We start from the raw sequence: 144,179 nt of genomic DNA on the forward strand, positions 1-144,179 counted from the left end.
TGATCAAGGCTGAATATAATACCCATGCCAGTACTTCTGATCTAGGCAGAATATAATACCCAAGCCAGTACTTCTGATATAGGCTGAATATAATACCCATGCGAGTACTTCTGATATCAGCTAAATATAATACCCCTGCCAGTATTTATGCCAGAACTTTTGATATAGGCTGAATATAATACACATGCGAGTACTTCTGATAAAGTCTGAATATAATACCCATGCGACTACTTCTGATATAGGCTGAATATAATACACATGCCAGTAATTCTGATATAGGCTGAATATAACACACATGCCAGTACTTCTGATAAAGTCTGAATATAATACCCATGCGAGTACTTCTGATATAGGCTGAATATAATACACATGCCAGTACTTCTGATAAAGTCTGAATATAATACCCATGCTAGTACTTCTGATATAGGCTGAATATAATACCCATGCTAGTACTTCTGATATAGGCTGAATATAATACCCATGCTAGTACTTCTGATCTAGGCTGAATATAATACCCATGCCAGTACTTCTGATATAGGCTGAATATAATACCCATGTCAGTACTTCTGATATAGGCTGAATATAATACCCATGCTAGTACTTCTGATATTGGCTGAATATAATACCCATGCTAGTACTTCTGATATAGGCTGAATATAATACCCATGTCAGTACTTCTGATATAGGCTGAATATAATACCCATGCTAGTACTTCTGATATAGGCTGAATATAATACCCATGCTAGTACTTCTGATATAGGCTGAATATAATACCCATGCTAGTACTTCTGATATAGGCTGAATATAATACCCATGCTAGTACTTCTGATATAGGCTGAATATAATACTCATGCTAGTACTTCTGATATAGGCTGAATATAATACCCATGCCAGTACTTCTGATACAGGCTGAATATAATACACATGCCAGTACTTCTGATATAGGCTGAATATAATACCCATGTCAGTACTTCTGATATAGGCTGAATATAATACCCATGCCAGTACTTCTGATACAGGCTGAATATAATACACATGCCAGTACTTCTGATACAGGCTGAATATAATACCCATGTCAGTACTTCTGATATAGGCTGAATATAATACCCATGCTAGTACTTCTGATATAGGCTGAATATAATACCCATGCCAGTACTTCTGATACAGGCTGAATATAATACACATGCCAGTACTTCTGATACAGGCTGAATATAATACCCATGTCAGTACTTCTGATATAGGCTGAATATAATACCCATGCTAGTACTTCTGATATAGGCTGAATATAATACCCATGCTAGTACTTCTGATATAGGCTGAATATAATACCCATGCTAGTACTTCTGATATAGGCTGAATATAATACCCATGCTAGTACTTCTGATATAGGCTGAATATAATACACATGCCAGTACTTCTGATACAGGCTGAATATAATACCCATGCCAGTACTTCTGATCTAGGCTGAATATAATACCCATGCTAGTACTTCTGATATAGGCTGAATATAATACCCATGCTAGTACTTCTGATATAGGCTGAATATAATACCCATGCCAGTACTTCTGATATAGGCTGAATATAATACCCATGCTAGTACTTCTGATATAGGCTGAATATAATACCCATGCCAGTACTTCTGATATAGGCTGAATATAATACACATGCCAGTAATTCTGATATAGGCTGAATATAATGCCCATGCCTGTACTTCTGATATAGGCTAAATATAATACCCATGCCAGTACTTCTGATATAGGCTGAATATAATGTCCATGCCAGTACTTCTGATAAAGGCTGAATATAATTCCCATGCTAGTACTTCTGATATAGGCTGAATATAATACACATGCCAGTAATTCTGATATAGGCTGAATATAATGCCCATGCCTGTACTGCTGATAAAGGCTAAATATAATACCCATGCCAGTACTTCTGATATAGGCTGAATATAATGTCCATGCCAGTACTTCTGATAAAGGCTGAATATAATACCCATGCCAGTACTTCTGATCTAGGCTGAATATAATGCCCATGCCAGTACTTCTGATATTGGCTGAATATAATACCCATGCCAGTACTTCTGATATCAGCTGAATATAATACCCATGCCAGTACTTCTGACATAGGCTGAATATAATACCCATGCCAGTACTTCTGATCTAGGCTGAAAATAATACCCATGCCAGTACTTCTGATACAGGCTGAATATAATACCCATGCCAGTACTTCTGATAAGGGCTAAATATAATAACCATGCCAGTACTTCTGATTAAGGCTGAATATAATACCCATGCCAGTACTTCTGATTAAGGCTGAATATAATACCGATGCCAGTACTTCTGTTATAGGCTGGATATAACTATGACGGTCCGACTCATAAAGGCTGAATATAACCATGACGGTCCTGCTGGTAAAGGCTGAATATAACCATGTCGGTCCTACTGATATAGGCTGAATATAACCATGACGGTCCTACTGATATAGGCTGAATATACTACCCATGCCAGTACTTCTGATAAATTCTGACTATAATACCCAAGCCAGTACCACTGATGTAGGCTTAATATAATACACATGCCAGTACTTCTGATACAGGCTGAATATAATACCCATGCCAGTACTTCTGATAAAGGCTGAATATAATACCCACGCCAGTACTTCTGATATAGGCTGAATATAATACCCATGCCAGTACTTCTGATCTAGGCTGAAAATAATACCCATGCCAGTACTTCTGATATAGGCTGAATATAATACCCATGCGAGTACTTCTGATATTGGCTGAATATAATACCCATGCCAGTACTTCTGATCTAGGCTGAAAATAATACCCATGCCAGTACTTCTGATATAGGCTGAATATAATACCCATGCGAGTACTTCTGATATTGGCTGAACATAATACCCATGCCAGTACTTCTGATCTAGGCTGAATATAATACCCATGCCAGTACTTCTGATCTAGGCTGAATATAATACCCCTGCCAGTACTTCTGATCTAGGCTGAACATAATACCCATGCCAGTACTTCTGATCTAGGCTGAATATAATACCCATGCCAGTACTTCTGATCTAGGCTGAATATAATACCCATGCCAGTACTTCTGATACAGGCTGAATATAATACCCATGCTAGTACTTCTGATCTAGGCTGAATATAATACCCATGCCAGTACTTCTGATCTAGGCTGAATATAATACCCATGCCAGTACTTCTGATCTAGGCTGAATATAATACCCATGCCAGTACTTCTGATATTGGCTGAATATAATACCCATGCCATGCCAGTACTTCTGATACAGGCTGAACATAATACCCATGCCAGTACTTCTGATCTATGCTAAATAAAATACCCATGCCAGTACTTCTATTAAATTCTGACTATAATACCCAAGCCAGTACCACTGATATAGGCTTAATATAATACCCATGTCAGTACTTCTGATACAGGCTGAATATAATACCCATGCCAGTACTTCTGATAAAGGCTGAATATAGTACCCACGCCAGTACTTCTGACATAGGCTGAATATAATACCCATGCCAGTACTTCTGACATAGGCTGAATATAATACCCATGCCAGTACTTCTGATCTAGGCTGAACATAATACCCATGCCAGTACTTCTGATCTAGGCTGAATATAATACCCATGCTAGTACTTCTGATCTATGCTGAATATAATACCCATGCCAGTACTTCTGATCTAGGCTGAATATAATACCCATGCCAGTACTTCTGATAAAGGCTGAATATAATACCCACGCCAGTACTTCTGACATAGGCTGAATATAATACCCATGCCAGTACTTCTGACATAGGCTGAATATAATACCCATGCCAGTACTTCTGATCTAGGCTGAACATAATATCCATGCCAGTACTTCTGATCTAGGCTGAATATAATACCCATGCCAGTACTTCTGATAAATTCTGACTATTATACCCATGCCAGTACTTCTGATCTAGGCTGAATATAATACCCCTGCCAGTACTTCTGATCTAGGCTGAATATAGTACCCATGCCAGTACTTCTGATCTAGGCTGAATATAATACCCATGCCAGTACTTCTGATCTAGGCTGAATATAATACCCATGCTAGTACTTCTGATCTAGGCTGAATATAATACCCATGCCAGTACTTCTGATCTAGGCTGAATATAATACCCATGCCAGTACTTCTGATCTAGGCTGAACATAATACCCACGTCAGTACTTCTGACATAGGCTGAATATAATACCCATGCCAGTACTTCTGACATAGGCTGAACATAATACCCATGCCAGTACTTCTGATATTGGCTGAACATAATACCCATGCCAGTACTTCTGACATAGACTGAATATAATACCCATGCCAGTACTTCTGATAAATATGACTCTCCTTGTGAAAGGGACTGAATATATCCACGACATTCCTTCTGATAAAGGCTGAATCTAGCAGTAACTGTCATTTTCTCAGATGATAGAGTTTGAATATAACCATGAACCAATATACTTTCTGATGTACTGGACTGTATGCCTGCTTTTACGGATCTAAGTAAAGCTTTGCTTTCAGTTTTGAATATGGTTGCAGCCACATCCTAAAATACTGGAACAGTCCGTTCGTTTCTTATATTCTTTAGTTCTTTCATCGTATATTTGTAGAATGTTACACATTGTTGACAAATATTTTATAATATAATCGGTATGTCAACAAGAGTTACAAAGCAAATAATAGTCCCTTAGCACTGCCAAGCTCCGACCATTGATTTTTACCTGATAAAGGTATTCTGAATGAGCAGACGACAAATACGCGACATGTTAAAGGACGATAATCTTGCACATTTCTGAGAAAATGTTCAGACAGATGCTAACGTTTCTTCAAACCGTAAGATCGATTAGAATGTTTGAGTATGATATGGAATACATTACAAAGGTTTCAAGGAGACACAGTTGTGACATTCTATGTCGTCGCTTTATTTTAAATGGACTGGCTTACTGAAGACAAATATTAATGGATATATTGCTTTTTATGCTAAAAGTGATTGAATGGAATTAGATTCTTTGACAGATTTGCTACACGTTTCCTGATGCAGTAAAGAACTCTATCCTATATGGACAGATGTGTTTAGTAAATGATATAATGGATGAATATGACATCAAATGAATGCAATTGCTGTTAGTATGCATTTTATTTCATATCAATTATTTGGAAATGTTGAAAATACGAACAGTCAGTTTTGATATTGAAACACATTACGGGGATCATCGCTTTGTTGGATATGTGTCACGTGACCTTTCAGAGCTAGAACAACCACGCGTAGATGGATTTTGATTCTGAACTGAATGGCAACGATACAGGTAAATAATTAAATGAATTCGATTAAAATAATTAAGATATAATTAGATAATTTTAATACAGTAATGCTCAGGGTCTTAAGTGCTCTAACAAATGTCCTTTCGGCAAACTGCAGTGTTCATATGTTAAAAAGAGCGTATACATGACCATACACGTATACATGACCTTAAAAAAACACATGACCATACACGTATATACATGACCATACACGTATACATGACAATACAAGTATACATGACCATACACGTATACATGACCATACACGTATACATGACCATACACGTATACACATGACCATACACGTATACATGATCATACACGTATACATGATCATACACGTATACATGATCATACACGTATACATGACCATACTCGTATACATGACCATACACGTATACATGATCATACACGTATACATGACCATACACGTATACATGACCATACACGTATACATGACCGTACACGTATACATGACCATACACGTATACATGACCATACACGTATACACGATCATACACGTATACATGACCATGAACTTATACATGACCATACACGTATACATGGCTATACACGTATACATGACCATACACGTATACATGACCATACACGTATACATGACAATACACGTATACATGACCATTTACGTATACATGACTTTAAACGTATAGATGACCATACACGTTTACATGACCATACACGTATACATGATCATACACGTATACATGACCTTAAACGTTTACATGAATATACACGTATACATGACCATACACGTATATACATGACCATACTCGTATACATGACCATACACGTATACATGACCATACACGTATACATGACCATACACGTATACATGACCATACACGTATACATGACCATACACGTATACATGACCATACACGTATACATGACCATACACGTATACATGACCATACACGTATACATGACCATACACGTATACATGACCATACTCGTATACATGACCATACACGTATACATGACCATACTCGTATACATGACCATACACGTATACATGACCATACACGTATACATGACCATACACGTATACATGACCATACACGTATACATGACAATACACGTATACATGACCATACATGTATACATGACCATACACGTATACATGATCATACACGTATACATGACCATACACGTATACATGACCATACACGTATACATGACCATACACGTATACATGATCATACACGTATACATGATCATACACGTATACATGACAATACACGTATACATGACTTTAAACGTATAGATGACCAAACACGTATAGATGACCATACACGTATACATGACAATACACGTATAGATGACCATACACGTATACATGACTTTAAACGTATAGATGACCATACACGTATACATGATCATACACGTATACATGACCATACACGTATACATGACCATACACGTATACATGATCATACACGTATACATGATCATACACGTATACATGACCATACACGTATACATGACCATACACGTATACATGACCATACTCGTATACATGACCATACACGTATACATGACCATACACGTATACATGACCATACACGTATACATGATCATACACGTATACATGACCATACACGTATACATGACCATACACGTATACATGACCATACACGTATACATGACCATACACGTATAGATGACCATACACGTATACATGACTTTAAACGTATAGATGACCATACACGTTTACATGATCATACACGTATACATGACCATACACGTTTACATGATCATACACGTATACATGATCATACACGTATACATGACCTTAAACGTTTACATGAATATACACGTATAGATGACCATACACGTAAACATGATTATACACGTATACATGACCATACACTTATACATGACAATACACGTATACATGACAATACACGTATACATGATCATACACGTATACATGACCATACACGTATACATGACCATACACGTATACATGACCATACACGTATACATGACCATACACGTATACATGACCATACACGTATACATGACCATACACGTATACATGATCATACACGTATACATGATCATACACGTATACATGACCATACACGTATACATGACCATACTCGTATACATGACCATACACGTATACATGACCATACACGTATACATGACCATACACGTATACATGATCATACACGTATACATGATCATACACGTATACATGACAATACACGTATACATGACTTTAAACGTATAGATGACCAAACACGTATAGATGACCATACACGTATACATGACAATACACGTATAGATGACCATACACGTATACATGACTTTAAACGTATAGATGACCATACACGTATACATGATCATACACGTATACATGACCATACACGTATACATGACCATACACGTATACATGATCATACACGTATACATGATCATACACGTATACATGACCATACACGTATACATGACCATACACGTATACATGACCATACTCGTATACATGACCATACACGTATACATGACCATACACGTATACATGACCATACACGTATACATGATCATACACGTATACATGACCATACACGTATACATGACCATACACGTATACATGACCATACACGTATACATGACCATACACGTATACATGACCATACACGTATACATGATCATACACGTATACATGACCATACACGTATACATGACCATACACGTATACATGACCATACACGTATACATGACCATACACGTATAGATGACCATACACGTATACATGACTTTAAACGTATAGATGACCATACACGTTTACATGATCATACACGTATACATGACCATACACGTTTACATGATCATACACGTATACATGATCATACACGTATACATGACCTTAAACGTTTACATGAATATACACGTATAGATGACCATACACGTAAACATGATTATACACGTATACATGACCATACACTTATACATGACAATACACGTATACATGACAATACACGTATACATGATCATACACGTATACATGACCATACACGTATACATGACCATACACGTATACATGACCATACACGTATACATGACCATACACGTATACATGACCATACACGTATACATGACCATACACGTATACATGATCATACACGTATACATGATCATACACGTATACATGACCATACACGTATACATGACCATACTCGTATACATGACCATACACGTATACATGACCATACACGTATACATGACCATACACGTATACATGACCATACACGTATACATGACCATACACGTATACATGATCATACACGTATACATGATCATACACGTATACATGACCATACACGTATACATGACCATACACGTATACATGATCATACACGTATACATGACCATACACGTATACATGATCATACACGTATACATGACAATACACGTATACATGACCATACACGTATACATGACCATACACGTATACATGACCATACACGTATACATGACCATACACGTATACATGATCATACACGTATACATGATCATACACGTATACATGATCATACACGTATACATGACCATACACGTATACATGACCGTACACGTATACATGACCATACACGTATACATGACCATACACGTATACATGACCATACACGTATACATGACCATACACGTATACATGACCATACACGTATACATGACCATACACGTATACATGACCATACACGTATACATGACCATACACGTATACATGACCATACACGTATACATGATCATACACGTATACATGACCATACACGTATACATGACCATACACGTATACATGACCATACACGTATACATGACCATACACGTATACATGATCATACACGTATACATGATCATACACGTATACATGACCATACACGTATACATGACCATACACGTATACATGACCATACACGTATACATGACCATACACGTATACATGACCATACACGTATACATGATCATACACGTATACATGACCATACACGTATACATGACCATACACGTATACATGACCATACACGTATACATGACCATACACGTATACATGACAATACACGTAAACATGATCATACACGTATACATGACCGTACACGTATACATGACAATACACGTATACATGACAATACACGTATACATGATCATACACGTATACATGATCATACACGTATACATGACCATACACGTATACATGATCATACACGTATACATGACAATACACGTAAACATGATCATACACGTATACATGACCGTACACGTATACATGACAATACACGTATACATGACCATACACGTATACATGATCATACACGTATACATGACCTTAAACGTATACATGACCATACACGTATACATGACAATACACGTATACATGATCATACACGTATACATGACCATACACGTATACATGACCGTACACGTATACATGACAATACACGTATACATGACCATACACGTATACATGACCATACACGTATACATGATCATACACGTATACATGACCATACACGTATACATGATCATACACGTATACATGACCGTACACGTATACATGACAATACACGTATACATGACCGTACACGTATACATGATCATACACGTATACATGACCATACACGTATACATGACCATACACGTATACATGACCATACACGTATACATGACCATACACGTATACATGACCATACACGTATACATGACCATACACGTATACATGATCATACACGTATACATGATCATACACGTATACATGACCATACACGTATACATGACCATACACGTATACATGACCATACACGTATACATGATCATACACGTATACATGACAATACACGTATACATGACCATACACGTATACATGATCATACACGTATACATGACCATACTCGTATACATGACCATACACGTATACATGACCTGAAACGTATACATGACCATACTCGTATACATGACCATACACGTATACATGACCTTAAACGTAATCATACCCTTATACATGATCATACATTTATACATACACATATATATGGCCATAAACATAACACAGTAGTATCTCTTATTAAGATACATCAGAAAAAGGACACACTTTTAGAGACAAAAACAAACAAAGTAAATCACCGACCCATGCATAGTCAGAACGTATTTGGTCAGGATGTTTTTCATATTGATGTATTCTAGTTATTTTTTACTTAGTCATGGTATAGAAAGACATGGTGTATTAAGTTATTTTGTATGTAGTCATGGCGTTTTAAGTAATGATTTATTTAGTCATGATGTATTAAGTCATGATTTATTTAGTCATGATGTATTTAGTCATGATTTATTTCGTCATAATGTAGTAAGTCATGATTTATTTCGTCATAATGTAGTAAGTCATGATTTAAGTTATTTTGTATTTAGTCATGATGTATTTATTAAGGATGTATTAAGTCATGATGTATTAAGTCATGATTTATTCTAGTCATGATCTTTTCATTATGATGTATTTAGTCATGATGTATTAAGTCATGATGTATTCTAGTCATAATTTATTTCATAATGATGTAGTAAGTCATAATGTATTAGTCGTGATGTGTTTAGTCATAATGTATTTAGTCATTATGTGTTTAGTCGTGATGTGTTTAGTCATGGTGTGTTTAATCGTGATTTAGTCATGATGTGTTAAGTCATGATGTGTTTAATCGTGATTTAGTCATGATGTGTTTAGTCATGATGTGTTTAGTCGTGATTTAGTCGTGATGTGTTAAGTCATGATGTGTTTAGTCATGATGTGTTTAGTCGTGATTTAGTCGTGATGTGTTAAGTCATGATGTGTTTAGTCGTGATTTAGTCATGATGTGTTTAGTCATGATGTGTTTAGTCATGATGTGTTTAGTCGTGATTTAGTCATGATGTGTTTAGTCATGATGTGTTAAGTCGTGATTTAGTCGTGATGTGTTAAGTCATGATGTGTTTAGTCATGATGTGTTTAGTCGTGATTTAGTCGTGATGTGTTAAGTCATGATGTGTTTAGTCGTGATTTAGTCATGATGTGTTTAGTCATGATGTGTTTAGTCGTGATTTAGTCATGATTTATTAAGTCATAATGTAATAAGTCATTATGTATTTAGTCATGATGTGTTAAGTCGTGATATATATATATCATTCGTTCCTTTGTACTGAAAAGTTAATGTTGCTCATACATATTGTATATATCGTTATGCTTAGAAAGCTCAAGCTCTATGGTATACTCTCAATACCCCGGGTGTTGGTGCCGTAACTATTACTGAAACATAGGGCAGTATAACAATAGTATAACAATAGTATAACAATAAGCACATTGTTGTATAAAAGTTGTGTTTATATGTGACGAAATACTTTTTTCTTATTATTTGGCATAAAACATACTTTGAAACATCCCGCAAATCTTTGTACCGCAAATATGAAAACAAATGATGGTAACAGTTCATTAGTGTCTGAATGAGATTTAACTTTTACATTCAAAGATAACCAGGCTAATTCATCTCTCGTAATGGAAATCAGCTTCTTTCCACACAAATACCATAAATGATCAGGCTAATGAAGCAAAGTACTATTGGAAAAAACTGTTTGATCATCCTTAAACCTTCCCGATGCTATCATTATCAGCCAGTATTGTTGTTCAGAAGTACGCTTTAATTATGAATATTGTGGTATGACTTACAGCCTATGTCAGTAAATGTTGGAAATGTTGGTAAGGCATCAGTAAAACTCATGTAGACGAACGCTTAATTTTCACAATGTTCTCGCAAAAATATTATATCGTATATCATATTTAGAATCATTTTTGTTTGTTTTCTAACAAGACACGCCCGTGCCAAGCAAACATTTCGCGATAACCTTTTTATTTGGAATATTAATGTTCACGTTCGTTTATTAAGTTGAAATAAATCGTCCTTAAAACGACTTTTGGATTAAAATTTAACTTTCCTGCTTTTAAGATTGTGTTTTTGTTAGGACATTGGTGGGTACGCGTGGGCCGGGTAAGGTTTGGCTGGTCCTCGGCTACTATTCTAATGCCCGGTACTATACTAATACAGCAAAACTGTTCAAGGTTTGCTGCTCTTTACGCACAACTACCTCAGCCTTGTCGACTGATTCTGGTTGCTTTGAATGAACGGGTCGTTTATTCTACATCTGCTAGTTCGTAGACGACAGACCCCACCCACCAACTGTGCATACCCCTTATCATTGTCATTGAGAGTTTTGCCTTTGATTCAGACAATATCGTTACCTCGAGGTGCTAAATATACAATAGAGGAACAACGTGTAATTACTATGCTATGGGTTTTCTATTTGGCGGGGTAAAATGTCTTCACGTGTACCCGCAAGTAATGGACGGTCACGTGTCCGCGGGTATTGGACGATCAGGATCAGGTACCCGGGTACCTGCGGGTATTGGAGGATCAGGTACCCGGGTACCTGCGGGTATTGGAGGATCAGGTACCCGGCTACCTGCGGGTATTGGACGATCAGGTACCCGGCTACCTGCGGGTATTGGACGATCAGGTACCTGGGTACCTGAGGGTATTGGACGATCAGGTACCCGGGTACCTGCGGGTATTGGACGATCAGGTACCCGGGTACCTGCGGGTATTGGACGATCAGGTACCCGGGTATCTGCGGGTGTTGGAGGATCAGGTACCCAGGTATAACATTTCTACCAGCACATACACTAGTTTTTTTATGGTTATTGTATTTCTCTTAAAAGGTATTCCAAGGGTTTGTATTTTATGACAAGGTGGCTTTGTTGTCGTCATTAACAGGAGTTGGACATCAATTAGAAGCAGTGAGACTACTTACTAGACTTGAAACATAACATAACATAACATAACATAACATAATATTTATTCAGCAGAAAATACTATAACATTTATAGCCAAAATGAAAATAAACATATGAAATAAATCATAATTATGAAACAAATCATCGTGAAGAGCAAAGACATAGTCAATAGAGAATATACTATATATCATAGTATCAAATTCTTAACGTAATTAGGTTCTCGATCGTAACAAAGATGCTTGATATAGATACTTGCGTTGTGCATAGTTTTACCGCTGTCTGAGGACAAAGGGGTAATATTTTTTTGTTTGACTTACTAAACTGGAAACAAATCAGAAGACTTCGAATATACTCTATCGGACGAGAGTTTTCCCCTGTACGCAAAGCTTTATTGTGTGTGTTGTTCATGTTAAGTATCAAAAGTTACTTTTATATTGTATTTTAATAATTGTGCAATTTGAAATAGACCGCATTATGACAAATAACCGCGTAGTCCTTACAGAACTGTATTAGAAGTATGCTGCTTACGTCTTTAAAATGATTTCAGTCATGATGTAAAGATTGTAATTATGTACTTACAAACATACAATGTTTCATGCGACACAGTCGCATAATTAAGTAGTTCGTGTTAGTGCTTTTCAGTAGTTTTCATTATATTGTGTAAACTACAAACTAAGTGGGCAAGCCACTTCTTATATCAACCGCTTCACCTGAATAAAATCGATAACGGCTGACTGCTGATTTACTGAAATAAATGTATTTGACAACATGAACAGTACTGCCTTCTCACCGGACAAAAGGGTTATGTTGATCACTATATGGTACATTTGAATATGGCCATGCAGTATATTGATTAACCATGGTAACAATCGCTCAAGTCGCTATACTGTAACAATGGCAACATTTGCTCAAGGCGTGATACTGTATCAAGGTCAACATCTGCTCAGGGCGTTATACTGTATCAAGGGTAACATTTGCTCAGGGCGTGATACTGTATCAAGTCCAACATCTGCTCAGTGCGTTATACTGTATCAAGGGTAACATTTGCTCAAGGCGTGATACTGTATCTATGGAAACATTTGCTCAAGGCGTTATACTGTTTCAAGGTTAACATCTGTTCAAGGCGTTATACTGTATCAATTGCCACATTTACTCTAGGCGTTATACAATATCATGGTAAACATCTGTTCAAGGCGTTATACTGTATCAAGGGTAATATATGTTCAAGGCGTTAAACTGTATTAAGGTTAACATTTGCTTAAGACGTTTTACTGTATCAAGGGTAACATTTGTTAACGGCGTTATACTGTATCAAGGTTAATATTTGCTTAAGGCGTTATACTGTATCGAGGGTAACATTTGCTAACAGCGTTATACTGTATCAAGGTTAACATTTGCTACAGGCGTTATACTGTATCAAGGGTAACATTTGCTCAAGGAGTGATACTGTATCGAGTGTAACATTTGCTCAAGGCGTTCTACTGTATCAAGGTTATCATTTGCTCAAGGCGTTTTACTGTATCAAGGGTAACATTTGCTCAAGGCGTTATACTGTATCCAGGAAACTGTGTCAATGGCAACATTTGCTCAGGGCATGATACTGTATCAATGGCAACATTTGCTCAAGGCGACATACTGTCTCAAGGGCAACATTTGCTCAAGGCGTTTTACTGTATCAAGGTTAACATTTGCTCAAGACGTGATACTGTATCTATGGCAACATTTGCTCAAGGCATACTACTGTATCAATGACAAAAAATTCTCAAGGCATGATGTTGTATCAATTGCAACACTTTCTCATGGCGTGATACTTTATCAAGGGCAATATTTGCTCAGGGCGTTATACAGTGTCAATGTTAACATCTGTTAAAGGCGTGATACTGTATCAAGTGTAATATTTTCTCAAGGCGTTATTCTGTATCAAGGTTCACATTTGCTCAAGACGTGATACTGTATCAAGGGTAATATTTGCTCAAGGCGTTACATTGTATCAAGGTTATCATTTGCTACAGGCGTGGTACTGTATCAAGGGTAGTTTTGCTCATGGCGTGATATTTTATCAAGGGTAACATTTGCACAAGGCGTTATACTGTAGCAATGGTAACATTTGCTCAAGGTGTGATACTGTATCAAGGGTATCATTTGATAAAGGCGCGGTACTGAATCAAGGTTAACATGTGCTCAAGGCGTGATAATGTATCCAGGGTAGCATTTGCTCAATGCTTAATACTGTATCATGGGTAACATTTGCTTAAGGTGTGATACTGTATCAAAGGTAACATTTGCTCAAGGCGTTTTACTGTATCAACGTAAACATCTATTCAAGGCGTGATACTGTATTAAGGGTAACATTTGCTGAATGCGTTATACTGTATCAAGGTTAACAACTCCTCAAGCGATATTCTGTATCAAGGTTAACATCTGTGCAATGCGTAATACTGTATCAAGGGTTACAGAGGTAAAGGCGTTATACTCTGTCAAGGGTAACATTTGCTGAATGCGTTATACTGTATCAAGGTTAACAACTCCTCAAGCGATATTCTGTATCAAGGTTAACATCTGTGCAATGCGTAATACTGTATCAAGGGTTACAGAGGTAAAGGCGTTATACTCTGTCAAGGGTAACATTTGCTTAAGTCGTTATACTGTATCAAGGGTAACATTTGCTAAAGGCGTTATACTGTATCAAAGATAACATTTCCTACAGGCGTTATACTGTATCAAGGGTAACATTTTCTAAAGGCGTTATACTGTATCAAGGGTAACATTTGCTAAAGGCGTTATACTGTATCAAGGTTAACATTTGCTTAAGGTCTTATACTGTATCAAGTTTTACATTTGCTTAAGGCGTTTTACTGTATCAAGGTTATTATTTGCTCAAGGCGTGATACTGTATCAAGGTTTACATCTGGTAAAGGCGTGAAATTGTGTCTTTGGGTAACATTTCATCAAAATATAATTTATATCAAGGGTAACATTTCAATGTTTAAACTACTAGAAGTCAATAAAACAAGTTGCGAATTGCTTCAGCAGTGTGTTTATCGTAATTCGGTGTACGCACAATATTGGAAGTCGTTTGGTGCTCTTGTCACCCGAACCTCATTACGGTTTCATTCAATAACGGGTGTGTCTGCGGGTCACTATACACGGGGCGTTGGTAACATGATATAAGAAAACACTACATTTATCTATATTGTTTAGTTGTCATCTCATCGACTCTATCTTCTACTTGTGATCAGTTGAATATTGTGTATGTTTATGTTTAATGGTAACCTGATGTGATTCGTAATGATTATAAGTTACATGTATACAGTATTATTCAATATTGCAATACGAAATCAATCAAGGTCCATTACCTATCTGTTATATATCAACGATTGAGCGGTGGATGTCCATATCATACTGGCATCGATGATTCCAATATAGCAACTGCTCTTCTAAAAAGATGTCTCCTAAATCTCAAACCGGACCAGGTGAACCATGACCTGTAATTGTGGTATACGTGTACAGTTTTGTTTATGATTGTGTTGAAGGTATGAAATCAGCCGGGTTCATCTTTGTTCTCCTTGAGCTTTATTATCGCCAGTTTTTACTTTTATGATTTCAACCATTGAATTTGGCTTACATTAAAACTGCAACTTTGTTATGCCCGTGTAAGGATTAATTAGACCTACATCTGCACTGAATGACAATAAAATGATACACTACTTAAAATTGACAATTAAACCGCGCAATAGGTTTTGATACTTCATCAAATCGATACTTTATTTCTCCTGTCAGAATAGAGTGCTAATGTTACAATATAGCCAACCACATGTATCAAATGTCGGTGATTATTTGAAGGCACCGTCCTCGCTATTGTTCAAACGGTTGTTTACTCTGCAATTAAAATAAGTACATAGCATGCATCTATGCCAATTACAGACATTGGTATTTCAATTATAGAGCAATGCTTTAGAACGTGTGACTACTTCACTGTTCCATTAGTTATAGCGCCGGGAGCTCTGCCTGACACTTTATAAGGATAATATATCTATGTTAAATTGTTAACATTTTGAATTATAATCGTAACCTAAATGATACAAAGAATGTGCATTTCAATGATATAACACGGAAGATACAAGTAGATTCTTTTTAATGTTGGACTGAATTATACGCGTTACTAGTGTTGCTTTGTGAACCCAACTGGAATAAACCATTTTTTATTAAGAATAATGAATGTATATCAAATAAGTTATTATATGATGGAGAAGTTGATAACTGGAATAGATTTGGACGAAAGTGCACTTGGACGTGTTTTCTCTATGTCGGAGATGTCTTCAAATCACTTTTAAGGGAATGAAGAATAAAGGAAAACAATTACATAAAGGTATGGCTAACCACAGTTTCTAATGAACATGGAACAATCATACTTCCTTTATTCAAAGGTTCTAATAAACGTGGATAAACAAAACTCCGTTTTTATGAATAGCACAGGTTGAAATAGCTTGAAGCAATCATACTTCTTATACACAGGTTCTAATTAACGCGGAGCAATCAAACTTCTTATACACAGGTTCTAATGAACGCGGAGCAAACATACTTCTTATACAAAGGTTCTAATGAACACGGAGCAATCAAACTTCTTATGCACAGGTTCTAATGAACGCGGAGCAATCAGCCTTTTTACACACAGGTTCTAATGAACGCGGAGCAATCAAACTTCTTATACACATGTTCTAATTAACGCGGAGCAATCAAACTTCTTATACACAGGTTCTAATGAACGCGGAGCAATCACCCTTTTTATACACAGGTTCTGATTAACGCGAAGCAATCGCACTTCTTATACACATGTTCTAATGAACGCGGAGCAATCAGCCTTTTTACACACAGGTTCTAATGAACGCGGAACAATCAAACTTCTTATACACAGGTTCTAATGTATGCGGAACAATCAAACTTCTTATACAAAGGTTCTAATGAACGCGGAACAATCACACTTCTTATACACAGGTTCTAATGAACGCGGAGCAATCAAACTTCTTATACACAGGTTCTAATGAACGCGGAGCAATCACACTTCTTATACACAGGTTCTTATGAACGCGGAGCAATCACCCTTTTATACACAGGTTCTAATAAACGCGGAGCAATCACACTTCTAATACACAGGTTCTAATGAACGCGGAGCAATAAAACTTTTTGTACACAGGTTCTAATGAACGCGGAGCAATCACCCTTTTTATAGACAGGTTCTAATAAACGCGGAGCAATCATACTTCTTATACACAGGTTCTCATGAACGCGGAGCAATTAAACTTCTTATACGCAGATTCTAATGAACGCGGAGCAATTAAATCTCTTATACACAGGTTCTAATGAACGCGGAAACGAGGTTCTAATGTATGCGGAACAATCAAACTTCTTATACAAAGGTTCTAATGAACGCGGAACAATCACACTTCTTATACACAGGTTCTAATGAACGCGGAGCAATCAAACTTCTAAAACACAGGTTTTAATGAACGCGGAGCAATTAAACTTCTTATACACAGGTTCTTATGAACGCGGAGCAATCACCCTTTTATACACAGGTTCTAATGAACGCGGAGGATTCAATATTCTTATACACAGGTTCTAATGAACACGGAGCAATCACACTTCTTATACGCAGGTTCTAATGAATATGGAGAAATCATTCTCCTTATACCTTATACACGGGCTCTAATGAACGCGGAGCAATTAAACTTCTTATACACAGGTTCTAATGAACACCTAGCAATCAAACTTCTTATACACAGGTTCTAATGAACGCGGAGCAATCACCCTTTTTATACACAGGTTCTGATTAACGCGGAGCAATCAAACTTCTTATACACAGGTTCTAATGAACGCGGAGCAATCAGCCTTTTTACACTCAGGTTCTAATGAACGCGGAGCTATCAAACTTCTTATACACATGTTCTAATGAACGCGGAACAATCAAACTTCTTATACACAGGTTCTTATGAACTCGGAGCAATCACCCTTTTTATACACAGGCTCAAATTAACACGGAGCAATCACAATTCTAATCCACAGGTTCTAATGAACTCGGAGCAATAAAAAAATTTATACACAGGTTCTAATGAACGCGGAGCAATCACCCTTCTTATACACAGGTTCTAATTAACGCGGAGCAATCACACTTCTTATACACCGGTTCTCATGAACGGGGAGCAATTAAACTTCTTATACGCAGATTCTAATGAACGCGGAGCAATTAAATCTCTTATACACAGGTTCTAATGAACGCGGAGCAATCAAACTTCTAATACACAGGTTCTAATGAACGCGGAGCAATTAAACTTCTTATACACAGGTTCTAATGAACGCGGAGCAATCAATATTCTTTTACATAGGTTCTAATGAACACGGAGCAATCACACTTCTTATTCGCATGTTCTAATGAACATGGAGAAATCACACTCCTTATACCTTTTACACGGGCTCTAATGAACACGGAGCAATTGAACTTCTTATTCACAGGTTCTAATGAACATTGACAATTTACACTTCTTATACACAGATACACAGGTTCTAATGAACATTGACGAATCACACTCCTTATATCTTATACACAGGTTCTAAGAAACGTGGTTCATTTAGAATTATAATATCCTCTTAGGTGAGAGGCGGGCACCTACTCCACTAGACCACTATCACCCTCTGGGAAAATAGCTCTCTTTTATATATTGAGCCGCAGGCATAGGTTGACGAGTAGGCAGTGGTTAGAACATATTTGGTGAAATATTGATGAAAATGAAGGGAGATGCAAACGCTCTGGTAATTAAAATCTGAGATTCTGATCATCTGATGTTCTTACTCTTCTCGGCCCCACCACTAAAATACTAAACGTCTTCCTTCTGGGACCCCGTGAGAAATAGTTTTATACAATGTCATACGTTAAAGGCTGTAGGCGCGACATGCGTGGTTTCACTTTTGTTACAATTCTGATTGCCAATATATTTCAAATCTAAAAACTATTTAGAGTGGCCCCAAACTGTCACTGATATGTGCCTTTCATTACCTAAGAATAGGTTATGTAAATTCATGATTTTTAATTTAATTTGCTAGTTTAATTTTAGTTACTGAGCAACCTATATGTACTAGGATATATGAACATCGCTTTCATCTCGCAAATGAATTGCTAGTGTAAAGTAAATTAAATGTAACCCGATATAAGCTGAGAGCAGTTTGACCATTTGTACTAGATAATGTAAGGTAGGGTCTTTTAGTCAACATATTTCCTATTTCTGTGTAATTGTGAAATTTTATATATTCCCCTCGGTTTCTCACATAAATTGATGGCATTAAACTTGCACGGCTAATGTTAAAGGCGGGAGACGCCGTGATTGAAAACCTGTCGCCCTATCAAGTCCAAGGGTCACCATTATAGACCCTTCCAAGCGCCACCAAAAAGACGCACCGTATTGTACACTTAAAACACCATCAGCAGATGGACCCTGGTAACAGCGGTACTAAACTGCCTATGCGTATTAAATGTTTACGTATTGAATAAATGTAAATCGCCACCGCGCCTTCCCGGAACAAACGTCCTGATCCTCGGGTTCACGTTGGGTTATATATTCATGCATGATGGAAAGCTGAACTTGGATTCGATACGTCATGGTCGACAACCTGAAGCCGTGCAGAAGATGGGGCAAGGTATGGGCATAATGGCAATGGTTTCTGGTGGCTCGACTGAAATAAACATCGTAGACGCGAGCAAACAAAACACATTTAATTAAAAAGTTACCTATGTTATGTTGAAGTTAAGATGACCGGGCTATGGCTCGATTCAAGTATACAGAAATATATTAACAACTATGGATAACATTAAGCTCTATACACATAAATGATGAACTGAAAACACACATATATATAGTATATTATACCTTACATCAATGTGTCCCTTCTTGTGTATAAAGTTGATCGGTAGTATATCAATGTATTTTAATAAAAGTCCAGTTCTTATGACGTCAGCGGTCCATATCATGTTTTTGGCCGGTCCGGACCTCGCCAACAAATAATATGGACCGCTGACGTCATACAATATGGACCGCTTACGTCATTAAACTGTTGAGTGCTGTTTATAATTTTCACAAATATTTGTTTAATAAAACGCATCAAAGGCGCTTTAAAATTATTACGTGGTAAAAAGTGTTCGGTAGTGTGTTATATTTCTTAATTATTATAATCATGTAAATGGGGTGGGCTGGGCAGGGATTTGAGAACAAATGTACGGGCTACCTTCTCGAAAGTTGTAGAAGAAAAGGGAAGTAACAAGGTAAATGCTGACGTTATCGGATAGATTCTAGTGATAGACTGGTTACGGTAGTATATATACTTGTATGGTAAAAGGAACTGTGCGCCACGATAACGCTGGATACATTAAGCTGTAACCAGAATTATGCTCCGCATTTCCAGCCGATGCAACCACACATCGACCTTAAATGAGTACCACTCTTTAAGTTTCGTGAATATATGCAGTTTTACAACTAAGAAAGAAAGTTTATAATAGTAGGGACATATTGAATTTAATCTACATTAAGTAGGGCAGAACGGACAAAGCGAATCTTGAAATTGCTTAATTTTATGTCAACGTGCTTTCTGCCGCCAGGCAATCAAAATATCTCGCCATGTCTGTTAAGTTGTAAAACTTCAAATCTTAACAAATAAGTTATGTTACTATTGTAAGTCAAAACGCGATTGAAATGCCTGGAAGTGTATGTCCCCCCCCCCCCCCATTACTGTTCATCACACTGTGGGAATGTAAAATGTAACATGATTCACCGAAAAGCATAAACAAATCCTCTTTCCTCTTCCATTCATAAGTTTGTATTATCTTTATCAGATGAGGTATTCGAAGGAGAGCTGGCGACTTCCACGCACCGGGCGGCTGCGGATGGCGACACCCAACTGCTTGTGGCGGCCGTCAAACTAGATCCGGAGTCGTTGCAACAGAAAGATAACGACGGTTATAAATTTATCTATAATAATAACGATTTTGACATGACATGCTAGGTCAGTGGTAGTCTCAAACCGAGCCCCAAACCCCCCAATAGAGAAAGAACAACGCTCTTGTTAACGTTGCTATTACTACATTCATTTGATGCATCAATTACGAAGAAAACCATCAAACTACCGACGACGTTCATACACCGAGCAGCGACATAGTGCAACACCAAGCTGCTATGGCCACCGCCAAGCTTTTGCATTTGCTGTCATTTGAGCCTCGCCCTAGTATTGCCATGGCGATGTAGTAGAAACAAGTAATTGCTTCTTTCCGATTATTGTTCAAAGTATATATTCAACTTCAAATGGTTTACATTTGAATACGAATGTTTCTCTACATTCGTATCCATATTACAGGTTACACACCACTAGCTCACGCGGTCTTGGGTAAGCACCTTTCAGCCGTCAAGCGCCTAGTGAAGATGGGTGCAGACGTCAACGTTCAGGATGCACGAGGACGCACCTGTTTGTCGGTTGCTGCGTACCAGGTAGGACTATAGACTGGTGTCACATGTAAAAACCCAGACAAAGTAAAAGTGCCAGTTTGAAAATTGATTATAACTGGCGCACAGAAAAGGTCAGTTTGTATAACCAATTAAACATGGCGTGTTTGTTTTAATGTTGGGAATTCCACAGAGGTGAAAATAAATCGTTTGTTTAACAAAACTTACGTATAATTCACAGTTGCGGGTTCAACGTAGTGGCGACGTCACGACGTTATGAATATTGCGCTATTTTTTTATTCACGCTATTAAATTTAGAGTTTTCACAATCTTTATCATAAAAGAGAAATAATTTGTGGTGAATTTCGGAGTAAGATCAAAATTTATTTCACTCATGATCACAGAAAATCATGTTTTCTCGTGGCTGTGCCCATCGTGAAAATATAGCTTGCTATGATCACTCGGTGGAATAAATTTCGATTTTACACCAAAACGCCACAATATATAAATATTTATCACATGCTTACCCTTGTTTTCCGTGTAATATACCCATTACGAATATTTTTATCTTACACATGTGTAAGACATTTCGATTGGCCAGACTAATCACACGCAACCTAGATATCCCTCCGCATTGTTTGTAAACAAAATGGTTTAAATACCAACAAATACTTACCGTAATATAATGAAGCTGTAAGACTTTCGGGAGAGAAATGGCTAACGAATCATAGTGCCAGAAAGCATCTTGTACACAAACTTTCTGATAACAATGTTCCGCCAACCAGATAATGCAGATTACTAGTCACAGAAATATCCAGTCAGTCAACAAATACAGCCACAATAGTGACAAACACCACAAGAATATTTCAAACATCTCCATCTTGACCAACACAAGCAATATGCAATCAATGCCATTTGCTTGCCAATTTAATCAGCTGTCGGTTACCGAAAACACAAATACGAATTCCGCAGCACAGACATCTCCTTACACATCCCATGGCGGCTAGAACATCATGTTCTTTGGAAACATTTCTGGTGGAAATTAACTTTTTCAACAGCAACATCCTTGCAGTACAGAGTAATGCTTCGCCGTTATCATCTGCATGTTGTGAAACACCATGTACACCAAGAAAACGCTGCAAAATCATCGTAGAAAGCGACAGCGAATAACTTTTAAATCCGTGCACACAGAAAACTTGACAGACCGATGTAGGTCACATAAACCGCGTAAATGCATGTACTCTGAGTGTGACGTCGTCAAATTGTGTACTTATTGTTTTTTTTATTAAATTCGTTCGTTATTCATGTTGTTGGATATTTTACTACACACTTTTGTATGTGTGACTTGTTAAGCGCTTTATCAGCTTTTAAAACTTGATAACTGCTAGTTACTTTTGTCATTTTAATTTGGAACTATTTATATGGCGCATCGTTGACATTCTACTCTGAGTACTTTGGCTGTCAAACAATCGGTTCAGAAAGTGGAACTTAATTGGTAATAAAAACACCGTTTTAAGCATGTGATAAAAAAGATCTGACACTCGTTGTCATTTAATTCAAGAATTTTATTAAACTCGTCCATGAAAGTTGTTAGTAAGCTCGCCAGAGGCTCGCTTACTAACAAATTTCATGAACTCGTTTAATAAAATCTTGTATTAAATGACAACTCGTGTCAGATCCTATATTTCTGTAATAGCATGAAATAACTGAAATATCCTTTTGGTTTCTGTGTTTCTTTCTCATTACAAATACTTCTGTTTTGTGTTGAATTAGAATGTATGTAAGTACACAGGTTATAATTTAGAGTTTTTAAGGAAATAATAACTTCAATCTAATTCTTCATTTAGGGGTGGACGGAGGGTTTGATCTACCTCCTGAGGAAGGGTGCCCGTCAGGACATTGTAGACAAGGCCGGAAGAACGCCCCTACATGCCGCAACCTACGACACCGAAGTCAAGCCGCTAGTGACGTTGATGAAACGCTTGACACCGGAAGAGGTTAACGTCAGTGACAATGAGGTAGTTAGGAAGTTAATGGATTCGATGCATGATTTTATTGTGAATTTGAGATGCCCATGCAATGATGTCTTATTACTTTTATATCATTTTAAGGGTTTTCTGAGTATAGAAAGAGTATGGGTCATATCGCAGAAATTGAGGTCTTTAAACAAAGTTGTTCCTATTTACAACATTTGTATTGATACTCTTTGAATCACCGTATGACAATTTCATCATCAATTTGTTTCAAGAAATGACGGCCTTACATTATATATGTAGGTCGTGTTCCGAACTCTCCGGATCATTGAAGGTCTTACAATAAGTGACTATACGAAGCTTCTTAAGGAATTGGCCGCCTTCTTTCGCGTTAAACCATCTGCCCGATTCAAATTGAATAAAGTTTATAGGGGCGACAACATAATGTTGAAAAGAAATGTGCCGTATAACACGTTCTATTACAATATTCGTGTTTCAGGGGATGGCTGCTTTACATTGGGCTGCATTTCACGACCGTCCGGATCATGTGCGACAGCTTTTACATTATGGGGCGACAATCTCTCGTGGTGACATCGACGGCAAAACCGCGCTCCATTGGGCTGCCCAAGTTTGTACTTTTATTAATTTCTAATGTTATGATTTTTTGGAAATTTTATCAAGCGTTCAACATCTCAAATCTTAGCCATGTAGAATGGAGAGAAACGGGAAACCAATTACTTGTTCATCAAAACGATTTCTAGTCGTATGAATCATTCTGAATGTGAATTATGTTAGGTTTATATATGTAGGCAACATTACAGCATTCGGAAGGATCTTGAGGGGCAGATATATTTTTTTTTACTGTTTATCATTGTTTTGCTTTCGATTGTTAATCTGTCTGTCCGTTTGATGAAGAATTATAATAACGAAGATAAATAGGTTAGGACAATTGACCTTAACCGAGAGTCTCATATTTGGTAGCATTGCCATACATATTGAAATGTGAATACCGCCGGTTCTCGAACGCCTGTTCGAACGACCGCAGTTTTACTGTAATGCGACTATTCATGCCACAAAAAAACCTGCATCGATCACAAAATTCACAGGAAATGTGTGGTGCGAAAATTGACATCTCATGTTTCATATATGTGACGAATATGATCATAAAAAAATGACCTGTGAAAAGCATGGTTCTGCATAGCTTCATCGTAGAATTCCTGGAGTTGATTATATACCCCCTGTGTATCTTTGTATTTGAATGCAAGAAAACAGAAAGGAAAGACACTTCGCTGCAAATTTTCTTTGTATGCAGTGTTTAACAAACCTTACATCTACCTCAAAAATGGATGTTCTCCTGACAAACTTCTAAAGTCAAAAATACAGGCTGAAATGAAATTAAGATGGGATGAAACTGTTTACACAATTCTTAATTCAAATTAAGACCTTAATGAATATTGATTATCACAACACTCTATCATTCCTAGAACGGAAGTCGCGAATGCTGCCTGCATCTTCTTCACGAGCCAGGGGGCGGTTGCGACCTGACGTCACAGGCAGACGGCCGGGGTAAGCTTCCGGTCCACTTGGCGACCGCTGCCGGCCATCACGTGATCTTACAGGACTTGGCTGAAGTGGCGCCACATCTGTGTGAGGCAGGAGATAATGAGGAAAGGTACGAACAGTATTGAAATGTTGGTAAAAATACTGCTGATTATGTTGCTATTGGTGCTACTGCAGCTGCCTTTGCTGCTGATGATAATAACGATAATCATAAAGATAGTGGTGGTGGTAATGATGATGATGATGATTACGACGATGATGATGATGATGATGATGATGATGATGATGATGATGATGTCTTTTCCAGGACACCGCTGCACTGGGCAGCCGCCACAGGCCACGCCTCATGTGTAAAGGTTCTGCTGGGCATAGGGGTGTCGCCCGAACCCCAGGATATGGACGGCGTTACGCCCCTGGAGTACGCTTCCAACGCTGGCCATACTGGTATATGAGCTAGAATTACTATTAACGTGTTGATATACTTTGTGTGTTGTTGATGGCGGACCAGTTTACACAGACTTTAACTTCATGGCTAAACACACAACAACACAACGAGTATGAAGACGACGACGAATGAAATAAAGACTTCGTTTTTTTACGAAAATTAGAAATCAATACAATTATGGCGAAGGTAGGCCTGCATATATTACATGATAATGCATTTCATTGCAGAGTGTAAAACGCTAATCATAAACAGGCTGCGACTGGACGTCCCTCCAACGAGTGATAAAGCCTCTTATAGCGGTGACGGGGGAGGAGGATTTTTCCGGGGTCTCTTCAGCAAGAAAAAACAGGTTAAAGACGCCAAGAAAGTGCCTTCTATAACCGTACTACCTGACGCCGTAACAACGTCACGGCCGACTGAACATGGTGGTAAACGTCAAAAGCCTAATGCTGCTTTAGGGCAATCAAAGACAGTGAGCATTTCTGTGGGGGAAAGTGGCATGAGAAAATCGGTGGCAGGCGGACCAGTTGAAGATGTTGAGAGATTGGAAGGCCCCAGTAGGACCAAGAAGAAACAGGGGAGGCACAAAAACAGCGATGTCGAATCATCAACATCTCTTCATAGCCATGTATGGTTGAATGGTTCATTAAGCTTCATTTTAAGAAACTCACTTATAAACTAAAGAACTTCGATGTGAAATGTTATATAACGTAATACACAAAGCATAATTTTAACAGATTTTGCAGCTGTTATCAACATTCAAATGTTTATGTTCATAACTTAATGTGAATTGAAAATATGTTGAATTTTGTATCATTTTCGTCAAAAGGCCGGCAGTGTGTTTCATTACAGTGTTTTCGGTTGGTTTTGATATTATGGCATTGTCTCCGGTGCCCAGTACTATGCAGCCATAGTTTCTCCTCTTATTTTTCGATTCTGTGTGTATAGTTTATAATGGAAAGTTCATGTATTGAATATCTACGTTCAAAAAGCCAAATGCGTTCGGTTCTTTTCTGTCGAACTAATATCGTTCGCTCAATTCTTTCTCGAAAACAAATCGTGCATACATAGATCAATGTCGTGATAATGTTCATAATAATGACAATATTCCGGTTAGTTTGTTATATACCGTTCAACAATCAGAACAAATGCAATATAGGTCAATGTAATTGGACGTATGTGTGCATTAATTGCCCATTTTGTCTGACAAATATTTCAATATCTTTTGTTCATGAGCAGTCATTAGTTAAGGAAATCTTTTTCACACGATTTTATCAGTTACTATTGTATTATACTTCAAAATAATTGCCTATTGTTCAAAAAATACTTTCAGGGTACAGACAAACTCATGAAAGACAACGGAAGCATATCGACAACCAGCAGGGGCATTCATTTATCTCCCCTGGGAGGTTACATACCACCCGCATTTTCACCCACTTTTTCACCTTCTCCGCTTTTTGGGGAGAGAGATCCTCAACTAAAGCGGCTTGGGGAATTGAAACCACTTCGGATTGACAGACTTATGAATGGTAGCTATGCTTCAATTCTGTTATAACTTTAAAAGTAATTAGAAACAAGAAATATCTTAAAGATACTCGGCCATGGTAAACAAGCGGTTGATTATTGTTCGAAGGTTGTTTGAATATTTGACCACAATATAGTTTGCTCCTGATTTAATTGTTGACCGGTTTATTTATATTTAGGCGTTGATCACAATGGGAATTGAAGAGCAATGCATATGGCATTGTCATTTATTTTATAAAACTTGCACACTCTTTTGAACACTGAACTCGTTCCACGTTGACTAACCATGTCTAATGCGGCGTTGGGTGACCTTGACCTTTGGTCAAGATTAATTGCCAGATTAATTTCGAAATTGTATCAAATTTTAGCATTTAATACGCTATGTTTAACCTTAACATATCATATGTCTTACTTTTCCTGGAAAGTCGTTCTTGAAAATAAATATCTTTAACTTAAAAACAACCACAGTGCTAAAAATATCGTATTCGATACTCCTTTATTCTATTCTACTTGACAATCTTTACAATGGCCAATGGGATTTCTAGCTTCATTTAACAATGACCAATGAAAAAAATTAATTGAGTTAATCTTTGTTCATTTTACAGGAAGTCAGTGTGATTCAGTCTGCCTACGGCCGAAAAATATATATCAAAGCCTTAAATATCACAATGAAATCATTTTAAACATAAGACGGAAATGATACATTTGAGGTTATATTAAACACGGCATCCACTGATAAAGATTGTCTTTTCTAAAGGCTGCTGATTCAGTGTTAAACAAATGACTATTAGCGATATGAGTTAGCCACACTGATATACCAAGAGGCCAAAATATATCTTGGATTCCGACGGAAGTATTGAAGCCGGTGATGCATAAAACCCACTTTAAATACTATGTAACTATGTACCTTTTTGTTGATACAATGTTTTGTTTAAATAACATTCCATCAATTTCAGACCGGATGGACATACCCCTTCTCCCACCTAATGACGCGAGGACGAGGCTTGATCCAGAAGACATCTCCCCCACCCCCGGGCTTAACACATCATCACCTCCAAAGTACTACTTGCCAGTTATATAAAGAGATGAAAACAGCATGACTATTCACAATGCTTACGTAAATGGCGAAACATTTCCATTCTTATCATACACGTATTTGACAAATCAAAGCGCAATTGATGCTTTTATAAATTGTGTTTCAAAATGAGAATAACTATAATAATTATTACCTATTGACACTTGATATTGCAATCATTCCATGAACTTCTTTACAGGAAAACTGGAAGAGCAATTCTACCGGAAATTGGCGGAACTTCTTTACCAGAGGACACAAACGAAACCAGCGACAACAAGAAAAAGAAGAAAAAGAAACACAGGAAAGAAAAAGTAACACCCGTTCCAATAGAGGACAGATTTTTCTCAAAATTCGCTCAAAATTCTTCAGCATTAAAACCCGAAGTCAGCGTGAACGAGTATGAGATTGAGAGAGAACGTAAACCAAGTGATAAAGAGGGAATTCAAAACAGAGAGGTGGAGGAGTTCATTGATAAACTGGACCTTTCAGATTTGTGACCTTTATTTCATATATTTGCCTCATTCGTTGTTTGTTTCTGTGTATCTTTATTTGTCATAACATGTTAAAATACACATTATATTCCAAAGGTCGCGTTGGTCTTGTGTGATCATACATATTGATAAGGCAGACAACAACTATGTGTACCTACACTTACTGTGAAACATGTTCACCTGAAATATGGTTTTTGTCCCGTACGTTATACTTGAGATATAAAACTATAACCTGCCATGATTGTGCCTACTTGAAATCTAATTTAAAATTCATATTTGACCGCCGGGTTGAAAAGACGACCTTTTAGTCTAATTTTGCATTAGTTCGGACGTTTTCTGCGCTTCCGTCAATTACTCGAAGTGCGATTAGACCAATTATGTAAGACCGGCGTTCATATCATATGGAACAAATATGCTTCTTCGATCACGGCATATAAAAATATTGGTTCAGAAACAAACAGGACATTAACCCTGATTTTTCAAGGACGGAAACATTTTGCCTAGTTGTTCGAATAAACTTCATTTATACCAAGAATGCTTGTGTACTGCATAACGATTTAAAACAATATCATCCGACATTTCATTTTCATAACGTCATTGTTAAGAAATCGGATCAGGGATTCATCCTTTTTAGCATTTATCACTGAGCAGATAATCATGCATATCATAATGGACATCAAATGATGTGTTCGTGTAATCATATCCATTATGCAGTGATCAGACCGACCTAGAGAATGCTGTCTGACAATTCAATAAATAATAAACGAATGTGGAGAATAGACAATTATAAAGATATGGGAAATCCATCCCGACCGGGAGATCGTGCACGTGCTCTTCGTGTGTTTGAATCACGCAAAGGTATGAATGGGAAATACAACGATTGTTATTGTAAGATTATGATTTAGTGAATAAATGTCTATCACAAGAATTTGCGAATTGATCTCTGACGTTCACTACATTCGCGACCTTCACGACATTCACATCATTCACCATATATTTAGTGTCGCGAGTGTGGCGAATGTTGCGAATATTGACAATGTCAAAATGTTGCAAATATTTGGATATTGCGAATCCCGTCAGAATTGTGAATATGGTGCGTTTAGTAAATGTAGAGAATGTCGTGAATATTTCGAATGTTGTATTGTCATGATGTGAACGTCGCTAATGCTGCGAATGTCGTAAAAAAACAAAGTGAATATAGCGAATATTGCAAAATCGTGAATGTCGCGAAACTCGCGAATGCTTCGAATGTCGTGAATGTTTCAATTGTTGTGAATGTCGTGATTGTTATGAACGTAATGTTGCGAATGTCGTTAATGTCTGATCAGCCGTCTTTAAACAGCCTATTTTGTTAAATATTTAGTCTGAAACCCTTCAAAAATCCAAATACCGACGAGGTCGAATTAACTCGACTTTCAAGTTGGTAAATTGACTCCCTTGCGTTAATATGCAAATATACTCCATTGTGTTGAATTTGCCCCAATGTCACATAAACATTAAAACTGATTTGTCCCTATGACTATATTTCCAATCGTGGTAGGGTTTTATAGTGCATATTTAAAAACTTAATGCACAATCATTCGCGGCAAAACTGTTTCCATAAAGGACTGGAATGTTTTTATACCATGTTTATGTCGGGTGACATACTCGTACTTGATTCTCGTCTTGCTTTCTATTCCGCAAAGTCGTCTTCAGTTTTAATGTTTTCTGGCAGTTTTACAATATGCTATTTTGTGGACGTAAGAATTATATTTTAGTTTCCCTACGCTATGCAACTAAATGTAGATTTTAAAAATACATAATTTCCATTATCCGTAAGAAAATAATAGCTTCAGTAAAATGCGTACTTTTTGAACAAACCATTTAAGTGTTCTTTAAAATAAAAAAAAAGATATTTCAATTGCCATAGAAAAGCATTCAAAAATACAACAAGAGCATTTTTTTCTTTTGCCTACAAATGTATCTCATTGGTAGATGTTGGGCATATAAACGCAGCATTTAATATTAGTTGACAAGACGTAAAAGATACCAAAATATGATCTTTAAGTCTTTAACACGACTATTCTACCCGGTAATATCTAAAAGAGAACACGCGCTTAGTTATTTGAACAATTAATGATCATTTGCTTCTTTATGCATTCTGATGAAAAAAGGCTAGCAAATGTATGTTGATGGTCGGCTGATGATAAACCAAGAACTGTCCACACACTAACTAGAGAACTATTTGACCCAGGAGCAGGAATGTTGCGCTTGTTCAGTAGGTCAAAGATCAAGGTCATAGCCTATGCCATTTTTGAAAACTGTGTCCACACATTATCACTTTAACCTAGGAACATGAATTGAGACGGTAAGTTGTACTTGACCAGTAAGGGACACTGAGCCGCATTGCGCGATTTAGGGTCTTCGGACATAATTATTACAAATGAAATAATCATTAATAAAAAATGCCAAAAATAGTTATTTTTTCTATGTATATCAATTTCTTCCAAAAAAAACGTCATCTCTTTGAAATGTCGCTGGCAGATACTGCATGTTAACTGCTTGCCCTCACTGTTGACTATGGTTGACTATATGACCTGGGCGTCAGGTGGTAAAAGTTCACGACCAACGGTGTAATAAATACAATACTTTGTCCGCACAATAGTAAGTACGCCATAGCCTAGAGCCCTGAAACTACCTTAACCGTAGGTTTTACTTATCAAGTAGATCATAGCTAAAGTTTATTTGAAAGAATTGTCGACACAATAATAATTCGGGAACGCTTTGACCTAGGGTTATGACTCTGCAGTGTACGGGCCCAGTTTGCTTTGTGGTATGGGGGTCAAGGGTAAAGGCCACAGCAAGTTTGTTTGAATAAAAAAAAATATAATATAATCACTCCATCCAGAATGTTTTGACAATTGACCATAAAGATTTTTTGAAAGTATCTACACAATTAGTTAGTCACAACGGGTTGCGACTGGTCCAAGAAACAGCATTGGCAGGTTGCACTTGAAACGTAGATGATTTATATATATAATTATATAGGGCGATCAGCAGGTCAAAGGTGCAGGTCACAGCCAATGTTAATTTGAAAACTTCAACGTTGCCAGGTTGATGGCCCCCATAGTTTAGAGTGTAAGATCAGTGTAAAACTGCTTCTTCATAAAACACGTTCATGCTATCGTACACATGTCTCGAATAAAGCCGCGCTTAGGTTGAAGTAATAATGTTTTACAAACAGATCTGTTTTTTAAATGAAAACCTTAGTAACACGTATACTTGTTAAAAAGTTTGAAAAGTCTAGACCTTTAAGTCACTTGCTTCATTAAGCATTCTGGTCAATCAACGCTTTGTTTAAGGCAAATGTTTAAAAGTCGGTTTCACAGGTCTGGGAAAAATAGGATCCTATTCTTCACAGTTTCAAACTGTGACATATATGATTGACCAAAATGGTGGTAAGCAAGAGAACGATATTCTTCACAGATTTTGTCGATGACATTGCTGTTTGATAAAGTTGATATTAAAAATGTAATAATAAAAAGAAATAAAAATAGTTAAAATAAAATAATAATAATAATAATAATAATAATAATAATAATAATAATAATAATAATAATAATAACAACAATAATAGTAATAGCATGATAAAAGTAATAATAAGAAGAAGAAGAAGAAGAAGAAGAAGAAGAAGAAGAAGAAGAAGAAGAAGAAGAAGAAGAAGCTTAAACTACGCCTTATACAAAAACAATAAAACATATTCTTACTACAACAATAACAACAACAACACCACCAATTCTTAAAACTAAAATTTTCTCTATATTTATCTTGGTCGGATTGTGTCCCCGATGGTGAATTGATATACTATCGTAAATGCTCGACCATATCAGGCAAGCTCGGAACAGAACTATCTTTAAACCAAAGCTCTTCTAGCACTGCGGTATTCAGTGCTTGCCCGAAATTTAGCCGTTGAAAGCGTTGGTAGGGAATACTTTTTCCAGTACATCTGTCTATGCCAACACAACTCACGACAACAAACATAATGCCATCTAACTTTACTAGGCATACACCAACTATTACTACTATTCCTACTTTTACCACTAATACCCGTACAGAAACAACATAAACAAAAATAAACAAAAATAAAACAACTATCTCTACAACAACCTCCAATGCGCCTACAACTGCAGCCAATTAATAGCAACAACAACAGAAACGACAACAACATAATCAACGATGCGTTATGACTAGAATATAAACACATACATGTATATCAACAAAATAAATCTGCAATACTGGAAATAGCAATCTGTGACAAATGTGACTCAGTTGTAAAATTTACCTTTTTTGTTAAAAAAAAGATGAAATTTTTGACTTGTGAGGAATGTGATTTCATGGTACATATAAAACCGGCTTTGATCACAAATTTCCCAGTAGCTGTAACATATATGTTCAAAATGTGTGACAAATGAGATCTTATTTTTCCCAGCTGTGAAGAATAGGATCCTATTTTTCCCAGGTGGGAAGAATATGATCTGGGAAAAATAAGGTCTTACAATGCTTTGTGAAGAGCTTGTAAAATATCGTCGTCGACAAGCCCTGACTTTATTCCGTTGATACAACATTAGTATTCAGTAAAGCAGGACGGCATAGCGTACTGGGGCTAACCTATGATGGTATAGAGCAGATCGGTATAGCGCGCGATAGTATAAAGCAGGGTGGCATAGCGTACTGGGGCTACCCTACGATGGTACTGAGCAGAGCGGCATAGCGTGCAGGGCTATCCAATGATGGTATAAACCAGAAAGGCGCAAATCTACGGTGGTATAGAGGAGAGAGGCATAGCGTACCGGGGCAATTCTACGGTGGTATAGAGGAGAGAGGCATAGCGTACCGGGGCAATTCTACGGTGGTATAGAGGAGAGAGGCATAGCGTTCCGGGGCAATTCTACGGCGGTATAGAGGAGAGAGGCATAGCGTACCGGGGCAATTCTACGGCGGTATAGAGGAGAGAGGCATATCGTACCGGGGCAATTCTACGGCGGTATAGAGGAGAGACGCATAGCGTACCGGGGCAATTCTACGGCGGTATAGAAGAGAGACGCATAGCGTACCAGGGCAATTCTACGGCGGTATAGAGGAGAGTGGCATAGCGTACCGGGGCAATTCTACGGCGGTATAGAGGAGAGAGGCATAGCGTACCGAGGCAATTCTACGGTGGTATAGAGGAGAGAGGCATAGCGTACCGGGGCAATTCTACGGTGGTATAGAGGAGAGTGGCATAGCGTACCGGGGCAATTCTACGGTGGTATAGAGGAGAGAGGCATAGCGTACCGGGGCAATTCTACGGTGGTATAGAGGAGAGAGGCATAGCGTACCGGGGCAATTCTACGGTGGTATAGAGGAGAGAGGCATAGCGTACCGGAACAGTTTGACGGTGGTATAAAAGCTGGGCGGCATTGCGTACCGGGGCTGTTCGACGATGGAATATAGCAGAGCAGCATAGAGTACCGGGGCGGCATTGCTTGTCGGGGCTATCCGACGATGGTATAAAGCTGGGCGGCATTGCTTATCGGGGCTATCCGACGATGGTATAAAACTGGGCGGCATTGCTTATCGGGGCTATCCGACGATGGTATAAAACTGGGCGGCATTGCTTATCGGGGCTATCCGACGATGGTATAAAACTGGGCGGCATTGCTTATCGGGGCTATCCGACGATGGTATAAAACTGGGCGGCATTGCTTATCGGGGCTATCCGTCGATGGTATAAAATTAGGCGGCATTGCTTGTCGAGGCTATCGGACGATGGTATAAAACTGGGCGGCAATGCTTGTCGGGGCTATCCGACGATGGTATAAAGCAGAGCGGCATTGCTTATCGGGGCTATCCGACGATGGTATTAAGCAGGGCGGCATAGCGTACCGGGGCTATCCGACGATGGTATATAGCAGAGCGGCATAGCGTACCGGGGCTATCCGACGATGGTATAAAGCAGGGCGGCATTGCGTACCGGGGCTATCCGACGATGGTATATAGCAGAGCGGCATTGCGTACCGGGGTTATCCGACGATGGTATAAAGCAGGGCGGCATTGCGTACCGGGGCTATCAGACGATGATATTCAGCAGGGAGACATAGCGTACCGGGGCTATCAGACGATGGTATACAGCAGGACGACATAGCGTACTGGAGCTATCCGACGACGGTATACATCAGAGCGGCATAGCGGACCGGTGCAACCAGACAATGGTATATAGCAGAGCGGCATAGCGTACCGGGGCTACCAGACGATGGTATAAAACAGGGCGGCATAGCGTACCGGGGCTATCAGACGATGGTATAAAGCAGGGCGACATAGCGTAGCAGGGCTTTCCGACAATGGTTGGAAGCAGAGTAACAAAGTGTACCGGGGCTATCAGACGATGGTATAAAGCAGTGCGACATAGCGTAGCAGGGCTCTCTGACAATTGTTAGGAGCAGTGCAGCATACCGTGCCGGGGCTATCCGACGATGGTAGTAAGAAAGGGCGGCATAGCGTGTGGGGGCTATCTGACGATGGTATAAAGCAGGGCGGCATGGCATACCGGGGCTATCGTAAGATGGTATAATAAGTGATATTTAAACATTTAAAAAATCGTTTTCTGAGTCTGAGTCTGAGTCCGGAGTCGACATTGAGAACGTTTGTAAACATGGGCCCTTCTTCGATGGACTGAGTAGAGGACTGCTGTAACATAACGAACATTTCTAAACTTTAATAACAAAGAACGTGGTCAACAGTTGTATGACATTTACAAAATATAAAGTTTGAAACATGTTGCATTATTCTTGAATTGTCGTGAACAGGAAGGGTCAACAATAAATATTAATTGTTATGTATACAATATTAGCACGAGCATACACATTGACGGTGATTTACCATTACTATATTACAATAACCTCCGATTCCAATAAAATCAAATCTGTTTTGTCTTTTAATAAACAGCGTTTCATATAAGAATTTGCCATATTCAGTCAAAATTGCATGGTTTTAATATCAGTTAATAGTTCCTTTCTATGGTTGTTTTTCTTTAAGTACCTCTATACATTCAAGAGTAATTGTTTAAATTCGCAAATATGTTTAGGAACGATTATATAAAGAACCTTAGCTTATAAATACGACGGTTCCGTGCATCAGTAATTCTTGTTAAACATCTTACAGATTGATACAAAACAGCCACACACATATGCACAAATGCTTTTCTATAACTAGTTTATTCTTTACAAGACAACTTGAATAACAATTTCAATCCACACACTTATTTATGAAAACACTTTAATTAAATTTTAATATTCGAACAATGGAAAGATCGCAGATTCTCGTTATAGAACTCCTGACATGTTCGTGAACAAGAGCAGTGTAAGCACACCTGCAAGTAGTTATCGTTCAATTACATACGACAATTCCCCAAAAGGCAATGACTAATCATGAATTTGTGAGAAAAATAGGTATATAAAAACTGAATAATTCACATTGCATGTGATGAAAGATTTTGGTAAACTACTCAACAGTACAAAAATACAATCAATGAAATACAACTCCAAATGAGTTCAATACTCAAACACGCATTTCATGCTACAATCAGTGAAAACTAAAATTACAACCATTTTAAGACAAACAAGAAAACCAAAATATTCAATAAACGGCACGCAGTTCCATTCCAACTTGTTTTGTTCTTGTATGATTCTGTTTCGGTTGATTAAAAACAGAAATTGATTATTGCAAGTCCGACTTTCACGCCTGAGAAACGTAGTGAGTGTGCAGGATCTGTTGTTTTACATGCACATTTGACCGGGTGTCTATGTTGGTTTTAAACATAACCGGTACAAAGGCTATTCGTGTCGTAAAGGACCCTCGCTGTAGATACATGTATATCGGAATAATACTCATGGGCTCCGACGATGGCTTTAAACGGTCCAGCGTCGTTCTTGGTCTGAAATAAGACGAGCATAATGTTAATATGGTATCTAGAGTACATGTATTGGACAACGAAAGCAAACCAACACCTATTTGTTATCTGTGTATTGCAAACTATATGTCTGCTTGCACCAGCAAAGGCATGTTTTATGTGTATAAAACATTTACGGATGATATCGAGGGGCCCGTTCCCAGGATTTAGGCGTAGCATTCAGTCAATTGTCTTGACTCTGCTTAAACGTCACAAATGGCAATATATCGAAAAAATGGCTTCCCCAACACCGTGATAAATTTAAATGTTAGATAATGTTAAAATTACACAAATATGTAGCAAAATAATGAAAGTATGGCACTGAAGATTATTTCAGTATACGACTAAAATCTTTGTTGAAAGGCCAACAGGACAGTACATTCATTCATAAGCGAAACACGTCTTTTCAATTTGCGTGTCGATAAGGCAAAACTGTACATGCCTGCATCAAAGGCAAAACTGTACATGCCTGCATCAAAGGCAAAACTGTACATGCCTGCATCAAAGGCAAAACTGTACATGCCTGCATCAAAGGCAAAACTGTACATGCCTGGCTGCATCATGGAACCTACTTTGTTAAAGCTGTACTCTCACAGATTGAACAACTTTTTATTTTTTGTCTTGGAACGAACCAATTTATGCAAAATTGCATGGAAACCAGGCATATAAGACTGCTGACAAAAAATCAGATCGCAGATTTTCATATTTTTGTTCAAAAATTTATGTTTTATGCATTTTTCTTAAACCGTTAGTAACGCTTTTAGCAATAAAACATGAATTTCCGAATGGGAATATGAAAATCAGCCAGCTGATCTTTTGTTAGCAGTCTTATATCACAGGTAAGCTAATATTTATGCAAAAAATGGCTCATTCAAAGACAACAAATAAAAAAAGTTGTCAAAACGGTAAATCTGTGAGAGTGCAGCTTTAATACGTGCGCCGACAATGAATGACTATAAGGTCAACATCCACAATCTTGTTCATCGATAGGCGGAATGGTCAAATGTGAAAATATCAGTAAGGGTGCAAAATGATATGTAAGTTTTATGAGCTAAATACAAAAATCACCATTCCATCTTTGCTTATTGGCAGAATTACGAACGCGCGCATGAACAAATACATGTTGGCTATACCGGGATCTTCAACGCGTTTATACAAGGGGCAAGGACCTTTGGCGATTTGCCGAACCACTTATACATTTTTAAATAAGATCCGACTAATTGATTCCTTTTAAAAATGTTTCGTCTATTTCATTCACCCATTGCAATGGAGTCGTCACCTTTTGCCGTTCTGATGAACCTTGGACAACCTTAAACATGAACAATTCTAATCCTATATCAAAGCAGCGGAATATTCCCATAAGCTTCTTGGAAACTTAATGAGATTAATTCGAATAATTTCATTCTAAATTAAATATGAAAGTACTGACTGCACTGTGTTAGTTTAAGGCCTTTTGAGTAATGTCTATTAAAGTTTTTGGATTATCGAAATATTAACATGTCAATGTCATATATAAGTAACCGTTTGTTTTTTAAATGTGCCATTGTAATCCAATGCATGTATAGTATTTGCCGAAAGTAATGAACGAGTAAAACAGCTTTTAATCTTTTGAATGTTAATTCAGAATAAATTACAAACAAATTAATATGACGACAGAGTTTATGAGTTCTTGACTAGGATTTAATGAGTTCTTGTTCATTCAATACTTTTTCATAACATAGCCCACAAATGTAGTTTATTTGTGAGATTGCAATAGTCCGAATTAGAAAACAATTCATAGTTAAATGGCTATATTCATGTTTAGAAAGACGGATTCCGATTTCTGGCTCGTGACCCTGCGGTTAGACCGTCCGCCTACGGAGCGAGAGGTCGAAGGTTCGAACCTAACTAGCGGTTTGTTCTTGCATGGTAGCTGACCATATAAACTGTAAAGACTACCATCACGACACGCCTCCGGCGTATATGACAGGAAAATGAGTAAGTGATTGGGAGTAAAGGTGTCCGTTCATCAGTCGAGGTACCTCATGACTCCAGCATACTGGCCCTGTATTAACAGGTGTGACACTACTATCAAGAAACAAGAGGAGTTTTTTGCATTGAAATCCTACTAAAGTTATCGGAATCCATGGAAAACGACCGATCCTAATCTTGACAAAAGTACATTTGGCTTCGTAACAAATCGTTTATAATACAGAATTTATTTATATGACTGCTGAAAAGTACAATTTTTACTGCCTACATACGTTTGAATTTAGTCTTGTTTTGAAATGAAATTTCTACTTCCATTCAAATTCTAAATGTTGTATTCCAAAATAACCTATATAAACATAAATAACAGCGCTAAGATTTGGCATTTCTAATACTAATTACGGCTTTCAAGCACTTCAACATTGGGTCACATTTAAGCTTAAAGTCAAACTCAATCAAGTACTTCAACATTGGGTCACATTTAAGCTTAAAGTCAAACTCAATCAAGTACTTCAACATTGGGTCACATTTAAGCTTAAAGTCAAACTCAATCAAGTACTTCAACATTGGGTCACATTTAAGCTTAAAGTCAAACTCAATCAAGTACTTCAACATTGGGTCACATTTAAGCTTAAAGTCAAACTCAATCAAGTACTTCAACATTGGGTCACATTTAAGCTTAAAGTCAAACTCAATCAAGTACTTCAACATTGGGTCACATTTAAGCTTAAAGTCAAACTCAATCAAGTACTTCAACATTGGGTCACATTTAAGCTTAAAGTCAAACTCAATCAAGTACTTCAACATTGGGTCACATTTAAGCTTAAAGTCAAACTCAATCAAGTACTTCAACATTGGGTCACATTTAAGCTTAAAGTCAAACTCAATCAAGTACTTCAACATTGGGTCACATTTAAGCTTAAAGTCAAACTCAATCAAGTACTTCAACATTGGGTCACATTTAAGCTTAAAGTCAAACTCAATCAAGTACTTCAACATTGGGTCACATTTAAGCTTAAAGTCAAACTCAATCAAGTACTTCAACATTGGGTCACATTTAAGCTTAAAGTCAAACTCAATCAAGTACTTCAACATTGGGTCACATTTAAGCTTAAAGTCAAACTCAATCAAGTACTTCAACATTGGGTCACATTTAAGCTTAAAGTCAAACTCAATCAAGTACTTCAACATTGGGTCACATTTAAGCTTAAAGTCAAACTCAATCAAGTACTTCAACATTGGGTCACATTTAAGCTTAAAGTCAAACTCAATCAAGCACTTCAACATTGGGTCACATTTAAGCTTAAAGTCAAACTCAATCAAGTACTTCAACATTGGGTCACATTTAAGCTTAAAGTCAAACTCAATCAAGTACTTCAAATATTCTCAACCAAACGAAGTCATTCTTCTTAATGATTTAATGAGTTAAAAATGAACGTATTCAACATTTTAATGGCGATATATAGAAAAATATTGATATCATAAGTGATATGGACTTAAAAGAAACATATAAGGTATTTCACAGCGAAGTATAGCCCGGTTTTGAATGTTTTCCTAACGGCTGAGCCATAGCTTCCACCTGCTATTGAATGTCCATTGATTAAGCAATTCCACCTCATGGATTTTCCATTTCAACGTGCCATTATTAAGAACATTACTTGTAAGTACTAACAGGTAACGTCTCTTTGATCGTTTTTAACTAGAACACAAGAAACGGGTCAATACATTGGTATAAGCTTAGGGCAAATGTAGGAGTTAGCGGGTGAACAACAACACAAGAGCCCTGAAGCAAATGTCAGCGCTTCTCTGTAGTTGTATTTTAGCCGAAAAGGTACATCACTCAGTATGTATTGAAGTCACGGTTGTGAGCCTTGGTATACATATCCGTATGGTCTTTGACAACTGGTGCTCTTAGTTTTATGGTAATATCTTGAACTGTTTCGAGTTATGGCCAAGATACAAGATATTGAACGATAACTATGTTAAGTATACACTTTTTGAATTCGGTTATATCGAATGTTCATTTCCCGAGGGTCCAACGACTTCGCCATAGCGGGGTTTGATTGTATTAAGAACATTCGAAATCAATTACCTATAGTTAAGTGGCTACGGGAGAGGCTTGCCATGCATTATTAAACGTAAGAACATGCGGGTATATTGATCTCAGAAATAGTTTCACGCGATATGAACTTAAAACTTTACAGAGAACTCCCAATGAAAGCTCCTCCTCCAAGCCAGTTAGTGAAAGAGTGGAAACCCAAAGTTCAAGTTTGCCTATGGGAAGTTCTACAAGTTTAAGAATTAGTACTACTTGTAAACTAGTTAGCATTTGACCCAACTGCTCTGGCCTGGGGGTAGATCTGGCCTGGGGGTCGCTTCATCAAGGATTATAGAAACGAGCTCGTACCTACTGAGATATTTTCAACAGTATTAAATATTGCACTGTTGGTAATATATCTAGACGAAAGCAGCTTGTACATTTACTGAGGGCCCATATAGACCATGGGCGGTATTCTTAAAACTTCTGAAGTTATTTCCTATCATAAGTCAATTTCTTAAAGTTTTAATTGTCAAACTAAAAGAAATATATAGGTGTTTTTAACATTAAGGTTTTTCTTTCAATAAGGTCAATGAAAATAATGTACTTTGATTTTTTTATTATTATGTATTATGACTAACTAGATACTTAAATTAGGAAAGTGATATTAAGGCAACACCAAATTGATATTTCGTTTCGCGGATTTACCCCTCCTATTTTTTTGAAAATGTAAAAAAAATATATCATTTTTTTTGTGAGCCCGCACTTCCATTTTGATAGCCAAGCAGATTTTTTAAGGTAATAATTTATGAAAAGGCTAAAAATATTCACGAATAATTTTTCTACGCTAGTTTTTGTGTTTTTGTAAAGGGAAGTTACCAATGCGTAGTGTTTTTATACTGTATATCGATCGGTTTAGCATGGGTTTCAATAAATTCAATCAAAATGGCGGATTCCGGTATAAAACACAGGAATTTGACTCAGTGTTTGGTCAAAAATGTAATATTAAGTTAATATATGACCAAAAACTGACAAAAAACAACAATTTCGGACAAAAACCTGGTCACTTATACTATCAATAGAGAAAGGACCGGCACTCCGGACGTGCCCAAAATCGGGTAAGTCAATTTTGATCTCCGTTTTCTTTTTCACTACCGTCGGAATCTAAACATTCTGTACATTTTTGAAAAGCTCTATCCATTACCTTTGTAATTATATACAACACTTGACACTTCTTTCGGAAATAAAAAAAGAAATCGAGCAAACAATCATTCCTGTCAGTGCGATTTTTCCAGGTCGGAAAAGTTTATAGAACCCAATTGTAAAACAAATTGATCAGAGTCAAGATCATGTAACGGTGGCATATAGCGACTATTCATCGACTGTTCCTAACATATACAAACAAAGTTTGTATAATGCATCAATAAAAACCAACCTTTCTTGTGTCTATCATCCAAACTCAGTGAAAACAACTTTCCGCTAATTACTTTCTGTCAATATCGGCCATTTATGTTTGCAAGCGCCTGGCTGATGGCCTTGAAGTTGACCTTGTTTTCGATTGGATTTTCGCTGGGTCCGACCGATCGAAAACAAGGTCAACTTCAAGGCCATCAGCCAGGCCAGGTGGTGAAAACGAAAACTGAGATCAAAAGTGACTTACCCGATTTTGGGCACGTCCGGAGTGCCGGTCCTTTCTCTATTGATAGTATAAGTGACCAGGTCTTTGTCTGAAATTGTTGTTTTTTGTCAGTTTTTGGTCATATAATGACTTAATATATCATTTTTGACCAAACACTGAGTCAAATTCCTGTGGTATAAACAATGTGGCTCGAAGTTTGGAAATTAAATCTTACTTTTGACAATAAATATGTTTTGAGCATGCTTGAAGTCATTGTTGATCGTCTCATGCACTAAAGGATCATTATTTAAAACAATCATTATGCAATAAAGCATGTGTATCTAAGACTGGTAGCGATTATATTGCGTAATTAAGTGACTCGTTTTGAATGGAAATCGGACAGGTCAACTTAACTGGAACATGAGTCATTGTTTGGTCCAAATTGATGTATCAAGCTCATTTTTGATCAAATTCTGACAAAACAACAGTTTTGAACAAATATCTTTTCACAAATAGCGATAGAAACACTGGTCTGGATATACCTCAACATAAGTAAGCCTAAGTTTATCACCTTATATTTTGTTTTTATTTGCAGCATAATCCGGGATTGTTATGCACTTGTCAATTGTAACCACTGCCCCGCCCACCCCTCTCCCTTGTTCCAGGAGTATACCGGGGACACATGGGTGAAAGTTTTCAGTATTGATACTGAATTCAGTATTTTGTAAAATATTTATCCTATATAATGTATTGTAAAAATGGCATTTCCCTATGTAAACACCCTATTTTCAGTATTTTGAAAAATTCAAACTTTCAACCATGGCCGGACAGCAGAGGCAATGGGCTGTGTTTTTACCTTTCAGGTGGCCCCGCAGTGCCTAGTGAATGTGGTTTTGTCTTCATATTGAAAATAGTCGGGAATGGGCCTCACATAGGTATTCAGGGTTGCGGGGCCATTTGGCAGGGATTTTACCAGCAGTGTGTCCCTGCAGGTCGGGTATTTTACCCGGGTTTTGAGAGACCGGAAGTCAAAGTCGCCGCTATTCCGGACTTGGGGGGGGGGGCATATACAATTGGCTGGTGCATAAAAACATCTAAATAACCAAAAAAAGTACTCTGAAAAATACCCTTGTTCTTTTTGTTTTAATAAGCACATGTCATTGCATTTCCTGTGATAATAAAAACAAAATTTTATATGGAGTCTGATGTTTGATGATGCCTGTATAAGTGATCATTTTTTACAAATCCCAAATCAATCCTAAGTTATGTCTAAATACAGTTGCATATGATGTTAAACTGATTCAGGTAGATTTATATAAGTCGTTTCAAACTTTTTACTAAAAGCAGGGTTATTTATTATTATGAATGATCGTCATATTAAAGTATGTTTTAATTATGTAAGAAATTAGATTTATCCATATAATGTTTGTACTATACACGGATGAATAAATAGTATGCATTCCGACATTTTCCCAATGTCCATTAGAGGTTCAGTTCAAGATGGCATTAAAATGGGTTTTAGGGCAATTATTTTGAACAATCTTTCTTATTTATATTGAATATAAGGAAAAATATATTTTTCGCTCTTCGCTCGCTTCCTTTTTTATGAAAACTGACAACAATGTTTTTATCATTTCATCATATTTGGAGAAAACACACACTAAATGTCATGTCATTTTAAAGTGTACGTGACAAATTTCTAAGGTACATGAATTTTTTTGACGCAGATTCGTTCAAACAAAACCTCTTGTCGATGTGGAATGAAAAGTGAACTTCTATGACTGCTCAAACACTTCTATACCTAGGAGTAGAATATTAGAGAAACAGAACATTTTAACTTAAGTATGTTTAACTGACATTCTTGTTTGTTCTATGTTCTTCAAATATTTTTACCACCATTTTATGGGTCAATTTATGTACCTTTCACCTCTAAGTTTAATTACAACCAGTGGAATGTTATTTACAGTATAAAAAACACATTTAACAATACCCTAAGTGCCAATGTACTTCATGAAAATAATAATGCTCAAATATTATACAAAAAAAAATCCCTCACGGTAAAACTATTTGTTGCAGCAAAAATCATGAAAACTTAGGTAGCGTTTCAACTTGGGACAATATCGTCTTTGCATCAAATCATTCCAATTATATTCAAATTGTTTACGCCTGATTTTGTACATGTTATATTTCATTCAAGTAGATCGAATCGTCTTTTTTGGTGGCTAAAAGACAACAAAACTTATATAACAGAATTTAATCAAAATAAATGAACTAAAAACTCATTAAATTTATCTTCAATTGCCTGGTTGCAAAATATGACCAAAATATTTAGACCAATGTACGTGCTTACATTAATCCTCTATACAGCTATTCAGGGTATTTCGCAACGACAGGCGGAATTTACGAGCCGGTATACATGTCCTCTAATAAAGGAAGAAGTGTAGGTGTGTTTATCGTTATTTTCAAGGTTTAAGTGACTTAAAGCGACTCGTTCACGTTTGATAGGGCAGACATCGAAACAAGTAACTACATTTGGAAAGTGAACAAAATGATTGTTTAATGATAAAACAAAACGAACAACTCTATTGATAATGATTCTTTAAAAATCTGCCAAAAATGCTCTAGTTTGGCATGTTTTGCTCTAAACTGAATTTGTCAAAGATTTCTCAATACAATCAATTAATATTTAGACACAAATCATTCATTAAGCAAAGAATTGGTCCGCTTCTTTGCTTATTTCAAAAGAAATCAAATTATAGCATAACACACGACCGAATTAGCGAATTTAGGAGGTTATCAGAAGCAGAGATCCATACTGCGCAATAAGAACTAGGGACAAGAGTACAGTGTGGACTGAAGCGTAGAATCCGGGACAGTTGGACACAAGAGTACAGTGTGGATTGAAGCGAAGCATACCGGACAGTTGGACACAAGAGTACAGTGTGGATTGAAGCGAAGCATACCGGACAGTTGGACACAAGAGTACAGTGTGGATTGAAGAGAAGCATACCGGACAGTTCGACACAAGAGTACAGTGTGGACTGAAGAGAAGCATACCGGACAGTTCGACACAAGAGTACAGTGTGGACTGAAGAGAAGCATACCGGACAGTTCGACACAAGAGTACAGTGTGGACTGATGAGAAGCATACCGGACAGTTCGTCACAAGAGTACAGTGTGGACTGAAGCGAAGCATACCTGACAGTTGGACACAAGAGTACATTGTGGACTGAAGCGTAGAATACCGGACAGCTGGACACAAGAGTACAGTGTGGACTGAAGCGTAGAATACCGGACAGTTTGACACAAGAGTACAGTGTGGACTGAAGCGTAGAATACCGGACAGTTTGACACAAGAGTACAGTGTGGACTGAAGCGTAAGATACGGAACAGTTGGACACAAGGGTACAGTGTGGACTGAAGCGTAGCATACTGGACAGTTTGACACAAGAGTACAGTGTGGACTGAAGCGTAGAATACCGGACAGTTTGACACAAGAGTACAGTGTGGACTGAAGCGAAGCTTACCGGACAGTTTGACACAAGAGTACAGTGTGGACTGAAGCGAAGCATACCGGACAGTTTGACACAAGAGTACAGTGTGGACTGAAGCGAAGCATACCGGACAGTTTGACACAAGAGTACAGTGTGGACTGAAGCGAAGCATACCGGACAGTTTGACACAAGAGTACAGTGTGGACTGAAGCGAAGCATACCGGACAGTTTGACACAAGAGTACAATGTGGACTGAAGCGAATCATACCGGACAGTTCGACACAAGAGTACAGTATGGACTGAAGCGAAGCATACCAGACAGTTCGACACAAAGGTACAGTGTGGACTGAAGCGTAGCATACCGGACAGTTGGACACAAGAGTACAGTGTGGACTGAAGCGTAGCATACCGGACAGTTGGACACAAGAGTACAGTGTGGACTGAAGCAATGCAAACGAGGTGAATCATCGCCGAGGTTCATTAATGAGTGAAATAACTAATATAATGTAACAAATGATTTATTAACGGGAAATTGAAAATAAGAGAACAACGCGCTTAACGAACCAAAACAAAGGTTCATAAATAACTGATCGCATCGAATTCAACGATTCAGGAAAGTATTAAAAACCAATTGATTTAATAATTTCTGGCTAAAACGTTCTATCATTACATTTGTATATATGTTAAGGCTTGACAACATTTGTGGATTCCGGAATTCCAGATATTTCACAAGATGAACATGTTAGGAGATAAAGGCACATAGGGCCCTCACACACGATATGCAGTAACACACATGGGGGACATAATCAACCAGGGATGGTGACTCTTTTTTATACTCAGATAAATAAATACATAATAAGATTATTACTATATCAAAAAAATCGTTCATGATCCCTTATCGATTTACGAGTTATGGTAGCATGTCCTCAAGGTTTAATATGATTTGATATGATTTCGTTTTAGAATGCCAGAAATCATCATTTTCTAACTGTAATGCATCATTTTTATACAATGATCTAAAAGGAATTACATAAAAGTTGAAAATACAACGCATATCAAAAACATTGAAGTTTGTTTTGAATTCCAACATATTTCCGGATTTTACCTTATATTCCTTTAACTAATATTGATTTGACCCTGAAATACAATACTAACGATCGTAAGACAATCCTTCTTAGCGCTTGAAATGAAATCAATGGATCGTATCCATTTTAAAATTGCTGACCTGTCTTTGAGTGGTGCCGATTGAAAACCCATTATGCAAACTAGTGCAAACTAACAGTGATAAAATGTATGACAAATATTTGGTATAGGTTTTGGTGTTCAAATTTGTATGTACTGATTGTTTTGAGTCCCCTACAACGTACAATGCAAGCTTATCTGTCAACTAATTACAAGTTAACATTTACATACTAAGTATTGTCATTAAAACTCTTTAAAACTCAATGTCCTTGCATTTGGAGAAAACAGCAAAAAAAACTTAATAAAAAATGCACACTCAATATAATCGTTACGGTAAGTTCTATATGGCGCTAAAATGTTATTAAGATCCTTTGACACCGGTATTGTACTCGGCAAAAATGAACGTACCAATTTTTAAAATGGAAGATTCTCTCCTTGTGCAGAGTGTACGTTTTAGTTTTTACACTAGTTTCAGTTTATGACTGGTCTGAAAAGCGAACTTAAAACAAGTCTCACTGTCATTCAATATTTAAGTCCATGCCACATGACTGACAAGAATAAATATAAAAATAGACCGTTTAATGGAATTAATAACAAGCTAGAACATATTCATAAAAACGCAAGGTTGAATGTTCCAATTAATCTCCATTTTCAGAAAAAAATGCCTTCTAAGTCATGCGTATATTTTTAGAGCAGTGTCAATAAACATTCGAGTTATAACATACATATGTAAGCTTCCAGTACTCGTACCATCATTTAATCGTATATGTTTAGTATATCCATGTCCAGTGCTTATTATTATATGCATTCTTACTATCAGTGAACACCTTAAAGTAAGTGTTGTTTATTACCTATGGTGTTTCCGGAACGAGCCGCTGGTATCCATGTCCGTCAGTAAGCAAAGCGCCATGGCTTAATTTGTCTCTGGTTGCGCTGAGCTTTTCCCGTCTTTTCCGCCGGGCTTCGGTGTTCCGCGAGGTCGTTGGCGTCGCCTCTTTTCGTACTGGTGATCCATCTTCGTCGGAATCTTTCTCAAACCCACCATTAACGATACCGTTATAAGAAGTGTTCATGTTTTCGGATTTGACATTCGTTTCGGATACGCCCTTTTCTAATGGCCGAACGTCACTAGGAGTAAGAATTTCCTCTGGTACGCTTTCTATTTCTCTCTTACAGTCCAGCTGAAGAGATTCAACCCCATTTTCTGATATCGCACACTGACGAAACTTACTGGATTTCCCGCCCCTGTGCATGTTAAATGACGACACCGAAACGTTATCGAATGACATGACATCAGTTTTCGCGATATCCGTTACACTGTCACTACGAAGGGAAGTTTGCGCGTCAAAATTGTTGTCCAAAATTGAGCACTGGCTAGAGCAACTTGAACCCGGCCTGCCGGTATTCGAGTATAAACTTTTGACCCCAAAAGCGTTTGATATTGGAGCCAACCTTGGAGGGGGTCGGGGAGGTATTGATGAACAGTTCGACGTCATTGACGTTATGCTTTGCGAATCAAACGCTTTGTCACGACGTTTTTTCTTCTTGCGTTTAGGAAGGGGTGAATCTGTGTTGTTTATTGCTTGGTCAACTCCTTTAGGAGACTTCTTCTTTTTGGGTGAGGTATATGTGGATGATTTATCACAATTATGGACCTCGTTTTCATTCTCGCGTTGACTTGTTGAATGTTCGTTTTGATTGTCAACAAGCGGAAGAGGTAATTCGGAATAATTTTGAGTATCACTGTTTGATTGCTTGTTGATCCCATGTGTTTTAAACGCCGATGGTTCTAAAATCTCAGTCTGTAATTGCTGAGTATTCTGTAACATAAGTTTGTCACAAGGCACGTGAAACGTACTTTTGCACGAATTTGAATTGCTACCTGGTAACGTGCTTAGGTCTAATCCAGAATCACCATCTGTAGTAGCGCTGACGTTATTTTTGACGTCATCAGTTTTGCGTTTTCCACCGGAAGTGCCCTTTTCTCTGACCTCCGGCTCAGAGAGGGAACGTTTTCTGTCTGAGAGACCAGTTTCATTAATATGCCGCACGGAAATAGGATGTGAAACGGAGAACGGATCAATTTCATTACCAGAATCATAGTCACTTGTATCATCTTCAACATTATTCAAATTATTACGTGAACCGATGACGTCACATTTCTTCCCTTTAAGCGTTCCAGTTTTGTTACTGTTGTCGTCTGTTTCTGCATCCGATTCCTCATCATCATCAAACGTCTTAACGTGAACGCCGTGTGACGTTGCAAAAAGTACAGGAACTTGAAACACACGCTGATCTCTTTGAGGCAATATGGATTCCTTTTCCTTCATTTTCTCTTCTCGAATCTTTCTATCAAGTCTGAGTGTATCACTAACCGCTTTTTTGAAAGACTCGTCAATAACTGAATTGTTCTTTCGACAAAGAATAAAGTCTTTAAAACATTTCCAAAGTTCTTTATTCCACGTGAATGCAGTGATTGGAAGAGCCATGGCGTAGCTGAAACGTAACCATAGTAACACAAGGTCTACGTACCACACGTAACGTAATTGTTCTGACGTCAAATCCTGTACTTCTTGGCTACTCGTTAATTGGGAATAATATGACGTCACCACATGAGGACCTTCCAAAATCAGCCACGCGATGCATAACGTACCAGTTACGCCAGCGTGACGTATGTCTTGTTTCAACTGCGGCTCATCAGTAAATTCCTCGTTATAACTTTGTTGCGCCGTAGCGTTCCGAATATTGAATCTCTCTTTGTACCCAGTTCTAATTATTTTTATGAAAAATACAGTGATCAAAATAAATGGTAGAAGAAAACAAAGAGCTACGGTAATGATGTTATACACAATAGAACTCCCTTTTGAAACCGCACACACCATGATATAGTTATTGACGTTTGAATTTACTTTGCCAACAGCAATTGGGACACTGAACGAAAATGATTGTACCCATGTTACTGTAATTAATACTGCAATTCTAGAGTTCGAAATTACAGTTCCGTAATTTTCTTTAAAACGCACCGCGACGAATCTGTCAATAGTTGTTATAGTTAATCCAAGAATAGTTTCTATGAGAATTAAGCTCAAACAAAAAGAACTCATTTTACATGCAGAGTACCCAAACGTCCATTCGTTTAGGATACTGGTGGCCAGTAATATGGACATATTTATCGAGCACTCAAAAATGTTAACGACCGCTAGATTTATAACGAATACGAAGAACGATTTATTCCGAAAACTCTTCGACTGGCATACTGTAATAATTAACAACAAATTTCCAAAAAATCCGACACAAATGAAGACGGAAAGAAACACAATCCGTGGTGTCGTGTTCATCCATTCATCCGCTGAATCGTCATCGTTACTGGTAAGCGTTGACGTCAGATTTGACGTATTCGTAGTTGGCGTCGACATTGTTAAAGTATGTCCATCGGAAGACATTGTATTTCGATTTTCTGTTTGCTTATTTCAACCATCAACTGGTATTATATCAATACGGTATGCTACTACATACATATTTAAATGTATCTTATCTATTCGTTTTCCTTTACACTTTCCATTAATAAATTCGTCATCACAGATAAACATTTTTCTTTTTTCTTCCTCGTGATAAAACGTCAGGTACAAAATTCATCATATCATCTGCGTTTACATTCCACATTTTTCACAGACAAGCAGTTACTTAAAATTGATCAACTCCTCGCAAATCAATAGTTGACTGTAAACATTCGATCTCACAGCCTTATGACTACGTATTCCCAATACAGGTAGATCCATAAATATTGGACGGTTTATGGAACATTTATGGCTGATTGAATCTGTACAAATAGATAGACTTATAACTACACTCCACTCTTAATGGCTTAATTTGAATAAGACGCGCTCATGACATTACGATAAATTCCATTCATTAAATGATGTGGGTGTTTAATATTGAAGAATTTGTGATTATCATCCACACAAAGATTTCGTTTTTAATCTGAAATGCATGTTATGGAAATTAAGAAATGTTTTATTTATGATCTAGTATATTCGTTGAACATATAACAAGTAGTTAATGTAATAAAACACTTATTTTCGACACAATGAGTTTTTAATCGAATAAACATTTCCACTGTATATTACAATGCCTAATGCATCGTGCTTCCAATAACTGGTTCCATGTTCTACCAATAGTTTTGTGAGATCCTGACAATCTTGTACGGGACCTGTCCCGCCAACTCGGGTCTATAGGTAAAGTAGATCAATTTAACAATTTCCAATACAGGGTATACATGAATAGCTAGCTGACTATGTGCAAAATGTCACATTCAGAATATCTCAAAGCCCATTGCATACAAATCCGATTGACCCGATTAACCTTTTTACCTTGGGTTATGAATTTGTAGGTGAAAATTGACTTCAATAATGCTTATTAAGATGATTTAATATATATATGCGTTCACCTAATACAAAGTAATGTGATTGTGCGGAAGCATTGAAACATGTAAAGATGCACTATTACTCCCAAATAAGATTTACCACAATTAATATTGTGTTGATATACCAAAAAGGATGAATAAATGTTAAAAACAATGGTTCTTATGAAGGATATCGACCTTATGAGACTATAATAGACCACAGCAAATATTTTAGCATTCAACAATTATTTACTATTTATGCGCTTTCTGCGTACATTCATGGTTACAATCTTGTTATCAGTAGTTAATATTTTCCATAAATGCATTTTTAGTAAGAAGTTTAAGGTTTATCAGCCAAACTTTATGTTTATTATGCATGTGTATGTATTGATTTTGAATAAGAGTGTCACTTTAAGAAGGTGAAGTGCTTAAATTAGTGTTTTGGGCGCGGAGAAAATAGTATAAAAACGTGTCTGTAGCTCTATAAGTATTAAAAAAAACAGGAGAAATATTCCATTGACAAAACGACGAGAACAAATTCATGTCGATTGCTTCTGTTTTCAGAAAAATCTGGTATATCTAAAACACCTATTTTTTTTTCAACAGAAATATTAAAGCAAAATTATTACTTAGTAAACATGTTATTCCGTGATGTTCCAGATATCAAAATACTATTTGTATAAGGGGAACCTTATACGCTGGTGTTTAAAGGTTTAAGTATTTGCTCATAGTACATTTTCAGTAGCGGATACACTGCGCGCACCCCCCCCCCCCCCCCTAAATGATCCTAGTAAAAATTTTATGTAAATATTGGAGAAAAAAGGTAATAAAATACGCTCAAAAAGCACCATTAAAGGAGTAGATATTGTTTAAAAACTGCCACCATTTTAAACCAAATATTCTGGTTCAGAGGATGGGGCGAAAGTCAAAAGGTTACGCCCCTAAGTAACGCCCCCTCTGACGTCGAATCCTTGATCGCCCCTGATTTTAGGATTGTTTTAATCGCGGCTTGACATAGACGGTTTTCATCCCAGACAAAAGAACGACATTTACGGTATAGTTATAAGTAAGACTGAGCTCTTCTTGTAATTATATTATTATAGTTTCAAGTTTCAAGTTTATTGGCAATATCGGCAATGCATAAGCCTTTGGCCATGAACATACACATAGGATGAGATGTACACAAATTGAAAAGATAACAAATACAAAATAAACTAAAAAACAACAACACACACACGTACATAATATAAAGAACACAATTATAATTTTCTTTATTGTAACTAAGAAGCAACTGCATCAATGCTGGCAGAACGTCGTTGTGAAGCATTGTAAATATATTTATATACAATTCTTATATTGTTTGTGTTTTTTGAAGACATTAAAACCCTAAATTTATTCAAGGTATTCCATATATTGGAAATATTGAATTGTTGACGTAAATCATAATAAAAAGGACAAGCAAGCAAAAAATGAAATTCAGACTCAACCATATAAGTATTGCATAGTTTACATTTTCGTTCTAAACGTGCAACATTATTAAACCTTCCAACTTCTATTTCAAGAGAGTGAGAACATAGTCGGAATCTCGATAATGCAACTCTATATTTATCATTAATATTTAAATCGAGATACTTTTCAAATTCAAATTTACCTTGCATTGTTTATAATAATTTAACTTTGGTTGTGAATGAATGGTATCAGTCCACTGCTGTACATATTGATCGTGGAGGCGTTGTCTTAATGATATAAAACAAGAATTGTTTATATGATCAGAAGACCAAACATAACTAAAACCGAGGGTGTCTAACACATTCTTTACAGATTTAGACCAGTTATCCTTAGCATTGCAGTAAACAAAACTAGCATCATTAACTTGTTCACAATATATATTATTTATAAGCGAGGTTGGGGAAGGTTTGATTTTGCACCAAAATTTAAGTGCTCTGATTTTACATAACAATGTTAAAGGAAATCGTCCCAGTTCTCCAAGAACAGCAGCATTAGAAGTTTGAGAGCGAACTCCAAGAATGTGTTTACAATATTTAAGGTGGAGTTTATCCACCTCTTTTATGTCATATATACCCCAAACCTCACAACCATACATAAGAATAGGAGCAATCATAGAGTCGGACAATAACACTTTGGTCTTAATGTCGAGTTTAACCCTACCAAAAAAATGTTACAAGGTGATTATATGCTGTCAAAGCTTGGTCTTTCAGCGCTTTAACTGCATTTACAAAACTTCCATTGTAATTGAATTTTATACCCAAATAACAGAAGCTATCCACTGTTTCGACAAAATTATTATTAATGGACCAAACAAAACGATTAAATGTTTTTCGTTTTTCAAAAATACATATTTTAGTTTTAGCAACATTAATTTTAAGACCCTACTTGCATGAATATCTATGTATTGCATCAAGTTGAGCTTGAAGACTATTAGGGTCAGTTGTGAACAGAGCAATGTCGTCAGCAAACAGTAACATGTATAGAGACAACTTAGTTATATCATTCTGTGTTAGATGTTCAAAATCTAAATACTCCCGAATGTCATTAATAAACAAAATAAATAAAAGAGGAGAAAGAGGTTCCCCTTGTTTCACTCCAAGAGAGATATCGAACAGTTCTGAATGTGACATAGTATTCATATCTTTAACACATGCCTTAACATTTGTATATATGGACGTAAGCATGGTTATCATTTTACTACTTATACCAGACTGAACTAATTTAATCCACAAAGCATCGTGTACAACAGTATCAAAGGCCTTTTCATAATCAATAAAAGCACAGTACAATTTCTGTTTTTGCGCTAAAACCTTTTGAATAATAGTATGAAGTATAAAAATACAATCAACAGTGCTTCTGTTGTCACGAAAACCAAACTGCGCATCATTGATTTTATTTTCAGTTTCACACCAATTTCTCAACAATAGCGAAAATAATTTGGGAATCACATTAACGTGTGTAATCCCTCTATAATTAGATGGGTTAGTTTTATCACCCTTTTTATGGATAGGCACAATAACACCTTTAGTCCAGGCTTCTGGATAAATTCCATTATCAAATATCTTGTTAAAAATATTTACTAAATACGGAGCAATAAACATTTTTGCATCTATGAAAAAATCAGCAACATTGCAACTAATATCACTGCTTTTGTGTCTGGACATAGAACTAATTGTATTAACTATCTCATCTAACGTAAAAGCACAATCAAGGCTATCAACTGAGATATTATCACTATTGTTAAATTCTTCATTGTTAAAATTACTTGCATTTGGTGAAGCTGACATATTCTTAAAATGGTTAACAAAGGATTCTAACGGTACATCGACCGCCGTGCTATTTGTCTTATTAATTTTCTTAATGTACTTCCAGACCTTTCTTGAATCCTTTTTACAAAGTCTTGACATATTAGACTTTTCCTTACTATAAAAGAATACTTTCGCCCTACGCTTCGCAGAGCAGTATCGTTTTCTTGCAGAGAGAAAATTAAGTCTATTAAAATCGTTTGGTAACAAATTAAACTGCCTCTTTTTATCACAAAAAATGCCTTTGCTTGTTTACATTCAGTACTGAACCATGCAGATTTTTTACTTCTATGTTTCGAATTCCTGCGTTTCGATGAACAAGTTTTACCGTGTACCATAAATGAAACATCGTAAATAAGATCAGATAATGTATTAATACAGCTATTTATATCTATTTCACCCCTGGAAAATTTACCATTTAAATCATCAAACAGATCCCTTTTAAGGTGTAACAATGACATAAGTTCTTGGGATTTGGATTCATCCCAGATTAATTTTTCATGTAACATATTACCAGGATCGGAATGAAAATTCCTGACATTCAAAACAAATTCAACGGGACAGTGGTCCGAAAACTCTGTGATATGCAAAACTTTCAAAGATTGAAACGTTGAAAATAAATTATAGTTTGAAATAACATAATCTACTACGCTGGCTCCAACAGAATTATATATGCCTTTCAATTCCACTTTTTATCTGTCGCTCCCCAGAGAGATGAAAGAGCGCACGGGATTATATTAAAGGTTGTAGGTAACCTTCCTTTCCTCCTATTTTAGCTACTGATTGGGTTAAAAGAGATTTTAAAGCGCCTATCCACTCACTGTCTCTCAGACGCTCGAGTCAACACATTTCTTGAATTTTTTAAATATTTTCTTAAACATTGCCAACATATTTCGATTAAATTTATTTCAATGAGAAATAAACATGAATTACTTACCAGGAACTGCAAGTTTAATTGAAGAAATTGACAGTAAGTGTAAAACAAAAAAAGGAAAGTTAAAAAATCCACAAAAAACAAGGTCTGAGTCTGGTAATTTTGTTCAATACTTTTGCTTATCTAGCCAGTATTAGTGAAGTTCTTAATTTGTGCCCATTATTTCCTGCAATTTCATTCCTTGTAGCTGTTATTTATTAATACAACCTTTACAGATATATAAAATGTCTTGCAATTGGTTTCACACTCGTGTTACATGAAGTGAATAAGTGATATTATAATACACAGCTATTCTTGATTATCGTCACTATAATTATAAATAGCTTTTTATATCCAATCGTCCAATTGATAGGTCTGAAATAATCGCCTGTGAAAACCCCCTCACAAGACAGTTAAAATGGCTGCCGGAACAAGTTTGACTGTATTCCCTTAGTCTAAAATATTAGACGTGTTATACGGGATTCTTCCAATCCCTACCGTCTAAACGGGAATGTGCAAAAAACGGGGGTGTTTTAAAAATATTGAAATTGTTTTAAGTGAAGTTCAAGTATTTTATGGTTGAAATTGATCATAAAGAGTTACATTCATATTTTACCATGTAAGTGAAATGTTATTTTGCACTAAACAAGCATTTAATGCATTAAAACAAGTTGTTTACCTTTCCAACAAAACGAAAGTTGACTGACACAGACAACAATAATGCGAAGGGGAACAACTCGATACAATCGTAATAACTCGGCCTCCTCCGACAAAGCTTCGAGATAGACCTCGTTATACAATCGTAACAACTCGGCCATAAAAACTTTTTTTTCTTCGCAGGACATTGCGACAGGTAAACACTGAAAGTTTACCTGTCGCACCAAATTTTTACCTGTCGCAATGATACAAACAGTATTCAGTTACATCAGCCTAAACCTTGATTTTAAGCCTCTTGTTTAAATAAGTTTTGTAATTCCCCATTAAAACAGGTTTAGATCTTCTTGCTTAAATGTGTTCTACTATTATAAATTACAAAAAAAGCTAAGCATCAGGTAAAAAAAATATAATATTTCGGATCTTAAGTCATATTTTTTTCCTTCCTTGCCTCCCAAAAAAACTCATATCCGGTTCGTCTATCCATGGAGCAGCTAGATCTTACTATTTTACTCATCTTTAAATTAAAGATACAGTACGGTTATAAAATATAACGAATTGTTCTACAAGTCAAACTCAGACACAACATTTATGCATAAACAAAAGTAGAGTTCTTGTTATTGACAATGTTAAAAAGAGCGGAAAGAGTGTCAGCTCAGTATGTTCATCATCATATTTAAATTAACACGATTGCCGGGAACCACTTCGCCGAAAAAAAAATACATACGGAATTTTGTAATTTCTGAACATTTCCGTAAAATTCCGTCTATTAAAAAGTATTAGAGTACGAGCTGTAATCGGAACCTTACGAGTTTTTTCGGCTTGTACAGAAACATGTGCAAAACGGGGTTTACAAATAGTGATACACAGATTAACATGCTGAATAATCATGTTATAATAGTTAAAAATAACTCTGAACATTTATTTAGAAACTGAAAGTAAATTTTCTGAAAATTAAACGGTGCTGACTGTAATTTTTCACCGGACATTGTGACCGACCAAAACAAAACTTTCGTCGGTCAAAATGAAAATATACCGGACACGTCCGACGGACATTCGCATTGTCTGATAATGTAACTTTTCAATACAAATTTTTTAAAATATTTATTTATTTCATACCCTCAAAAATTGCATTTTACCCCCAATTTTTGTACTCAGGGGGTAAGTTTACCCTTGAAAAAAATATTAAATGGGAACTCTGTAAATCCATAGTGAAACTCAACATCATTGTGTCCAATTTCAGACCACTAGCTTTCGAATATTGCAAGAATCACTTTTATTTAAATTTTTTTGTTTCTAACTAAAGTACCTTTTCTTGTACATCGATAGGTTGTAAATAACTAAAATGTTTTAACCCTAGTTTTAAAAAGTTTCAAATACGTAACAAAATCCCCATTTTGTGCTCAACGGTTATCATGTTGCTTTTCAAAGGGCATTAGTCCATGATTATGTATGGTCAGCCCAAAATAAGTGTCAAATGACAAAAGTCATGGAAGCAACGACTTTTAAAACAGGTGTTGAATTTCATTGATAAAAGGTTTTTTGCAGTTCAGTTTAATATGACTAGATTATGTACTGACCTTTCTAGTATTCTGTAAATTGAAACAAGAAGATTCAAGAGTAATGTATTATTTTGTTGTCTTATGTAGTTTAATGTTGATATTTATTTGCGATGCCTGTGAACATTTTGTAATTATGGATATTTTTGTTCAACTAAGTGGAACATTATAATTGGTGTATTTTTTCAGAGAAATTGCTGGTTGTATTGAGAGATGGGCGAACATTGATTGGAATTTTGCGCAGCATTGATCAGTTTGGTATGTATAACATCTTGGGTTCTCTTCAATTATGTACATAAAAGCTGGTTCATTATTTTGTGAACACAATATTTATTAAAAACATGTTGTTGTTTTTAGCTCGACTATTCAAAGAATAAGGAGAGCTATAATACTCACACTGGCTTCGGCGTCACACCTTGGTTAAGGTTTTGCATGTAAGCACCTTTAATTCATTATCTCAGTAAATACATAATTTATTTCATTGAAACTTTGGATATGTATTCCCAACTATCTAAACGTCTAAATTAATGAAGTTAGATAACAATTATTTGAATATAATGCAAACAATGGGCCTTTATTATTTGACTTTGAAATTCTGGTTAATATCTCAGCAACTATTTGATGTATTGCATTGAGACTTTATACAATGGTACTCAACCATCCAATCTACTTAAATAACCAAGTAAGATAACTCTAGGTTGCATTAACTTCAAAAAATGGCCCTTTTTTTATTCGACATAGAAATTCTGGTTAAGGTTTTGCACTTTTAAGTCAATACCTCAGCGAATACATCATGTATTACATTGAAACTTTATACACAGGCTCCCAACCATTCAACCTTCTTAATTAATCAAGTAAGATAACTCTATCTTGCATATTATATAATTTTTGTCCCTTTATTATGCGACTTAGAAATTCTGGTTAAGGTTTTGCATATTAGCACACATAGGTTAATATCTCAGCAACTACTTGATGCATTGCATTGAGACTTTATACAATAGTACTCAACCACCCAACCTACTTGAATAACCAAGTTAGATAACTGTTTTTTGCAAATAGTGGCCTATTATTGGACTTAGAATATTATTGTATACAACCTATAATCCTTTAAGTTTAATGTATTGCATGCTATTTCCATCAAGTCTTTATTTCATTAAAGGCTGTATGTTTTTGAATTTTACACAAATCTTTGCAGGCATCATTCTAATCTAATTTTACAGTGATCCATGCATGTTTCGTCAAAACTTTTCAATCCTTACACTGAAAAGCGGCGGAATAGACGAGCGCGCTGTCTCTGTGACAGCTCTTGTTTAATTTAAAAAGTAAAACTTAAATGCATTAGAAATATGGTTGATGTACAAGATGAAGGTTACATCTCACATAATTCTTTTGTTTTGGATTTATTTCAGCTAACTTGGTACTACATCGCACAATTGAGCGGATCCATGTTGGCAAAAAGTATGGAGACATTCCAAGAGGAATCTTCATTGTGCGCGGAGAAAATGTTGTTCTGCTGGGAGAAGTGGTTAGCATCTTAAAATGTAGTCCTTTGTTTAAAAGGACTCTCAATGAGTGGCTGCATAATACATTATCCATTATACCAATAACACTAACTGTTAATGTATTTAAATGTTTTCTTTCCAAATATTGTCAGTTTTAGTAAAAAAATTGCAAATTGATTATTCAGCAAACATAGACAGCACTCATTGAGATACCTGTTATAATTAAACACAAACACCTTCAGTATTCAAGTCTTGTGATAGTTTTGAAAGTAGAGTAATTTTGTCAGCTACGCCTGTCTGGTCCTTGATTTTTATCCAAAATAATATTACTAAAACAGTTCAAAAACGACGACTTTAAAGACAATATTTGATCATCATAGACATTTTCTACATTGTGCAAGCTTTCAATGATGAAGTTTAGTACAAGACTAGTAATGATTTGCAATACGTTACTTCTGTCCAGGAAAAACATTTTTCCATAAAGTCGCTAACTGGCAATCTCTGGGAGTCCCTTAAAATATAACACTTTGCAACAAGATAAACATAGTAAACAGAACAACACATGAAGACTGGTCAAACAAGTTTGAGATTGCGAATTAAAAACTTAAATATATTAATAAATTGTGTTTTTAAACGCTGACTGTTTAATTGTAATTTTATTACAGATAAAATCAAATAATGGCGTTAAGAACTACACTTAATGGCCTGAATTGTGCATAAACCCATGTATATTATGGATGTGATATTATGGTACCAATATATAAACCCATGTATATTATGGATGTGATATTATGGTACCAATATATAAACCCATGTATATTATGGATGTGATATTATGGTACCAATATATAAACCCATGTATATTATGGATGTGATATTATGGTACCAATATATAAACCCATGTATATTATGGATGTGATATTATGGTACCAATATATAAACCCATGTGTATATTATGGATGTGATATTATGGTACCAATATATAAACCCATGTATATTATGGATGTGATATTATGGTACCAATATATAAACCCATGTATATTATGGATGTGATATAATGGTACCATGTATATTATGGATGTGATATTATGGTTCCAATATATAAACCCATGTATATTATGGATGTGATATTATGGTACCATGTATATTATGGATGTGATATTATGGTACCATGTATATTATGGATGTAATATTATGGTACCAATATATAAACCCATGTATATTATGGATGTGATATCATGGTACCATGTATATTATGGATGTGATATTATGGTACCATGTATATTATGGATGTGATATTATGGTACCATGTATATTATGGATGTGATATTATGGTACCAATATATAAACCCATGTATATTATGGATGTGATATTATGGTACCAATTTATAAACCCATGTATATTATGGATGTGATATTATGGTACCAATATATAAACCCATGTATATTATGGATGTGATATTATGGTACCAATATATAAACCCATGTATATTATGGATGTGATATTATGGTACCATGTATATTATGGATGTGATATTATGGTACCATGTATATTATGGATGTGATATTATGGTACCATGTATATTATGGATGTGATATTATGGTACCATGTATATTATGGATGTGATATTATGATACCATGTATATTATGGATGTGATATTATGGATGTGATATTATGGTGCCATGTATATTATGGATGTGATATTATGGTACCAATATATAAACCCATGTATATTATGGATGTGATATTATGGTACCATGTATATTATGGATGTGATATTATGGTACCATGTATATTATGGATGTGATATTATGGTACCATGTATATTATGGATGTGATATTATGGTACCATGTATATTATGGATGTGATATTATGGTACCATGTATATTATGGATGTGATATTATGGTACCATGTATATTATGGATGTGATATTATGGTACCATGTATATTATGGATGTGATATTATGGTACCATGTATATTATGGATGTGATATTATGGTACCATGTATATTATGGATGTGATATTATGGTACCATGTATATTATGGATGTGATATTATGGTACCATGTATATTATGGATGTGATATTATGGTACCATGTATATAAATTTCAAGTAAAGCACTATTAAGCAACAGCAATATTCTACAGAAATTTAAGTGTCATTTTTAGCGTTGACATTAACTCAGTGGAGCTCTTCTTTTCTTTTATATTTGTTGGTATCCACCTGTGATGCAAGGGGTCAGGGGATTGTAGTGGTTCAACCATCACCAGAATTTGATCCTCATATCAGCAATATTTGTGCAGCAAGATACACGCATTCCACATATTTTCAGGATGTAGAAAATGAAGGCAATCTGCCATTAGAGGAGGTACCGATAGATGAAATTCTAGAGATGCAACGAGAGGAACAAATTACAAAACAAGCAGAAGAGGACCGAAAGAAAAAGGCCTTGATCGATCGTGGGATGCAACCAACGGAATATACGGATGATATGTACTGACAAATGTTTTGGACTCTGAGTAAACTGTTATTGGGTATTAATAAGTTTGATAGTGCTCACTTGGTGGCACTGCATTCAGAAACAGGCGGGATGGAGTTGATTTGTCAAGAGCTACTTACCCTCACCATTGGGTTATACACTATTATTCAGACTACTTTTCGTAGCTATGGGAATATTTATACCTGTGAATTGAAGCTATGTTTTATTATTACAACAAGTGTGAAGTTTTTACATTTGAGGAGATATGGTTAGTGTTATGTAAATTAATCAATAGTGAGGATTGAAAGACCTCGCTTGATTTTTTTATTTAAAAAAGATTTATTCATAGACCTGATTATAGAGAAAAACACATGATTAACACAATGTATGGTGAGGAATAAGCAATGAAAACAATTTGTTATATTTTCAATCATTTACTACATAATTAAAGACCGTGGATGTTTTGGGGAATTTCTTGCTACAGTTAAATGTTGACCCCAGTAGAATACACTTGGGGTCTTTATAGTAGATGAATATTTGGAATCTATTCAATTCTTACTTTTGATTTCTATTGGTTACAGAATTTTTTGCAAGTTTTCTTGTTTCATGATAACAGGTATGTCTTTGATGAATTGAGCCTTTGAAAATAAATGAACCTTTGTTTGCAGCAAACTTTGTAGACACTTAAGTTTAAACATAGGTCAAGAGTTATAATCTAAATTGTTCATATATACTCTGTGCATTTACAGAAATTTTGCTCGCAGCTTCAGACTGTATGTGCTTTAATATTGTGCTATATCTTGCAAGATTTTACATTTTGTTATATAAATAACATTGCTGCAACACATGATTTTGTATTAAAATCCTATTTGTTAGAAATAAAATTTTGATGACAAATCTGTCTATAACTTTCATCTCACCCAAAGGGAAGTGCTTTAAACAACTTTGTGTACCAGTATGTTTAAAACAACTATTGGAACTTAATTGGTAGGTTACACTGGAACACAGAATGACCTCAATAGCTGTTGGGGCTAGACTGTTTAATGTCAAGGTCAAAACTAGTTTTGTTTGGAAAACATTCACAATAGCTTAAGACCAATTTCATCAAAATCCAGAGCGAACAGTTGTCTATTAAAATCTGAAGAGCAGGTTGCTATTTACCACAAGGTCCTACCTATTGTGGTTAGCAGGTCAAGGTCACATTTTTAAAAAAACATTTCTGCACAAAAACTCAATATTTTGGCCTGGGTTCATGAAACTTCAGTTGTAGCTTTTACCTTAGAAACCCCTATTGTTTTCTGGTTGATAAGTTGAATTCATGTTCAGTGTTGTTTTGAAAACTTTTGCCTTCTTTGGCCAGTGGATGACCCTTTTTGACATTAGGGTTAGTTGGTAAAGAGTCAAGGTCATAATCGTTTTTTTGGTAAAAGGTAGTGTGCACACACCAGCTTGGGGATGGTATGACAAACATTCATGAAAGTTTGGAGGCAGATCGCCTGTTCTCCGATTGATGACTCTTATAGAATTTGGCGTCAGCAGGTCAAACATTAAGATTACAAAAATCATATTTGTGAAGGGTTTGTTAGCATACTCAATATTAACTAGAAAATGGTATGTATGAACATGAAAAATTGTAGGTAGATGACGGTTGAACAGTAGATGACTGTTTGTGATTACCGGTAAGTAATTTAAATGTCCAGGTTTCTCAGTTTTGAGAACTCACTAGCAAAACTCTTCTCATTTGTTTCTGTCGAAGTGTCACTCTAGGGGCATGTTCATTTGAGGGCAAAAGGGACAAGCCGAGTAGAAAACAAGAGCACTGCGAGCGGAAGCCAACACTCATTCCATTTCCTCCAGTGATCTAAGCACTTTACATTCAAACTTTTAAGCCAGAGTCGTGGGACCTGCATCATGTATGCACATTGTCATTGTAATAATGTAAATCAATATTGTGAAAATCTTTCAACAGGTTCCAAGGCATGGCCAGCATCGTTCTTATGACAATGACAGCACCAAGGCTGTTGTACGAAAACATCACCTATGGTCATTGCCGAAGCAGCTAGATTTAGGGAGCTCGTATTATAGCAATGGTCAAAACTTGTAGGCAATGTCACTATAGTATACAAACAAGAGCTGTCGTAAGACAGCGCGCTCGACTACGCCGCTTTGACTTAGAAGTGAATACAATATTTATGTATGTGCCTGTCAAAAGCAATAAAAATCAAATTAAAAAGTAAACAGTGACCATTATTCTCGGGGGCCCCAAACACAATCTCATGAAAGGTCTCTATAAACTCTTTGTATAAACCATGTTTGCTCGCAATTTGTCAACCCTTACTAAAGTTATTCATTACCAACCATTTTTCTATTAATAATAACTTTGACCTTGACCTTGATCCTATGGGCCTCATAAGAAATCTCATAAAAGGTCTCTATAACCTCTTCCTATATACCAAGTTTGGTCACTAGATGTCAAACCTAGCTAAATATTCGATACATAAGGTGACTTTGACGCTGCCCTCCCACCAACCCGCCTAAACAATGACACAAGTCATTCTTATAACTTGTTTTCCCTTTGTGAAAATCTGGTTAAGCATATAAAAATGTGCTTGTCAAAAGAAATCAAAAGAATTATTTTTTTTTAAAGTAAATCAAGGGCCATAATTGGTATTTAGGGTTTACATGAAGTTATGTAACCTTATTGTACCTTATGGGTGTCATTAATTGTGCGAAATATTAAGTCAATTGAATAAAGGGTATAGAAGTTATTAATAAATATCCCAACCTGCCCTTAAACTTTAACCCAAGTTCCAAAGTCAATCAGGGGCCATAATTTGTATAAAGGATAATATGGAGTTATCTAACCTCATTATGTGATGGCTCTGAACAACTGAGTGAAGTATTAAGTCAATTGAATGAAGGGTATTGGACTTATAAGTGAAAATGCCAACTTGCCCTAAAACTTGAACCGGACACCGACGCTGGGGCGAGTAGTAAAGCCCTATTCGAGCTAAAAACTCTTTCTTAGTTTGATTATATAGGGTGTTTGAGATTTTATACATTCCTCCAAATATAAATAACTTGAACAAATTATCAGGAAAATAATGCTCTAGTACAATTGCTTTTTGGTTGTATTTGACTAGTGGATGAAACCCGTTAGTATTATTTATTGCTAGATTGACAAAAAAAATTGAATCTTCATAGAATGCATTTTAGAAAACATTTCATGCATAAATCAAAATGTGATAAGCGCTTGACAGTCAATACAATTAATTGATGAATGTGCACATATCGTAGTGTCAACTTCAATGATTTTAAAGACATTTAAACATAAAGCAGCATAGTCCAAGCGTTGATATAATGTAAATGATTGTGTAGTCAAACTAAAGATTTATATATCACTCTGATGAACATGTCACATACAAGCATGTTGAATTGTAAAGCAACAGACAATAATGTATACCGGGTAAACAGCTTTAAAATCAGCGTTATATACATTTTAGTAAATTCATTTACCATTTCCTGGGTAGCAGTACTTGAAGAAACTTGGAGCAGGGTTCAAACCTGGGGCCCTCTTATAGATGTCTAGTGGCAGAGAAAAGTTTCAAACTAGAATATTCATGTTTTAATATTTTTTATTTCTATTTTCAAAACGTTTATTGCACAATGTCATATTCACAATTTCATAAAAAAGAAAGAATGAAACACATCTTTTGTCAAATAAAATATATATAAGTTTAAGAAAAACAAAATATAAAAAATCCAAATGCAACAAACTTTAAAACCTTGTGCAAGAATAAATCACCCACAGATATCATGCACGCGTCCACACACGCACGCACGCACACATGCACACAAACACACACACATAAATATGCACTCACATTTCAGTATAAAGCTATGTTTACTACATGTAGAATAAGCCATTAACATTAATCATGCTTAGATCGATCTATAAATGATGTTTGGACGTCTGACAAATTCATGGTAATGTTCATTTATACAAAGTCTGACTTTCAATTCATCCTGAAATTCCTAGTGCAATACAAAAACTTAATCATTAACATCATAACTGTCTACACATTATATTTAAAAAAACCAAAAAACACAAACAAAACCATTTCAAACTTTGTTCTTAGATACGCTTAAAGAATGTGTAAAATTGTATCGTATCATAATTATTGAATGTTCTGTCAAGTACCTTCACAAATCTATAACATGTGAAAGCATAAACAGAATTTGGCTTATTACATGTCATGTATTTCTAGGAAGAATTCTAATTTTATGCATACAGGCTACAAAAGATTTTTAGAACAGGTGAAAATTTGATCAAGCTGCATACAAAACAATTTGTCAGCCCCAAATGTTCATGTACGTGTACCTGTTAATACACAACCATAGGCCATGCTTAAAATTTAGGACAGGGTTATTTCTCTTGCAAGCAAATACCGTACATCTGCCATTTCAGACAGAGCACTAGAGCATGAAATAATTGTTTTTCTGCGAAATTACATTTCCCTACAGATGTTCATCTTGTGCTTTGACAGGATTTAAGGAACAATCAGGATTATGCATCAAAAACGATTCTCTTTGTAGACCCTGTATAATGGTGAAAGGTTGTCTGGTAAGGGCAGTGGTTAGACCACTCCCATCTCACCAAGATGACCAGGGTTAGAATGGAAGCCTGGCACCATGTGAGCTTGGTCAGTGGTCACTAAGCCAGACAAGTGGGTTTTCTCTGTGTTCTCCAGTCTCCCCCACAACACAAGACCATACATATCTTGTGCAACATTGTGCATACTAGAGTGACTAAGCATAAGCTTATATTATTGTTTTCACAATTGTTGTAAAATAAATTAAGTTTAAACTAAAACTTATGGTAAAACAGCAAACTGAATGTAAATGTATATTACTACATGTATCTTGAATATTGATGCGTAATGAACATTTGAAACAATGATGAAATGCAACAATTTAAACTGTGAATCTCTGTTTATACCTTCAAAAACAATATTCTAGTGATCAATGCATATTGTAAATGGTAACAACCTCAAGCAGATGAATATATGCAAGTGAATATCTGTGATCATTTCTGTATAATTTTGTCATACTTTATGATACATAACTAAATTAAGATTAATGAAATGAGGGCTTGAATTAAATGAAATGAGGGCTTGAATTAAATGAAATGAGGGCTTGAATTAAATGAAATGAGGGCTTGAATTAGAAACAAAATTGTACTGGCAAATTTGTGAGTGCTGAAAATTTTGACACGCACAATCTTAAATTCATTCACAATTTTTTAGTTCATCCCTTGAACCATAAACCATCGTCGATTTAAAATATCCATGTGTAAAAAAATTGATATTTTTGCTTGTCATGATGATAGACAGACTCAAAATTGATACGATTTTAGCCAAATACCTGCCTTAAATCTAAACATGAATTACCAGTCCAGAATGTGAGCTTAGCTAACCACGATTGTGTATACATCATGTTATGTGTGTTTACGTGAAAAAGAAATTAGGCAAATTAAGTCGGTATTTCTCCAAGATTTTGCTCTAGTAAAATTTTGCAAGTACTTTAAACCTCAACTGGCATTATCCAATTTTCACACGTATTTTGCGAGATTGTGAGTGCTAAATTCGTGCCCATGGATGAAGTCTATACCAGTACATATTGAACTGGAAGTATTTTTAGACGCAAGTATGAAAAAATGTTTTCACATATAGTTTGCTTTGAAAACCTCTGAACTTTTTCATTATACAGACTTATTTTATGTCATGATTTATCATATTTTTATGATACACTGTCATGTCATACTGTAATGCACTTGCAGAACAAAATATGTCATTGGAAAAATATGTTTTCGAGACAATTGAATGAAATTTACCTTCCTCCAAAGTCTTTAAAAAACTTGTGCTTAATTCTATCAGCTTTGATGACTATCAGACAATAAGGGAATAGAATAAATATTATTAATTTCTTCCTTCCAAAAGAGTAATATTTCTTTGCCTTTGATAATTACTACAAATTAATTGATCACTTGTTGTAAAAGTTTCCTTTTGGAGAGTTTCACTCACATACTGTGATTTCACTTTGTCATTATTGCCTGATGTAAAATTTCAAAAAAAAAAAAAAAAAAAAAATTTTTTTTTAAATTCCGGGGGATTTTTATCTCCCGCCGGGAGACCGGGGGATGGATCGAAATTCCGGGGGATTTTCCCCCCCGCCGGGGGATATGGCATGTATGCTCATCAACTTTAAATCTAGCTAAAATGGACAAACCAAAAATCACAAAAAAAGTCCTCATTAAATTACATCAATTTACAGTAAAAGGTTGCTAGCTGCAGCTTTAATTGTAACAAAAGTATACATATAGATTCCAACAAGTAACAATTCCTGATGAAAACTCCGTTGGGTTTGCTTCTAATACTGCATTAATTCATTAAATGAACAAAGCTTATCTAAGATAAGTAGTAGTTACTGTGCTTGCACATATCACTCCAATCTATTGGTCTTCTGTGTACAGCCTGGGAAACGCCTAGGAATAACAAGAGATGTTTGTCAAACATTATGCTCCCCCCCTGAGCGCCATGTTGTCAGGATTATATGGACAATTGAATGAAATATGCATGGACCGAAATGACAGCTGATTTGTTGCCGTTAAGGCAGTTTTAAGATTATGACCATTAAAGTGTGAGGATAAAGTGTGTTATGACCGTCATGACCTTTGACTCTATGAACTCAAAATCCAGAGTCATCAGCTGGTCACCAGAAACCTAAATGTCAAGTATGAGGGCCATGGGTGTAGGCATTGTCAAGTTATCACAAGACAAGTTTTTTTCGTTCAAGGTCACTGTGACCTTGACCTTTGACCCGATGACCCCTTAAATCATAAGGGGTCATCTACAAGTCAGATGCAACTCCAAGTCAAGTTTGAAGGCCATGGGTTTAGGCATTGTTGAGTTATCACTCGGACAACCTTTTACCATTCAAGATCACTGTGACCTTGACCTTTGGCTCTATGAATCCTAAAATCAATAAGGGTGATCTACTGGTCAGGCTTAACATCCATGTCAAGTTTAATGATCATAGGTTCAGGCATTGTTGAAATATCAGTGGGGGAAGATTTGTTAACTTTTTTTGCGTTAAAGGTTACTGTGACATTGACCTTGGCCTGATGACCCCCAAAGTCGATAGGGGTCATCTACTGGGCAGGCCCAACCTTTATGTCAAGTTTGGTCCAAGAATTGTCGAGTTTGCCTTCAAGGTCACTGTGACCTTGACCTTTGACCCCTAAAATCAATAGGGGTCATCTACTGGTCAGGCCCAACCTCCATGTCAAGTTTGAGGGCCATGGGTGCAGGCATTGTCGAGTTATCACTCGGACAACCATTTACCAATCAAGGTCACTGTGACCTTGACCTTTGGCCAGATGACCCCCAAAAACCATAGGGGTCATCTCCTGGTCAGGCCAATTCTCCAAGTCAAGTTTGAGGGCCATGGGTGCAGGCATTGTTGAGTTATCAATCGGACAACCTTTTACCATTCAAGGTCACTGTGACCTTGACATTTGCCCCAATGACCCCCAAAAACAATAGGGGTCATCTACTGGTCAAGCCCAACCTCCAAGTCAAGTTTGAGGGCCATGGGTGCAGGCATTGTTGAGTAATCACTCGAACAACCTTTTACCATTCAAGGTCACTGTGACTTTTGACCCATTGAGCCCAAAAAACAATAGGGGTCAGCTACTGGTCAGGCCCAACCTCCAAGTCAAGTTTGAGGGCCATGGGTGCAGGCATTGTCACGTTATCACTCGGACAACCTTTTACCATTCAAGGTCACTGTGACCTTGACCTTTGGCCTGATGACCCCCAAAAACAATAGGGGTCATCTACTGGACAGGCCCAACCTCCATGTCTAGTTTGAGGGCCATGGGTGCAGGCATTGTTGAGTTATCACTCGGACAAGCTTTAAAATTATTTTACCATTAAAGGTCACTGTGACCTTGACCTTTGACCCGATGACCCCCAAAATCAATAGGGGTCATCTACTTGTCAGGACCAACCTTCATGTGAAGTTTGATGACCATACATCCAGGAATTGTTGAGTTATCACTCGGACAAGCTTTGGACTACCGACGAACCAACCGACCGACTGACATGCCTGTGCAAAGCAATATACCCCTCTTCTTCGAAGGGGGGCATAATAAGTATGAAAAACATTGTACATACATAACTCAGTAGAAGATGATGATTTTACATACATAATATACAAGGTACATGTACATGTACAACCATTTTCCGGAGATTGCATGGATGACCAGAAATATGAGAAGTATTTATTACCTTCTACAATAATAAGAGCTTTGTAAGGTAACACAATGTTTAAGCAGTCAAAAAGGGGCATTACTCAATATTTATTTAATCCAGAGTTACATACTTAGATACACATGAGCATTATTCAGGGTTCGAATTTAACTTTGAGGAGCACTCGCAAAATTTTGTGAGTGCTTTTTGAGGCAACTCGCAAAATGAAAAATCAACTTGCAATTTTATAATTTGCTTTATTCCCTTATAATATTGTCAGTATCAATCTTACGTGACTCGACTACTAGAACTTGTTGATGGCTTATTCAATTTTTTTTGGGGGGGGGGGGGGGGGGGGTACAAAAAGACTCATCAGATGCTGGCCACTTTTTGATAACAAAGCTGTCCAATAATTTGACATTGTTCACTTTGTATATTTACCCTTGCCATCGGGTAATACCGATTCGGCAAGCACGCTACACATTTCATTAAGAATATAAGTATTAAAAACAATAGCATAATAAATTTAAAGTAAATAAAGCAACAGTAAATGTAGCGTCTATACTTTGACAGTTAGGCGGAAATATATACAAAGGTTGATGGGGTTTACATATAGTGCGCGAAAGAGCTAAATTTATCCAATGATTGAGCTAGGTGATTACGTCATTTGTATTCACTTTGTTTTATGCATGCCTCGGAGCATCCCGGAAAGATTAGATAAAACTCGGTCTTTTCCATATTTGTTCTATTTTTGAAAACTTACTAGAGCGTGACTCCGTACTGTCTTCTTTATACTGGTAGTGTAAACATGCCATTTATAGGCTGTTTACACTCGACTACGTAGCGGAGTTAAGTTCATGTTTATTCTACTTTCCTTTTAATACTTTGTGGTCTAGAAAAAGCCACTCGCAGAATTTTGCGAGCTTGAATAAAAGTCACTCGCAATTTGCAAATGTCGCTCGCATTTTGCGAGTATGCGAGTCTAAATTCGAACCCTGATTATTGTCTCTGGAAACACAAATATGTCATTTGAATATCTTTAATGGTTTTTGAGTAATGCCCAAGGTAACAGTTTTCCCCCACTGAGGCTAACATGAAGGCCATCAGTTGTGTGACCTCAAAATTCATCATTCATTTTCTTATTTTACAGATCAGATTTTTATCCAATCCAGATTAAAATCATTCTAGATAGTTTGCTCTAAAACCTAAGGACAGGTCAATGTTGTTACATTCCAGATTATAAATATAACTATAATTGCAGATCATCTTCTTAACTATGGTGTATAACTATGGTGTATTTATGATGCTTGACCTAGTATAATATCCGAGCCTACAAAGCTAATATAATTATTTCGGAGGTGGTATGTACTATGTATGTACATGATTGTTTTCATGGAGTTCAGAAAATATCACTGTGTACAGATCACACTCAGGATTAATTGATCAACCTTCAACTAATCTCCTCCCCCTCTAACGGAGTCACTATCACTTGAACAACATTGCCTTTGGGAATTTTCACATCTTCAATCTTCAGTTTGTCATTCAACATTTTTCCGGAATAAAACAACCGTTGTCTTGACGGCTCAATCTTTTCCAATTCAAACAGTCTCTTTTTAATTTTAAGCATAGTATCTGTAGTCCGAACCTTTATCTTGATATCTTTGCTTGTTAAAGATATCCGTAACTTTATCACAGTTTCGGCCCCAGGTGGGTCTTTTGAGTCATTGTCTTGTGGCGGATCATTTTCACTTGTGTCGTCAAGAAGATTTGTCGGAGCACCTAACACATACACAGGCAGTTGGTAACGATTCCCCAACTCATCATAACAGTCCATCAGTGTACCTGGAATAAACAGAAAATAAACCAATGTATAACAAGCCGGATCATCATCAGTTTTCCAATTGAATAAATTTATTCTTGCACACTGTCAGGTCAGGCCCAAATTTCTCAAAAAAAAAAAGCAAAACAAGCTTAAAGAATCTTATTTTATTTAGCCAATTTACTTACAAAACTAGAACTCTGCGAGTCAGATGTGTCACCTGACGAATTATTTACTGTCGACATTAAAGCTGTTCGATTGGCATTTTGTTCATTTATAGACAATTAAGTTGCCATTAAACTTTCAAGTGTAGGTGGCATTTGAACTGAAGGTAACAACGTTAAGCCGGACAAAAATTAACAACAAAAATTAACAAAGGGCAATAACTCTGAGATCTATCTAGCTATTAAGTTTCAGGTTGATACCTCTTAAATTTTTCAAGATATGCCTGTGACATGTGAAAACGAGACACGGACGCCAACAAAGGGCAATAACTCTAAAAATATGGAAGCAAGAGTTACAGTTCTGGTGTACAGCACTTGCCCTCAATGAGATCTATCTAGCTATGAAGTTTCAAGTTGCAAATATTTAACCGGTGACTTGAACACCTAAATCGCGAGAGCGCATGAACAAATTTATGTGACAAGTTTATGGAACGATATTTTTCCGGATTGAGTAAGGATTTTACATGTTTATAGAGATCACATTTTGAAGATGTATTAATGATGTTGTGCCACCCCTGAGTCATACAGTCGATCAAGCGAAGTTTAAATTGCGCGTTGAAAGTATTAATAATATGTCTTGCCATAGCCAGACTTAGCCAAATCCATACTGAAATAATATTTTTCTAACTTTTGTTACCCAATTTATTCTTCCAATATCGTCTTGACGTTTTAACATAATGAACAATGTTTAGGGCAGCGATGGTTTTGCATATGCAGAATTTTACACCAGTATTTAATACATTTTGAATAATATATCATACAAAGTGGAACACGACCACATTTACCTAGTGCCATACAATTATTAGTACTTATATTTAGACCGAGAAAAGTTTTACAGAACGAACTTTGAGCTCTTACGATTTCAGGGGCGTACCTACAACTCCAGTATAAAGTACAAGTTGATACCACTAAAAGTCTACGAGATATGCCCCGGACAAGTGAAAATGGGACCCTATATGTCGCCTAGTTAGGCAATTCAAAAATACTTCTATGAATTAAAACACAGTTTAATTGTGATATGATTTTCATAAAACCAATGTCATTGAACAATTCTAAGAAATCTTCAAAATTAAAGAAGCTTTGTACTAGATAGATTGCTTATAAGTTGCTCACAGGGGATGGAACTTGTTTTCATTATTTTTATCCCCTGTGACAAGTAAATAACAAACAATGACTTAGTATAGTCAGGCAAGGCCAGTCATTACAAAAAGGAAACAAGAACAACAAAGGTTTTCATTTCTTCTATTGGCCTTATTGTACAAATTCTTTTCAAAGATAAAAATAATTGTATCAAAATGAATGCCGAAGTGAAGGTGGAAACTTCAAAGGCTATACAGCTCATACATCATGACAATGCTTCATTCAGCTTGAAAAATTAAAATGAACAAAATTTCTTAAAACAAGAAAAGGTCATTCAGGTTGAACCCCCACCATATTTCCCTGTGACATTTTGTCTATTTCCTTTGCTATGATTAAGGTAGTACAATGCTACTGAATGTGCCTTTGGTTCTGCAATTTTTCAGTGTCTCAAATATACCAAAATTAGAGACTACTTTGCAGCAATTAGTATGTGGATAGCAAGTTTTTCAAAGTGTGTACCTGTTCAGGGGGAAACTTTAAAGGGTTGACGATTAAAGGGTTGACAAAAATTTGGCTGAAGTGAGCATTTAAATTTTCAATGTAAGAGGACCAGTGACCTCATTACATGAATGCATGTTATCAAAAAATAATTATGTGAATATTATGTGAATTTTTTGTTTTATTAGTTATCTTTCTTCCCAAGAGGTGTCTTCCATTGGAACAACCTCCCACCCCAAATAGTGGCCTGCCCTACCCTGGAGCAGTTCAATCAGGCTGTCTGTCAGATTGAACATGTCTCGCCATAGGGAGCTATCAAAACTCATTTTACATTTTAAACCTAATCTGTACCTCCTTATTTTAACTTTGTTTTTAAAAAGTACTGTTTCTTTCACAACTTTTATTAGAGATAGATAGATCACACCAAGGCTTTGACAATTCCTCGACTTTGTATCTACTCTCACCATGTGGCAATGTGATGCTGGCACCATCAATGATGGCCTGAGCCAGGGCGTGGTCCCCTGTTTCTAGAGCATATGCTGCAGCCTTTAAAGCATCCCAGATCTCCTTCCGGCCTTCAAAAGCGGGTGCAGTGTCCCAAAATTCATCACGTTTGCTACGTAGTTGGCCTTCTGTCAAAGGTACATCACTCTTCCACTTTGGCTTCTCTGGACGGAGAGGCTGGTTTCTGCCCAGAGAAACTGAAAAAGAGGCATACAAGTGATATAACTATTATTTAATATCAATATAATCCTCATACTAGTTGTATTATTTCACATTTTATACAAATGGTAGCCCTTTATTGGCTTAAGGGCGAGAGTTTAGTTAATTAGATTATAGATGGGTGTATGGTCACCAGGCTGAAAAGCTTCACAGCACTTGGAACAGACCTTTCAACAATGATGGTACAATGTCACATCAGAAAATTGTGGCTTAGACTCTAAGACAATGTTGTTCATTTTACCAATCAAACTAAATTCCGCGCCCTACCTAACTTTTTGCAGTTGATACCAGGCTGACCTTAGGTCTTGTAAGCACTCCTAGGCCTTGTGTTTTTCCACCTCTGAAGCGGAACGTCATACCAACAATGTTTAAAATGGTAAAAAGTAGCTTCCTTTCCGCATATGCATAGTACTGGGAGTATTCAGTACTGGTCAAAACCGAGGCAAACTGTCATTTATGTACTGGTGCTAAACATTTGTCATGTTAAAGAACCAATTATATTGGTAAATTAAAAAAGTGCTTGGGTATTGAATCTCACATCTTATCATTTCCTTGCATCTTCAACTCTGCTGTCTCTTAAGAAAAATGTCTACATACAGAGTTTGACAGAAGATAGAAAGGGAAGACATCATCAAAGCCACAATTGCACAGTTTGAACCCATTATCTCTTTCTACCTGCTTGTACCATCCAGGTTGGTGGAATTACCGAAAACCCGAAAATCCTGTAAATTTTCGTAAGTATATACAATAGAGTATTCGTGGTGGTTTGTATGCCGGATTTAATACTTCATTGCGTTTGTGGGTTGTATGCCGTAGTTATTGAAGAGATAATTTACGGGATTTTTGGGTTTTCCAAGGTTTTCAGTCCACCGACCGGTACAGTACCATCCATTTTCTGATTTAGCTATTAAATATGGTGGCTCATTCTTTATGACAGTTGTTGGATCAAGCCTAGCTGCCTACAGTTGGCCTGGCAATTTCTTTTCTTTACTTGTCCAGTTCATATCAATTAAACTGTTGAAATTCTTGAGTTCCCTATTACTGCTAACAGCTACTGTTGCTGAACTGCTGAAATCAACAAAGAAAATAACATAAAATGACCAAGCAAAAAATTGGATATTTTTATAAATGGTTGTGACTAATACTGGGGACATACTTCCCGCAACATCTGAAGATTCCCTGGAGGAATGGTCACGGTGTCTATTACTACCCAAACACCCTCCCATGGCGATATGAGTGGGCTTTGGGATCGAGCTGTTTTACTGTTTTGACAGTTCCTCTTCCTGGGGTTGATCGCGTGACGTCACTATACGGGCTGAATAATTGGTAAGATTAAATTGGTATTATTTCGTATGTTTTATCTATTTTTGCCGAAACCTTATGATTCAGAATTTTTTTGAACAAAGTTGAGCTAGTGTTCATTGAAAATAACATACTTACATTTATTTGAATACGGTTTTATCTGCTGTATTTTATGATTCAATGCGGAGTTTCAACATGGCAGCCTCCGTAGCAAGTCTCATCGAAAATTATATATCTGGTTTCGACGATTCTGCCTCGAAATCAGTGGCAAATGGTTCGTTTTACCTTAAGCGCAAATATAATATTTTATTATTTAAACATATTAGCCAGTTTATTGGGAAATGCTTTAGTTTATTTCTTGAATAATGTTAACAAAACATTATTTTTTCGTACTTACGACGTTTCGTAACAATATTGGATTCACACCTGTTCTTATATAACATTTATGACTTGCGTCCCTACTGTACACCTTTCTATGTAAAGACAGCGTAAACATTTCTTTTTAATGAATTACACTTATCAGGCCTTTTATATAAAAATGTATCTACTAATTCCAAAATTTGCACTACTACCTTACTGTCAATAAAGTATTTTAATTTAACAGTATAGGAATCTGATATCTGACTTCTTTTTTCAATCATAAATGTAAGACTGTTATTAAATATATGGCTTATTTATTGAAATATAATGATTTTCTAATTATGATAACTTAATATTAGTTATGACTATTAGTATTCAAAAAGACTTTCCTTTAACTTTGTTACAGTATTCACAGTGCTGATGATTGGTAGGAGGTCAGATGTACTTTGTTTTTACATCTATATTTTCACATATGTATAATAAACACAATGACTCATCTCAAAATAACTCATCTCATTGACGTGTCTGTAATTCATGGGCAGACATCTAGACAAGGATGCTGGGAAAAAGCATACATGTTGAAAAATTGTTTGTGCATGTACCACTTTAAAAATGTCCACTATGTTTATACACTGTACATGTGATATACAGTTAACCAGACCCTTGCACCCAGCTTGACCATGGCTTTAAAGTTCCTTTTCACTGAGCGATATTTATTATTAATAATTTCTTTTTGTCTTTTACAGACTTGACAAGTGGCAGCACCTCTCTGTCATCCATTGTGGAGAATCTTGGGTAAACATTGATCTATAATCAAGGATGTGATTTATCCGCGGAAATCCGCAGATCTCATGGCCCCAGGGACCCCCTCCCCCTTCCATAAAAAAATTAACATTAATGTTTGAGCCTATTTTTTTGGTTGCTTTTGGTCAATAGAGTTGATATACCTGTTTGCTTCAAATTTGAAGTCTGCAGAGCTCTCTCAAGAGCTTCTAAAAAGCCAGTTTTTCTTCTACCGCAGCGTTCTTTTGACCCCATGAGCGCCCCTAGAATCCATGGCTGAAATGGTGTCAGCCCTCCAGCTGCCAGGTCAATCACATCCCTGTATAATAACATAATAAATTAGTATGTTTAATTTTTGAAAAGCATTCAGTTAACAATAATGTGCATGATGTTATGAGTAAGCTCAAAGACTTTAAAATAAAGCTAGATTATGTAAATGTTTCATTTGATGAACACTCAAATGTGTATTGTTTTTTGTTTTATTTCTCACTCTATAGACCATTCCTGACAAATAAGGAAACAAATGTGCGAGCACGGGCCACTCGACTGATCGCTGACATTCTTCATAACATCCCAAGGGACTTCTTTAATGACAAAGAAGGTATTAACTAAAGATAGATATTTATGTCTGGCATTTGAGATAAATTTCTGGTGTATTTGACACCTTCCAACCTTACCAGATCTGCATACTAGTATATTAAATGGATGAAAACTTCAAGTTTATTGGAAGATAACAGTTTTTAGCTTGACTATTCAAAGAATAAGGAGAGCTATACTACTCACCCTAGCTGCGGGGTCAGCATCGGTGTCACACCTTGGTAAAGGTTTTGCATGTAAGCACCTTTAAGTCATTATCTCAGTAAATTCATCATTTATTGCATTGAAACTTTGGATATATATTCCAAACTATCTAACCTACTAAATTAATGAAGTTAGATAACAAATATTTGAATATAATGCAAAAAATTAGCCTTTATTATTTGAATTAGAAATTCTGGTTAAGGTTTTGCATGTAAGCACACATTGGTTAATATCTCAGCATCTACTTGATGTATTGCATTGAGACTTTATACAATGGTACTCAACCATCCAACCTACTTGAATAACCAAGTTAGATAACTGTATTTTTTAAATAATGACCCTTTATTATTGGACTAAGAATATTATTGTATACGACCTATAAATCCTTAGTATTGCATGCTATTTCCATCAAGTCTGTGTTTCATTAAAGGCTGAATGTTTTTTAATTTTACACAAATCTTTGAAAGCATCATTCTAATCTAATTTTACTGTGATCCATGCATGTTTCGCCAAAACTTGACCATCCTCACACTGAAAAGCGGCAGAATATTCAAGCGCGCTGTCTCTGTGGCAGCTCTTGTTTAAAATTGTTTAAAGGCTTTTCATATTTTGATAGTATTTGAAATTGGATGAAGTTGATTTGTTTTAGCTTGTCTGTTAATAAATAAAATTAAATTGTCTTTTATAGATTTAGTTTAAACATTCAATAATGTATGAACTTAATTTAGATATTGTTAGAACTTAAAATATTCATATAAAATCTGATACACATTTTAAGAAGAACCAGGCCAACTATTTTATATATATATAACATACTGTTTGCAACTGTTTGAAATCATAATTTTGTATATTATTTTCATTAGTCTCACTCTTGTTAACACTTCCCTTTTACCAAGATAAAGAGAAAAAAAACCTTGTATTGTCGGAGGCGTCATCAATTTAACCACGGCCTTAACTAAAAAAATGTTTTAAGATATTGAAATGAAACCTCGTACAAATGTTGCCAGCAACAATTTGCACATTATTTCAAGGCCCATAACTTGTCCCTTTGCAGTAGACTTGCTTTAGTTATTGTCATAGTTTTTGATTTTCAGTATTTTTGTAGCACTACAAATATATGTTAACATTGACAATTCCCACTACTCTGGCTAAATCAGTTATTTCATGAGTTTTTTTTACATCCCTTTATAATTATCAGATGAGCAAATTTGCATCAATATCATGTGTCTTTGTTACCAAATTTTGAAATCCTTTTGTATTTTATTCCAGTTGGCTTGTTGTGTACATACTTGTGTGAGAGACTGGTAGACCATCACTCACTGCAGCCACACGCTCTCTTTGGGATTCTGGCTCTGGTAATGTTTTCTTCTATTAGTGCGTATTTGATGAAATGCAATGCTGTATATTGTTTAAATCTTGCGCAGGTTGACTTTTCATGATTTTTTAAGAATTCAGCTTGTTGTGCATTTAAGGTTAAAAAAAAACTTATTACCTTAACTTTCAATGTATTAAAAAAGATGGCATGCATTTTACCGTAAATGACTGGGTATAAGACGATAGGGGGTATTAGACGCAGGCAAAAAAAAATCCGTGAAAAATCCAAGAAAAAGAGAAATTTGTTTCTGGATGGCACTGAAATGTACCTTTTATGACTATTTGTAAGATTTCTTTTTGACAGTATATCGTAAAAGATATCCTGTCGAGAATGAATAGGGAAGTTACTGTATGCAGAAACTTTATATTGTATGGGCTTGTTCTCAAAGTGTCAACACCTACAGAAAAGAATAAAGAACATGGAAAAGTGCGAAAAATCATGACCATTATTGCATCAGTTTGTAGTATTGGTATGTTAAACAGGTCTAAAGGCAGTGCGAATTTTTCACACCTTTATAATCGTACAACTGACAAAAATATTTTGACAGTGCCCAACTTTGCTTTTTTATATGCATGTTTAATTATTGTTTTATTAAAATTAATATTGAATAATTTTGATAATTTAAATCGTACAATATTTTTTTTCTTAATTATCTTGCGATATACCGTATCTCGATATTCAACTGCCGTTTTAACCCGTATATACTCAATCGATATGACGCGAGTAACTTCCCTTTCTACATAAATCTAAACAAACTCTCGGCCTGAAATCGACCCCAGAAAAAAATTCAAAAGGTTGTTACTGGGTTTTATACGCAGGCATTTTTTTACATCGAAATCTGAGGGAAAAAAATGCGTCTAATACCCAGTCATTTACGGTAAGCCTTTCGAAAACAGGAAAACAAGAAAATCATGAAGAAAACTTCCCTAAACACTTAAGCTTGACTGTTTACACAATAGCTTTTCTAATCACTCTCAGCATTTGTGTTAGCATCTCACCTTGGTTAAAATTTTGGTGGAAGTTTCTATCAAGGCCATATCTCATTAACTACTTGATATATTGGTTTGATACTTCATATAAGGCTCCCCAGTCATCATACCTACTCAAATATTCAAGAAAGACATCTCTGAGCTGAATATTAGCAAAAAACCTTTAGACAAGTTAACATTTGGACTGGAACCAATTTATCAATTTAAAAAACAAACACTTTAAACAACATTCATAAAACTTTACAGGGAGGCTTATGACATTGACCTTTACCAAATTTGTTGTATAAGCTGCAAAACTTATATATACAGGTAAGCAATTTACTTTCATCTGTTTACTTTGATTGGTCATCAGTTCCCATCAAAGTTTGCTCTATTGATACAAATATGATTTGAATACTCAATAGTCGAAATGGCTGTATCTTCTTCATCACAGAGCAAGTCTTCCCACCTGACCAGTGGTGCTATAGAGGCCATATGCAGGACAGTCTTCAAGGAGGTACACTGTCAGTCCCTAGCCCAGGCGGACAGAAGGACAGTCTACAACCTCTTCCTTACTCTTCTTACAACAAGGCTTGAAGGTACGCACTATTTATAATTAAATTGATTCCATAACATGTTTGTCTAATATTTAATGCTGTTAAAATTTTATGCATTGAAATAGTTGAACAATGAAGGAACAAATTGCATGATTTATGTCATTATTGGGGTATGAACAAAGTTGGGCTGGTTAAATTATTTGTAATCTGAAGGACGTTGGGGTGTAGATATTAGAATATAACTGAAAATATTGGAATTATTAACTTTGTACATGTAAGTGTTACTCATAGCAATCTGATTGAAACATATCTATTTTATAATACTTAAGGTTTTCATGTTTGGGTAGATCATTATGATTCTTATTAGTTTTTCCAGTTAATGATTTAATAGCCTATTTATAAGGTGTTATATGAATATTTTTAATTTCTTTATTTCAGATGTTCAAAAGCTTGGAGCTGACTTTGTGTATGGCTACCTACAAGCCATGGACACAGAGAAAGATCCCCGCAACCTTGTGCTGGCTTTCACATGTGCACGCGTTGTTATCCAGAACTTGCCTCTTGGAGTTTTTGTAGAAGAGATGTTTGAAGTTGTCTCCTGTTACTTTCCGATCGATTTCTCTCCTGTAAGTGTTTTAATCATGTTGTCATATGTTACTTGTAAATCAAACATTAAATACTCTTATAGATTAGTGCCCTCTATGCTGGCCTTACCATGGCTGATCATGTCCTAGTCTACTTATATGATGTTTATAACTCTTAGGTCCTGGTTTTGCTGGTAGCAATAACAATTTAGCAATAACAAGGATTATTAATGAATTTCAATCAAACATAGCTCTGCAAATGTTTTTTTAAAGCTTATTCTGTAAATTAAATGTCAGTTCCATTTCTTTACATGAGTTGGTTAAAACCAGGCGGTATGTATTTTAACTGGTATTCAAAAGAATGATTAAAAAGTTAACAGTTGTTTCGTATCATTATTACCGTAGTTTAGCAATGAACAATAATAATGTTTCTTTCTGAAGTTTAAAGCAAACACAGCAAGCCTCAGCCTGATTTTGGTTATAAGCCTCAATTTAAGATGTTTAAATTAAACTGAAAACTGTTAAAAAACCTACAGATTTATCACTGCTAAAATAAAATTAAAAACCATAGCATTTTATTACAGAGCGCAGCAGACCCAAGTGGGATCAGTAAGGAGGACCTGATTTTCAGTTTGCGAGGATGTCTTGCAGCTACACCAAAATTTGCTCAGTTTTGCCTTCCTTTGTTAATGGAGAAACTCACCTCCGATTTGAAGAGCGCCAAAATTGATTCCCTGCAGACATTAGTATGTTTGAGTTTTGATATCTTCTTGGTGATAAGAATAGTTTTATTGGCTCATCTTGTTATTCGAACAAAACTGAGTACTCATGGTGACAGTGACAATACTCTGTGACTGAAACAAATTGCAGATGGGTGTTATAGACAACTCGAAAATCGTCCGTCCGATGGTCCTGACCGGTAAAATTTGACTCGGTCCGACTTAATTTGTGATGGGGTCAGTCCGTCTGACCGACAGTTTTCACGGCCAGATGTAAAAAAGAAAGAAGATTTAAACTTTATCAATTATCAAACATAGCTTTTAAAAAAGTAAGAATAATTTATTTTGTTTAACAGGAAACCAGTGTTTTTATCAATGATATTGTTAAATAACCATTTGTTTACGAATCCGATGTTATTTTCCGGTAGTGTAGCTGACTAGCTCTGTGAACTGTTATTTGTGTTCAAGTTTTTAACTGGTTAATATCTTAATCCGTTTTTAGCTCACCTGTCACTTTGTGACAAGGTGAGCTTTTGTGATCGCCTTTTGTCCGGCGTCCGTCGTGCGTCGTCCGTCAACAAATTACTTAAAAGACATCTCCTCCTTAACCGCTGGGCCAATATTAATAAAACTTCATAGGGATGTTCCTTGGGTGGTCTTCTATCAAAGTTGTTCAAAGAATTCAATTCCATGCAGAACTCTGGTTGCCATGGCAACCAAAAGAAAAAAACTTTAAAAATCTTCTTCTCCCAAACCACAAGGCTTAGGCCGTTGATATATGGTAGGTAGGATCACCAAATGGTCCTCTACCAAGATTGTTCAAATTATGGCCCTTGGGTCAAAATTGGCCCCGACCCGGGGGGTCATGGGTTTTCTCTATATGTTTAGAGTGAAAACTTAAAAAATCTTCTCCTCTGAACTTACTTGGCCTAGAGCTTAGATATTTGGCATGATTCATCGTCTAGTGGACCTCTACAAAGTTTGTTCAAATTATGGCCCTGGGATCAAAATTGGCCCCGCCCCAGGGGTCATGGGTATTCTCTATATGTTTATAGTTAAAACTTCAAAAATCTTCTTCTCTGAACTTACTTGTACTAGAGCTTAGATATTTAGCATGATTCATTGTCTAGTGGACCTTTACAAAGATTGTTCAAATTATGGCCTTGGGGTCAAAATTGGCCCCGCCCCGGGGGGTCATGGGTTTTCTCTATATGTTTATAGCGAAAACTTCAAAAATCTTCTCCCTTGAACTTACTTGGACTAGAGCTTAGATATTTGGCATGATTCATCGTCTAGTGGACCTTGTTCAAATTATGGCCTTGGGGTCAAAATTGGCCCCGCCCCGGGGGGTCATGGGTACACTTAATATGTTTATAGTTAAAACTTCAAAAATCTTCTCCTCTTAACTTACTTGGACTAGAGCTTAGATATTTGGCATGATTCATCGTCTAGTGGACCTCTACAGAGATTGTTCAAATTATGGCCTTGGGGTCAAAATTGGCCCCGCCCCGGGGGGTCATGGGTTTTCTCTATATGTTTATAGCGAAAACTTCAAAAATCTTCTCCCTTGAACTTACTTGGACTAGAGCTTAGATATTTGGCATGATTCATCGTCTAGTGGACCTCTACAAAGATTGTTCAAATTATGGCCTTGGGGTCAAAATTGGCCCCGCCCCGGGGGGTAAGGGTATCCTCTATAAGTTTATAGTGAAAACTTCAAAAATCATCTCCTCTGAACTTACGTGGCTTAGAGCTTAGATATTTGGCATGATTCATCGTCCAGTGGACCTCTACAAAGGTTGTTCAAATTATGGCCCTGGGGTCAAAATTGGCCACACCCCGGGGCTGATGGGTTTTCTCTATATGTGTTATAGTGAAAACTTAAAAAATCTTCTCCAAACTCACAAAGACAAGTAACGTCTTAATTTAAACTGGATAACATATTTAGTACACATACCAATTTTCAATATGGGCCACATACAACAATTAATAACAAATATACATATATAGATACACACGTAAAATCAAGTAGTGACAAGAGCTTAGATATTTGGCATGATATATCATCTAGTTGACTTGTACCAATATTGTTCAATCTTTGGCCCTGGGGTCAAAAAATGGCCCCACCCGGGCGGTCATTGGTTTCATTGGTATATGATGAAAACTTAAAAAATCTTCTTCTCCGAAACCAAAAGGCGAAGGCCTTAGATATTTGGTATGAAGCATCATTTATCGGACCACTATTAAGATTGTTCAAACTTTAGCCCTGGGGTCAAAACTGGCCACGCCCCGTGTTCATAGGCTTAGGTTTTCAATATTTGTATATAATGGAAGAATGTGCAATATATGACAGGTGAGCGATTCAGGGCCATTTGGCCCTCTTGTTATTTCTTGTGAATGTAAAATTAGCAACAAAGGCTTTGAAAAAGCAAGTTTTCAAACAAAAATTGTTGGACCTGCAAATTTTCTTTCGGACCGACAAAATATCAGAGGCTGTCGGTCCAAATGACCGAGACTTTTTCTGAACTTTCGCGATGTCTGGTGTTGGTGTCGGTTATACATACTAAATGGTATGAGTGCTGTGCCCTGCAAAAACCGGCTAGTTGGAGCACTGTTTCAGATACATTAAAGATAGAAAGGTTTTTTGTTGTAGACCCTGCATAGTGGAGGTTTTTTGTTGTAGACCCTGCATAGTGGTATGTCATGGGAAACCGGTATAGATAATGCATGTATATTTACTCACTTAAGGTGGGTATTTGGTGAGATCAATTTAGTATTTTTTTTCTATCAGCAATTAGCATGAGTTTTATTACCTAAAAGATTGAATATTATAAGTTCTTAAATGTTAGAAGATTAGTTTAGAAAAAAATATAGGCAACATATAGTTCTCAAAAGTGTTGTTAAAGACTTTTGGGTTAACCACTCAAGGTAAAATAATTTTTAAGAGAGCTTGGAAAGATGTTATCTAATATACACTGTTAATAATTATTTCCAGGCTGAATGTGCCAAGTCATACGGAGCAGAAAACCTCTATGAGTTTCAGACATCTTTCTTCAGTTGCATAAAAAAAGAGGTAAGTTTAATTTTTTCATGTCAGATTTTAGAAACTTCACTAGGCAAATTTCTAGGTATCTCATAGGTCAGGTATTATTCAACTTCATGTAAATTTCCCATTTGTCTACTTATTTATGGAATTCTCATTCCAAAGTTAACATAGTTTAGCAATATAATTTCCAAATTCTGGGCTCTGGCAAATTCATTTTTCTGAAATGCAGAGAAAAAGGTCTGTGTGCATGTGATCGGAGAGTACAATCTGATAGCATTTTAAGTGTGATTAGTTAAACAATCTCAGAATTTTCATATAACAAAAATAATATAGAAGGCAAGTTTGGTGGGGGAGAAAGCCGGCAAGTGTTTTGTAATGGCTGTACATGTATGTGATTTTATAGATAAATAAAGAGAAGTTACGTAAAGCCTAAAAATTTCTGTATTACCAGCCCTGGGAAAGATCACTCACTTGCATCTTCGGTACGTGTCTCATTTCAGAATACTATGTTAATGTTTAATGCTACTAAAATTAAAATATAATGATTTTAAAGACCACAGTCGGAACAATGTGCATCATCGAAATATCAATACAAATATAAATGAAAACCTCAACACAGCTATGTCAATCAGGAACCCACAGGCACTCTGTGTGGCCGGTAAACTCGGCAAGCCTCCTTGCACGTGCCCTAGGTTCAGATTTATCCATCTGCCCTGCAACCATGTGAAAGATGCTTATAGTCATAGTGACCAGATTTGATTGAAAATGGAAGACAGCATTTAAATACAATTATGTATGTATGACACCAGTTGGAACCATTTGCAGCAGCCTGTAGCTAGTTAAATCTTTAATAAAGAAATTCCTGTTATATAGGCTAGCTGACTCATTTTGTTTCAGATTGTCCTCTCCAATGATCCAAGGAATATATTTTGCTTTAAATTTTCCTGTCCAATGTCCTGAGGAATGTATGTTTTAGATTTTCTTGTCGAATGACTTAAGGAATATATTTGTTTCAGATATTCCTGTCCAGTGACCCAGCTATTGAGGAGGCTGGTTTGTCTGCCTTACAAAGCATGGTAGCTGCGATTGCCAGTGGAATCACCCAGGTAACTTTCTATCTTAAACCTTTGGCATATGATGCTTTGTCTGCTTTTCTTCTGGTATAGCATCCAAAACAGAAAAGGTATTTAAGAACATAAATGTTTTGATAAATAATGTAACGTCTACTTAATGTTTTTTTTATGTCACCTGCCATTCATTGCTGAAATATAGGGATCACTTTGACCGGCTGTGTCACACTTTCGATTCTGATCAATAACTTTGGAATTATGATTACCCAAATTTAGTTCGGGTTCAAAAGGTCAAATGTTAAGATTATGGTTTCCTTTTACTTGAACAGTTTTGTTTGTTTCTGAATGACTTGATGTAGAGTCTTTATACTAGTGTGCACACTAGCCATGGTCAGTAAACAACTACTATTGATTTTAAGTCTATAGTTCAAAGGTCAAGGGTATGGTGACCATGTCTAGAAAAATTAAGTGTGCCTTCATTTCCCATCAATAACTTTTGAAAGACTTGTTGTAGAGTCTCTGGACAGGCCATTCACTGAATATCAGTTGAATTTAAATATTTTTTTCAGAGTGACAGAAAGAAAAGTCTGGATGGATTTGTTGATGAAATATTGAACGGTGAGTTTGCTGATATACAGGTATTACAATCTCGCCTCACAAGTGATAACAGAACCTAATGTAAATTCAAAAAGTTGTGAACAATGTTGTTATCTTTGGTAAACACAAACTGTAATGTCGGCTCAAGAGCAGATAGAAATATTGACGAGGAGCTTCTTACATATCTTCACTATGTCAGTATGCTTATGTTTAGTGAGTCCTGTAACTTTGGTTATAATATTTTCATATTCAAAATGATCACCTGGAAGATTAACATTTGCATCCATGTTTGTTGCAGATTGTAAAGGGCACCTGCTACAGCCTGAGTTGATGTTGATGTTGTCAACGGGCAGAATTCTCCAAGCAGTAGCTCTTGGCTCTGAGCTTGCCTGTGCACAGATTGTCAGGAGTGCAGTCCCCTTGCTGGTCGAGGCGTATAATAAACATACACAAACAACGCCTAAGCATAATGTTATAATTGTGTTGAATGGTTTCCTTGGTGTTACAGCTTCCTTTTCATACACAAATAAAAGTAGGTGTTTAAATTGTTTATTTTGCTGCGTCAAATTTATTAAAACTAGGGATGGCAACGAGTAGTAAAATTAATACTCGAGTACTCGGACGATCGTTCGATCGAGTACTTGGGTACTCGATTACTCGGAAATATTGAATATGTGTTCGCAAAGACAAGATTGTGTATACATGTATCGTTAATGACGTATATTGTGCGTTGGTCGTATTATTGGTCATTTTCACCATTAAAGTAAACTTTCATTACGTATTTTAACAAAAAATGATATAATAAGAAAACAAATGTTGTTTCAGGCTATTAATTTGTCTTATTCGTTTCATTTTATACAAGTATGCACTGCAGAAATGAACAACAATCAGAATTACAATGAACGAAAATTAATAGCATACATAAAAATAGTGAACAAAATTCAATACGAAGTTCAGTTGTTGTTTACTTACACTTATTATTTTTTAAATGATAGTTTTTCGTACTCTGTAATTGTTGTTTATCTCATTAATATTCATAATTCTTGATTTAAAATATCAACCAATCAATTGTGATAATCATTGCAAAAATAGTTAAAATACGCCCATTAAGAAATCTATTCTCGGTCGATACTCTTTCGCTCGTTAGCGTCCATTGTTTGGTGAAAGGTCTCTAATTGGTAAACAATAGAATTGTGTAGGTGAAAGTACCGCTATCAAAACTTCACCAATTGACATCTAATTTGAAATAGGGGTCCTTTGTTGACAGTTTGCAACTATCGCAACAAATGTCAACTAATTGATTGAGGTCAATTGTGTACACAGCGGGGATTAGAGGGACCGTCAATTGTCAACTAACCAGATCTGATATTTTTTTCTGTAAATCGTGTATTTGGTGAATTTTATAGATTTTTTTGATTTTTTTTCCGAGTACTCGAGTAGTGATTTGGTACTCGAGTACTCGGACGTTCGATCGAGTACTCGAGTACTCGGGTACTCGTTGCCATCCCTAATTAAAACTATTGATAGGCTTGTATTGTCATTATAAATTTTTTACCTTAAGCAGGCTTGTAGTCCACTGTTGTGATAGTTTTAACATATTTATTAAAATAGTTTTAACACGTTTTTGATATACTCTAAACAACATACTGAAAAGAGTTTTCACATTTCATTTCACATCAAGAGTTTTTGCATTTCATTTTCACATTAAGAGATTTCACATTTCATTTTCACAATAAAACTGCTGTTACATGAGTCTTTTTCTTCACAGACCCAAATCCAATGATATCCGCCTACAAAACCCATCTACTGGACTTATATAAACGGTCAGTAGAAGATGAAAACAACAGTATACAGTTGCTAGGGATCCGTGGTTACAGATCTATTTCAATGGCAACTGGTGATAACTTGACAACAGAAGATATCTCCAACATTGCTCAGCAACTGGTGAATAAAGTTGTGGAGAACTCCTTTGAGATTAATACCAGGTTTGTAACATTCCATGCTCAGCTTCATTTCATGGCAGTTTTTCAGGTGTCTGTTATTTTGAACAAGATAAAGAGAGCCATTGTGTCCATCACTTGACAGTTATAGAAAACAATTTAAAGTGACACTCGTATTTAAAATCATTACATACACATGTATAACCAGGGATGTGATTTGAAATTACCTGAAAAAAGTATTTGCTTGCTTTCAGTTGTTTCAGTTAATATTCACGTTTGCTTCAAATTTAAAGTCAGGAGAGCCCTCAAAAGAGCGTTTAAAAGCCATTTTTTCTTCTAGAGCAGTGCGCTTTTGACCCCAAGAGCGCCCCATAAACCCATGGCCGAAAATGTTTCAGCCCTCCAGCTGCCAGGTCAATCACATCCCTGATAACAAACATAAATTTTGAGTGATAAACCTTTAACTACTTAATATATAATTCATTTTTTGAAAATACTGATAACATGATTGTAACTGTGTATTTAATACCTAAAAAAGCACAAATATTCAACAACTGGTTAGTGCTAAAAGATTTACAGTGATCAACTATCATCTCATAGGGCAGAAATACCGTGTTTACTGCAACATTCTTTCAAATTAGACACGGTATACTTCATAAGAACCATTGATTTGACATCAATTCATTCTTTTTAGTAAATTAAAACAATTGTATTAATTGTGGTACATCTTATTTGGGAGTAAGAGTGCATCTTTAACATGTTTTTCAGTACCGGTAATTTTCAAAATCTGAATAGTGCCCATCATGAATTCCTGTTATTTCTTAAAGAATTTAGTTTGAGTACAACGTTGATTGCTTATATGAAAATACTGTATTGTCAATTACAACTGAAATATGACTTTGATGTGGCGAAAAAATCGACATAGAAAGATCAACATAAGCATAATTGTTTTATATAGATACAGAAGGAATAAATTTGAGACTCGGATAAAAGTTTGATAAAACCATAAAATCGAGATATCAGAGATCAACATAGCGAGTTTGGACTGTATATTTCTCACCGAGTCCCCTTATTTCCCACACCATTTTATTTCTATTTTCAGGCATGAGTGTTGCGAAGTCCTACAGCTGATAATGTCACAGTATCCAGACATTGCCGAGACGGTGGTTTACCCAAGATTCTTTAACATTCTACATAATGGTTAGTGCTGTAACATTTAAAAGTGATTTATTTATTGTGCATGATCTTAGGAGTGTTAAATGGCAGTTTAGTTTAATTAAATTTGTACTGTAGAAAAAAAGACAAGTTCTTTTTAAATTTATGTTATTGTTATTCTTTTGGAAATGTACATCTATTTTGATTAAATTCATCAAATAAAATGGCTATGAATGTACAGGACAACCATTAAATGAGTTCAATGATGATTTGTCTGATTGTCACAAATCAGTTACGATTAGGTTTCATTACAGGGTATTCAAATGTCTCAGGTTTGGCATATACCAGTACTATTTTAGCTGGTGAAAGCTGATTGCTTACATTAAGGTCACTCTCAATTCTGTTTCCTGAGAAGAAACCAGTACTGTGTCCTTTTTAAGAGGCCATGTGAAAGTGCCCCTGGTTGGGATCGAACCAACATCCCATGGGTGAGAGGCGGATACCTATACCACTAACCTCTCTCACCCTGTTTGTGATCATTGTTAAATGTTTAAATTAAAATAATTAGCCTTACATGGTACTGTTTTTTTTACTCTTTTTTAAGTGTTCTGTTATTTTTCAAATAGTTATTGAAACATTTGCAGGAAAAGTATTAATTGTTATGTTGGAAATCAGATAAAAATAATTGATCTATTATCGGAGATTGAAAACAGATTAATTATAAATTCAAATTCAAATATTTTTTTAATATACATTTTCTGACTTGTCTGTTTCATTTATCCAATATTTATTTTTTGAAGTATCTAGGTGGGAGGATTACTTTCAGTGGGAAGTTGGGAGAGGATTCTGAAGAGAAATGAGGCTGATATGGTAAAAAAATCATGGGAACACTGCTTTCCGAGGATCATAAATTAATTATAACAAATCATTACTGATGGTCTCTAATATTGCCCTTGATTTCAGGTTATTATCGATCTTCAAAACACCATTTATTAATTTTACTACTAGTCATACTGGCATTCCCCCATGGACTGTTTTTTCTATCCCAGAGCCCATGTCAGTTGATGGGTCAAGCCAACTGGACAAGACAGGGGTTCTAGAAGTGTTGCCGCCAATCACACGTGGTCAGATGTGCCTCAAACTTGTAACGGATGTTCTTTACAAGATGCTTAACAACCCTGGTTTGTAATCTGTGGATTATCTAGTCTTTATGAATTATAGTATAATAAAGCACAATATTGGTTCAACCCCTGCTTTCATGGTAATTTGTTATTGGAAGTCTTTCAGTTTTCGCAGGCTTCAGAGATTCTCCAACACTAATCATGTTTAAACCCCTTTTTTAAGGTATCCTTATACAATTATGTGAATGTTGGATGCGTGGTGACCTATTATTATTTTGGTATCATTACAAAGGGTTTGACATTTATATTAAGGGTATGTCAAAATTCCACCAAATATAATTCTGATAATATGCTTTATGCCTTGAAAGATTGCATATTGAACCATATTATGTTTGGTGTCAGTTGAAATAAAGATCACACACAGCAATAACTTGTTCTATGGCATATTTTCTGCCATTTATTTTGCATTTATCAGTTATTAGAATGCAATAGCTTTAAAGATGCACTCTTACTCCCAAATTAGATTTACCACAATTAATAATATTGTTTTGATATACCAAAAGGATGAATAAATGTCGAAAAATATGGTTCTTATGACAGATACCAAGTTTAATTTGAAAGAAATTAGCATAAAGCAAGGTATTTTTACCTAATGAGACTATTGAAGACCACAGTAAATCTTTTAGCATTCACCAATCATTTAATTAGCATTCACCAATCATTTAATATTTTTGCGCTTTCTGCTATTAAATACACAGTTACAATCTTGTTATCAGTAATTAATATTTTCCATAAATGCATTATTTAGTAAGTTGTTTTGGGTTTATCTGTCAAAATTGCTGTTTGTTATACATGTGTATGTATTGATTTTGAATAAGAGTGTCACTTTAAATGATACCACAATAGTGGGTCACCATCATACTTTAACATTGAAGAAAATGTCTTTTAAAAAAATGACACGCTTATTTGTGCATTTAGTACCTTCATAACAGAATGATAATCAGTTTGTAAAATTGTAAAGTCTTAGGTCTGTTATCATATGTAAGTTAAAGTAATTTACCTTACTCTAAAATTGTAATTTTACCACAGATTTCATAGAGCTGTACTGTCCTTTGAGCAAGTGCCTCGCCAAGTTGTCCGAAGCATGTTCACCTGACACCGACTGCACAAATACTCTCACAGCAGGAGTTAGAATTGTCCACGACCTTGTGACCTCTAAGTGTAGATGCGCACGATGGTATCAGGCACTTTGTGGAGACCTGGTTTTAGCAAATCTGGCCGAGTTTATACGACATGAGGCTTGCCATTGGACCGAGAGGTATGTACATGTTGTTGTAACTGTTAACGTTGTTATAATGAATATAGACTTGTATAACAATTACAACTTTACTGCTGTCATTCACGGAAATGTGTGGTTGTGAGCGCATCACATCATCAATTAACTACTTTTAAAATTGGATATGAATTTTAAAAATGGTATTTCAAATCTATGAATTTAAAATTGAAAAGGATCCTGCCTTGTTAAAACTTCATGTCTTCATGTGGTCCTAGTGAATTTGATTTCATTATAACTAGATAAACTTAAATGAAATGATATAGATTTTGAGTTGAGATCGTTAATTTATGGCTAAAACACCATCTTTCTTTATTTTAGCAAAATCTTAGAAATGCAGTCCCTGTTCATAGACAGCTATTTACCTTCAACAACCTGTGATACTGAATACAAAGGTGATGACCTTGACCTGTTCAAGGGTCAACCAGCAAGTTTTTCTCCTTTACAAGTAAGTGGACTTTGTTATATTCGATTCTTGATCTGTTAAATGAATTATCAATCTTGTTGCTTTCAATAGCAGCTTTAAGTATGTTCTAGTCAAACACTCAGTTAATTGTATCAAGTTCAATTAATGATAAAATGCAAGCAAGTGATTATTATTTTGACAGAGAATTCGAGGTATTGTGATAACCTGGGTGTATTAGGTTTTGTTGTCCTGCAAAATCTTGAACCTTGTCTGCCATATCTCAAAAACAATATAATCATGAAACTTGGTACACATGTTGCAACCAATGCACATTTCCAACAAAATGTGTAGCATGGCCCATAACTCTGGCTAAGTAATTGTTCAGTTGTGCCCTTGATTGACCTAAAAAAGCAGACAAGCTTTGGCATCGTCTTGCAGTGCTACATATTAAAATGGTAATGGTTCTTCTATTGACCAGGCTAGCTGTGATGCGGTGTTCGTCTGTTTGCTGACACCAGTGATGTGCTCAAGTCCACCACAGGTAAGAACCTGGAGATAATACAACATGTGCTCAAGTCCACCACAGGTAAGAACCTGGAGATAATACAACATGTGCTCAAGTCCACCACAGGTAAGAACCTGGAGATAATACAACATGTGCTCAAGTCCACCACAGGTAAGAACCTGGAGATAATACAACATGTGCTCAAGTCCACCACAGGTAAGAACCTGGAGATAATACAACATGTGCTCATGTCCACCACAGGTAAGAACCTGGAGATAATACAACATGTGCTCAAGTCCACCACAGGTAAGAACCTGGAGATAATACAACATGTGCTCAAGTCCACCACAGGTAAGAACCTGGAGATAATACAACATGTGCTCAAGTCCACCACAGGTAAGAACCTGGAGATAATACAACAAAATTACAATCTAGCATTTTGTGATATGTAGATTTCCAGTTTGGTGTCAAATAGAAATTCTTAGCAGAATTGTAAAAATCAGGTTTCATAAAGGCAGTGTAAAGTTTGTGATTAAACATTATATGACCATACATGAAGAGTACATGATTTGTTGATATGAGATATCATGGATGTCATTCTCTGGTAGTAATATTTTGTCACGTTTATCCATGATTTTTTATTTCTGTTTTAGTTTTTATCAAAGACTGCCAGGTTGTCAGACTTGTTGGATAGACTAGCAGCTCTGGTGTTTGAGGATTTGTCCGCTAATGCTCATGTCCATGTGTGTAAATGCCTCGCAGGAATGCTCAATAAACTACAGCAAGGTTGGTATTGTAGAGCCAGTCATTTTGTTTGTAGGTTAGTAACCCCATTTAAAGGCATTAAAAAAGGAATTCCCCTGTGTATTAGTACTCCAATACAACTGCTTATCTAATCAATAAAATCAGTCTTCTATTCTGATCATCACACTGTCTTATATGGAAATGTTTTACAGGCCAATTTGGAATGTGCAATACACAGATTTCCAAGGTTAGCTGCAATAAACTATGCATGTTTGGTGTTCTTACAACTCATGCTAAAATGTTTCTTGAGTTGTGCCCCTTGATCATCTAAAAAAAAAAACAAATGGGTTACCATTGGCATTTGTTTGTGTTTTGATTCCTCTGTATGTCTCTTCTTTTTTTCAGGGGAATCTCTTCAGACAGTCTTGTGTACTCTGAAAGACAAGATACAGGCTAAACTGGAAAATGAGAGTGACACTCACTCTGTGGTAACTCTGTCGTGGGTCACAAAGGCGCTGGTGCTCAGGGGTCATAGCATGGCTGGAGACTTTGTTTCCATGGTAACATTATACAAATTACTATATAGATAACAAAATTTGTTAAGTGTTACATGTGATGCATGTCTAAATGTTTCCTGGTTTACAGTTTTTCTCAACTGTATTATTAAACTGTCATTTTTTCACCACACTGTGGAAGAACTGCAACTGTTTACATATTGCACTTTTTTCCCCCAGAATTTTATAAATAAAATGCCTGCGTCTTAAATAAATAGGGTTTTAGCCAAGTTTTATGAATAACAGGGTTCTGCAGATAAGGGAGAGGGTGCTAGGGGGGGGGGGGGGGGGGGGGGGAGAGGACATTGTATCAGGCTGTGAATAACTGAACAATAGGAATTGGACAGAAATTGTGTTTAATTGAAGTACCATAATATTTAGTTTGAACAGCCAAATGTGTAAACTCTGTACCGGTATTTATCTATAATCAGATTAGGTTAAATTAAAATAAATCTGCTGGTTTCTATGAGGGCAGAAAGGTGCTACCAGGTGCAACACCCTTCCCTTACTCTTTATGATACATGTTATAAGTTATGCATATATTATAGTTGGATCTTATTCCAATTTTAATTCAATTGCTTATGATTTTCAGTTAATCCAGACGTTGTCATCCACAGCTAATGGCCGACAGGCAGCAAGGGGTTTTCAAACTGTCCTGTCAATGTATGAAGAGGTTTTGAATCGCCAAATGCATGCATCTGTCCGCATGATGTACAGACAGAGATTCTTCCTGGAACATCTGGGTCCAATTGTCACAGCTTATGGTAGTGCTTTACAAGGTGGGTGTTAAAGGATTGATAGCATTTTTTCTTGCATTTATGCTGTATGAATGCAGTACCTAGGGCAAGTGAGCAAATTCCATGAAGAGCACTAGCATTGTAGGTCATTTGCTCGCTTGCCCTACTGCGTTCATACAGCATGAATGCAAGAAGAAATGGGTTCAATAATTATATTTATATTTAAAAAAATAATATTCATTACAATTAAAAATTAGCAGTGTCTTCTGTAATTGTTATGAAAGAAATGTAACCTACAACATACATTTGAATAAAGAAATGGCTGTTTATTTAAACATTGTATATCATTGGTTAAATGATGTCTCGTTAGTCTAATCAGAGTGCAATATTGAAACAAACAAAGATGTTATAACTCTTTGAATGTTAATTAATACAGTGATTTTTTGGTGCAATTTACTGCCTTCTAAAGGCTGTTTCCCATAGCAAAAAAATGTTCATTTCCCCCCAAAATTGATGATATTTTCCAATTGATTGAATACAGATCCTGTGAATGAATAAAAAGGCAATGAATCTACAAAAAAAAACTTGATAAGACTAGCTCTGTTACAGCATAATGTATGCATAAAAAAGTAAAAATATATGTAATTGCTATTATATTTACTTTTTTAGCATGATTTAGTATTTTTCCCAAAGTCGATAAAAATTCCATATTTGAAAGGAGCAGGCAGTGAAAATAATTCCAAAAAAAATCACTGCAATACGAACATCAGATTCAAATATGTTAGTATGTAGCTTGTACTTTTGCAGCAAAAAATGTCAAGGTATTGTCACTGTCTTGGAATCAGATGCAAAAAACTGTTTCACAAAATGCAATGGTACTTTTGAATGTACTTATAGATTTGTTTTTTCATCATGCTTGTTTTTGGTCTTGGTAAATTGATATGCCACATAATGTGTAATGTTTGAATGAAAAATGTGAATGTCAATCCATGAAAAACCTCCTATTTCAAAGCCTGTTACAGAAGACATAAAATTATTAAGAAATTTTAAGATATATATGTAGATGATATAAGGTGATTTACTTTTAGATCAGGCAATATGTTTTGCAAAGGAAAGTCCTTGGTTTATTGGAAATTGTTTCAAGGCTGTAATGTTGTGTACTTTTGTTAAGTCCTTAACCTTTTATATGCTACTTGTTTTGCAGAAAGCAAGAAAAACTACCTACTTGCCCTTTCCTATATGATGCAAGGCCTGGATAAGCAGGTCATCATTCCTGAAATGAACAAGGTACAATATGAAACAGAATCTACAGTAACATAATAAGGAGATTTTTGTACAATATTTAATCATATCTGTTTATTTTCTGAGAGTAAGTTAGAAAACACACGTATCATGCATGAACTTAAACAGGATTTTCACTCCACTTCCGTAAAATGCCATGGCCATCATTATTGAGCGCCCTCTGACAGCAACTAAAGGTTTAGATTCTTGTTTTAGAATTGATATCTATTATTTGTGTATTCAGCAGTATGAAGGCTTTGGCAAAGCCATGAAATTTCCAATTATAAACATTTCATGATCTGTTTTCCATTTTGTAGGTAGTTCTATTTTATAAGTAGTAATTTAATTTAAATATTGAAAAATGTACTTTTAATTGCAGATCTACCCTCTTCTGATCCAGTCTTTGCTACAAGATGACCTTGACCTTCAGCTGGTTACCATGGAAACATTGAGTGAGCTGCTGTGCAGTGCTCCTTCTGTTGTTGCTAAGCAGATTGATTCCCTAGTGCCACAGCTGCTCAGCCTTACTACCTACAAACCCTCCATGGTGAGAGTGGAGATAATATCTTTATTTGTTTATTTTTTAAATCTCAACCATGGAACACAGCTTTAAGCTGATTTTCAATTCTGTTTCTTGGGTAGATCACAGTTGTGGTATCCATTTAGAGATGTGTTAAGAATGTGCCAATTGAAGTGTTTGAACCACCTGCATCTTTGGTGAGAAGCAGACACCTGTGTTATAAAACCACACTTTCCCTTTAAAATCCATTTTTCATTTACAGAAAGTGAGAATATCTGCCTTGAAATGTTTGAAAGAGTTGACCACGCTGCCTTCACACGTTCTGGTTCCCTACCAGAACAAGGTTTGCCGTGCGCTGGTTCCTGTTTTGGATGACATGAAACGACTGGTGAGAGCACAAGCCGTGGTAGCGAGACAGGAATGGTATGTACGATAAATTTTATAAAGCGTGATGCCAGTCCAAACAATTAATAGGCATGATAGGAGCAAATTGAATGTACTCTGGTCTAAAAAATCAACCAAGTCATCTGTTTATGCTGCATTTCCATATTACTGTGATATTTTATAGTGTTGTGTACTTGAGAGATTATTGTGACACCTGAAAGGGTGATATAGGTGTAGCCTTTGGCATCAGCCACAGTGTCGTCAACAAGCCATAGTGTAGACAATGGCTCACAGAAGTATTTATGGTCATTTTCAATTGTGGGGTTAATCAATTACTACTGAGTTATGCCAATTTCTTATTAAAAATAGTAGGTTTATAACTTGTGCAGACTATAACTTATAAATAAGAATTTATTATTCAATGGTAATGAAACTCAATAAAGAAATATATGGGCATAATGTCACAGTCAGTTTAATATTTGAGTAAAGAGCCTCAGTAATTCAGTAAACAGAGTTTTTCCCATATTCAATTCAAAATAAATTGTAGGTTTATATCTGGTCATTATTTATTATCATATCAGGAATAATGGTGGTGACACTATTTGTAGGGATCATGTTTTGATCAAGTTTGATCAGTAGATTAATCACTTAAGTTACACTAGAGTATAGCCCTTTAGTTCTGAACACAGCTGGCTTACCTTTCATTTTGGTTTAAAAATGAGACAAAGTTTCGACTTGACAACAAGGTTTTGCATAGGTTAGGCAATAGTGGGTGCTCAAAACATGCCACACATCCATTTCTGCCATATTCTAGTGTTATATTATGGAATATAAATTACAAAAAGTAATCTTAGACCTCAATGAAGCTAATTTTGTCTTTTATTATGACAGCTTGACAGTCTATAATGCCCAGTTTTCAAATGTCTTGTCTTGAATTTGATATGAAATCTTCAGTTTTGTTGCAATTATATGATGCACTTCCTGCCGTGAATTATTTTTTGTGTTAAAGCAATGATTTGAAGGCTTTAATAGACTTTGTTTGTCTTCTGTGATTTGTTTTCTCTGACGTTAGTGGTAATTATAAATATTTCTAGCAGCTGCAGTTCTAAGTGACTCTTACAACTTTTTTGTAGAACATAACCATGTTTTATAAGTGCTAAGTGACAGCTGTAATCTGCATATTGGCAATATATGTTAGCAGGAAAGTGCATGTTGGTTTTTGTCACCTTGTAGACTTGTAGTGGAATCAAATAAACATGTGTATTAAGAACATGAAGCAAAATTCACCTTAAAGTTATGATAATAATAAATTGAGACCATAAACATTCAGTGGTAGGTTGTTTTCGACCAGTAGATGACCCCTATTGTTTTGGGTCAAAGTCATGGTAAATAGGCTTATTTTGGGTACTTTGTTCGCTCCAAAACTCAAGAACAGCGAGGACAGTCAAAGTTCGGAGGTCAGCAAATTATCCCTATTGTTTTGTGGTCAATGGTCAAGGTCTTGGAAATGCTAGGTTTCACTTTTTTGAAAACTTACAACTGTGCAATTGTAAATAATTTATGCATTGCATCTTAAGCTTATTAAATATTCCACATATTTCTTACAAACAGCTTTAATGTTTGACAAACTTCTTATTTCAGGATTTTGTTGGATTCGGACAAGCAGTAGCCATTGAAGGGACACATGATGAGAGCGTTAGAACAAATATCATTTCATGCCCTACTTTAACCCTGCCTCTAAACAGCGTTATTGTTAACATATTTGGCTAGTGGGTGTGTCCCTGTTGTGCCATTGTTTGGCTAGTGGGTGTGTCCCTGTTGTGCCATATTTGGCTAGTGGGTGTGTCCCTGTTGTGCCATTGTTTTATAATCTCATTAAGGATATTTGTTAATGAACTATTATGGATATCAATTGCATAAATCACCTCTTGCAATGGTTGATATAATTTTTGGACCATCTGTAAATAATATTGTCAGAATCGATGACTATGTACTTTGTAGACTTTTATTAGGCCTAAAAAAAAATATGTCTGTTTCGGGTAACCCGACCCTACCTATAAAAATGCGCCGACCCTAACTATTTTTTTCCGTTTCTGTGCAAAAAAATATTTGTTAGCGAATAGAGAGTTACAGAGGGCGGATAAATGCAGATTTTAATCAGAATTATTGTTTATATGATAAAACAAAGTCAGGCAATGACAGTAATGTAGGCTAGACTGCCATGTGCAAGAAAACACTCTGAACTTACGACAGATTTTGAAAAAAAATAATAAAAAAAAAAAAAAAATCCCTACCTACCCTACCTAAAAATTTTGGGAAGGTTACCCTAAACAAACAATATTATTTTTTTTGGCCTCATTCTCTATTCAGATTCAACTGGTTATAAATGTACAATGAAATATGGAGACTTTTATTAGAGGTGAAAAAGCTTTCATTTTTCACCAGCAATGTCTATCTTTTTGGGTTACCGCCTCTTAATGGTCATTGAAAAATACCCAACTGCCATCATAGAATTAAATGTTTAAGTCTGTCAAATAATTCTCTTGATTTGATTAAAACTAATGCTATGATTGTAAATACATACAAACTTTACATATTTGGAAGTTGAAACCTGATATTACTTGAAGTATACACAATCCCTCACATTTTCTGTCAAATTCATAATGTTCAAGTACTTCACAGCCTGATACAATGTGTCCTCTTTTCCTTAGCACCCTGTCCCTTTTCTGCAGCTCCCTTCCCTTTTTAAAACCTGGGTAAAAGCCTACCAACTTGAACAATGAGCATATTAACGACAAACATGATGCGAAATATACGACATCTTTGTATATTATATTCTACGCACACGTCAATGATTTGGCAGCATTTTTGAAGTGCTGTGAATGTCTGCATGTTGATACCAGTTGTTGTCAGTGGTAATACTTATTAACAGGAAGCTTATATTTCTTGTTTTCTTTTTAAACTTTTGTGTCTGCGTATATTTCTTGTGAGTGGCTAGTTGTATAATAAGCCACAATAATGGGCATTCAGGAAAACTTCATCAATTATCAATTGTAAGAGGCACATAATGAATTGTACCTAAACACAACCTACAAGGTATTTTATTATGCTACTTTTATGCTAGTCAAACGGTCATATTTTGAAACGAGGTTTTGCAGCTCAGTGTTCAATGTATGTGAACTATTATACTTATATCTGAACTTGCATTAATGTTATGCAAGTTAATGTGGTTTGATTTATAATACATGTTACTCACTTTGCTTATCTATCATATACATGTATACATGTAAATTTTAATGTAGAAATTGATACTGCCAGAAAATAAAATAATCATATGCCATGTATGTCCTCAATTGTCCTTCCTATGCTTCCATCCTTTCACTTTCCCAAGACTGCAAGTAGCTGTTTATGAGTGGTATACTATTGGATGTTGGAAACACTCGTGTGTTTGTCATCTGATTATATTGTAGGCATACGAGTACAACTAAGGGGATTAACTCCTGGCGGATGATCTTATAGCGATACAATGGCAAACAAGGAGTTAGTGCCAATTGATATCATTTAGTGTTAATAAATTTATGTAGTCTTCGTAGGAATGACAAGTTAGACGTCAGTTAGGCTTTGGACATTGTCTCTCTAGACTGGGTTATAGTGAAATGTTTGGCAAATGAGCTTGTCTCTGAAGTTTTCATGGTATTTAATTAGTTCTCCTTTTGACTACATCAGCCTTGCTGTTAGATAAATGGTTTGAATTACGGATGTGACATATATGAGAGCTTGAAATAATAAGTTGAAGACTATCATTAATTAAAATTCGTTTCACAGAATTATTTGATTGAAATTATTGTTTTATTTGCATTATGTTTAAAGTTGCGTCACTGTATATACATAAAGTATTTGCTATACACAGCGTTCTAAACGCGGTAAGAATAATGTACATCAAAATGTTTTACCCGTCCGGCGGAGGGGTTGGGGGCAAAATTCTGTCAAAATCCATTATGCCGGAGGTGTTCGGGGCGTTACCACGAGGCTGGCGGTCTCATCGGACCAGTTTTAATTCAGCCTGCTGTCTACATGAACCAGCTCGACCCCGCCCCCTTCCCGGTGCGCTAATACTTATTTAGCCGAATATAGCTTAAGCTGTACCTTAAACATTTGGAGGAATAGGAGGTGATGCTTTAGTTATTCTTAATCACACTTTTCATTTCGTACACTTTCGAGGCAAGATCGATATAGAAATGTCGTTCGTCCAATGTTATATATACAAACTCATTGTTTTCCCTGAGAATCTATCATTCCTAAACACGAGGGTCAGCATGAGTGTACACAAATACAGGCTTGAGAATCTCGGATGTTTTGGCCCAGGACCCATGGTTACCGTGTATATGACACATTAAAAAAAACTTTTCGGGAAGAATTGTTTTTGTATCGTTCAAAATTGATTATACGCCAACTTTTAAAACGCATTTTTAATCATGTACGTAGGGTTTTCGGCCATATGAATCGACGAAGCTGAAGCTCTATTTGAATCATTATGTAAGCTGTTGATTTTGGACAAAATAAGTCTTCCAATACTACAGTGGAAACTACCGGGTCAAGCCAACTGTACAGCTATGATATTATCGAAAGGCTCAGAGTAGGCTACATTAGATTGTCAAAAGGTATTACCGTCGATATATAAGAATAAATATATTCTGGTAGAACATACACCAAGAGTATGAAAACACCAGATTTGGTTTGAAAAAACTACTGTTGACAACAATGATAAGCGCAATACTGTCACCGACCCCTGCCATCAGCTTACTTCTATTCTGTTTCCCCCTTCCTAGCATCAGCTTAAGAGCTATTCTTTTTCGCCCTCCATAGCATCTGCCTAAGTGTTATTCTGTTTCCCTCTTCCTAGCATCTGCTTAGGTGTTATTCTGTTTCCCCCTCCCTAGCATAAGCTTAAGTGCCATTCTGTTCCCCCTCCCAAGCATCAGCTTAAGTGCCATTCTGTCTCTCTCTCCCCAGCATCGGCTTAAGTGCCATTCTGTTTCGCTCTCCCTAGCATCAGCTTAAGTGCCATTCTGTCCCCTCTCCCTAGCATCTGCCTAAGTGCCGTTCTGTTTCCCCTTCCCCGTCATCAGCTTAAGTGTTATTCTGTTTCCCTCTCCCTAGCATCAGCTTAAGTACCATTCTGTTTCTCTTTCCCTAGCATCAGCTTAAGTGCCATGTTGTTTTCCCCTCCCTAGCACCCTCTTAAGTGCCATAATGTTTCCCCCTCCCCATCGTCAGCTTTAATGCCATTCTGTTTCCCCCTCCCAAGCATCAGCTTAAGTGCCATTCTATTCCCCCTCCCTAGCATCAGCTTAAGTGCCATTCTGTTTCCCCCTTCCCAGCATCAGCTTAAGTGCCATTCTGTTTCCCTCTCCCTAGCATCGGCTTAAGTGCCATTTTGTTTCCCCCTCCCTAGCATCAGCTTAAGTGCCATTCTGTATCATTCTCCCCATCATCAGCTTATGTGCCATTCTGTTTCTCTCTCCCTAGCATTGGCTTAAGTGCCATTCTGTTTCCCCCTCCCCATCGTCAGCTTAAGTGCCATTCTGTTTTCCCCTCCCAAGCATCAGCTTAAGCGCCATTCTATTTCCCCCTCCCTAGCATCAGCTTAAAAGACATTCTGTTCCCCCCTCCCTAGCATCAGCTTAAGTGCCATTCTGTTTCCCTCTCCATAGCATCAGCTTAAGCGTCATTCTATTCACCCCTCCCTAGCATCAGCTTAAGTGCCATTCTGTTTCCCCCTCCCCAGCATCAGCTTAAGTGCCATTCTGTTTCCCTCTCCCCAGCATCAGCTTAAGCGTCATTTTATTCACCCCTCCCTAGCATCAGCTTAAGTGCCATTCTGTTTCCCCCTCCCCAGCATCAGCTTAAGTGCCATTATGTTTCCCTATCCCTAGCATCAGCTTAAGTGCCATTCTGTTTCCCCCTCCCTAGTATCAGCTTAAATGCCATACTGTTTCATTCTCCCTTGCATCAGCTTAAGTGTCATTCTGTTTCCCTGTCCCTAGCATCAGCTTAAGTGCCATTCTGTTTCCCTCTCCCTAGCATCAGCTTAAGTACCATTCTGTTTCTCTCTATCTAGCATCAGCTTAAGTGCCATTCTGTTTCCCTCTCCCTAGCATCGGCTCAAGTGCCATTTTGTTTGCCTCTCCCTAGCATCGGCTTAAGTGCCATTCTATTTCCCTCTCTCTAGCATCGGCTCAAGTGCCATTCTGTTTCCCCCTCCCTAGCATCAGCTTAAGTACCATTCTGCTTCTCTCTCCCCATCATCAGCTTAAGTGTTATTCTGTTTCCCTCTCCCTAGCATCAGCTTAAGTGCCATTCTGTTTCCCTCTCCCTAGCATCGGCTCAAGTGCCATTCTGTTTCCCTCTCCCTAGCATCGGCTCAAGTGCCATTCTGTTTCCCCCTCCCTAGCATCAGCTTAAGTACCATTCTGTTTCTCTCTCCCTAGCATCAGCTTAAGTGCCATTCTGTTTCCCCCTCCCTAGCATCAGCTTAAGTGCCGTTCTGTTTCCCTCTCCCTAGCATCAGGTTAAGTGCCATTTTGTTTCCCTCTCCCTAGCATCAGCTTAAGTGTCATTTTGTTTCCCTCTCCCTAGCATCAGCTTAAGAACCATTTTGTTTCTCTCTCCCTAGCATCAGCTTAAATGCCATTCTATTCCCCCTCCCTAGCATCAGCTTAAATGCCATTCTGTTTCCCTCTCCCTAGCATCAGCTTAAGTGCCATTCTGTTTCTCTCTCCCTAGCATCAGCTTAAATGCCATTCTGTTTCTCTCTCCCTAGCATCAGCTTATATGCCATTCTATTTCCTCTCCCTTGCATCAGCTTAAGTGCCATTTTGTTCCCCCCTCCCTAGCATCTGCCTAAGTGCCGTTCTGTTTCCCCCTCCCCATCATCAGCTTAAGTGCCATTCTGTTTCCCTCTCCCTAGCATCAGCTTAAGTGTCATTCTGTTTCCCATTCCCTAGCATCAGCTTAAGTGCCATTCTGTTTCTCTCTCCCTAGCATCAGCTTATATGCCATTCTATTCCCTCTCCCTAGCATCAGCTTAAGTGCCATTCTGTTTCCCTCTCCCTACCGTCAGCTTAGGTTCCATTCTGTTTTTCCCTCCCAAGCATCAGCTTAAATGCCATTTTGTTTCCCCCTCCCAAGCATCAGCTTAAGTACCATTCTGTTTCTCTCTCCCTAGCATCAGCTTAAGTGCCATTCTGTTTCTCCCTCCCTAGTATCAGCTTAAGTGCCATTCTGCTTCCCCCTCCCTAGCATCCTCTTAAGTGCCATTATGTTTCCCCCTCCCCATCATCAGCTTAAGTGCCATTTTGTTTCCCCCTCCCAAGCATCAGCTTAAGTGCCATTCTGTTTCCCTCTCCCTAGCATTAGCTTAAGTGCCATTCTGTCCCCCCCCCCCTCCCCAGCATCAGCTTAAGTGCCATTCTGTTTCCCTCTTCCTAGCATCGGCTTAGGTGCCATTTTGTTTCCCTCTCCATAGCACCAGCTTAAGTGCCATTCTGATTCGATTTGACAATTTGCCTTTGCGTTAGCACGTACTCCAGCCGCTTGTGTCCTTAATTAGTTGTATTCGTGGTATTATGAGGTTCGAACACCGGCCTATTCATATCAAACGGTATGGCAATTCTACCTGACCGTGGTCGTACCTTACTTCTGGAAGTGCCTCCAGCGGACATGAAATGTTTGATATAATTGGAACATAAAGATTACATTCATACTAAATTGTTTTGGTTTTTTATTAAAACACAAAAGTTTATACAATTTCGGCACACTGAGAACATGAACATGAATAAATAATACTTGCCGTCATTAAATAATATCCGGGTGTTTTCATGAATAATAAATAAAATGAAACCTGAAGTATATTTCCTGAAATATATCCTGCTATGCATGGAAAATACCATTGTGAGATCCAATTGTCGATAAGCGTGAAATGACAGTTTTACAGTCTATGATGAAAGCGTTTAAAAGTTTATTTACAGTGCAATGTATTATATTACATTCGCTAGTTTCCTATATTTATTTCTTAACGTAAATGCAATTCCCTCTATTCGATGCAGTAAATGTTTATCTCTTACATATTTTAGCAACAGATTGGAACCTATATCACATCTATCTGCTACTTCCGGAACTTTGAATTTTGCCGGAAGTGATTTGGCATGAATCAAAACAGGTTCGTGGAACTTGGAATGACTGTTGAAGTTAAACATTCCGCACATCGCTTTCCCTGCAATATGTTCTAAATCCGCCAGGTTGCTGTAGTATTCTTGACTGTTTTCTGTTGTCTGCATGTGGTCAATCACAGACAAAATATGTTTCAGTGTTTTGAAGTCATCTTCAATATTTACAACCTAAAAAATAATCAAAATGCTTAATTAGGATTCGACTAGATCTTAAACGCTCAGCATTGTCATACACTTTTCACTTATTGAACTCTAATTTAATAGAAACGTTTTAAGGATTATTCAAGCTTTACTCAGAAATGTCTATCGTTGAGTGAACCTAGTCTATCTGAACAAGCACACATATATATATATAGCTCCTTTTTGATCACAAAACAATTCTGAAGACAAATCCCTATCTCAATGTTAAATAAAAATTATTTTACAATACAAATTTGTAGATAGTATGATTCAAGTGTTTTGACTATTTTAAAAGCATATTTTCTCTTATAATATGTTGGTAAAATTAAACCTTTGCCAATATTTCGAAGACAGCTTAATATATGGCAAAAATGTACTTGAGTAGCGTTTGAAACTATGAGGTACACTCATGCAATTGCATTTTATGCTGTAGATTTTATTTTCAAAATTAGCCTCATCTCATTTTACCACATAACATTAAAATCGAATGTGTTTTACACCTTTTTAAAGCGCATTCTCTCATAGGATGTATTAAATTAGAAATTTGATCAGGATTTTGAGTTTTGACTGAAGTAGTGTCGTGATATAAGAGCCTGGCCATCACCCTACATGCTGCTGCCATTGTAGAATGCGAATGTGAAAAATGCTAATAAAAGGATGCATAAAGGGAGCTTCAAAATATCAACTAATTGTATTGATAATTGGTTCTCTGAGAACTAACAATAAGTAATCAATGAACGTGTCTAGATAATAGCAAGGCCTGGTAACTGTTTCCGTCTGTAAACTAGTTTTTAACAATCTATAGGGTCATCTGAATTTATGGGAAAAACTCCAAACCAATATTAATAAACGAATTAATTTTAAAAGTTATACAGACAATACAGAACATGGAACATTATAAAACTATACATTAGATGCCTACCTCTGTGTAGCCCGGCTGTGGAAGCATCACATCGACACACTCCAGAGACAGGTGATTTAACACGTGGGCGTGTATCCTTTCCGTGTCCTGAAAATAGGTAACTAATATTGACAATGGTAGATCAGACAGCAAGGAGAAACAGACAGTACAATATATCGTAACGATACTCCTGGAATATACGCTGATGGTAACTTTGAAGAATGCTAAAACACTTGTCCAATGACTCGTTTCTGTGTTCTCCAAGCTGCTGATGAAATTGTTATCAATACCCCTTGTCAACATTGGGCAATGGTACGGACGAATGAAGACTTTCCTTCCCTCTTTGTCAATTAGCAAACGTTGTCTTTTATGTAGAGTATGTATATCTTTTACTGTGCTCAGAGTTATTAAATGGCACAAGATTTATATGATTATTTAAAGTTATGAGGCCTTATTCTTACTCATATGAATACGATATGGGCACAATCAATTGATAGGAATGAACTCCTGCTTTGGTGTCATATGACCTGTAGCTTAAGGGGACTCGCTCATGTTTTCGGACCAATTATTAGTTCTCCCGGTAATGCATCTGAATACACTTACTTTATCATTATTTTACTCCATGATATCGAAATTACAGTTATATAAAAAAAGCATTTTGGTTTTAGTTAGGATGCGTTCCCACGATAAGAATATCGACGCCACCGGGACTTTAACAAATGTAGTAGATATTTTGACCTCTTGGCAATACATTGATAGCATCACGTGATAGTGTCAATTAACCAATAATGCAACAACAGAACTGTTACTAAGTGCTTATTAGCGTTGTTAATGCATATGAGAATTGTGTTATTCAAAATCGATATCTGAGCAAACATCAACATTTGCTGGAGGGCTACATGAGCTAGTACCTTTGAGCTGTTTAGGCCTTTCGATAATTTGTGACATTTTAAACTGCAGTTATGCATAGTTATTTTATGCAAGATCGTTGGTAGGAGTGACCCCTTTAATGAATCTGTACGAAGAAATATTTGGCCCGAAAACATGAGCGAGTCCCTTTAAGCTACAGGTCATATGACACCAAAGCAGGAGTTCATTACTGTCAAATCCTATTGTCAAGCACCTGAAATTAGTCGAACTTGGAAGATTTATATTTTTGGTCTTCATAGTTGGAGGATTTATAATATCTAGTTTGTCAAAAACGAAATTTACATAGAGATTGGTCAGAAGTCTTGAAACACCGGCGACTGCTTCCAATGATTCGATCATACTCGTAAGTATTCGTTTTACGCTTCGGTAATGTCCGTGATGCCTCGAAACATATCGATAATGTCCGCCACAAACGTTTCTTTCATCCTCTTTGCAGAACACATTGCAGAATATAACGCTCAATACAATGAAATCTGAAAATGTAGGAAGTACTTTAAACTTTACTAATTGTAATTGGAAAACAACAATGAGTTACAAATTTAAAGTTAAAAAAGCTAAGAAATGTAAACTTCAAATTTAAAGATTATTAAAATGAATATAATGTATTACATGAATATTTGCAAATCTTCATTGTCTTTAAGACTTATGTATATCTTTTTACTCTTGGGTGTATCAAAACTAAATTTGACGAAAACTTAGGCATGTAAGTATTTTATACCTTTGTAGACAAATTTTCCTAACGGAAACTGTTAATTCCAAAGTAAAACACTGCCCAGAAATTTGGATCTTCCCCTCACCGAGTCGAAAGTAATGTGATCAAAATGTTAGTAAATGGCTAACCGCAGGACGTAGCCTTAAAGGGTATTGTCCGACTTTAAACTTCAGATTCACAATTACAACTAAAGCCAATATTAAACATTTTGGCCTTGCTGGTAACTTTATTCTCAAAATTTATCTTAAAAAGAATAACAATCATCCCAAGTAACTGATGATAGAGACGGCAGTGAAAGCGCAACAATGTCAACCGGTATCCAATGTCTATGCACCACGTTTTAAATAAAAAACTTCTCAATGGACGAAGTACAGGTCGACTTGTTACGATTCGACCACATAGCACTGGACCCTAGCTCTTACTGTCTTTGGACGAAGTACGGAGCGACTTGTTACGATTCGACCACATAGCACTGGAACCTAGCTGTTACTGTCTTTGGACGAAGTACGGAGCGACTTGTTACGATTCGACGACAACATAGCACTGGAACCTAGCTGTTACTGTCTTTGGACGAAGTACGGAGCGACTTGTTACGATTCGACCACATATCACTGGAACCTAGCTGTTACTGTCTTAGGACGAAGCATGGGGCGACTTGTTACGCAACCACCACATGACACTGGAACCTAGCTGTTACTGTCTATGGACGAAGTATGGGGCGCCTCATTATACAACAACCACATAACACTTGACTCTAGCTGTTACTGTCTATGGACGACGTCATGAAACGTTTTTTTTTATTTCTTTCAGAAGGATACTTAATACTTCTGGACAATTATTCAATTTAGAAAAGGCAATAATTTTGTGTTTCAATCAAATTATTCTACTTTAAATAAATACCCACATATGTACATAGCGTAAACATGCTTTTTGTTATTAGAGTTGTTTGAGCCCGTATATTATGCAAAAATCATTGTGGAATTTAAACCTTTAAGTAAAATAATATATGCGACTGTCATGTTGAAGTATTGGATGTTAATGCTTTCAGGTGTTAGGATTGCTTGTAGATGCTGTCACGGTTTTGGATTTTATGTAGATGCTGTCAGGAGTTAGGATTGCTTGTAGATGCTGTCCGAAGTTAGGATTGCATGTAGGTGCTGTCAGAAGTTAGGATTGCTTGTAGATGCTGTCAGAAGTTATGATTGCATGTAGATGCTGTCAGATGTTAGGATTTTATGTAGATGATGTCACGGGTTCGGATTGCATGTAGATGCTGTCAGAAGTTAGGATTGCTTGTAGATGCTGTCAGAAGTTATGATTGCATGTAGATGCTGTCAGATGTTAGGATTTTATGTACACGCTGTCACGGGTTCGGATTGCATGTAGATGCTGTCAGAAGTGAGTATTGCATGTAGATGCTGTCAGAAGTTAGGATTGCATGTAGATGCTGTCAGAAGTTAGGATTGCTTGTAGATGCTGTCAGAAGTTAGGACTGCATGTAGATGCTGTCAGAAGTTAGGATTGCATGTAGATGCTGTCAGAAGTTAGGATTGCATGTAGATGCTGTCAGAAGGTAGGATTGCATGTAGATGCTGTCAGAAGTTAGGATTGCATGTAGATGCTGTCAGAAGTTAGGATTGCATGTAGATGCTGTCAGAAGTTAGGATTGCTTGTAGATGCTGTCAGAAGTTAGGACTGCATGTAGATGCTGTCAGAAGTTAGAATTGCATGTAGATGCTGTCAGAAGTTAGGATTGCATGTAGATGCTGTCAGAAGTTAGGATTGCTTGTAGATGCTGTCAGAAGTTAGGATTGCATGTAGATGATGTCAGAAGTTAGGATTGCATGTAAATAAGGATTGCTTGTAGATGCTGTCAAAAGTTAGGATTGTATGTAGATTCTGTCAGAAGCTAGGATTGCATGTACATGCTGTCACGGGTTCGGATCTTATGAAGATGCTGTCAGAAGTTCGGATTGTATGTAAATGTTGTCAGGAGTTCGGATTGGATACATATCCTGTCAGGAGTTAGGATTGGATGCATATCCTGTCAGGAGTTCGGATTGGATGCATATCCTGTCAGGAGTTCGGATTGGATGCATATCCTGTCAGGAGTTAGGATTGGATGCATATCCTGTCAGGAGTTAGGATTGGATGCATATCCTGTCAGAAGTTCGGATTGGATGCATATCCTGTCAGGAGTTCGGATTGGATGCATATCCTGTCAGGAGTTCGGATTGGATGCATATCCTGTCAGGAGTTCGGATTGGATGCATATCCTGTCAGAAGTTAGGATTGGATGTAAAACAAACTTGGTTAAAGCCCTTTAATATTTGTTTGGAGCTTCTTCATTCATAACATATTAACGACCTTTTGTGCCTTATCTCTATTCATATGTATTAGAGTGGGAATATTTGGACTCAGGTATTTGGTCAATTCATGACTTCAGGTTCATTCAAGTCCATTCATAGTTCGTCAATAGCTGTGTTAAAGCTTTTCAGCAGCAATATAAAAAGAAAATATTATGATAGACATCTTCGCTTATTCGTATGTCAATAAAGTGAGATGGAGCGAGATGCCTTTTGTCAACCAGACCAGGAAGTGTTCAATCTGTTTCACATTAGTTTCTCTTGAGTTTTGGCAAAACCTTGTTTGTACAATCATTTATATTATCATCCGACAACTATGAAAACTGACGATTAATGATTCAACAATGGACATGAAATATCTGAGACTCGACAAAACTTTTATCAATGCATGCCCAAGAACGGGGAATATTTTGACTGCCTGGCAGGGTTAACCTGTTAAAAAGTGTAAAACCTATTGTAATGTAACATTTTGATTATAGTGTGGTCGATTTAGCCGTCCGACCCTTTAAGAACTTTTTTTTTATTTTAAACATGACATGTTAATGATGTATTTTATTTTTTTAACCTAACTGATATTCTTAAAAAATCTATGTTTTTGAGTATCTTAATCGATTGAAGGTCTCTTTGAGTGGTTGACGTGCAATGCTATTTGTGTAAAAATGTCGAAAAATGCCTAAAGCCCCCCCCCCCCACCTCCCCCTCCACACACACCCATAAAAGCGTGATACAAAAATGGTAAGTAACAAGAACTTGAAAGTTAATTTGCAATTCATGTTTGTTCATTCAATACATAAATCGAATGAACTTGAGACGACAAATACTCATGAATCAATAATGCAATCATGCATTAGAATAGAATCACGTTCCTTACAAATGAACGTTCACTCACAGTGATCATTGCTTCAAGCTGTTAGAAGAGTTGGTTGGCTTAAACATATCTCATTACGAAATAAAGTTCTTCTTAATACTCGCACCCTTTAAGCAGAATTTTGCTTATGAATCAGGTTACCGGCCATGTCCGTGCCATTTCCATTGTGTTTTGAAAACCTAAAACTCGATTTCTTTTTCTATGTGAGCATTTTATTGGCTACAATTTAAAATAACACCGCAGAACCGCTTGATCTGAAAAAACAAAACAGATTTCAGTAAAACGACAAAAACGACTTTTCGGCTTAACGGGCACGCAACACCATTTTAACTGGCTATTTTCAGATTCCCTGTGTCCAATCGCGTCAATGGGGAGTTGGTGTAGGTAATATTGGTTAGGTGTGGGAAAATGATTTGTTGTAAAAAAAACACGACCAGAGGTAATAAAAATGTCACCGAAAATTTGAACTTTTTTTCATATGGAAAGGTGAAAGATGACCTCATATTATTCTTAAGTTCATGTATTTATTTAGTTTTCTCCGAAATATCGCCGTTTCCCCCACCATTCGGGAAAACCACCACAATTAATGTTCAAAATGTGGACCGCAGCTTTAAAAATATACACTGTAATCAGCAATTGTCGCAACAGTAGAATAAAAGAACACTTTTTCGTCGGAACAAAGCTGTGTAGGGTAATATATATTCATACCGTTTTACTTGTCAACCTTTCAATGAGGTGCCTTTTTAAACAAGTGGGTCAAAATGGCCATATATCGCTCTCCTGGTTATTCAAGATGTAGATAAACAACCCCTTCATGAGGCTGCATACCAAATGTCAAGGGTTTGGGCATTGCGGTTCACTCCAAGGTCATATTTTGAAAGAATGTAGTTAAAAAACACAACATGAGGCTACCTACCAAATGTCAAAGGTCTGGGCCATGTTATTTCAGAGAAGAAGATTTTCAAATTAAAATACAAAAACTTGGGAGTCAGGCCCGGAGTATTTGAATAGTGTTGGTTACAATACAGCCACTGCATGAGAATACAGTCTAGTTATCAAAAGTCGGTTTGAGTGTGAGTTTTCCATTCAGTCATATGCATTCCTACCAAAAGCCTGCTGAGTTTCAGTAAGGGCTTATCAGCTAGTAAATCACTTCAATAACTGTTAAAATCTTCCATTTGCATGTCACTGAGCTGAGAGCCTAGCCAGCAGTATTTTATGTTGTGTTTCGATTAATATTAGTATTATTTAATTGTTTACGAACTACTTGTTCTGATGTACCGGCATACATCCGATGTTGTTGTTTTTTTTATGGAAAATGGTCGAGGTGTTCCAAATGTGCCCTGTGCATGAAAAAGAAGATACGTTTGCGAAATAAAAACTTGCAGGATGATGGGAATGACATGAAAACCAACGGACAGTTCACTATAAGGTATATTTAATGCAATATGTGTTTAATCACTATGGCCGCCAATGCAAAATTGACAAGCTTTTTATATTTTTTCTTGTTTCTGTTTTTTTTTATCACAAATCAGCGTTATTCCACCAACGTTACTAACATCCCTTTACCTAGAATGATTCAGTGTGTGTATACCACGTGATAAATTACGTCATATATGCTACGTCAGAAGGCAATATTTTGTGGTATTCACTCACTCGGACTCTCAGTCCTTTACCGTCAAAACTCAATTGCAATATAACATTGTCATACCACGGAGTTTGTACGGTTGTGAGCTGTGGACTAATATACCACATACGAATATTCTGAAACTGGAAACTAGCCATCCATGTATCCTGAAGTATAAACATAATTCTACAAACACACTATCACGGATTTTGTTCTCCATTCATTAAGTACCGTTGCTATGCAAACTCTCTGATTGATTTCAAGAAATTGCAGTTCCGTGAGCAATTATGCCAACTATCTAACAAAAACTCAGTAACCAAATACGTGTTTAGCAATATACTAACCAAACAGCTGGCTTTGCACCTGAGGATTACAGGCTCTTTGCAACGTAAAGTATTCCCTATTATTACTTAGACCAAACCTAGCTTACCATTAACTTTAGGGAAAGAACCCGTGAGGTCTTTATTAAGCAGTATATCAAAGTAAGTCTTGCTTCTTCTACAGCTGATCTCGAACTCCACGAGATATGCGCGCGCACCAGTGACGTCAGTACTTGATGTGTAAACAGGTCAAAGAGTGCACTCGCACTACACTCTCCCCCTGTTTCTTTTGTTGGGACGGCACCGGGGTCTGTAGAAGGCTGATCAAGTCAAAAGTATCTAACAAGATCACTGCTAGGGCTGGTCCAACCAGTAAGTTGAACGAGCCACCGACGTCTACCAAAATATCTATATCAATAAATATTTTCTTCCAGCACTTCTGGGTGAGGCTACATGGAGTAACCAACTGTAACTAGGTGTTATGGGCTCAAATTTAGTAAACCCACCTACTTCACCTCCCCCCTCCCACCAAAACGAAAAGGAAGGCAGCTAATCCTGTACTTCAGGATACTGCATACAGCCTCCTACCATTGGTATTGGCTGTCTTCAACACATCCTGCCATGGTGCATGTCTGACCTTTGAAACAGCACTGGCAATACTCCCTAGATGTCCAGGTGTGGTGTGGCTTGCTTTCGTATTTCCGAAGTATGGAGAGTCAGTCTCCAGGAGGAAACGGGACTCATCCATGTTTCGCAGAGCTTAAATGGCTCTTTCCCCATAGCTCAAGAATGAAGTAGTATACCCAAAGTGGGTATTGGGAAAGTGCCTACTCCACTGGTTCACTGCATACTGGCTTCCGGAAAAGCAATGCAGGTGAATCCTCTGCTCAGTTTGGATGCAGCCCTTTAGCTGAAACAAAAGCTGCAGCATGTCATCCCCAGCATTGCGCTTGTCTGGCCTGTTATGGAGCACCAGTACATGATCTGGGCGAAGATACTCAAGGGCCCGATGGAGAACAGAATGCTGGATCCCCCATGTGGATGGCTGTGAAGTGTAGTCTAGGCCTACTTCACCCAAGGCAGAAACACCCGATAACGCCAATGCTGCCTCAAAAGCTGACCAATCTTTCTCAGTCAACTTTGCAGCATGCTTCGGGTGGATACCAACAGCCATCACAACACCTTGCTGACGTAGCCGATCAACATCTAGCTGAGTAGGGTAACTGTTCACGTCACACCGCTACTCCGCCAGTTACCTTGACCTTCAGAGAAGGGATACAGGGTCCCGAATCGACAAGGGCCTGTAAACATCTATCCCCAACTATGGCCCGTTCCGCTGTACGGTCAGCATGGAAATGACTATACCATGCCACGGGGACTTCCAGGCACTTTGGACTGGTTTAATAGACTGCAGATGACAATCTGAGCTCTCCAGTGGAGCAATAAACCAGGGGTTGAAATAGGGGACAGAGAAAGCACCTCCGGACAAGACACTTCGAGAGCATCACAAAGGGCCAGTACTGAGGCCTTACTCTTGTTGTTTATTTGAATATATTCTGCCCTGATTTGGCCCGCTAGATTTATGAAATTAACCAGGGACTGCAGGTCCGGGGTGCGACTCAGTTGCATGGCCTGGAGATTCAGGGCAGTAAGGCGCTGCGTGGGCACCTTTACAGTGAGGATCTGCTCCTCATTGAAGATGCCTGGAACATGAACCTCAAAAGCATGGGCCCTAGAAGGGATTGCTCCGCATCCGGCCACACAGCAGATGATTCCTACGCGCTGCTTCTTGGCTGGCTGTCTAGCAGGACTCACGCGCCTAAGACTCCTAGTACCGGAATCAATAGGCCGTGATCTGGGCTGGTAAGACCTTTGACGACCAGTCGGCTTTTGGCCTTCTGGTGATCTCCGATGCTTATCTGGCGTTCGCTGCCTCTTTGTAGGTTGCTGCCTGGAACGGGAATAGTCCCCAAAGGAACGATAACCCGAACCAAAGCTACGACGTGAGGAGTCCCTTAAGGAACTATGCCTCGTCTCCGGCTCTTTCAGCACTTTGTGCTCTGATTTCTCCTTTGAAGCATTCCTAGTGGTAGCCATCTGTGGACTCTTAGCCTGACTTACAGGCTTCCTGCGTGGACTTTGACGCGGGGATGGCGGCAACGGCTCCTGCGCTTCCTCTGTCGGCTCAGCCAACAAAGCTTCCTCCTCTGCCTCCACTATATCTACTGAGGCACTTTCTGATTCAAGTGAAGCCTCTGCGAAGTTCACGAGAACCTGCTCCAGGGAAGGATCCTGCTCAAGACGAATGTCATTTGAAGGACCAGCCAGCGTCTCACTGACGGGCTTCTGTTTGTGGGGGATCTTGAATATATTTTCATCCACCCACTGGTCTGACTGAAACTGCAGATCGCAAGCTTCTACAGTCACAGTCCTCAACCACTGTCGTTGGTTTTGGCTCTTCGCAATGGCGACCTGCTGCTGCAACAGGGCCATTTGACGCTCCGTTCATAGCCCGGAGAGACCTAGTTCCCTTATTAGGTTCCGGCTAGCTACCAAAACCTTCTTCTCCCCTGCTCGTTCCAAACATTCTCCAAAGTCAGACATCTGAAAGCAGAGAAAATACTGATTGCCCTTTGACTCACATTACAGAATAAAAGGGAGCTACTGCTTAGCTCTACAGGTCTTGCACCAGTACTGATTAATGTCTAGTGCCTCTGTTGCTGTTATGTTGACACAGGCACCATGAAACCACTCGTCACAACCGTCACACTGGATCATGAATCTGCCTTGCCAGGGCCTTGGCGGCAGAAACAATATGCTGAGGTATCTTCAGCTCCATCATCTGCTTCCACCTGAGGACTGGACTGCCATTGACGGACCCAATCTGGTAAGGATCGATCACGGCATGGTTTCATCCGGTCATGATTAACCACGAAAAGTGATTTCCTCAATTTAACACGGTAAAGGGATGCTGAGATCTTCTTTATGATAACAGCCGGTCCCTTCCAAGGTGGAGAGAGGTTTCGACATTTACCCTTGATAGACGCCGTGTCTAAGAGATAAACTACATCACCAACCTCATATGCAGGACGCGGACAACATAGTCTCGTTTCATACGTTTCAGTGACGTATTCAAGTTGCTACGAGCTGTCTCATGAGCTACCTCAATGTTTTTCATTAAGGTTGCTACATACTGGTCTGCTGGTACCCTAGCGGGTGATGTATGTGGGAACATCAGATATGTTGTTTACTTCTCGGCCAAGCATGAGCTTGTTTGCCGTAAACCCTGAACTACGGTTGACAGCACTACGTAATGCACCTGCTATCTGTGGTAGATGGATATCCCATTGGTCTTGTGAATTCCCAATGTAACACCTTACTGCATCCATCAGGGTACGATTGTATCGTTCTACCTGACCATTAGCGGAGGGGCGATAAGGTGCCGTTCTTGCCTTATGAATCTCAAGGACCTCACAAAGTGAAGTAAAAAGCTTAGATTCAAAATTACTTCCCTGATCAGAGAAAACCTGTAAAGGATACCCAAATCTAGAAAAGAATTGGTCAACGGCTGCTCTAGCTGTTACTACCGCTGTTTGCGATGGCAATGGAACACACTCTACCCATTTAGTAAATTGATCTACCATCATAAGCACATACTGGTTTCCCCTGGGTGTCATTGGTAAAGGACCCATGAAATCCAAGTGTACTCTCTCCATTGGAGCACTAGCTTGATACTCCCTCATAGGAGTATGACCGTACTTTTCTGACTTTTTCTGCTGATTGCAAGCAGCACAAGTGGAAACATAATTGGTTATGTCTGCACCCATCCGGTACCAGAAGAACTTCTCTTTGATACGTTACTAAGTTCGTGATACACCTTGATGACCTGCCGAAGGCAAGTCATGGTTCAAATGAATGGCCTCACTTTGAAGCGATTTTGGAACCACTAGTACCTTTTATTCTCCCCCATCCTGTTGTTGATACAGAACTCCCTCAATCAACAGGAATTGCTCTTTAGATATCCAGTATGATTTAGCACATGGACTGGACAGGAAAAGATCTCTCTCCGTTGGGCTAGATGAATTTACCAACCATTCAATAATGTAGTCAAGATCCTTATCTGCTCTCTGAGCCTCATGAAGATCACTCAGAGAAAATCCCCATATGGCTCTATCTTCAATGTCTGCACCCAGACAGCAAACATTAATACTGACCACATCATCCTTTTTCAGGATTTCTATGAAAACATCACGCCCCCTGGATCCCATGTCCTGCTATCTGCTGCACTAGGCACTGGCTCAAAAACCAATGAACTAGACTGCACTGTTGTCGGAAAAGCCTGAGTATCAAATCAAGCTCAGCTGAATCGGCTACTTCAGAGACAGTTACTTGCGGAGAACCCCCTTGGTCCACCGGCTTGCCACTATTGTCACAGACATGGTGTTATTGCTCTGTAATATATTGAGCACTCGCTGATCCCCGGTGCACAATCTCACTTTGTATCGTTGAGCCCTCCGGCCACGAGATACTATGTGCCCGTTGTGTATTACACAATGTGGCTGTAACCCCCACTCCCTGACTGACGCTCCCGGATGCTGGGTTCACGAAGGCGCGACCTTCCCATACCTCAGCCTCCTGCGCTGTCATCGGGACTACATCTACCTCCCGGGAAAATGAACCCCATTGGTTGTCAGCCCTTACACAATACTTACAACCCCCACAAGGCAGATCTTCAACAGCAACTCCTGCTACATATGAATTGCAGTGACCAGGGTGTGGCATACGAAAAAGTGCATCTGCATTCCCATGCTTTTTCCCTGGTCTATACTCCAAGATCATATTGAACTGAGCCAACTCCTCAATCCAACGAGCTAGCTGACCTTGTGGTTCCTTGGAATTCAACAACCAAGTCAAACTTGAGTGGTCGGTCCGGACCTTAAAAGGTCTTCCAAGAAAATAATGTCTATACTGCCGAGTAAACCTTACAACTGCTAACAGCTCTTTTCTCGTGGTGCAGTACCTTCTCTGCTCTGTTATTAGAGCATAACTACCGTAAGCAACAACGTGTTCAGCGCCATTCTGCATTTGCAAAAGTTCTGCGCCAATAGCGTTGTTTGATGCGTCACAATCTAGAACAAACTCTCCAGTTTGTTTAGGGAGAGCAAGGACTGGAGGGTTTACCAATGCTTGCTTAAGTAGATCAAACCCATTTTGCTGTTCTTCACCCCACTGGAACTTATGTTTTCCCACAACCGCGTAAAGCGGTTCACCTAACTTTGAGAAATTCTTGATAAAGCTCCGGTGATAGTTAGCTAGTCCCATGAAGCGCTCAACGTCTTTTGAGCACTTTGGAACGGCCCAGCTAGAAACTGCTTCAGTATCAGCAGAAGTCATAGCCAAGGTACCGCCGCTAACTTTTCTGCCAAGAAACTCCACTTCCTGCTGGAGAAACTCACATTTCTTTGGTTTAAGTTTCAGACCATGAGGTCTAAAACGCTGCAATGTATCACTCAGATTTACTAAGTGATCTTCAAAGGTGTTCCCCAACACCAGGATGTCATCTAGGAAGGCGAGGACAGTTTACCAGGTCAAACCACGCAAAACCAGGTTCATAACCCTAGCATAGGTGGCGGGGGCATTGCAAAGGCCGAAACCCATTCTTACATGCTCAAACAGGCCCCACTTTGTAAGAAAAGCAGTCTTTGCGGTCCTCGGGCTTGATGGACACCTGCCAGTAGGCCGAATTAGCGTCTAGCTTTGAAAACCAAACGTTTCCGGCAAGTGTGTCCAGACAATCATCAACAAGAGGGAGTGGAAGACATCCTTAACTGTTACATTGTTAACAGCCCGATAATCAATGCACCACCTAATGCTGCCATCCCGCTTACGAATGAGCACCGGTGACGATGCCCAATCGGAAGTGGATTCTTCAATTACACCAGCTTGCAACATCTTCTTTAGATATGCCTCCTCTTCTTCAGCAAATGCAGGGGGCGTCCTACGAAGACGCTGCTTGATGGGTTTGACGTTACCAGTGTCAATACCATGCTCGATGTCGGTAAATGGACCAAGATCAAACTCGTCTTTAGCAAACACATCTTCATAGGTGGTCAAGAGCTGCGCTAATGCAACTTGTTGTTCAGCTGTAAAGTGTCTGATAGATGCATCAAACATCGCCTGGAGGTGCTGTGGCACCTGGGCCTTTACATCAGATAAAGACTGGGCACTCGTGATATCCGAATGAGTGTCTTTATCTTTTGGGGCGACAGAGCAAATGGTATGCTCCATCAATTCGGCGGGATAGGCCCTACCCACCTCTCTTCCTTTTCTACGGAGTTGGTACCTGTCGCTTGCATTGACAATACACATAACCGGCTTAGTGCCAGCATTGCGCACTATCCTAGGACCAAAAACCTTACCATCTTCACAAGGCTCTATAAAGTAGTCTGGCATCTCAGTGCTTATCACACAATCTACTTTTGCTACTGAGTTAAGAGGAATGACACGGCGCTTTTCAACTGTCACACGAGCAACAATAGGTGCACCATCTATCTTACCAGAGTTTAAGGTAATCTCGTAGCCCTCATAATTGAGCGTACCCTTACCCATGTTGAGGTCCACCCCAAAGATCATGTCTTGCTCAATGGGGGCGACATAAATTGGACCGATATGGCGGTGCTTGCCTATTAACAGCTTCACATCATCAGCAATGAAACCTTGCATGGACATTTTCCGACCGGCTGTGTCAAGCCTCACATCACGAAGCTTATTTGGGGGTCTTTTTAGACTGGCAAAAACCCTGTCTGAAATAATAGTTACCTCAGCAGCGGAGTCGACTATGGCGTCAACCCATACATTACCCACACAGACAGGTATTGTGCATGCTGACATGGATTTCAACAAACACACCTTGACGGGAGGCTCAAACTCGTTGTCTGTAACTCTACCAATAGCTGGCAGAGATCCTTCTGGCTGGATGTCATTAGTGGTCTCATTTAATAAAACAATGACTGCCGATGGGCCATCTGGTAGTGCACTGGATGGTATAGTCTCATTTGAAACAAGTTTGCTACTTACCTCCTTTCGCTCGGCTGAGCTTGAGCCGGAGTCTTGCTGGATCGAGGTTCGGCTCCCTGTCCCGACCCTGTTGCGTTTAAAAGAAAGGGCTTGAATTCTTTTTTGTGGGGACATTCGGCAATCCTATGAGATTTGCTATCACATACATAGCAACTAAACGTACCTCTTGGTTTGTTGAACCGTTGCTGAGATGGACGCTGCAGAGTGGAGGGCCTAGTTTCACCAAGCTGCTTCACCTCCTCTCGTAGACTCTGTATTTCGCTCTGTAGTTTGCTCATGTCTAACGCAGGTCCAGAATGATTCTGAACGGCGTTAACTTTTGCTACATCCTCGTCATAATCTACTGCTTAATGAATAAAAAAATTCTTACCTATAGCACTCTTGGAATGCTGAAACAACCTGATGTTATTCATGGCCTCTTCAATGGTTGTATACTAAGGCATGAAGGTGCTATGACCAGCTTCACGATCTTGCAGGCCTTGACAGAAGCGGTCTATCGCCTGCTGGTTTGTGAAGGCTCCGGCAGTGACCGGAAAGCTTCGGCAGCTAACTCTTGTACCCTATCTGCCCAGTCTTCCATACACTCACCCTTTTCCTGGGAAGCGTCAGCGAACTTGGCTTGCGCAGAGGCGTGAAACTCTGAGCCGAACCGCTCCTTAAGTTTGCTTAATAAAGAACGGTAATGCATTTGTGGACTGCATTGAAGCAATCGAGCACAATTGTCTAGTGCCTTCCCTGACAAACAATGTAATAAACAGAGTTTACAATCATCTGTACTCCAGCCAAATGATTGTGCACACTGCTGAAACTTCATTTCGAATGAATGCCAGCTCGATTTACCATCATATACCAGAGATTTAGGTATTATCTTCAATGCATGTGTACCCCTGCGCACAGAGTGGCCATGAGGGGACGCCTGTACTACCTCTTGGGGGTATTCCGCATGTTTTTGCGAAATATGGTCCTTATCAGGTAAGGAGGAATGTAACTTGACTTGCTCACTCTTTATCATTGGGGCTTGTCTAGTGTCGGACTCATAAGTAGATGAATCAAGACGGTGAAGGGACAGGAGTTTGGAGTGAGGTAACCGACTGCTTTTATGCATACGTACCTTTTTCTGTCGGGTAATCTATGAGCGGGGGATGCCAGACGCTGACTGGACATCCTCATCGCTGTCACTTTCTCGCAGTCTACCCAGGTCCAACATTTGTTGAACGGGGTACTGGGGTTTCAGCTGTTGTGGAGTTGGCATATAGTGGTGGGCCATTGGAGCTGGGGCATTTGTCTGATTGTAAACACTGGGGCGTGGCAATACATGATCAGATTTATAGTGCTGTGGGACACTAGGTAGCAATGATGTAAGTTGATCAATGCGGTCATTCAACTGCTTTTGTGCAGAGGCAACCAAGGTCTCAAACCCGTCAACCTCTGTCTCAAGTTTTGAAACAAGAGGGGTGGTATGGGATGTTTGTACACCTAGAGGAGGTGGGCAGGTGTTGCCGACCAAGTCTCTGTTTGGGGTGAAATCCAACTCTTGCATGACAGTGTCCGGCAGGTTTGTCTGCAAACTTTCTGGTGTGAGATTGCCATAATGCTCACGCAAATCTACAATAGTAGATGCTAACCTTGGGCCAATATTTGGAATTGTCTGCAAGTCTTCAACAGACAAGAAGTTTACAAGCACTTTACTACTGGGCAAATGCTTACAAATCAAATGCTCCTGAGTAGAAGATTAATTTGATTGTACAACCACCAACCTTGTTTGTCTTCTATCCGGCTACTCTTCCCGTCCGAAAAGTGGCTAAGGACACTGAAAAGGCCTAAAAAACAAACAAAAGCAAACGAAGGGGGCGGGTTAGTGGCGGTCCATGGAGACTACGACGTAGTATCAAATAATCAACTGGTAAGACCAGAAGAAAATTAACAACGGCCAAAAATTGACGAAACAATGTGTCTTCAAACGCGGGAAAATTCTCGAGGAAAATTTGCCAACAAAAGTTGCAGAATTTCAGACTGGAACGGCTTAATAAAACACCGCTGCCACCATTAAAGTATTCCCTATTATAACTTAGACCAAACCTAGCTTACCATTAACTTTAGGGAAAGAACACGTGAGGTCTTTATTAAGCAGTATATCAAAGTACGTCTTGCTTCTTCTTCAGCTGATCTCGAACTCCCCGAGATATACGCGCGCACCAGTGACGTCAGCACTTGATGTGTAAACAGGTCAAAGAGTGCACTCGCACTACAAAAGTATGGTCTGAACGTTGTTATTGACTGGAACGTTTCCATCAAAGGAAATGTGGAAAAATAAACTTGAAATGTACGTCATTCATCGAGCAAAATAGACTTTGCGAACACAATTGCAATGAATCCTTTAAAATTGTGTAAGGGAGATTAATGCGTTTGTAGTTTGGTCAGCTGCCAGATGTAGACCACAATTACCTCCCCTGTTTAAGGCAGAAATATTTTAGTTTCAATAGACGGTGTAAATTGTTAGAAATTGTCACTATAAATGATTTGACAGCGCATTTGAATGAGACTCGGAAATTACTGTGGAGTAATTTGTACACACGAATGGAGTTCAATGCATTCAACGAAATGATATCACTGACAACAAATGAATGTTCAATGAAAGACCTATGCCGGCTTTGAAAATAATTTAAATATGGTGAAATCTTCTTCAGAAATCTGTGCCTCTTACTGAATACACATGAACATCCGTGTCGGGTATTGATCGAATTATTCTTATACATGAGTCCGTAATGAAGCATCGTCTTTGTTTGATCAAAATGCAGTGTGCTTATTTACATGATCAATTATGTATTCTGACTTAATAGCTTAAATCTCAGAAAAGTACCTCGCGTTTCGGTTTAGCAAGCTACAATAAACATTGCTAATTATTTTCAGTATGTTACTATGCACATAAGGTCTCTAATAGAACATAAGAAGTAATGAAGAATCTTGTGTTTCATTGTGGCAAGATGTTAATTTATTCTTACTGAGCTATAGTATATGAACATGGAAATAGCATATTCAAACTATTCTTGATTAATTTACATAATATTACTCTCTAATATCATATCATATCATGCTCATAACCAATAATATGTATATATAATATATCATGCATTATTAAAACCATCTCTGTTATAAATCTTCTGTTAAAGGAGGAAATAAAGATATCTGTCTATCCATCCATCTATCTGTTGGAGCCATTTTATGCCATTGTTAAACAATAAGTAAGAGCGTAATATTTCAAACAAGTATTACCAAACACACTAAGAGTAGTATCATGAGTATGTTATGTTATTAGTTATTGCGAATTTATGGCTCAATGATATATGCTCACGGTGCCCTTGTCATAAGAATGTCGATGGTTTAATACAACCATTGACTTGTCTAATTTTGTATTGGAATGTTACCAGTTAATAACTTGTTTGATAAAAAGCACATTTTAAACACTGTTGAGTACAAGGTCCTGTTGCTTATGTAATATACGTGGCAATGTGTATTGGTGACAGGAATGGTTTGATGTATTAGTGTTCTAGTCAGTCTGTAAATGGATGGAAATAGGGATATTTCATATAGTCCTAGAAGTATCCGTAATTGTATGATGACGGTGTTATACTGCTATTGTTAGAAGTCTTATTACTATTATGCATAAGGGTTTATTTAATCATGAATCCCATTTGATACTAAAACATAAATGATTATTTATAAAACCATCAGTTACTGTAGTAAAATAAGTGTAGCAAAGTATAAACAATTACTTCAGTTAAACCTTGCGAACATAATAACAGTTAAGCAAAAATGAATTTATAAGACATGATCTAATAAATGTGAAACATGTTACGGGATATATCGATCTACTGAGTTTTATTATTTGTGTTTGACTTGTCTTATTTCCCCCATTGGTACAGTACTTTATAAAGTAAAACCTATAGGTAGTCAATGAAAAAAGATGCGCCGATGCGACAATAAAATTCGCGATTTTTTTCTCTCTACAGACATACTTTGTCTTTAACACCAATGTTTCTTATAAAAGGACTTTAAATGTCAAATTAAAAAAATGTAAAAATATAATAAACAAATATCGCGTGTTTTTTCTCGGTTATTTTTTAAAAAGCGTGATGGCTAAATAGGATTCCGTAGATGTTCGAAATTTCCGAATAAACAAACAATTGTTATGCACGTTGTTTTGAAATGATAAGGAATGTTATATAGACTATTGTCATAAATATATAATTAAATCCTTACAATGATCAACGCACACGCCTTATACGTTATTGCAGTCTGATATATATCAGTACAGGCGCCCTCTTGTGTTCTTGGCAACATACTTGGAGAGGGAGGAGAGAATCCCATTAAAACTCCAGTAATCAGCACGATTGTACTCAGGAAATGTAACCAGGCAATAAAACCTGCCGGGATGCATTAGGCTGTATGATGGGAGCCTGCAATTTGCCAAACAACTGATATTTCAAGCATTACATGGTAATTGTTCTATTGCAGATATTTCCGTGTTTCAAAGGGTTGTTAATCATTTGTTTTTGCGTCAATAAATTCTACAATTTACACGTGTCTACTTCATCCAAAAACAATACTTATCAAAGTTTTATACTCCTATGTAACCTGCGTCTATGTCACCTGTAAGCCTATTTCGTATAACCTAAGTCAGTGAATCCCGGACCTATACGTCCATAAAGCTTGGATCCCTACGTCGGTGTAACATAATCCCTGAATCCCTACGTCGGTGTTGCCTTATCCCCTTCGTCCCTATAACCCGTCCCGCTAAGCCGGTATTACCAGGAACCCACATCACTGTACCCTGAATCCCTACGTCGGTGTTGCCTTATCCCCTTCGTCCCTATAACCCGTTCCGCTAAGCCGGTATAACCAGGAACCCACATCACTGTACCCTGAATCCCTACGTCGGTGTAGCCTTGACCCCTTCGTCCCTATAACCCGTCCCGCTAAGCCGGTATAACCAGGAACCCACATCACTGTACCCTGAATCCCTACGTCGGTGTTGCCTTATCCCCTTCGTCCCTATAACCCGTCCCGCTAAGCCGGTATAACCAGGAACCCACATTACTGTACCCTGAATCCCTACGTCGGTGTAGCCTTGACCCCTTCGTCCCTATAACCCGTCCCGCTAAGCCGGTATAACCAGGAACCCACATCACTGTACCCTGAATCCCTACGTCGGTGTAGCCTTGACCCCTTCGTCCCTATAACCCGTCCCACTAAGCCGGTATAACCAGGAACCCCGCATCACTGTACCCTGAATCCCTACGTCGGTGTAGCCTTGACCCCTTCGTCCCTATAACCCGTCCCGCTTAGCCGGTATTACCAGGAACCCCGCATCACTGTATCCAGAATCCCTACGTCGGTGTAGCCTTGACCCCTTCGTCCCTATAACCCGTCCCGCTAAGCCGGTATAACCAGGAACCCCACATCACTGTACCCTGAATCCCTACGTCGGTGTAGCCTTGACCCCTTCGTCCCTATAACCCGTCCCGCTAGGCCGGTATAACCAGGAACCCGCATCACTGTACCCTGAATCCCTACGTCGGTGTTGCCTTGACCCCTTCGTCCCTATAACCCGTCCCGTTAAGCCGGTATAACCAGGAACCCACATCACTGTACCCTGAATCCCTACGTCGGTGTAGCCTTGACCCCTTCGTCCCTATAACCCGTCCCGCTAAGCCGGTATAACCAGGAACCCACATCGCTGTACCCTGAATCCCTACGTCGGTGTAGCCTTGACCCCTTCGTCCCTATAACCCGTCCCGGTAAGCCGGTTTAACCAGGAACCCACATCACTGTATCCTGAATCCCTACGTCGGTGTAGCCTTGAATCCCTACGTCGGTGTAGCCTTGACCCCTTCTTCTCTATAACCCGCCCCGCTAAGCCGGTATAACCAGGAATCCACATCACTGTACCCTGAATCCCTACGTCGGTGTTGCCTTGACCCCTTCGTCCCTATAACCCGTCCCGCTAAGCCGGTATAACCAAGAACCCACATCACTGTACCCTGAATCCCTACGTCGGTGTAGCCTTGACCCCTTCGTACCTATAACCCGTCCCGCTAAGCCGGTATTACCAGGAACCCACATCACTGTACCCTGAATCCCTACGTCGGTGTAGCCTTGACCCCTTCGTCCCTATAACCCGTCCCGCTAAGCCGGTATAACCAGGATCCCCGCATCACTGTATCCAGAATCCCTACGTCGGTGTAGCGTTGACCCCTTCGTCCCTATAACCCGTCCCGCTAAGCCGGTATAACCAGGAACCCACATCACTGTACCCTGAATCCCTACGTCGGTGTTGCCTTATCCCCTTCGTCCCTATAACCCGTCCCGCTAAGCCGGTATAACCAGGAACCCACATTACTGTACCCTGAATCCCTACGTCGGTGTAGCCTTGACCCCTTCGTCCCTATAACCCGTCCCGCTAAGCCGGTATAACCAGGAACCCACATCACTGTACCCTGAATCCCTACGTCGGTGTAGCCTTGACCCCTTCGTCCCTATAACCCGTCCCACTAAGCCGGTATAACCAGGAACCCCGCATCACTGTACCCTGAATCCCTACGTCGGTGTAGCCTTGACCCCTTCGTCCCTATAACCCGTCCCGCTTAGCCGGTATTACCAGGAACCCCGCATCACTGTATCCAGAATCCCTACGTCGGTGTAGCCTTGACCCCTTCGTCCCTATAACCCGTCCCGCTAAGCCGGTATAACCAGGAACCCCACATCACTGTACCCTGAATCCCTACGTCGGTGTAGCCTTGACCCCTTCGTCCCTATAACCCGTCCCGCTAAGCCGGTATAACCAGGAACCCGCATCACTGTATCCTGAATCCCTACGTCGGTGTAGCCTTGACCCCTTCGTCCCTATAACCCGTCCCGTTAAGCCGGTATAACCAGGAACCCACATCACTGTACCCTGAATCCCTATGTCGGTGTAGCCTTGACCCCTTCGTCCCTATAACCCGTCCCGCTAAGCCGGTATAACCAGGAATCCACATCGCTGTACCCTGAATCCCTACGTCGGTGTAGCCTTGACCCCTTCGTCCCTATAACCCGTCCCGCTAAGCCGGTATAACCAGGAACCCACATCACTGTATCCTGAATCCCTACGTCGGTGTAGCCTTGAATCCCTACGTCGGTGTAGCCTTGACCCCTTCGTCTCTATAACCCGTCCCGCTAAGCCGGTATAACCAGGAATCCATATCACTGTACCCTGAATCCCTACGTCGGTGTTGCCTTGACCCCTTCGTCCCTATAACCCGTCCCGCTAAGCCGGTATAACCAGGAACCCACATCACTGTACCCTGAATCCCTACGTCGGTGTAGCCTTGACCCCTTCGTCCCTATAACCCGTCCCGCTAAGCCGGTATTACCAGGAACCCACATCACTGTACCCTGAATCCCTACGTCGGTGTAGCCTTGACCCCTTCGTCCCTATAACCCGTCCCGCTAAGCCGGTATAACCAGGAACCCCACATCACTGTATCCAGAATCCCTACGTCGGTGTAGCCTTGACCCCTTCGTCCCTATAACCCGTCCCGCTAAGCCGGTATAACCAGGAACCCACATCACTGTACCCTGAATCCCTACGTCGGTGTAGCCTTGACCCCTTCGTCCCATTAACCCGTCCCGCTAAGCCGGTATAACCAGGAACCCACATCACTGTACCCTGAATCCCTTCGTCGGTGTAGCCTTGACCCCTTCGTCCCTATAACCCGTCCCGCTAAGCCGGTATAACCAGGAACCCACATCACTGTACTTTGAATCCCTACGTCGGTGTAGCCTTGACCCCTTCGTCCCTATAACCCGTCCCGCTAAGCTGGTATAACCAGGAACCCACATCACTGTACCCTGAATCCCTACGTCGGTGAGCCTTGACCCCTTCGTCCCTATAACCCGTCCCGCTAAGCCGGTATAACCAGGAACCCACATCACTGTACCCTAAATCCCCACGTCGGTGTAGCCTTGACCCTTTCGTCCCTATAACCCGTCCCGCTAAGCCGGTATAACCAGGAACCCACATCACTGTACCCTAAATCCCCACGTCGGTGTAGCCTTGACCCTTTCGTCCCTATAACCCGTCCCGCTAAGCCGGTATAACCAGAAACCCACATCACTGTACCCTGAATCCCTACGTCGGTGTTGCCTTATCCCCTTCGTCCCTATAACCCGTCCCGCTAAGCCGGTATAACCAGGAACCCACATCACTGTACCCTGAATCCCTACGTCGGTGTAGCCTTGACCCCTTCGTCCCTATAACCCGTCCCGCTAAGCCGGTTTAACCAGGAACCCCACATCACTGTATCCTAATCCCTACGTCGGTGTAGCCTTAAACCCTTCGTCGGTGTAGCCTTAAACTCAACGTCGGTGTAGCCTTGTCGGTGTGGCCTTAAACTCTTCGTCGGTGTAGCCTTAAACCATTCGTCGGCGTAGCCTCAAACCCTTTGTCGGTTTAGCCTTATACCCTTCGTCGGTGTAGCCATAAACCCTTCGTCGGTGTAGCCTTAAACCCTTCGTCGGTGTTGTCTTAAACCCTTCGTCGGTGTAGCCATAAACCCTTCGTCGGTGTAGCCTTAAACCCTTCGTCGGTGTAGCCTTAAACCCAACGTCGGTGTAGCCTAAAACCCTTCGTCGGTGTAGGTAGCCTAAAACCCTTCGTCGGTGTAGCTTAAAACCCTTCGTCGGTGTAGCCTTAAACCCTTCGTCGGTGTAGCCTTAAACCCTTTGACGGTTTAGCCTTAAACCCTTCGTCGGTGTAGCCATAAACCCTTCGTCGGCGTAGGTAGCCTTAAAACCTTCGTCGGTGTAGCCTTAAACCCTTCGTCGGTGTAGCCTAAAACCCTTCGTCGGTGTAGCTTAAAGCCCTTCGTCGGTGTAGCCTAAAACCTTTCGTCGGTGTAGCCTTAAACCCTACGTGTAAAAATATACGACCGAAAGTGGATTATTTGTTTCGTATGTGTATGAGTACAAGAACACATTTTCCAAGTTCAAGAGATCACTCTACGGATCAAATCGCTCGAATCAGATTGCTCGACTTGCCAAAACTGCAGTCCAAATACCAGGTTTCTGTGGTCGTATGTCATCTGCATCTTTTCTTACCCGACTTTAGATAAAGATTCATGTGTCTATGTTACTTGCTAGTACCGCCATCCATGTCTCGACAATTAACATGTCAAATTTAGATATTACATGTTAGTAAACATACTTGAACTGTGTTTTTAATCATTTGCTCGTGTAAGAAATCATTTGTGTTTTGATTGGCCTGTATATTTAGCTGACCGATAGGCTGAATGTAATCACTGAGGCATGTCTAAGGATAAGGATAAGATAAATATTGAATACTGGCCCAGGGTTTCAATAGTTACGCCACGATTCTCTGATTACTTCTATAGTACTTTTCATTAGTATTAATATTACGTATTTTAGAGCTATATATTTTCAACACTGGGTCGCGACTGCCAAGAGGTAAAATCACTTGCAGAAGAATCAGTGTGGTTGCGAGTATCAGTGTGGTTGCGTGTATCAGTGTGGTTGCGAGTAGCAGTGTGGTTGCGAGTATCAGTGTGGTTGCGTGTATCAGTGTGGTTGCGAGTATCAGTGTGGTTGCGAGTATCAGTGTGGTTGCGTGTATCAGTGTGGTTGCGTGTATCAGTGTGGTTGCGTGTAGCAGTGTGGTTGCGAGTATCAGTGTGGTTGCGTGTATCAGTTTGGTTGCGTGTATCAGTGTGGTTGCGAGTATCAGTGTGGTTGCGAGTATCAGTGTGGTTGCGTGTATCAGTGTGGTTGCGTGTATCAGTGTGGTTGCGTGTATCAGTGTGGTTGCGAGTATCAGTGTGGTTGCGAGTATCAGTGTGGTTGCGAGTATCAGTGTGGTTGCGTGTATCAGTGTGGTTGCGAGTATCAGTGTGGTTGCGTGTAGCAGTGTGGTTGCGTGTATCAGTGTGGTTGCGAGTAGCAGTGTGGTTGCGTGTATCAGTGTGGTTGCGTGTATCAGTGTGGTTGCGAGTATCAGTGTGGTTGCGAGTATCAGTGTGGTTGCGTGTATCAGTGTGGTTGCGTGTATCAGTGTGGTTGCGAGTATCAGTGTGGTTGCGTGTATCAGTGTGGTTGCGAGTATCAGTGTGGTTGCGTGTATCAGTGTGGTTGCGTGTATCAGTGTGGTTGCGTGTATCAGTGTGGTTGCGAGTATCAGTGTGGTTGCGAGTATCAGTGTGGTTGCGTGTATCAGTGTGGTTGCGTGTATCAGTGTGGTTGCGAGTATCAGTGTGGTTGCGTGTATCAGTGTGGTTGCGTGTATCAGTGTGGTTGCGAGTAGCAGTGTGGTTGCGTGTATCAGTGTGGTTGCGTGTATCAGTGTGGTTGCGAGTATCAGTGTGGTTGCGTGTATCAGTGTGGTTGCGAGTAGCAGTGTGGTTGCGTGTATCAGTGTGGTTGCGTGTATCAGTGTGGTTGCGAGTATCAGTGTGGTTGCGTGTATCAGTGTGGTTGCGTGTATCAGTGTGGTTGCGTGTATCAGTGTGGCGTGTATCAGTGTGGTTGCGTGTATCAGTGTGGTTGCGTGTATCAGTGTGGTTGCGAGTATCAGTGTGGTTGCGTGTAGCAGTGTGGTTGCGTGTAGCAGTGTGGTTGCGTGTATCAGTGTGGTTGCGTGTATCAGTGTGGTTGCGAGTATCAGTGTGGTTGCGTGTAGCAGTGTGGTTGCGTGTAGCAGTGTGGTTGCGTGTAGCAGTGTGGTTGCGTGTAGCAGTGTGGTTGCGTGTAGCAGTGTGGTTGCGTGTAGCAGTGTGGTTGCGTGTATCAGTGTGGTTGCGTGTAGCAGTGTGGTTGCGTGTAGCAGTGTGGTTGCGTGTAGCAGTGTGGTTGCGTGTAGCAGTGTGGTTGCGTGTAGCAGTGTGGTTGCGTGTATCAGTGTGGTTGCGTGTATCAGTGTCCGGGGAATGATTGTTGAATAATTCAATCAAATGTAAGCGCTGTGGAAAGGCCCAAGGTAATGGCCTTAACGACACTGAATGAGAGTCACAAATGCACAAACACCGCAAACAAACTATACACACGCATCGAAATAGCTTTATTAATGCACAAAACATTTATACATTCAAGTGGATACAGAACATAAAGTATAAAATCGAAAATATTTAGACATGCAATTTAGACTTAAAGAAGTAAGCAAATTAGTTTTTTTAAGAATCTCTTCTGTATGACATTAATGATTGATTAGTGCATTATAGTACCAGTAATGTATAAAACAAGTAAACAATAAAATAAGTGAAGTTGTTGTTTCGTTTTTTTAAGTTTTGGTAAATGAGCGTTTAGTGAAGAAAGATTGTAGGAATATGAATGGGTATAAAGACGGCCGGAAATAGAAAGGTTTAGCATGATGGAAAACAGAGTGTGAAGGGCTTTACAAGGGGTGGTCACTTGGTTCGGTAGGTCCGATGTAGACGTAAATTACAATTTATCGGAAGTGTTTTATTGAGACAATACATACAATGTATACACCAGGGACAGATCCAGGATTTGACTTTAGAGGAAGGCGTTACTTAGAGGCGTAGCCCTTTGACTTTCGCCTCTCCACCAGAATTTATTGGTTTAAAATGTTGGCAATTGGGTTATGGGGTACTCCGCCAACGAAGTGGCGCAACTTAAGCGTACTTTATTACTTTTATTTCTCCGATATGGACCGACTATTTTAGGCGGGGGGGGGGGGGGATTGCTGAATGCACCTCCAACTGGATCCGCTAGTGTCTACTAATACTTTAATGAAGCAATCCTTGGAGCCAAAATTTTAACGTGACGGAATTTAGCAGAACGATGCAACGTTGAAATTTTGGCCAAGGATTGCATCATTAAAATACAAGCAAATATAAAATATTTCACACGTGTAGAAACAGAAAATAACATAGTCTTTTATAAGCTAAGAAATATTTCAATATATTTATATTTTCTGTCACAATAGTTATTCAGGAATTAGCATCACCTAATTATCTGTTTACATCGGCTGTAACCCGTGGTGGCCCATGTTGGAGAACCCTTTTATGTGACGTGTTCCATACCCTGTATATAATATAAAATATATGCTTGTTGTATTTTATTTTCAAGAAATCAAGAAAAAAAACTATTGTCAGAAATGAAATTATTTTCGGTATTTTTAATTATTTTTCCCGTCTTGAACAGAGTATGACAACATAACAAAAATAACACTGGTCGCCATTTACTGAATAAAAATTAGAAAACAAATGTAAAAATAACATTTGATTAAAAAAAAGTTTCGAAGACGGCCGGGTCGTTTTCCAGATAAAGAATGAAGAACACGCTTGGTATTTGGCGGGTGGGGTTTAAAAGTTTATATGTAATTGTTGTGTGAGTTTTAACGGCAGTTCGTTAGTCATACAGTTTAAAAAGATAGATGATAGCCTCCCAAACTCCTCGTTTTGAGAAAAGGGCTTATCAGTCTATAAAATTGAACCAGCGAATAAATCACCACTAAGCATGTAATCAAGCTGGGCTATTTACTGTGTGTATTCCAAGATGTTTCCTGTATGTTCGCATTGGGTTTGTCACGAATGAATTGTATGTTTTGTAATTGTTTGCACTTTTTTCACAAACCAATGCACCTGATTTGTTGACGTTATCATAATATGGTCACAGAAAACAGTGTATTCATTATATTCCTGCTTCACAGTCAGGTGGGAATTATTTAGGAATTGCTCGCGTTATCATGTATGTCCATACGACAGTCGGTCCCTCCGTCCCGTTTTTGTCGATTCTATATGTTTCTCATTCATGTCCTGATTTTTTGCAGAACTGAATACCATAGCACGAGGTTGTGTCGCGCTCAAGATCCGTGCCCCTAACTTCAAGGTCATGCGTTTGTTTGGCTCTGAATGTGCTTTATTGTAGGCATAATGAAAATAATGGAGAACTGGACTGGCTTACGTTTAGACCCTCTGAAGTTTGTTTATCTATGAAAATGCTTGACTGTATCCAAGCAGTGTGAGAGAGGGGGGGGGGGGGAAGGGTCACTTATAGAAGGCTTAAACCAGGCCTTTAAGCAACACTTTCGTAAATCACTTTGATGTCGGTGACTGATCCGGATCGTACCTGGAGTCTGCAATAATGTTGTTTTTCTTATTCATAACAACAGCCAACCATTTTAAACAAGAGCGGTCACAGACAGCTATATCCCCGCCTCATGGGGGCATTTTTTGTAACGAAAGCCAATCAATGGTAAGGGTAGTTTCTCAGGAACATAAGAAATGCGTAAAATAAAGAAAGGGCAATAACTTTTTCAAAAATGGCCGAATCGCGAAAGCCCGATAATATGCGCTGCGTCACTATATAGTCATCAATCTTTGAAGGTTGGATAGAAATCGCATGAAAAACGTAAGAGGATTTGCGAAGAAACCAATTTTAAATGTAAAATAAAGAAAGGGCAATAACTCTTTCAAAAATGGTCGAATTGCGAAAGCCCGATAATATGCGCTGCTTCACTATATAGTCATCAATCTGTGAAAGTTTGATAGAAATCGCATGAAAAACGTAAGAGGATTTGCGAAGAAACCAATTTTAAATTTAAAATAAGCAAAGGGCAATAACTCTTTCAAAAATGGTCAAATCGCAAAAGTCAGACAATATGCGCTGCTTCACTTTATGATCATCAATTTGTGAAAGTTTGGTATAAATCGCATGAAAAACGTTAGAGGAGTTGCGAAGAAACCAATTTTAAATGTCAAATAAGCAAAGGGCAATAACTCTTTCAAAAATGGTCGAATCAAGGCGGGGGAAAAACACAAGGTGAATGTTCTCATATGAAGAGCGTTGATTTAAAGTTGACTTGTACAAACTAATTGTTACGAAATTTTGCGTATCAATACAGTTTAACTCTGTTGGCTCGAACTCGCTTGGCTCGAATTCCTCGTTGGCTCGAATTGAATATTAAGGACCGATATCTTTACACTGAGCGTAAGTTTTCCCGCTTGGCTCGAATTTTCCGAGGCTCGAGGTATTTTCGCCGGTATACAGTTTTTAAAATCACCGTTATCATGTGGGATTTGGGCTAAGCAGCAATGCTATATCTTTTCACAACGTTTAGTCTCACGTACTAGTATTACAAAACTATTGTCTATTGGGCACTTCATATATAGAGCCTCATAGAGCCCCTTTATTGTTTGTTTGGCACAAAATATAAATTGGAAACACAGTAGACTTGAGAACAATCTGTCTGTGGTGACTGTGATGGTTTGATGGTAGCCATAATGAGGATAAATGAGCCCTGGCTTGACTTTTTAGAGCCCATCTAGGGCTTGTTTGATCATGAGTCGGCTTGTCTGTAACCACAATAAGGATGCAGAGAGCTGCTGGAGACCTATTTTGTCTACAAGACACAATTTGAAATTGCGTCCTAATGGGGTTTGAGGAATTCAGTGGACTTATAGATATACGTTTTTGCTTTCTAAATACTGTTTCGACCTGGGGAAAGATGTTTATTGGGTTGTTTGGTACTAGAATATTAACATATGTAGCTTGCACTGGATGCATGGTTGACTTGACTTTTAATATGGGAAAAGAGATAAAATATATTTATAAGCTGTTTTGTGATTATACTTATGTTATGACTTCAAATAAAACGAAGATTTTATCAAAAGAGCGCTGTCGATATTATCATATTTGCATTTTCACATTCAAATGATGATTTTGATCTGCATTTTGAAATGTGTAGTATTTTATGTCTGTATAAAAAACATTATGAACCAGTTATATCATCTATTCGTTACGATATGTTGCGTTTTTATGCCACGTATGCAAATTTGCATATGTGGTATGTTTTGGACGCGTTTATATGGTAATTGATAATATTGACTTTTTTAATAAAATGCCATTAGCTTATGTTGAAAAGAACATGAGACATTATGATGAAGCTCATTCTAAATACGTAAGATATTTATATCAATGTTTATTACAACTCTTATTCACTAAGCGATATTATGCAGTAATTCAAGAGAAATAAAAAATGTTGTCCTGTCAGAAAACATTTAAACTTCACGTATTTACGAATTTATTTTCATTCTTAAAAAAAAAATAAAAAAAAATAAAAACCAAGAATGTGTTAACTTCCAAAGTATCAGCTGAAATAAGAGTGTGCGGGCTTTTCATGATAATTTAATGTATTTGAAATTTTAGCAATCCATGTTGATAGCATATGAGTCTCAAAGAAAGTACAAATAATGAAATAAACTTAAAAAGAAGAAATGAATAAAAAAAATGGGGTATTTTTCATACTCTGGCCTTGAAATGATCATTCCATGTACCTTGAAGTGTTCAATGTTGTATTTTAAGTGTCTTATTATACAGAAATGCAATAAAATTACTTCATCTATATCTAAATCGGTTCGGAAGTGTTCTGAACGACAAAAACAAGTGAAAATACGATGTACAGCTCGGTTCTCAGAAACATGTGTTAGAAATTTAATACCAGCTGGGCAGTCAGTATTTATAATTCTATGGCTTGCTTTAGATCATTATCACAGAGGTGTTAATAAACACTGACCCTGGGTAACCTTTATCAAAATGATAAGTTTTGAGGGCAAAAACTCTGGACTGTAATGGTAATATCATGGTAAACTCCTAAGTTTGCAGCGAAAATATCATAAAGAGCGCGTGCTACAACCAAGTCGATTCAAGTTCACCATCGCATTAAGAGCTCAATGGTCACATGACAACATTTCATGTCCGCACCATACCTCTTGAATCGCTTGAAGGATTTTGAAATAACACGCCACACATGTTTATCATATTGAAACCGCTCGAAGGACTTGTGTAGAGCGCATATAACAACCAGCTCGATTCAAGGTCACACTAATAGGTCAAAGGTCATATGGCTTATATACGACTCTATTTCGTGTCAACTCCACACCCCTTGAACCGCTTTAAGGATTTTGAAATAACTACCCACAGATGCTCACCATATTGAGACTATAGAGGGAGTGTTATAACCAGCTCAGTACACGGTATTTTTGTGTCACTCTCAATTTTAGGTCGATTTGGAGGTATAAAAACTTTACCTGGATCTTGATCATCAGTCTGCAAATCGAGTTTGTGGCAGTCTTTTTCTGTCTTCTAATCTGAGATTCAACTTTTCTCTCGCTTCATTCGAAAAACCTCGACCATTTCCACAACAAAAACTCGATCGGATGAAAATGGACGATTAACAATGTCAGAAATCTTTTACATTTAACTTCGCTGCAGGTAGATCGCGTAGTAATTTCAACATATCAGTTTAACCAGGACAATTAATTTAACAATTGCTTAGTTATACAAAAAATACGTAAATCACTACAATTAACTAATACTATTATTTAAAACTATTTCTACTGACGTCCCGGCATACACCCGATGTTGTTTTAAATAAAAATGGCCGAGGTATTCCGACTGCTCTCGCTTAAGAAACATTTAAAACAAACAAGTATCAGGTTGTATTGCTTAAGCACCAATTCATCTTACTCAGACAGATATTGTTCGAGTTCGTTCAATGAATGTTTTCTAAATTGTTATTTATTTCGAAAAAAACAACATTTTTTTTTGTTAAAGATTAATTGATAAACGAAAATTGCGAAAATGTTATCACAACCGCTCACACAAAGATTGTATTCAATAAGTGAAAACCTTCCGTTGCCAACGCCTGCACTATATAGAATATATGCGGCCATTAAAAAGCGTTTGTGATTAAGCAATATACAAAATGTATAGAATTACAACACAGTGTTGCCTATAATAAGCATTCCAGCCTGCAGTTGAATCCTATGTATGTTATGCAGTTATTGGCGCTGTTATGAATCATATTGTTAGTGATGTATGCTGACACTTATCGTACAATAAAATAATTTACAGGGGCGGATTCAGTATTAGATTAGAGTAGAGGGGGCGTTTCTTAGGGACGTAACCTTTTGACTTGAGCCCTTCCCCCAGAACTATAATTTATTTGGTTTAAAATGTTGGCAGGGGAGTTTCGGGGTATTCCCCATTGAAAATTAACAATTTAGTCCGAAATGGTGCATTTTGGGCGTGTTTTATGACTGTTAACTTAAGCCCCTTGGACCCGCTTGTGATTTATGACGTTCGCATGCGAAATAACACAGTATTGAGTGTATTACAGAATCTTGTACTGTTCAAATTATCCTGCCAAATTTTAGACTTTGATATTCTTTTGGGGGCTGGTGACTGTTGATCGTTGAAATTTGTTTTTTGAGATTTATTACTACTCTTATCGTAAACATTAAAGCTTCATATTTTTCATAAACGAACAGTCGTTTAGCAGATTGTGTTAAAATTATAAAGATTGTTATACAGTATTATCAACAACACATCTCTTAATCCACCAGCACGCCTAATATGTTATTATAGTTTGATTTATGTCAGAACATAAGCCTCACGTGTTCGTGCCCCAGACTTGGCGAGGGAGGAAAGAATCCAATTAAACTCAAGTAATCAGTACTACTGCACTTACAAAATATCCTCCAACATCAAACTTGTCGAAATGCATTACGTTGTATGATAGGTGTCTATAATTTGCAACACTCCCGATATAACAACATTACCTGGTAATTGTTTTTTTGCACATAAGCCTATGTTTTAAAAGAATTGTAAACCAAAGTTATCTAGATGTCGATATATTCTTTTGTAACATTGGAATCTCATTCTTATTCTGTTGGTACTAAAATATTACCTATGTTTCAAAACTTATGTATTTTATAACCGTCATAAATTTCGGTGTTGCCTGATTAACGTCGGTGTAGCCTAGACCCCTACGTCGATGTAGCCTGAACCTCTACGTCGGTGTAGCCTATTTTACGTCGTAGAAGCATAGACCCCTACGTCGGTGTAGCCTGGACCCCTGCGTCGGTGTAGCCTGTTTTACGCTGTAGAAGCCTGGACCCATGTGTCGGTGTAGCCTGGACCCCGACATCGGTGTAGCCATGACTCATGCGGCGGCGTAGCTTGGACCCCAACGTCGGTGTAGCCTTGACCCCTGAGACGGTGTAGCATTGACCTGTACGTCGGTGTAGCCTGGACCCCTTCGTCGTAGAAGCCTAGACCCCTACGTTGGTGTAGCCTGGACCCCAACGTCGGTGTAGCCTTGACCCCTGAGGCGGTGTAGCAATGAACTGTACGTCGGTGTAGCCTGGACCCCTTCGTCGAAGAAGCCTAGACCCCTACGTCGGTGTAACCTGGACCCCTACGCCGGTGTAGCTTGCACCTCTTCGTCAGTGTAGCCTCGACCCCTTTGTCGTACAAGCCAGTACCTCTTCACCTGTGTAGCTTAGACCCCTACGGCTGTGTAGCTGGACCATTGTAGCGGTGTATCATTAACCCCTACGCCGGTGTTGCATGAAGCCTTACGCTGGTGTAGCATAGACCCCTTCGTCAGTGTAGCCTAGACCCCTTCGTCGGTGTAGCCTAGACCCCTTCGTCGGTGTAGCCTAGACCCCTTCGTCGGTGTAGCCTGGTCCCCTATAGATATGGTCAACATTCAGGCATATATAATTGGTCATTTTTTTATATTATAGATATTTGTAAACATTTCAAAATTAAGTTTTCCTAGTCTGAGTCTTAAAATCAGACCCCAGATGCTAAAGAGTATGTGCACTGGACCCCTACATCGTGACAACAACTTACACTCACTATGCCTTTTTCCCAACTGTCATGTCTGTCCTGAATTCTATTTTATAATCAACATATTTCAATTTTGAAATTTCTGAGTCTAGATTGGTTGTTTTTCAATTTTCGCCTGGTGGCCCATTATGAACTATTATCAGATGCATCATTAAACTGCTCCATACTTGAATTTATTTTCGATTATTATATATATATACTTATTTATACCAGAAGTCGTTTCTTTATTCTTATATATCTGCACGTTTCCGTACTGTCAATATTTCAATGATATCAAAATGTCGATTTCAAAGATTCGCCTGATTTCAAAGGGTTCGCCATTAACATGGATCGCAGTGTTTTGGTATAATAACTCATACACTTATAATCGTAATAAATTCTTAAGTTGTGTTCAAGTTGATACTGGCATCGATTAGGCCGATATTGATAATTTTGCAAGTATGGATATATGTGTCATGGCAAGAGTGGGGTTGAGAACTCCTTAACTAGTTTATGACCCCAGTGAATACCTTGTCTAATCGTTACGAGGTGAAGAGATGGAAGTAGCGTTAGTCAGTGGTGGAATAACGCAGATCTATTGGTAAAATGTACCAGAAGTAAAAACAAATCACTAAAGAAATCGAGAAATTGTTTTTTTTTTCACAAGGATAAGTGCAAGGTGGCCTCTTGTTATCATTGATATGTATGTTTTTGGTTTTCTCCTCAGTATCGCCGTTTCCCACATTATTCGGGAATGAACACGAGAGTTCATATGGAAAGTATGATCCGCGAGCTTCAAAAAAAAAGACCGTAAAATGGCAAGAGAGCTTCAAACCGTAGGCAATCTCTAATCTGTAGAGGATTGTGATACAGTTTGCTACAAATGTTGTGGGGCAACACTGGATGCATGCAGTTTTTAAATTATGTTTTTTAGCAATCTGTAGTTTGTATTACACTATTATATTTGAGTGTTTGACTTCTTGGCTAGTCCATGAAGTCTTCATTGTAGTCTTTCATTTAAATGTTTGATTACATAGATTTTCCCTGTAGTATTTTATTGCACACTGGACATTGAAATATAGAATATAATTTACGGCTTTATTGAATATATATATATAAAGTCAACGCCACCGGATTGTTTAACAGGATAAAACTGTTTCTTTTTTTTATGTGCGTGGTTCAAATTCAATACACTCCCTGTGAAACCTTGGTCCCGATTCTTGTGCATGTAGATGTGTCTGACGCATTATTTCTACAGAATTTTCGAGAAAGCAAATATTCAGCTCTTTATTTTACTGTTATTGCGGATGATGATAAAACACTATGGTATGCAATAATAATTGCATAATTTACACCATGATGGGTGGAATATTTGATCAATCAATCAACCTGTCACATTTGGCGGGAACATCTAAGAGTACAAAAAAGCAGACAAACACATTAGTGTATCTAATGCAGTTTTCTAACCGCTAAAGAACATTCTGAAGCTATCAGGAAAAAGTTAATTTTGTCTAGTTCACTGTTAATCGGCTGTGACTACAGTCTTTGCTGATGTTCCCATTTGCTTTTATGACGTATGTGATTGGAATCAGATAATCCGTTGTATCATCAGAAGTATGATTATGTTCTTTCAGATGGCTACGGTTTTCTGAAAAATAGTTTAAAGTGCAACTTTTTGTTTATTCTTTTTGATATGTATTCGTTTGGTTACTTGGTACAGTTTTGTCTACAAACGAAAGAATATCAAGAGATTTGGGGTTTATTCGTATCCACTTCAATCACACAACGCTTGAAACAGCAGACTCTGCCACAAATCTCGTCCATAAATTAGTTCTTAATTAAGTTGGTAAAACAGAAGAAAAAAACGCCGTTACTTTCAATTTAACGAGTACAAACGTTGTAAACATATAGAGGGTTTCTTAATTAAAATTCAAGTGAATTCTTCTCAATCTAATCATCTACAAATTGCATTCCAGCATGCATTTGAATTTCAGTGTTGGCAGTGTTTTTTTGCGCCGTAACGATTTATACTGCTACGGGATGAAATCTAACAATATTATTCCTAAATATTCTATGTTTCTTGCGAATTCATACAGATATAAGTGTAATGCCAAATATTGTTGCAACCGTTGCATTAATTCCACGATTATTGTAGTGCCATTAAAAATGCAGTACTTATAGTCTGTTCCAGGATCGTCATTCAGATGCACTTCCGCTCTGACATTCCACACGGGCATGGTGCAGTACCATGATTTCATTTCAAATAAGCTGTACTGACAGTTATTCACCGTCACGGAAACATACCTATCTACACAACTTGGCACTTAAACAATCGAAGAATATACAGGTAAACTATTCAAGTATTTTGTTTTCTCATTTGTCTACTTTACCTGTAAATACCGGAATCCGGAATCCGCGGATTACACGATGAGGAGATATCAGTACATTTGGGAATCTCGCGTTACAAATCAATCATAATTAAAAGTAATAACTGATAAAATCTCATACATCTAACAAGTGAAAAGGTTAAATATGCGGGCATAGGTATGAAAAGGGGGATACATTGGTTGGTTTGTGGAATTTCAAATGAATACAAATCACCATTATAATGCTAGTGCGAATGTTGTCGTCATAATTTAATCTTACTCAATGCGGCCAGGGCGCCCCTTCACTCATTAACTTGTCTAAGTGAACATTTCATATCAATATGTTAGCGATATTAGGTATACATTACACCAAACTGCACCGTTTACACCAATAACGTGGGGATGACCCTAACATCCTCCCCGTGGCCATGTTTAGAGCCTATTTGGTAGGGTGAATATGTGGAAGGGGGCGCAGGCCTCGAGTTACGCCCCTAAAGTGCACCCCTCTAACGTCAAAGTCTGGATCCACCCCTGCGGTCGGCATCTTAAGGCGCGTTATTATGTTACTTGATATCTGTTTGCTCTTTATAATTCTAACAATTAGCAATATTGTATCTCTCCACTTAGTATAAACCTGACAAGATGCACCAGTAAGTAAGGCAATGAAGATGTTTTACAAGTGTCCTATAATATATCATGTTTTATACAAATTCGACATCAAGCCTCGATCGGAAAGTCAATATGGTATTGAAAATCGCTTTTATGCCAACCATCGGCAGGTGGACATCCGGGTGTGTTTGCACCTTTCACCCTTTCGAACTCTTCTCATGATTCTTCCGACACAATGGTAACGTTTATCATAGAAAAAAGAAAAACCTGAAAATCCTACAGCATTTATTTCTCCAGAAATACTCACAAAGGTAAAAAAAATCACTGTGACAACTATATGATAGTTGTGAAAGCTATAAATATGTTTTGTCTAGAAAATAATTAATACACGCCAAATACATGCTGTGCGGATTTATTCGCATTATGATCTGAAGAAAAACACAGATGTAAATATCTTTGTAATTCGAATACTTTGTAACTATTTCAATATCGTTGCTATCCGGTTTAATCCAAATTTAGTCCAAAATGTTATCTGTCCAGCAAATACAAACAAGCGTCAGCATTTGATAAATTGTATTAAGCAGGTCCTAATAGTTAGATGACGTATTCCAACATGGTTGCATACTTGCTTTCATCGGCACCAGTGTTAGCGTTCATGGTGACTTTCTTGCCTTTGAACGGCTCCAGGTTGGCGTGACCTTCGAAGTGGTTGCCCTTCTTTTCGAGGTGGATCCACTCGCCATCCGCGACTATCGCGACGGCTTTCGCCCCCGGAATTATCACCTTGAAGAATACGTTGCGGAGGGAGGCATCTTTGTGGAGGACCAATGGCTCATGAAGGTAACAGCCGTCCTTCCATTGAGCGTACTGTTTGGGGAAGGGGAAGACTGGATGCAGGGCGCGGACACAGTTGATCAGGTAGTTGTAGACATTCGGTAGGGACTTGCTATCATCGTTCTGCGGGAGCGCGAACAACAGGAATTTGTAGTAG

General features: G+C 37.8%; 8 protein-coding genes and 1 long non-coding RNA gene across 11 annotated transcripts in view; 3 read left to right on the plus strand and 6 right to left on the minus strand.

The window, feature by feature from the left end:
- Nucleotides 1–4,915: 4,915 nt before the first annotated feature.
- LOC128211083 (ankyrin repeat domain-containing protein 55-like) lies at nucleotides 4,916–29,820 on the plus strand. Of its 2 annotated transcripts, none has more exons than XM_052915500.1 (11): nucleotides 4,916–5,347; nucleotides 22,051–22,173; nucleotides 22,569–22,699; nucleotides 24,502–24,672; nucleotides 25,127–25,255; nucleotides 26,112–26,299; nucleotides 26,495–26,631; nucleotides 26,860–27,260; nucleotides 27,966–28,161; nucleotides 29,113–29,215; nucleotides 29,431–29,820. In XM_052915500.1, the coding sequence occupies exons 1-11, from the start codon at nucleotides 5,311–5,313 to the stop codon at nucleotides 29,726–29,728; spliced, it is 1,914 nt and encodes a 637-aa protein (XP_052771460.1). In that variant the 5' UTR covers nucleotides 4,916–5,310; the 3' UTR covers nucleotides 29,729–29,820. The 2 variants fall into 2 exon arrangements, with proteins under 2 accessions (XP_052771460.1, XP_052771461.1); XM_052915501.1 differs by lacking the exon at nucleotides 4,916–5,347 and adding an exon at nucleotides 17,023–17,541.
- A 6,620-nt stretch (nucleotides 29,821–36,440) lies between these two features.
- Nucleotides 36,441–51,743, minus strand: LOC128210277 (uncharacterized). Its single transcript, XM_052914512.1, has 2 exons — nucleotides 48,840–51,743; nucleotides 36,441–37,673 (listed from the first exon to the last, which is right to left on the minus strand). Exon 1 carries the CDS (start codon nucleotides 51,429–51,431, stop codon nucleotides 48,840–48,842), a length of 2,592 nt encoding a protein of 863 aa, XP_052770472.1. The 5' UTR covers nucleotides 51,432–51,743; the 3' UTR covers nucleotides 36,441–37,673.
- A 4,783-nt stretch (nucleotides 51,744–56,526) lies between these two features.
- LOC128210308 (U6 snRNA-associated Sm-like protein LSm1) lies at nucleotides 56,527–63,718 on the plus strand. Its single transcript, XM_052914575.1, has 4 exons — nucleotides 56,527–56,674; nucleotides 59,020–59,088; nucleotides 60,240–60,355; nucleotides 62,670–63,718. Exons 1-4 carry the CDS (start codon nucleotides 56,629–56,631, stop codon nucleotides 62,835–62,837), a joined length of 399 nt encoding a protein of 132 aa, XP_052770535.1. The 5' UTR covers nucleotides 56,527–56,628; the 3' UTR covers nucleotides 62,838–63,718.
- Nucleotides 63,719–66,433: 2,715 nt separating this feature from the next.
- Nucleotides 66,434–76,773, minus strand: LOC128210310 (ubiquitin domain-containing protein 2-like). Its single transcript, XM_052914577.1, has 3 exons — nucleotides 76,629–76,773; nucleotides 75,214–75,450; nucleotides 66,434–72,970 (listed from the first exon to the last, which is right to left on the minus strand). The coding sequence occupies exons 1-3, from the start codon at nucleotides 76,696–76,698 to the stop codon at nucleotides 72,579–72,581; spliced, it is 699 nt and encodes a 232-aa protein (XP_052770537.1). The 5' UTR covers nucleotides 76,699–76,773; the 3' UTR covers nucleotides 66,434–72,578.
- Nucleotides 76,774–76,964: 191 nt separating this feature from the next.
- On the plus strand, nucleotides 76,965–101,663 carry LOC128210309 (MMS19 nucleotide excision repair protein homolog). The gene is made up of 24 exons (XM_052914576.1): nucleotides 76,965–77,048; nucleotides 77,881–77,929; nucleotides 78,415–78,518; nucleotides 79,988–80,073; nucleotides 81,516–81,660; nucleotides 82,057–82,244; nucleotides 82,787–82,948; nucleotides 85,917–85,994; nucleotides 86,984–87,073; nucleotides 87,607–87,655; nucleotides 87,933–88,166; nucleotides 89,403–89,619; nucleotides 90,677–90,774; nucleotides 91,779–91,910; nucleotides 92,940–93,168; nucleotides 93,505–93,631; nucleotides 94,068–94,130; nucleotides 94,748–94,880; nucleotides 95,244–95,398; nucleotides 95,985–96,171; nucleotides 97,334–97,416; nucleotides 97,790–97,957; nucleotides 98,193–98,353; nucleotides 99,956–101,663. Exons 1-24 carry the CDS (start codon nucleotides 76,970–76,972, stop codon nucleotides 99,981–99,983), a joined length of 3,045 nt encoding a protein of 1,014 aa, XP_052770536.1. The 5' UTR covers nucleotides 76,965–76,969; the 3' UTR covers nucleotides 99,984–101,663.
- Nucleotides 95,191–97,910, minus strand: LOC128210311 (uncharacterized). The gene is made up of 3 exons (XR_008257141.1): nucleotides 97,778–97,910; nucleotides 97,355–97,402; nucleotides 95,191–95,272 (listed from the first exon to the last, which is right to left on the minus strand). It is a non-coding gene; the product is annotated as an uncharacterized LOC128210311 (long non-coding RNA).
- A 4,420-nt stretch (nucleotides 101,664–106,083) lies between the features above and the next one.
- Nucleotides 106,084–109,379, minus strand: LOC128212209 (uncharacterized). Of its 2 annotated transcripts, none has more exons than XM_052917544.1 (4): nucleotides 109,166–109,223; nucleotides 108,839–109,029; nucleotides 107,648–107,734; nucleotides 106,084–106,713 (listed from the first exon to the last, which is right to left on the minus strand). In XM_052917544.1, the coding sequence occupies exons 1-4, from the start codon at nucleotides 109,185–109,187 to the stop codon at nucleotides 106,354–106,356; spliced, it is 660 nt and encodes a 219-aa protein (XP_052773504.1). In that variant the 5' UTR covers nucleotides 109,188–109,223; the 3' UTR covers nucleotides 106,084–106,353. The 2 variants fall into 2 exon arrangements, with proteins under 2 accessions (XP_052773504.1, XP_052773505.1); XM_052917545.1 differs by lacking the exon at nucleotides 109,166–109,223 and adding an exon at nucleotides 109,275–109,379 and having other exon boundaries at nucleotides 106,085–106,713.
- A 5,296-nt stretch (nucleotides 109,380–114,675) lies between these two features.
- LOC128210848 (putative deoxyribonuclease TATDN2) lies at nucleotides 114,676–115,623 on the minus strand. Its single transcript, XM_052915204.1, has 2 exons — nucleotides 115,253–115,623; nucleotides 114,676–114,898 (listed from the first exon to the last, which is right to left on the minus strand). Exons 1-2 carry the CDS (start codon nucleotides 115,621–115,623, stop codon nucleotides 114,676–114,678), a joined length of 594 nt encoding a protein of 197 aa, XP_052771164.1.
- Nucleotides 115,624–143,456: 27,833 nt separating this feature from the next.
- The window catches only part of LOC128212336 (uncharacterized), a 1,129-nt gene continuing 406 nt past the window's right edge, over nucleotides 143,457–144,179 (minus strand). Inside the window, exon 1 of the mRNA XM_052917736.1 lies at nucleotides 143,457–144,179. This exon is cut by the window's right edge and continues 406 nt beyond it. Coding sequence (XP_052773696.1) covers nucleotides 143,783–144,179 — 397 coding nt within the window. The 3' untranslated portion in view covers nucleotides 143,457–143,782.

Source organism: Mya arenaria, chromosome 12, assembly GCF_026914265.1.
Source record: "Mya arenaria isolate MELC-2E11 chromosome 12, ASM2691426v1".
Taxonomy (NCBI): Eukaryota; Metazoa; Mollusca; class Bivalvia; order Myida; family Myidae; genus Mya; species Mya arenaria.

Coding starts and splice junctions, on each gene's coding strand:
- LOC128211083 (XM_052915500.1), top strand. CDS start 5,311: ATGGATTTTGATTCTGAACTGAATGGCAACGATACAG. Junction 24,673..25,126: donor TTAACGTCAGTGACAATGAG/GTAGTTAGGAAG, acceptor TTCGTGTTTCAG/GGGATGGCTGCTTTACATTG. Junction 27,261..27,965: donor CAACATCTCTTCATAGCCAT/GTATGGTTGAAT, acceptor AAATACTTTCAG/GGTACAGACAAACTCATGAA.
- LOC128210277 (XM_052914512.1), bottom strand. CDS start 51,431: ATGTCTTCCGATGGACATACTTTAACAATGTCGACGCCAACTACGAAT.
- LOC128210308 (XM_052914575.1), top strand. CDS start 56,629: ATGAATTACTTACCAGGAACTGCAAGTTTAATTGAAGAAATTGACA. Junction 59,089..60,239: donor GCGCAGCATTGATCAGTTTG/GTATGTATAACA, acceptor GATTTATTTCAG/CTAACTTGGTACTACATCGC. Junction 60,356..62,669: donor TTGTTCTGCTGGGAGAAGTG/GTTAGCATCTTA, acceptor ACATATTTTCAG/GATGTAGAAAATGAAGGCAA.
- LOC128210310 (XM_052914577.1), bottom strand. CDS start 76,698: ATGGGAGGGTGTTTGGGTAGTAATAGACACCGTGACCATTCCTCCAGG. Junction 75,451..76,628: donor ATCTTCAGATGTTGCGGGAA/GTATGTCCCCAG, acceptor CCTCTTTTTCAG/TTTCTCTGGGCAGAAACCAG. Junction 72,971..75,213: donor CAGCATCACATTGCCACATG/GTGAGAGTAGAT, acceptor TGTTTATTCCAG/GTACACTGATGGACTGTTAT.
- LOC128210309 (XM_052914576.1), top strand. CDS start 76,970: ATGGCAGCCTCCGTAGCAAGTCTCATCGAAAATTATATATCTGGTTTC. Junction 91,911..92,939: donor CAAGATGCTTAACAACCCTG/GTTTGTAATCTG, acceptor ATTTTACCACAG/ATTTCATAGAGCTGTACTGT. Junction 94,131..94,747: donor TGTGCTCAAGTCCACCACAG/GTAAGAACCTGG, acceptor TTTCTGTTTTAG/TTTTTATCAAAGACTGCCAG.
- LOC128212209 (XM_052917544.1), bottom strand. CDS start 109,187: ATGAAGATTTGCAAATATTCAT. Junction 109,030..109,165: donor GAAGATTTGCAAATATTCAT/GTAATACATTAT, acceptor CTACATTTTCAG/ATTTCATTGTATTGAGCGTT. Junction 106,714..107,647: donor CACAGCCGGGCTACACAGAG/GTAGGCATCTAA, acceptor ATTATTTTTTAG/GTTGTAAATATTGAAGATGA.
- LOC128210848 (XM_052915204.1), bottom strand. CDS start 115,623: ATGGCTGTTGGTATCCACCCGAAGCATGCTGCAAAGTTGACTGAGAAA. Junction 114,899..115,252: donor TTTCCCAATACCCACTTTGG/GTATACTACTTC, acceptor TACTCCATGTAG/CCTCACCCAGAAGTGCTGGA.